Raw genomic sequence first — 144,179 nt, 5'->3', positions numbered from 1 at the left:
GACTCCCATGCCTCAATGAACGATCCTAGCTCAGCCCAAGAGGATCGTGCAGAAATGTTTGAAGATGGTGCCCCCAAGATGGACCGCTTGGCTATGCTTAACCATACTCTATGTCAACATGAGAACCTGCCAAGATCAGCATCATTCCGAAATGATGGCCAAGATGGACTTACTCATCGAGCGCATGGGCGCCCTCATCCCCACCCCATCGCACCCTCCTCGGCTCAGCCCAAGGAGCATATTCCTCCCCATGAGGCCAACCGCACTCCTCCCTTGGAGACTGGGCGTAGCCCACAAGGTTTTGGTGGCACCCATGGCTTCCCCATAGCACTTATGAGATAGACGAACCCTTCACTCAACATGATAAACCCATCCTTCCCTCCCCCATTACGAACCCTTCAAGCCCATCCTTGGGACAGCATCTCCCCCATAATGGAAGCTATATGCATACTCATGGGAATGGCCAGCAAGTGTCTAATGCAAATTTTAGGTAGCATGGAATGCAAGGTGTACATGGGTAGCATGCACATCGCAGTTTTGGGCAACAAGGCCCCAATGTTCAATTTGGTTCGCATGTATTACATGGGCAGCAAGACCCTAATAATCAGTCTGGCCCACATGTAATGCATGGGCAGTATGGCACCAATGGACATTTTGGTCAAAAAGGCATGTATGGTCATTCTCACGGACATTATGAGTACCAGGACCATTGGCATGGGTTCAATGTGCAAAGGCAAGTGCATGCGCCTACTTATGGTCAACATGCATATGATGATTGTGAATATTTTGAGCAACATGCATCTAATGACTATATATGTTCTCATGAGCTATATTCTGGTCACATACATAGACAGTTATCTAGATAGCACTATGTACATGGACAACATCATGCAAATGTATACGAGTATGTACATGGGGAGCAACATCATTATCAACAACGGAGTGCTCAATATCATCAGCCACTTGATCATTACTATAAGCAACATGCACATCCTTATGAGCTACATTATACTTGAGAACGATGCCATGATGAGAGCATCTCACTACTGCAACCTCATGAGCAGGTGCCCCATCAGCCTAAGGCCCTTAACTTTGAATGCCCAGTAGTAGCCACGCATGTGGAACTCATGGACATGAAATGCCTAGGGATTGATGCAGTGAATGATGTAGTGACTTCAACCTCATCTGCTCCAGTCCGACTTGGCCTAATAGTTCTCAATGAGTTTATGGACAATTCAATGCATGCTACCGTATGGGTTGGTGTGGGAGCTCACGCTCAACCGCCAAGACCCACGGATTGCTTATTGTTTCAAGCGTTCCAAGATGAGCACTAATGGCTACCTCTCACATAGCCGATGTGCCATCCATATCTACGGGTGTAGTGAGCTTACCTCCATGCCGATCGAGTTACCTCCTCTCCCGCGCACTCCGATAGCTCCACGATCCAAGTGCAAGGTTCAAGCAAGCTCCATCCTCAAGCTCCACGCTCCAAGCTCCATAGCCGCGAGCAAGACAAGAGAAGATAAGAGAAGAAGAAGAAGAGAGCAGAAGATGGAGAGCTTCTCCTCCTCGGTCCCTCACCCTCACACACTCACTCCCTCACACTCTCACACTCCCTCTCTTAAGCACAAGCTCAAGCAAGCAAGAAGAAGAGGAAGAAGAGGAGGAGGAGGAGGAGAGCCACTTTTGGCCACACACGAGAATGAGCTTCTCATTCACTTTTCAACTTTATATACAAAACCCTAAATCCCTTTTGGGCGGTCATCCCCTTATCCCCTTTTTTACATGGTCGGTCGTGGCCTAGGCCCTTTTTCCCATTGTCCTCCTATCTTCCTAGCTTCCTTCCTACCGCCCATCTACCTTTACAAATTGCACGGGTGAGAGCCCTCGATGATCCTTAAATTAAATCATGATGCGCTTGCGCTCTTTTACAAAAGTATTGACTTGCACTTTTCCTTGTGCGCATTTCTCCCTTACTTAGGACTTTTCTGCGCTTCTTGTGTTTCTAGATTTTCCTTGTTCGCCTTTGTCTTCCGTTTCACTTTGCCTTGGCCTTTGTCTTCTGCTTTAGCTTTTCCAGATTTTCCACCTTGTTCATCTACCGGTTAACATTACCCCCCTCCTAGACAAGTGCCAGTCCCATGGCACTCACCGTCATAGGTAGCAGGCTTTGGCGTGCACTGAAGATGTGGGTGGAAGGGATATCAGTGGTTTCCATGGAGGAGTGTTGGTGATGGTGTGGATGAAGGTCGTTGGGGGCATGTTGATGGCCTAGGTGGCTGGTGGTAGGGTTGTTAGAGTTGGTGGTAGGGCTATTCTTTGTTCGGGATTGCACTGATGGCCAGCACAAGTGTTGGTTTATTGGGGATTCTGCACATGACGATTCTTGGCGTGCTTGCAGGACGATAAAGGATAAGAATTCAGAGTTGAGTGTCGATGAAGAGTGAATGACACTTTCGTTAGAGTATTCAATACCTGCAATTGAAAACCTCTCATAGGTGGTCTCTCCCTAGGGGTAGTGGTAGTCTTCTCTATGGTGCATAAGACATAGTTCAATTAGTTTGGGAGACAGGTCGAACTCTAAGCAAGCTGAGAGTATTGTCCTACACTTGAGGACCCAAACTATGTATATATTTCGGTGCAGATATTATGTGAGTACTCGTGCATACTTAGATATTATGTAGTTAGAAGACCGCGGGTTGGTTTCTCGTAACAATGTGTGGATGAAGCAAAGTTGTCCTTGTTGAGAAGAAGTACATGTGAAGGTGTATGAGACATCCTTTGCATTGTGACTGCACGACGTAGCATAATTGAACACAGGGACACCACACTTTCGGTACCTGGGAGCTATTGGACTTGCTTGATGAGGACGGTGTACTTTTTGTGAGATACTTACAACAATTGATTGCAATGGTATTAAGTCAGAATGCAAGAGGGAATCGTGCAAATGGGTCAGGGTGACACGTCTAACAATAGGCGAGACAAGCTCCCTAGGTATGTCGTGCCCTTGATGTGCCCTAAACAATTGTGGGTGATGTTAAAGGGCTAGGGGACTAGGGATGAAGCCAGCCAACCAAGGTCACTAGACGTACCTAATTTGAGGACCCCTAGGTGTTGTGTTGTGATCGTGGGTGCTTCTTATCTTTTCATTCTTTTCTTTTCTTTTCATTTTTCCTTTTTCCTTTTCTTTTTGTCTTTTTTTCTCTCTCTCTCTCTCTCTCTCTCTCTCTCTCTCTCTCTCTCTCTCTCTCTCTCTCTCTCTCTCTCTCTCTCGGGCATAACATGAGTACAACCATTGCAATATGTTGAGGCTATCAACCTTTCAATGGGTTGGGAGTTGTCGAGCAAAGGCTCAGGAAATGGATATTACAGTGATGATTGTGCCCTAGCCTCATTGCTAGAGAAGTAGTCGTTGAGATGGGGAGATACACTTGGGATATTGCAGCCCTCTTTGGAACGTGCGATGTTGGTACAATTAGGGTAACAACTGCCGTGAGTGCCCGACCTAGAGTGTAACCCAAAAAGAGAAAGTGGTTAAGATCATGCTTTGGGCCATGCGACATGGGCACTTGCAAGGGTGATTTTCGCTTTTGGTAGCATGGCTTTGTCGCGGCTCTTTGTGAGGTTGGTGGTCTTGCGGTGACTTGGGCATTGAACACGTTCGTACGAAGATCTGCGTCATCCTGCATCCACTTGTCACTTCATGAGAGTATATGCAAGTCGCATGCATCAAGTACAACGAACAGATGCAATCATGTCAAGATATTACTTTATCAAAATCCTATGATGCTGATCACGATGCATATTTCGGCGCTTGTTAAAGACATGGCATATATTAGCAACAGGTAATGAAAGTGTATACAAGTGGGGAGCTTGCCCCTTTAACCATTTAAAGACAATAAGTTATGGCAAGATAGCCTTTGTTAAGCAGCTTATATATCATAGGGGCTACTCTATTTGTACGAGGCGGGGCGAGTCCGGGTGGTCGGGCGACTGAGGCTATGCCGGTGAGGGGCTTGTGAGGCTGGGCGGGGAAGATGTCGGCTGGGACCCAGATGGTGTGGTCCCTGGCCGCAACTGTTTCCAAAATGCTTTTAAATAATGCGTCAAATTCCTACTTGTCTCGAGCTGCCCTCTCCTCTTTCGAGCACCTGGTGCCCGAGTGTCTAGTGGGAGCCTGCAGGGCTGGTGTTGCCACACCCAGTGTGCTCCCTTGAGCCCTCGTCCTCTTGGCTTGGGGGTTTTTCGGCCTGTGTCCTAGGCGGTGTCGTTTAGGGCCTCTTTTCGACGCATACCTCTTTAGAGTAGGCATGTAGCATTCTAGTGGGGGCACTAGTGCCTTTATACTCTTTTCAATGGCGAAGAGCTTCCTTGCATGTCAGCTGCACTATGTGGTCCATGACTGCTACTATAGGGGACCTGCAAAATGCAAACCAAGGATTAGGTCCTAAGGCAAGATACAACTATTCACATGGAAGGGATTATACAGTGGGCTATCAAGCGCATATGACGAGGAGGGGAGAGGTGAGGCATGCAGTGTTTGTTGTAGAGGGATGGCCCCCATAATGATGTTCGTTTTGCCTCCAGCCATTAGTAGATCTTGGCTCATGCTAAGTTACGTGGACTAGTTGTCATGGAGTGGGGCATAGCTCATCCTCGAAAGGATAGACCGATAAGGGGGAAAGATGTATAGAAAGGGATGGTACCCCATCTACACCATCAAAGATGTTGGTCAAGGCTTCCTATGGTGGTAATGAGGATTGCACGCCCTCCACTTGGAGGTGGGAATGGTCACACTTCTAAATGTGTGATGAGAGGAGGACCTGAGGAGCTTAGCCTGTCAAACCCAACTCTTCTCCCTGCACTTGACTATCATTGCTTGTGTGTGTTGATATTGTCTATATAAGGTCACAAAATTCATTGTTTATTTATATACATATTTACGAATCCATGTCACTTCATGAGGATAAAAGCCAATTGTAGAACTCTGGATTGTACTGGAGTGTGGCACACCCATCTAGTACTCGTGGCAGCTTACTCAATAACAATAGATATTTTGCAACATCGAGTAGCATGGAACCTTGTCCGAGTCTACTGGCAACATGTAACTCCTCCTCAGTGAGAACCTTATCAGACAGAGAGTTCCCTTTGCTAGTTTCAGCTAAGTCCGTACCCCGAATGGCAGTCAGCACTCGAAAGGAAGTTGGTGCCACATAGGTTGGGTCTCTTTGAGACCGCCATTTGGCCAATCGCTCTTCTGAGACTGTCATGATTTGGGCTACTAGTTCAGCCATTACAACACGGTTTTCAAACCAATGTTTCTCAAATTGACTTTGACCCTTCGATTGTCGCTTTAGTTGCTCTATCCCTAAGAGATTTGGTTGGCGTAGCACATCATTGAATGTTACAGTTAAGCGTAGTTCGTCGGCTTCCTCGTCAGAGGTGAGTCGCATGCGTTCATGCAGGAGCTTGTCATAGTACTCGTCACGATGTTCTTGCTCTTCCCAGGATAGAAAAAATGGCAAGTATTCTTCAAACTACTCCTTAGGGAATGCGCCCATGTCTGCCAGGACGTAGACACGTGCGAATACTTTGAGCTTAGCATCCAACTCAATTAAGCATTTTGCGACACTTCTATGTTCAAGGAGGGCTTGCTCAGTTGCTATCTCATAAAAGGTTCTAGGAGTTTCCTAGGCTTTAGCATAGCTGCTCAGGCCTAGATGAGCAAGATTGGTCAATGCTAGGATTGCTTATGCTCTCGGGGTTTCTACATTTTTCCTAAGATTTTGTTGTTATTTTGTCATGGTTCTCCTCAGATGTGACTGATGTAGATTTGTCACCCTATTGTGACAGTGTTGTATCCACTCTTGATTGGTCAATGCGAGTTCTGTTATTAGTGGATTGAGTGTTGCAAGCAACCGTTGATGGTAACGATTGCTTTGATTTTTCAGAACACACGAATGTATCTGAGGTTTCACCGCTATTAGGAGAGACATCAATGGGTTCATTGGTGGATGGTCTCGATGCTTTATTCCTCAGCTCTTCGGCACTCTTGGTTTCAATCTTCTTGGGGTCTACAGCCACTTGCAACTGCTGTTGTTATTTTCTTTCTTTTCTCTTCTTTTTCTTAGGCAATTGAGGTGTATTCCTTGAAGACTCGGGACCTTGAACTAGGTTAGTCATTGATGTGCTTGGCTGGGCCTCAACATTCACTTTCTCTAGTGTGTCCTCATGGGGCATAGCTGTGGCCTACTAAATAGCCTCGCTAGGTTGTGAGGGTACAACTGCCTCTCTTTTTGGAGAGTCTAGGTCTTCTGCCAATTCCCTTATGTTTAACTCCTCCAGCCTAGGCTTTAAGCACTTTGGAAGTGCTGGAGTTGTTAAGGATGCTGGTTGCGGCACCTCCTCCACAGGTGAACTGCTAAGGGCACGTTCCACAAGGGGCGTTGTTACGGCTAGGGGTTCTGACTGCTGTGATCCCTAATTGGAAGTAGTAGCAACTATTTCAATGGATTGCCTACTATTAGTAGATTGCAGTGTCAAGTCCCTAGGGCGATCGGAAGTGGTTGTGACTTTTATTGCCCTTTGAGCATTCACTTATGTAGATCAAGCATGAGTTGATCTAGTCACATTAGGTTGCACTAGCATATCCTTGGGCTGAGAGCTACAGATGGTGTCATGTCCCACCTCTTGGACATTTGGAAGCTTAGATGGAGATAGAGATTGGGATTGCGCAGCTACACTTGATAACTGCTATTGTGCTTCCTGTGTCCGTTTAGGGAAAAAGGATGTAGGAGACTTGGGACTCCTAAGTGGCTCCGACATTGGCTGGAAGATTTACTCGTGGTGGCTGTTAGATGATTTTACCATTTGCTTTGTTGAGCATTTAACCTTGCCACGAGCAATGTTGTTCCTATGATGCTTGTTATCCTCTTGAGGAATCAAAGGCTCCTTGGGCACTAGTGGCTTTTGTGTATTCTCAACTATTACATTTGATATATGCTTGTCAAGCATGCTAGGCTGAGGATCTACCCTTCGATTAGTCCGTTTTGGTTTCTTGATTTCAACCGTGAGGGGCTTGATCACTCCAATGTTTTTGACTCGAGACTTGGTCTTTCGTTTAGATCTCCTCCTATGCTTCTTTGCTCTTAATACAATCTGGCCTTTAATCAACAGAGGAGATTTAGCAGGGGGTTTTGGCACCCAAATCCATCAGTTACCTGCGTAATACCCTTGAGCACGTAGCAATGCTTTGGATATCCATCACGGTGTTGTGATAACCCTCCATTGATGCCTTCATCTATAAGGCTTGGGCTTCTTTTGGGGTCTTCTACAATATTTGTAAGTCCAAAGGCCATCCTTGGCATTGTCTCCTGACCTTCTTGTTTCAGGCATGGCCTCACTCATTGGTTCTCGTTATTCGACATGTGTTTGTATCAACTCTTCCAACAAGTCCTTGCTCTTGTTAGCAGGCTTGACTGTTATGTCAACACCTTCCTTGCCTTTCCCTCGAGGTTTGATGAGGTCACCCTTGCTAAAGGTTGTGACTATCCTCACACCCGGTAGTGTCAGGTGTATCCTTTGTGCTACATAGTCGACCTCACACTTGGTCGCCCTTTTGAAGGGTCTTCCTAGGAGGGTTTCCTTCCCGCAACTAGCACTATTTGGAGGAACATGAAATAGGATAGGCAAGCTTTCAATTTCAATTGTCGCAAGGATTTTGCACTTCCCTATGAGTACTTGTGGGTGTCCCCTGCAAGGGCTAAGAGTTGCATTAGTCGGTGTGAGCTCTTGTTGGCCTAGTAGGGTCCATGCTTCATAGGTCAAGATATTAAAATCTACTCCTTCATCAATCAGAGCATCTATAGTATGCTGTCTTTTCGCAGTGAGTTTGACCCTAAGATGAGCAGGCGGTACTATGACTTCATCTTCTGGGTCTTGGCTTATAAATTTAAGCCTTCTAACAAATACCCTTGGGACCCCAACTGCACGACCAGATGTGAATTCTCCATTGATGTCTTGGATCATATGTGCAGTGCTATTCAAGGTGCATCTACCCTTAAAACTATCAGACCTAGTAATCCCCGCTATTGTAGCTTGATGTTGTTGCTTTCCGCTTTGACCAGATGCAATCCGAATGTAACACGTATGTGTTTTTGCAGTGTGGCCTTTTTGCCCTTGTTGGCTAGATTGGCCCATTGAGGTTCTCGGGTCTCTATTTGACTATGTTCGGGTATGGGCTTTTGGTTGCTCTTTTGCAAGTGAGAATCCATGCTCGTGTAGAGCCATTACTATACTAGGGTCTAATTTGGAGGACCTGTCACGGTGCGCATTTTCTCTCCAACCTACTCGGGGGAGGTGCGGAGGGGGCGTAGGGCTATTACAGTAAATGCCATACGTGATTTGAAAGACCATTTATAGCCAAATTTTAAACTACTTGCTCGAAGTTTCAGCCTAGTGATCAATCTATTATATGGTTTCGGCTCTATATGGTCTCTCGGTCAGTTTCACTGTCTTCAAGTTAAAATTTGAAAAAATCTGAATTCGGCCCAACAAGTCCGAATTGTAGAGGCCGAGTGCCCGATTCGGCCTATCCGAGGGCCGAGTAGAAAGGGCCAAATGTAACTGGTCTGAATGTCGTGGTTGTCCGAGAGGGCCGAGTGGCTGAGTGGGCCGAGGGCCGGTCAGGTGGGCTCAGGGCCGAATGGTCTAGCAGTCCGAGGGCCGATTCTAGGACTCGGCCTCGAATCGCGGTCACTCGAACGGGCCGAACACGACACGTTTTTTCACCGAACTTCAAAAAATTTGTCGTGCCGAGCGATAGAGGCCATCCTACTGGTCGAGCAGCTCTAGATCCAACCTACTCATGCAGTGGAAGGTGTGGAATTACTTGGGCTGGGCAAATAACTCTTGGATGGCCAGATCGAAGCAGATCCACTCAATGAAGCTTTCTTCCTCTCTCCTGCTCTCCTGAAACCCTGCAATGCACAATGTGGCCTTTCTTGCCACTCTTGGCCCCTTATCACCTTGTCTAGGCCTGCACTCACCTTAATCTTGCTTCCCTTACTAACATTTAACCCAAAATTTCATTTCTTGCCCTTCTTTTCCCTGTTTCAGCATGTTATACAGCAATAGAAAACCCTACTATTTACTCCAACGTTTTTCTCCTATCCTTTCCAAATGCAAGAAATAACTATAAGGAAAATACCTACACTACTCCATCATGCTTACCTAAGTCCAAAACAATAAAAACCTACTTGCTAAGGAGATCGAATACCTCTTCAAACTCCCTCGCTTCCTACCTATCTATCTCAAGCACCGGTTCGGAGAAAACCCTACTTCAATGCTCGATTCGAAGCATGCAAGCGCTCAAGGCTTGAATCCATTGGTCCGGACAACGGAACCAAAATGTGGGAGCTCACGCTCAACTGCCAAGACCCACGGATCGCTTATTGTTTCAAGCGTTCCAAGCCGAGCACTAATGGCTACCTCTCACATAGCCGATGCGCCATCCATATCTACGGGTGTAGTGAGCTTACCTCCATGCCGATCTACTTACCTCCTCTCCCGCGCACTCCGGTAGCTCCACGATCCAAGTGCAAGTTTCAAGCAAGCTCCATCCTGAAATGTTTGTGATATCCTAAGTGATGAGCAAGTTGCATTGCTTCCATATCTTTCAAACTAAAGACTAAAGGAGTCTGCTTCAACATGGATAATTGTGAGTTGCTCAATGTAAGTGATAGACGATGTGAGGCATTTGTTGAGTATGCTTGTATAGTAGATGGTTATAAAGTACAAAATAGGATTTAAACCACTTTGTAAGAAATTTCAACACAATTAACTAATGTTATTGAAAGAATAAAAAACATCAAGTAGATTCTCTTATTGATATTGGTGGTGTTTAGAAACGCAAAGGTAAGTACATAAAACTCTTTAAATTTCTAACAATCATATATTTCATAGCCATACAAAATCCTTTAATGTAAGGGATATATTTATTATGAAAGTCAAAATTAGTCCATATAGAGTCACCAAAGTATTTAAGATGAAAAATGCATCCTATCTCCAAAAATCGTCCACGCACGATTGAATTATAACAACGTAAAATAAAAATTAGGAAGAAAAACCTGGACTTGTGGTGAGATGTCCATGTGGATGTTAGGAGACGATCCTCTTGCGGGTGTGCCTTGTGCTTTCTTAGGAGCCATTGCGAATGCGGGCTTTCCGTCTTGGATGCAAATTTATGACCTCGGCCGTCTCTTTTGCACGCGTAGCTCACCTTTGTGACAGCTTGCACTGTCTTTCGAAAACGGTTTTTTAGAAGGTTTCCTCCTATGAATTTGAGTGGGAATTTCCCATGGAAAGGGTCTTTAAACCCTGGTCTAAAGTGGGCAAAAGGGCTTGATTCCAACGGGATAACTGGCCTTTTAAACCCCACTTGCGAGTGGCAATAAGAAGGCTCATGAAAGGGGACTTTGGATTGTGGGGGTGGGGTAAACCCATGAGGAGGGTTTTAAGTCCCAAGGGAAGGGCCCCTTTGAAAGGCCTTATTAAGGCCCACAGGAAATAGGGGATTTTGTGTGGGAAGGGAAAAAGGGCTTAAAGATACCACATGAAGACCCTTCAAGGCAAATTCAGGGGGGAAAAGGGGGCTTATAGAGCCCTTAGGAGGGAATTTGTTGGGGGGGTGGGGGGGAGGGGGAGCACAGGAAGGGGGGACCTCTTAGGAGGCTTTTAAAATCTTCCTAAGAAGCTTCTGAAGCTTCTGGTGGAAGCCCACTCGATGAATACGACGGGAGAAGGGACTAGTGCAGACGGCGGTGACCTACAGTAGATGGCGGCGATCTCCTGGTGTTGTTCAGCCCTTTCCTGGCCCACGGCGGCAATTCAACAGTGTCACGACTGCAGCGTCAAAATTCTAACGCTCTCTCTTCCCAGCGACCACCTCTCTCACTCTTGCACAGTAGAGTCTCGGCTCTTCACCCTCTCCTCAAGGCTCCCATAGCCACGGGTTTCATAGGGAGAGGGAGAGATTCCTCCTTCCCTTACGCAGCATCGGGCATGTAATCCTTCATCCTATGGCATCCAGTAAGTAGCTTGGTGGCCATTTCTATTCCCTTCTCCTCCAGCACGACAGTCGGCTGGAGGAGAGAGGAATAACTTAAAAAATTTGCTATAATCCTAACCTTTTAGCCTTCTAAGAGGAGATTTGTATGTAGAATGTGTGTTTTTGTTTCAGAAATGTTACATTCTCTCCCCTTGGAGAAATCAAGACGTCCGCATCTCGAGATAAACTAGGGATATTGATGGTTGAGAGTGCTTTCATCTATCCAAGTGGCATCGTGTTCGGGATAATCTTTCCACTGGATGAGGCATTCTCTCAAGGTTTTGGATCTCAGTTGTCTCTCCCTAACATCTAAGATCCTGTCAGGCCTTAGTTCAAGGACTCCTTGACTAGGCATTACAATTTGTTGGTCATCAAGTACATGGTTAGGATTAGGTACATACTTCTTCAATAGGCTGATATGGAATACATTATGAACCTTTAGGTTCTCAGGGAGTTGCAATCTATAAGCATTAGATCCTAGGCACTTGAGGATCTTGTATGGTCCACAATACCGTGGACTTAGCTTCTTGCAATCTCCTAAGGATAGGGAACTCTTCTTTGGACGTATGCGAATGAAGACCATATCTCCTTCCTCGAAGATTTTATCTTAACGCTTCAAATCCACATATACCTTCTTTCTATCCTTGGCGGCTTGGATGTCATATTTTATTGGCTTTATTTGGTCATCCATCTCTTCCAACATCTGCCTTGAAGCTTCAATCCTCAAGGTTGGATCTGAGAAGTTTAGGGGACTTCGACAATCAATAGCATGTTAGATGTCTAAAGGAGATTAGAAGTGCAATGAAGGCTCTGAATAATGCAATTTCAAAACTGTATTTTCAAAGGCTTGTCGGAGAAATTTGTGACAAGCATAGTCTTGATAGTTTTAGATAGACTAGGGCAGCTCTCAACTATATTCAAGAGGCTACATAAGATTTTTTGATTGAGTTTTTCCAAGATTCTTATATCTACGCTGCTCATGCACATGTTGAAGATGTCACCCATGAAAAGGACACAATACTACATAAGAAAGAGGAAAAGGCCACAGAAGAGCAGACAGATAAATGGAAGGAGTGCAAAAGAAAGAAGGGAGAAGAAAAGGAAGCAGACCAACTCCCATCTTTTGAACAGGAGCTATCTACCCTTCTTGAAAGGGCTAACCCTAAAGGATTCAATGTCTATTGCTTATTACTTAGTGATATTAACAAAAGATCTTATATTATATTTTTTTACTCTGACTGTGTTCAATTTCTCAAGAATAAAGTGAGAGAAGTAAATAACTCTATTTTTATTGCTGGGATGAGGTATAGTATACCAAAATTTGTTTTTACTCACTATATTTTTCTAGCAATAGACTTTCATATTGATGCTTACTATCTCCATTCCTTTGCTAGGTGTGTAATACATGAGCTCTCCATTGATATACAACAAAAATTTGAGGTTCTTGATCCATCTGTCTCATACTATATGAGGAGTGAGCTTGATGCAAGTGCATTTGATCATTTGTTCAATTCAATTGACTTTGAAACTTTGGAGGTTCTTCTAATTTCATACAATGAAAAGTAAGTAATTTGATATTTTGTAAGATTTTATGAGATCTTGTTTTTCTAGATTATTGAAATATGATTGTTTTCAGTTCTCGTTGGAGCCTAATTGGAACAAACTGTGTGGAGAGGCAATGTTTCCTTATCAATTCTATGAAAGGAAGCCATGGAAATGCCAAGTTGTAAGTTATATAATCTAGGGTCTCCTTGATATTTTGATCTTTTTTTTTTGCAGGTACTCTAAATATTTTGATCTTTCTTTTGTAATTACTCTAAATGTTATTGCCTTTTTGGTGCATAGCTGTAAAAAGATTGATTTAAGTGCTAAAGAAAAAGCCTCCCATTCCTTCTTACTTACTTGCAACAATGCAATATAGACAAGTTGTAGTAAGGTCTTGATCAACATGGTTGGAACATAATAAGAAAATTTATTCTAAAAACTACCATAAACAAGTTTCATAGTTTTACTTTATCTTGTTGATTACAGTGTCCTCATCAGGATGATAGTTACTCTTGTGGCTGGAGAGTAATTGTAAATGCTAGAAGATTGATTAAGTTTATTTATCTCAATGATGATAAACTTATAAAGGTAATGTGAAAGATACTAAACTTTAAGATAGAGGTTTATTGCAAAATAGTCCATTGATAATAATAATATAGTCCATTGTAAAAAATAACAATGAGCTAAAAATCTTTTCTGACAAATGTATGAAAGTTTACAAGGGATTGCTATACAAGTGATCATGTTTGGTGTATAAGAGCAAAGGTCATGAAGTACATAATGGTCAATCGTATACAACCGACAAGAATGGACAATAGTGGGGGCTTGGACATTGAAGGAGAGAAGGTGCATGTAACTACAACAGGTGAAGCTATACCTTCAACACCCAAGGTAACCAAAGCATCAAAGATAGGCAAAAGGACTCCTAGAAAGGATGTCCCTTCTCTTAAGAAAAGCTCTCAAAAAAAAAAAGTAGGTTTGCTTCATTGCTTGGAAGCCCTTGTGTATAAGTCATGGAGATGGTTAACAAAAATTTGCCACAAAAATTGTATATGTATTTTATATTGATAGTAAAGAGATCTTTTCTTCAATATCCTTGCATTGTATATTCTTCTCTCTCCTTGTTGATACATGTTTTAAAAATGTGTTGCAAATGTTTATTAATCAAGAAGTACAATCAAATATACACCTAAGTGGATATAATATGATATAAAAACTTACTCGTTTGTTATTAAGTTAGAACACAAATGAGTATGATAGTTTAATATCTTCATCATGTAAATCCACCCTCACTTGATGTAGCATGCATGATTATCTAACCTTTAGGATTGCAATAATGTCCCCATTGTACAAACATCAAGATCCACTATAGGATTGCTAAAATTATCGAGATTTTGGTCTAAAGTAACCAAACTGCCACCGATGAATTTCCATCTACTATAATAAAAGCTAATGATGATATTTTGAGTAGGAATCATATATTTACAAGCTATAGAGTCTTGATCTATCTTACATATAATTTTTCCTTCTGTCCTATTGTTCCATCTCTCATCAACAAATTGTATAACATGATCATATATTAGTCTCTTCATTGAAAGCATGGCCTTTGATCTTCTTATCTCAGCATTAGAAAAGAACTCAACAAATATATTAATAGGCATGAACAAAGCAACTTTGCTTAACCTACTTGAGATACTAGGTTTTAATGCTCCCTATATCTTAGAAAATATTTTACATCTATAGCCCTCACTAGTAGCTAGACTTGGCAAAGGCCACTCAAAGCTTGAAAATTTGGACAAAGGAAGGGGAGATATTGATCCCCAATGGCTATGCTACATGGGGACAATATAAGAATGGTCATAGAAGAATATTCCATTCTATGCAAGCTCTATCTTCTTTCTACCTTTGTACATCTCTTCTACAATCAAGCAATGCATCACATCAATAACATCAACAATCGACTCTTTCTTTTTTGGCCATATAATCCATATCCCTTCCTTTTTTGGCCATATAATCCATTACAAGCTCTTTCTATGGAGGCTTCCTTTGATATATTTCTCATTATTTGTATGGACTTGTATTTTACAATATTTATTGATACTCTCCTCCCTATCAGTCCATGTAGTTAGATTTATGAGATGTCATTGTCGATATTGTACTTATTTAAAAATTGAATCAACATACCGTTTTGTTCTAGCATCTCACGATGCATATGTTTTGATAGCACTTGTATGCTCAACTTATAAATGATTTATGAAAAATTGTTCAGCATATGTGGCTAGCAAGGTGGCAGGGTTACATATATACTATATTAGATTTTCTATTAAACTTCAATATCTAATATGAGTAAGAGCCAACAAGCAAGAGAAGAGCTATTTGTCAAGGGATTTGGAAACTACAAGATTGAATGTTATATAGTTAGTGACTTAAAGACACTCAAGTATATGTATAATGTGTCAAACGGAGCAAACTCTAGGTATATCTACCTATATTACATGTCTCTAGATGCATAGTTGAGTTTCAGTGATTAGATTTGAGCTCTCTCTAGGCATATCAACAATTCACTTTTTAAGCCAATTTTAGATATTCCTTTGTCCAATGCTCATATATGTACACTTCATGTACTTCGTAAATAATGGAAAAGCTCATTCATCTTTACATAGGATTTTTTTGGAAGCTAAAACTCTTATCAAGTAGACAAGATTCTATAACAAAAATTGAGCAAGTTTTATGTGCAATTGGTTTGCATGAAGGTAATGTTGTTATTAAACTAGATCCTTAAAAGTCCAAGCATAAAAATTGTGTTCCCAAAATGCCATCTATTGGTTGGGTGAATGGTAGAAGGTTCCTAGGCTTTCATGAAAAACTTAGCAAGGTAAACTTTAGAAATGGGGGTTCTATGCTAAAAACACTTGATGTTGTTTCTTTTTTATTTGTGCATGCATTGATGGTTACACAAGAAACATTGATTGTGCTTGCAACAGTTAGATATGATTGTAAATGTATAATCAAGATAATAAAAGGAAAGATTATGCTATGCGTCCCCCATGGCTAGACATGAAACCCTACTCCAAGGGGGATTATTTTGCACTACCGCGAGGAGCTTTGGAACGGCCTGACGGCGAGAGATCGCTCAATGAGGAATCCATTAGGTAAGAGGAGGCAAAAGTGCCAGGGGAGCTCTAGCCGTAAATCTCTCAATCGCTCCTAGGAACTGCCTGACCCTCATATGAATTAGGATGGGATCTTGGAGTCCTTGGTACGAGTGAAGGGATAGAAATTTTAGAGGGTTTATTTTCTTCTACGCAGACAGAAGGGATTTTTCAGTGAGAACAAAGGTTATCTTCTGCATAAGCATAAGGAAAAAATCATTATAAATAACTTTGAAAAATAATAAATATATATATTTTGCCAAAAGATTGTTTTCTATATCTTTGTGTTGTGCCGTAAAATTACGCGAAGAAACCTGTGAAACGGGTTAATAAACGAAGCTACTTTTATATGCCATAACTTAATGTGATAGGTAATTAGAAAACAATAGAAAACCATGGAAAGTAGGTGGGTGAGATCCCTGAGTGATGAATCCATCCTATGGATGGGTGGTCCCAGTAACTTGGGAGCTTCTCTCAAGAGATTGAACGAAACGTTAATTAGGAAAAATGTAGGTAGAGCCGAGCGTTGACTTACATAGGGTCATGACTTAAAACCTTGATAATAAATTATCTTAGGGGAAAGGTACGGTGGTTGTGCCAGAACTTTGTTAAGGTTCCTTGAATCCTAACCAGTTATTACTGCTAGAAAAAAGTGTTATACTCCATGAACCAAGGGTAACTACGATCTCTCCAGTTGGACAAGAAGCCCTTGTGGGACACCTCTGATGGAGCTAGCTGATGTATCGAGACCTCAGTTGTCAAATAATCCCAAGCTTACATGTTGATCCTCGTGGGGATGACTGGTACCTTCTGCTATGGGGTGGGCTTCGGGAAACCTATATGATTGTCCCCGTGCATTCTCGAGAGTGTCGAGCGAAGCTATCTAAGATAGTTCCTTGATGGATCACTAAAATGTGCTACCACAAGGAATTGTTATGCAAGCACGTGATAGTATACCTTAATCAAATCATGTAGATGATTTTGGAATGTGGCCATCATCACTCGTTGAAAGGTAGCAAGCAAGAGTGTTACAAAGCCCAAACAACATCATTCTATAAGCATAGGTTTCCCATTATTTTGTGAAGGTTGTTTTGGATTGGACTTGGAGTTCAACTTGCAAAAGTCCACATATATTTGCAGTTTTCCATTCTTCTTGGGTACTACTATGATGGGCAAAACCCATTCACTATTGACCACTAGATAAATAAACTCGACTTCAAGGAGCTTCAACAATTCAGCTTTCACTAGGGTGGAGTAATTTGGATTCATACACCTTTGTCTTTGCCTCACAGGTTTGGCATTACACTCAAGGTCGATGTAATGTTGACACACCATGGGATCAATCCCCTTTAGATATTTGTAAGACCATGCAAACACGTCTTCAATAGGTCATGTAGGACTAACAGCCTCTCTTCTGGAAGATTGGTACTACCCACCTTTAGGTGATGTTTAGTACCATTTGTATCCACGAAAGTTAATTGCCTTTCACCTTCCACTTTGTGGATGAATGTCCTACATACTACTTTTGGATATAGATCTGACTCCTTCAAGGAAGTGGCCTTCTCATCTGATGCTCCACTGGAACTGACTTCCTCTTTCAATGAGGATTGTACTTGCTTCTTGGGATGTTGAAATGGTATCATAGCTATTTTAGATCTTATGGGCGGTTTACGTATCTCTTGACTCATGGACTCATCTTCTAAGGATGTGTTGAATGCTGAAATGACTTGATTTTTTTGTTGCTTTTTGTTTTTTTTTTGGACTGAATGGTTGATTTTTCATGGATTTTGAATTATGTTTAGTAGTTTTGAAAGTGTTTGAGAGTGTTTTAGATGAGGTTGGTTATGTTTTAGAAGCTCATGATGTTTTGTAGTGGAGATATAATGTTATGTTATGTTCTGATGATGTCCTATTAGTGTCTTTTTGGTTCTAATAGCTTCTATTTTGTTATGTTTTTCTTCTGTATGGAAGGATGCAGTAATGATTGATGAAGATTGAGGTTGTTTGAAAGCTTGTTGAATGGTTTTTGATATTTTGGAATGGCTTTAGTATGAGTTATGCAGTTCTTATGCTCTCTGTTGACCTTCTGTAACCCTCTGTTGAGCTTTTGTAGATCCTCTGTTCATATTATGTTCTATTTTATTTTGTATGCCTCTATAAGTATCATGTTGGATGAGGGCATAGTTTGGGAAATTTTTCTAGCCTTGAAAAGAAGTGAATGCAAGTTCAAAATAGCTCAAGGAAGTGGAAGAAGTAGCTGCTAAAGACTCAAGAGAACCACTTTTGAAGAAATGGGTATTCTAATTCCTCTAGTTTCTCCAAGTCTGCGATTTCTATCTTTTATGTGGCTACGCTTTAAAGATGTTATTAAGCAGGCATGTATGGCTTGCTCCTTGCTAACTTGTGTGGCAATGAGTTCTTTGGCAATAAAAGCATGCTTGGTGAAGAAGATAAATCCATACTCCGAAGGCCTCTAACTGCAATTGCAGTGTCTTCATCTAATAGAGCTAGATCCAAGCGCTCATTGCTACAATTGAATAGGATGGATGTATTGTCAAGATAGCAGATTTCATCGACTATATTGTCACCCATATCGATAGCCATGTTTATAGCTAGTTCTAATATTGAAGGTTTCACATGTCTAAGTAGCAATTATGCAAGTGGTTCTAGTTTAACATGAGTTACTAATTATATACTTACACTTGATCTTGTTGAAGGATTTGCTTAATTATCATTCAGCTTTGGTGCATGCCCAAATGGGGATGTAGTCATCATATTAGTTAAAGATTGTCCTAAGGTGTAATTGGACTTGAAGTGTAGACAGATGATGTGTCTCTTTGAGTTTGAGAAGATATTGTCTCCAAAACCTGATGCTTGGTGAGTGTTGGGATAGCTGGAGTCAATGTTGTTATGAGGGCTATGGGCTTCTAGTGTTTAAGCTTTCACCCATGAGTAGATGGTGGTGATCAATGGTTTAGAGGTCTTCCAGCACTTAACTGCGATGGCATGGAAGCATTCATGCTAGGTGCTTGATTAGGTGTCGGCCTGATCGATCTAAATTGCTAGCTACTGGAGAGAAGCATAATGGTTAGTTTAACATTAGTATCACTAGCAATGTGAGAATAAACTAGCTTGCCTTTTATGAGTTGTATATTTTCACTGCTCTATTGAGAGAGATCTTCTAGAATAAAATCATTATTTAGTCACTAAAGAATAATTTCCATTATTATATCGTTATAGGACAAACCTACAATTCAAAGAGGTTTATTTGTATTATTAGGAAGAGCCCACTACTTCCTACTTGTTTTAACCCTCCTTTTGTCTTTGTAAAACTAGTTTCAAACATGACATTGGCAAGTTTGTACAAGTTCCTACTCATGATTATGAAATTTCAATGTGAGATACCTTTAGAGATCTAAAATACTAATACCTCTTTTTTAGCAAATCTTCATTTAGACATCTATCATACTAAAACCTCTCTTTTAGCAAATCTTCAAGTGCTATATATGATGATAACAAAAACAAAAATGGTAAAAATAATTATTGCCAAACTATCTCTTCCTTCTAGTATATCTATTTTCTAGTTTTAACCATAGAATGGATGGATATTTTGATTGAGCTCAATCCTATCACCGAGGGAGTTGCCCTATTTCACTCTTCATATAGATTGCATGGATAAGCTTTGATAGATCTTCTCCAAACGTTCATATATCACAAAATCGAGTTGTGGCACCCAAATGCACACGTTGCTTATGCATTTTTTCTAGTGTTAAGCCTCGCCATCTGTATCACAACTCATGAAGCTTCAACCATGAACTATCTAGAGTCAAGACTCTTGCCAAGTTGTATGATAGGAGACCAACTTAAAGAAGCATGCCCTTCATGCATTTTGCCTAGTGGTAAACCTCAATCTATGCATCACCACTTACTAAGCTTCAATTGAGAGCTATCTAGAGTCAAAAGTCTTCCCAAATTTTGAGTCAAGTGTTCATGACTTTATGTGAAAAATGTAAGGGCTATCCTAAGTAGAAAGAGTTTTTGTCACACCTTGCTATTGATAGTTTTCCACATTCATGTTACTCATGGAATAGTGGATGGGATTGGGCAAAAGCATTAGATGAGGTTGCCAAGGAAGATTTGAGAGAAAAAATTAAATCTTGTTTGTTTTTTTCTCTATCATCGGAGGAGGCCACAGCTAAATATAATAGTAGTTTGATTTGCATGATTGTTTATTGTGTGAAAAATCATGTACATTTTCTCATAGTTATACAAGTGCAAAATGATATCGTAGATAAAAACTTATTTTTACTAGTTTAAGAGAACTTGATATGTATTTTGCAATTATCAAAAGTCGAGATTGTGAAAAGCATAGTTTGTGTGGGGGTTAATTGAGCAATAGTTATGTAAGGCTGTTGATTAGGGATTCATGTTCAAATACAAACTTCTATAACATCTTTCATGTTAGGGATTTATTGTATGGCACATTAAATGAACTTGGCCTATAAAGTAGTTAATGAGTTTGAGAGTGTTGCAAAGGTGAAGCATTTGGTCAATACATCTAGTAGTTTCTTGTATAGAAGTTTCAAACTATATATGAAGTTCCAAGAGATGGCAAAGGATTTGATAGAGGGTAGAAAATTGTTGAAGCATGTAAGCACGAGGTGGATTAGTTTCTACTTGCCAACTAAGAGATTATTAGATGAGTATTTATCTTCACTAGAACTCATGGATAGATTAGTAGCTCAAAAGTCGAAGGATATTGATAGGGCACTAGAGCTATTAAGAATTTTGAATGATTTAGAAATATTTCTTACATTATTCTGTATTTCGATGTTCTTTAACTCAACATATTACATGTGCCATTTCTTTTCTGATTTGGTATCTAATAGCTTTTTTTCTCCCTTCGTAGGAATTGTTCCTCTCCTTACAAATCTTAATGTCCTTGTGAACCTTGCTCAAAAGCAAACAATGTACATGGCTAAATATAGTAATATTCAAAGGATAATATGCTTATCATTGGATTCTTTTTATGCAAATATGAATTGTCCTCTATGTCATGAGAAATTCCAAAAATGGCATGAGATCATAAATTTTGAATCACAACCATGCAAAAACTTTTTAACAACAAATAAAAATGGTGCAATATGCATCAAAGCACATTCAAGATTGATACATTGTTATGTTTCTAGGAAGTGAGTTCCAAAGGACGACTTGTTAAAAGACGACCAATATAGATGGAAAATTTCAATGACATGGTGAGGAGTGTTGAAAATACCTTGGTAAAAGTCGCAAAGTCTGTGGCACATGAAATAAGAGAATGATTCCTAAGAAATAAACTATTGGAGGCAATCTCAATAGTTTATCCATAATTTTGGAAGCATCCGTGTTCTTCAAGAAAATTTCAAGAAAAGAATCCATATCCTGAAAGATTAATTTGGAAAGGTTGTGCAAGTATAGGAGTCCAAAGAAACTACCTCAATACTAGATGGGGATGTGCTTTTAGAGCAATCACAATAACTTTAAGATAGTATGTGGCACTAATTTAGCAAATCTACAAATCCTACAAACCAAGTACTATTAATCGATTATGGAACAAGTTGAGCATAAGTCAAGTTCTCCAAGAATGTATGCTTGGATATTTTTAGTTTGTTGACTTGGCTCAAACAATGATTTTAGGATCAATGGAGGATGAAAGAATGTTTAGCATCATGGGGTTTTCTAAAAAACAAGGTGCCCAACAAGCTAAGCACAAACTTGAATATCTGCATGAGATTATATGTTTCCCAATACTCAATAGAGAACTTTCCATATGATCAAATTTTAGCATATTGGTGGATATTAACTAATGCTAAGAAAAATCATGTGGATACCAACAACATCTTCAACAACTCAACTATGAGTAGCTTTCTATCAATATCTATCTATTGTATCACTTCATCTAGGGTACCTTCAAATCCTTAAACCAATACAAACCATTATAAATCGTCAGAAATAATGAAATTTAGAAACATAGTTCAAACACTAATATCATAATGAAATGTCATGAAAAACATACAAAAAGCAAATGAAAGAGACACTAATGCTAAAAATACAATAATGTAAAACAAGGTTGAGGAATTTAAAAACATTCTCCTTATCTTTTAGTATCCAACAATAAACAAAGGTTATCATCATTGATTCCAAAAAGAAAAATGTTAAAGCACTAAAAGGCATTGAGACACTACATTTTTTGTGCAGGGAATCTCCATGGTTGGTTTTATGGAATCATGAGCTCATCAACACCAACTCTTGGTTGCCCTTTGCTTGTAACATGTCCTCTTTATTAGCCCGCCTATGTCATTTTGTCCCCAATGTACTTCTCACTTAATTTCTTCCTCGTTTAGATGCATTATCTCTCCCTCATCTAGATGCATTGTGCTTGTGATTGTCTACAAGTAGGAGGGTTTTCTTAATGACCATAATTGTTTTAGAAGACCACCATAAAATCTAGTTTTGAGGCCATAAAAATCATCATTTCATGCCTTAGAGGTTGGAAACACAAAGTATGGCATCTAGGAACAAAGTTTAAGCATATCACAACTAGATGTATCAAACATTAGTTTGATTTACAAACGGAGGACTTTCACTCACCATAATTATTGCTATTCTTGGAGCCATAAAACTAATCATTTTTATCTTCCTAGTTTGAAATCATAGTGATAAGCATCTAGGGAGCAAGATCTATGCACAATATATCTACCAAGAGAATAGCATGATTGTTTAACTACAAATGGAGAGCTCCATTACATTATCACAATTGCAACCTAGGATCAACATGGTTGCATGATTAGGATCTTAAATCGTCATGATTTTATGACTTTGATTGCTTAGACAATGTGTGTCATATCTTAAGAACAAAGTCTAATCACTACACCTCACTTGAAAGTGATAGACCCTATCTAATCCACATTAGGCATATCTTAAGAACAAAGTCTAATCAATACACCTCACTTGAAAGCACTAGACATTATCTAATCAACACTAGGCATACATTTAACTATCACCAAAATGCTTGAGTAGGATTCCAAAACATTATCTTTGCCATGTGGGTTGTGGGTCAATACATTGAGCTTCACCCATTGTTTAAATTTATTTTTTAACTCAAACCTTGAAATTTTCCTTACTTACAAAGTATTGGTTGGTCTAAATTTATATTCTAGCAATATATTAGCAATGGTTTTGCTAGGCTCAACAATATATCTACAAGGGGGAATTTTATTTACATCAATGACCATAAGGGGATAGTCAATGTGACTTGATATCTTTATATTGGGTACAAAAGAGTTTTAGGGTCACGTTCTAATGTGCTTAGAATTCACAACTTTTGTGAGTTGCGAATAAGCATATTGATTTTGATTGATCAAGTAATCATTTACACAAATAAGAGCTTCTGAGTCTTTGGTTTTGAAGAACCAAATGACTTTGACCAAACTAATTTCTTCAAGGATCTAAACTCTCATTACATCATTCATGATGTCCTAACTTTTTTAGCATTAATCAAGTAATTTCCATCTCGCAATTTTCAACTTTTAGCTTGAATTCTTTACCAATTTGATTGAAAGGGTAGCCTTGAAAGTAATCAAGGCAACATTGTGTCAAAATTGAAAATTGTTGGATCCACAAGCCACTATATACATTGCTCGAAACACCTCATGGTTCAAGAGTTAGTTAAAGAAATCCTTTCAAAAATATCCCAACTATAATCATTTGTTTGCATGCACTCAATTTCTAGGTTAATGTGTTTATTTATCACTATAAAAATCAATATATGCTAACTTAACATCGTATTTAATGGAGTGTACTAAAATTTATGCTCTAATGCCATGTGAAATGATCCCAAGCCTAATTCATGAGGGTAGTTTGGTAGTAGTCTAGGAACTAGATCCTAGTCACCACCATCCATGCTACTTTCGAGTGTGCGGATATAGGTGACTACCTCGCAAGCAAAGCATTCAGCCTCATTCCATGAGGATTGACCTATGGATTCCTAAATGATGCAACTACGATCTCTAGCAATAGTCTAGCATTGAGCTAAGATGATCACTATTGTATAAGCCATCATAGACTAGAGGGAGGCAAGCACTGCACTTGGTTCAATGACAATGAGAAATGAGGGGGAGTTGAGCAACAACCCCTCTGCCCATAAGGCATAGTCTCATAGTGGCCTCCTAAAAATAATGCTTAGCCAGTTCTCACTCAACCCTTGGAATAGTCATGTCTGTTAGCCCTTTTCTAAATTGTGGGGGAAAGCCACCCAGTTAATCGAGTCCACCCAATCATAAAACAATTTCATTAGAAAGATCATCCATTCACTTTAACATAGCATATTTTAGTTATCTAAGCAAGCATACTATGCACACACTATGAAACATATAAAAATGGCTTCCTTGATTAATCTTTATTGAAAGTAACCAAGGCAACATTATGTCGAAATCAAAAATTGCTAGATCCACAAGCCACCATGTGCATTGCTTAAAACACCTCATGATTATTCAAGAGTTGGTTAAAGAAATCCTTTAAATAATATCCTAGCCTTAATTAGTTGTTTATATGCACTCAATTTTCAAGTTAATGTGTTTATCTATTACTACAAAAGTTAATATTCACTAACTTAACATTGTATGTAATAATGTCAAATGTACTAAAATTTACGATCTAATACCACATGAAACAAACCCGACCCTAATTCATAAGGAAGGTAATTTGGTAGTCATCTAGAAACTTGATCCTAGTTGTCACTATTCGTGCTTGCAAGCATATAGATTTAGGTGATTAGGTGTTCCCTAGGTCTTATCTCGCAAGCAACGCATTCGACCGCATTCTATGAGGATTGAACTATGGATTTCTAAATGACACAACTATAGTCTCTAGCAATAGTCTAGTATTGAGCTACGACAGTCACTATTATGTGAGCCATCGAAGACTCGAGGTGGGCAAGCACTACACTTGGTTCAATGAGAGTGAGAAACAAGGGGAAGCTAAGCATCATCCCCTCTTCCCATGAGGCATAGTTTCCTACTAGCCCCCTAAAATAGTGCTTAGCCGATTCCAAGGCTCAACCCTAAGAATAGTCACATTTGTCGGCTCTTTTTTAAACTTTGGGGAAAGCCACACAACTAACAAGGTCCACCTAGCCATAGGATGATTTTTTCAAGAAGGCCTACACTCGTTTTCCTTATCATGGTGTATTTTAGTTAAGCAAGCATACTATGCAAGCTATGAAACATATAAAAATAGTTTTCTTGATTAATATTTATACGAGATTCGTTGACGTGTTCTTAAATAGAATACCCAAACAAAACTTTTGAAAAACATAGTGATTTATATTATTGTCATAATTACAACTGCTCCTTAACCAATCCAAAAATTGGGTTGCCACCTTGCCATGGTCTTTCTATCCGACCTTCCAATGCTAAACTACATTGGACTTATTATAGGTTTCCTTCCCTATCTCAAGATGATTGGGTCGAGATTATAACCTCAATCCAAAGGCACACATGTTCTTGCCCGTCGTAAAGGAAAACCTTCTTATATAGACAACCAGACGTATCTAAGCATTGGTCTATCTCCTTAGGGAGTTTATATACAGCTCTGGGTGAAGAGTAACCTAGGTGTGGCCCTTGGGATAGCATCACACCTCAAAGGTGTTTGATTGTTGAAGTTTCCATAATTTTATGCAACAAAAATTCATTTAAAAATAATAAGCAATTAGTCCTTTCCAAATAAGGATTAAGTTAAACTTTCTAGTGGAATTTCCACCAATTTAAATCCTTCTAATGGAATTTTTTAGTGGTTTCTATTCAATCATTAAAAATCCAACTCATAAATTGAGTTTAATTTCATATGTATGAATGGCACCTTAAGAAACTTGAGGTATCTAGATTGATTTTAATTAACTTGGAAAAATATGAAAAGAATAACTTACTGTTTATTATACCTCTTTCTTAACTCCGATAAATATAAGTGTAATGTGCATAAGCATAATCTATAAGAAAAATACTTTGACATGATTTCTAAGATATGACAACAAAAATACTAATTTTCAAAAACCATTTAATGATATGGTGAACAAAAAATCCATCGAAGAGTCTAATCATTTTTTAAAAATATAATTTTAAATTTTTTATAGTTTATAGGATTAAAATTATTTTTTAATATTTAAAATAATTTGATTAATATCTTAAATAAAATTAAATTTTTAAGTAGTATTCTAATTTTTCGTATATTTTAATCTAGCTATCTAAGTTTCTTACATTTTTTCTTAATTTTTACATTGTGTGTGTGTGTGTGTGTGTGTGTGTGTGTGTGTGTGTGTGTGTGTGTGTGTGTGTGTGTGTGTGTGTGTGTGTGAATTTTTTTTCAACTTTAGAATATTAGTTTTTTATCATTTTAGCTTAATTATTGCTATATTTTCACATTTAGGAAGTTATGGATAATTTAGAAGCTAACGAAGATAAGATAAGTTATAATTCTAGTTTTTGAGAATTTCTACAATTAAAATTTGAACAATACAAATTATTTGGAAATCTCTGAAAATAAAATAGTATAGATTGGTCATATCCACGGCCATATTCTCGACATTTTGGTTGGTCGATGGCCCCACCATATCAGGTGGGGCCATGGTGGCTAATGAAGGATGTTTAGAAAGAATGGGTTCATAGATAGTACCAATGCACAAATGGGTGCTATCTCCTTGTCATGAACATTATCTCGTCTCTCATTATAATCGCACTCTTTTACTCTCACATTGACTCTCACTCTCTCAAGAGTAGTCTCCTCTCAATTATAAGGTGAATTGTGAAGAGAGGGCCCTCCTTTTAACAATTTTCTTTGGGGGGAGGGGGGTTAGTCTTTATTAGTTTGATTAGTAAGGGGGGATTTTTATGTTTGTTACCTAAGGGTTAGTTTTTATTTTTTTAAGTTAAGGTTTAAGATTTAGAAGGAATGAAAATATCTCGTAGGATAAGGCTTTTTTTATTTTTCTTTTCTTCTTCTAAGAAAAAAAAATGAAGGTGAAAACTCTTTGGCAATGCAAGTGAGAAGGTGAAAATAGGGGGCAGTCACACGTAGTTGATTGAGAAAAGTTGGATATGTTACATTAGTTTAAGGATGGTAAATTTCTATCATGGTGATCATGTATATGCTAATCATAGTAACCTATCTTCTTCTTGTTAAAACAACTTATAAGGCTTGTAATATTGCAAGATTGTTTGTCAAAGAGGTCTTCAAGCTTCATGGTTTACCTATCAAATTACTTGTTTACTTCTTGATTTCGGAAGAGCTTATTTGAGGCCATTATGACACAATTGTGTTTCAGTATAGCCTATCACCCATAAACTAATGGCCAAACAGAAAGAGTCCATCAGGTGATAGAAGGCATACTAAGAGTCTATTGTTGTAAAGAGCCTAAAAGGTGGATCTCATATCTACCCTTATTAGAATTTGCCGCAATGCCTCTTATCATCAAAGCATCAAGATGACTCCATTCCAAGCTTTGTATGGATACATCTTTAACTCCACATAAGTCCTAAAAAGTTACTAAAAGAAATGGGTGTATAGGTTAAGTCGAAACGGCAAGATATCCAAGCTACTAAGGATCATCAGCATACGCTGATCTGGGAAGACAAGATTGAGTCTTTCAAGAAGGGGGCATGGTGTCTCTTTGTGTCCACTCTAAGAAGAGTTCGCTATCCTTAGGCAAATTTAAGAAGCTAATCCCAAGTTGTAACTTCCTAAATACTTGAAAATACATAATGCCTTCCATGTTAACTTCCTAAAAGCTTATGTACCAAATCTTGAACACGTCCTTGATTATCAACAAATTGTAATGCCAAGACAAAGAATTCCCGAGCCTAAAAAAGTATTGAATGTAAAAGAGAAGATCCTTAGAAACAGAACTCTTAGAGAGTACCTCACCTAGCGGAAAGACTGTCCTGAAGAGGATGTCACTTAGATTGATGAGGAAACTTTATGTAAACAACACCCCCAATTTTTCTCAAGATAAGGACATCTCAATTCCTCTAAGGGAAAGAGGATGCAATATCTACAAATTAGAGCATGACTGAACAAGGTCAAAGCATGTTTGAACAAGGAGCTCAATAATACTAAGATAAAATAATCAAAGGTAAAGAAAAAGTTAGAAAATATAATAATTTTGAAATGTTTTTCTCTAATTAATTATTCAAATTATCATCATCACTTCCAATGGTGTCGTCATCATCAAAGGTTCTTCCATGCTAGGATTAAAAAATGAGAAAAATGACGATTAGTTGCCATGTTGAACCAAAAAGGAAGGGAGACATTAATGCAAAGAAAGCAAAGAGACAATCAATTTGAGAAAGGGAGAAGGGATAAAGTATTAGTTGCCATGCTAAGTCACAAGAGAGAGATGATCGTACTGAAGTGAAATGAAGAAGGAGATGATCAATACAAAGTAAGAAGTAAAGGAGGAGTTTGGAACTTTATCACTAGCTATTTCTTCTACACCCCCTTGCATGCAACTAGCTAATAAGGTTGTGCCCATCTTGGGCTTATCATCCCCTCCTCCCCAAATGATATAACTGAGGCGATAAATATACCCTTACAATACTTGAAAAGCTTGATCTTTTATTGCACTATATGTTACGAGAGAAAGAGAGAGAGAGAGAGAGAGGGTGTAATAAAGGGGACAGAAGGAGATAGAGTGGGGGAGATGAAGAAGATGGAGGGGGATAGAATGGGAGAGTTAGAAGAGGGGAGAGAGAGAGAGAAGGGGAGAGAGGAAGGGAGAAAAGTAGAGATAAATAGATCAGAGTTGGAGAGCAAAGGAGATTGCTAGAACATATGCAAATTGAAGAACAATATTGGCCTCATCAGATACCTCTATCTCCCCTTTATCTCTACCCCTTCAATAGCCTGTTCCTCCCTCCATCCTATCACCCCTCATTATACCACCAATTGGGCTCATTGTTTACTCCCATATCAACCCCATCTTACTCAAATTTGAACACCTAAAAATTTCCTACTCTCACCCCTATCAAAACCCTATTTTTCATCTATCTTCTACCCCCTTATCATATTACCAAATAAGCTAGAAAAGAAAGTCCATCTCAAAGCACCAACGACTCCATATATGTTGCATAAATCACCCCAATCTTTGCTTCCTATCTTTAGCCTACATTTAAATTCATTCAATTTTACCTTCTCCAAATTCAAGCATTATTCCAACACACTATTTTGATCAATGTCACCTCTATCCACTATAAGTTACTAAGCCCTCCCTTATCTAACCCAAGGAACCCCCTTTATCCTTGGTCTAAGGTCTACCTCAAAGGATCATGGTTGAAATTTGAGTTTAGGAGCATTATAAAGGAGGGGAAAAGGAGGCAAAGAGTGGGAATGAAGGATCATGATGCCATCTAAGAGGAGCAATGCTAGAATGGGACAAGAGATTGCCAAGAGGATTTTTTTACTCATGAGAACTAAAGTAAAATAACTACCCAAATTGGGAATTTTTGTGAGTAAAACCAATGATTCTAGTGGATGAAAGTAGGCTACCTAGGAGAGGGGTTTCTATAAGTACTTCTCTCCCATGATGAAGCTTAGTCCATAATCGTGTTACATTAAAAGTCGTTTTAAGTTAAACTATGTAGAAAATTCCAAATTCTATCCTAAGATTAGATCTTTCAAAGGAATGATTAAGAACCTTGAACCTACATCTTAACCTATTAAATAGAGTCCATTGTATTTGTGAACCCTAAGAGGATTCTATTAAGGTGCAAGAACCATAAAATTTATAGAGTAAAGGACCTTCTAAAATTCTATCCTAGAAAGGAACCTTACAAAGCAAAAATGAGTACCCTAGGAATAGATCCCTTGGATCAATGAAAAATTGGAGTTCAAAGTAAGTATGGAATCTTAAGTATAGGGCAAAAACCCAATGGAATGTGACCCTCGAAGAAAAGGAAAAGGACCAAGTCTAATTGACCTTAATAGACCCAAGGTTTAATCCCCTTCTTCCAAAAAGAATGAGTTAAGATTATTTTAGTTCATGACTACAAGAGACCCTATGCTAGAGGAAAGGAGCTAAGTCTAATTAACTTTGATAGATCAAAGGTTTAATCCTCTTTTTCTGAAAAGGGTAACTTAAGATTATTTCAATTTCTAACTTAGGTGAATTCAAGCATGAATTTGTATTTGGAAGGATTACTTGATGCAATGGAATACTATTAGGTGAATTCGAGCATTAATTTGTATTTGAAATGACTACTTCATGCATTGGAACACTGTTTGATTCTGATTGTGCATTATTGTAAAAGATATTATGTCTACATAGGAGGACTTTGAGGGACATGCTTGACTTTCCCCAAACTTAGTCATTTGGCTCCCTTACCACATTATCTATTTAATCATTATCTTTAGGTAGTGATGAACCCTTTCAATATGGATTTTGAATTAAATAATAAATAAGTAAATAATGTGTTTGGAATAAACATTAAACATGCTACTGTATGTATTAAGACATTTCCAATAGATTTAGTTTTTTTTTTGGTGGGATTCTCTGCCCATATTTTACATGAAAAGATTTGTATTTTCATGTGCATAACATCTTTAAGCCATGTTGGCTTTGTGATTAGCCTCTGAGCTATGTGCATGCACCTTTGTACCATACCTCACTTAGGGTCTCTAAGATTTTAAATGGACCATGGCATGACCATCCTCACGTTGCATCCCTCTCATTTATGTATCTCCTTATTCTAGAATCATTGTATGGGATTAGAGACAACCATGTATGTTGTAGTCAATGTTCAATGGGCTTATAAATGGCTTCACAATCTCCACAATCCAAGTGGTGCTCCTTGATCCACTTTCACTTCTCCATTACAACTAATATGATCTGCAAGTGGTCCATCATAGAGAATAATATATGGAGAAGAAAGAAGTGTAGCAACCTCAATCTTATGCTCTACCTCTCATCCTCCAAGCTATGGAAGAAGAAGGATAAGAAGAGAAGAAATGCAAGAAGGGAGAGAAACTTCACCCTCCAAGTTCCTCACTTCTACTCTCACTCTCCCTCACTCTCGAAAAGGTTTTGAAATGGACGAGATAGAGGTAAGAGAAAGGAGTCCACAAAGTTTACAACACACAAAAGATGAGATCCTATATTCAGTACTTAACTTTTATATATAGGGTTTGAGTTTAGGTTTCTCCCCATAAGTTGGATCCCCTACCCATATCTTGACCTTTCATTGGTTCTCTTTTTATCTATGCACATATCTTAGGTTAATTGGACCAATCCTATCAAAACTAGATAGAAGCTTAGCATTCACAACCTCATGTAATTATGGGTCTTCCTATCTAACTCCACGATGATTTGCAATTTACACGAGAGCAAGCTAGGCTCTCAAATTATAAATTAAATATACAATTCTAAACCTTAAACCCTAAACAAGATGTCTTTGGCACATGATACCTTCAATAGATTTGTATGCTTCTTTGACATTTGGAGTTAATATTACCCCCTCCTAGATAAGTGCTAGTCCCATGCACTCAATGTCATAGGTAGCAGGCTCCAACTTGCACCAAAGATGTGGATGTTAGGGACATCAAAGTATTGTCCTTGGAGGAGTTATGTAGTTGTTGATGGAAGATGCTTCTTGGTGCTTGAGAACTAGTAGTTAAAGTAGTGGTGGGTGATAAACTATTGAACATTAAGATATCCTTATAGTATCCGTGACTAGTAATCTCCAATGGTGGATTATTGTCGAATGAAAAGAGTATTGGATTGAAGGTTATGCAAGCAAAAAGAATGGATGTTAAAGAAGACATCATGGTGCCCAGAGGTCCCTTTAATCTTTTATACTTGTAGTGGGAAACCTCTCATATATTCTCTCTCTAGGAGAAAGTGCTAATCTTCTTTTTCATGTACCAAACATATTTTATTAGTTTTGGAGATGGGTGAACTCCAAGTGAGCCTGGAGTGTTGTCCCACACTTGAGGACCCAATCTATACATAAGTTGTTATGCAATTACCATGTGAGTGCATGTGTGTACTTAGGTATTGCTTAGGTAGAAAATGGCTTCACTGGTTCTTCATAGTTATGTAGTCATCATTGAAGCAAGGGATCTTGGTAGTCAAAGATGGAAATAACTTTTGGTGTTGAGAAAAAGGGAGCATGGAGAAGATTATAGGGAGATGCCATTTGGAAAAGACATCGTATCCAAGCTAAGTAATTTGAAGGACATGGTCTATAGTATTCATAACTACTTGTGGCAATTGGAGAAATTGGTTTCTTCTCAGTGTCCTTTCCAAAGCTTTCATTGTTGATGTAATGGCATTGAGGTGAACAAGAAGTAGAGAGGGAAAGTGCAAGTGACTCATGGAGACAAGTCTAACCATAGGTGAGTTGAGCTCCCTAGGTATGTCTTGCACTTGATGAGCCTTCAGCAAGTGTGGGAGAATCGGAAGAAGGGCTAGTGGGTTAGAGATGGAGCCCATCAACCCATGCCATTTGGATGTACTAACTTCCCTCTAGGTGTAGTTTCATAGTCATGCATGCATATTTATTTCTCCTTCTTTTCTTTCTCCTTTTTTTTTTTGAAGAAATATGCAAGTGCCATATAATGATGCTTTTAGCCTTACAAAAGTTATTGGAAAGCACTAGAGATTGAGAGGCTAAACATGAGAATGATTTTGGATCTTAGCATTGTTATACATTGCAACTTACATAGAGTGAATTATACACCAAAATGATCAAAGAATGAACCTTGCCATTGTACGAAGTGTCGTTGTTAGTGCATTGCAATGCACATAGAGTGAATGCTACACCAAAATGATTGAAACATGAGCCTTGTCATTGTAGTAAGGATCATCAATGAAGAACAATTGGAGTTTTTAGAGTAATTTTACATCCTTCTCAAGATATTGAAAGCTTTCAAGGTGGATATCAAGGTATATTCTACTTGATGAAGTTAGGTGCTCAATGTTAATTGGGGGTTGATTGTCTTCATGAATACCCTTGAGGTTGGTTAAGGCTTTTTCATTTACTTATGTCTTTATCATGTTCACATTATTGAGCACTTCTTAGATATTGTTTACTTTGCTATTTCATTGATGTCTCCTTTAGGTTCAACCTTACTGCTCATCGCTTGTTTTATCTTGCATTCACTTGATAAACTTAAGTGTATATGTAGCTTATTATAGTTGAAAAAAGCTAAAAATTGAATTAAAGTATCACCACATTATCTATGCCATGACTTGTAGCTCATTCTCTCCCCCACATAAACATGTTGTAATGCATGGAGAAGTTGTGGCATTGTGAGCATTGTTGTGAGATATTTGATGATTCCTATACCATGACTCTTTGGCCCATTTTGCTAGCAACATGCAGCTCTTCCTCAATAAGAATTTTATCTAAAAGTAGGTGTTGTTGGATTGGTTATGTTAGTTCAATACCTTGTATAGTTATGAGACCTTGAGGGAAGTGGGATTTTTATATGTTAGGTCACATGGAGTTTTTTATTGCTCTTTTTTACTCTAAATGGCCATTTTCTAACATTCCATTTTGGTAGTGAAAGGAGGGATAGAGTACCATTGCCTTTCAAATATGCGTTGTGCTTCTACTTTGTGTTGCAACTCTTCTACTTGATTGAAACTCTTCCAAAAACAAAGCTCAATACAAAAGGATGTGATAAATCAAATATGCTTGACTATATTATTATGGATGATTTGTAAATATTCATTCATGATTATTGGGTATTCTGTGCATATGTATTGAGACACTTCCCACTTATTAGAAATGTAACTAATGCCCCTATGATAGAATACCCATGTTAGCTTGAACACAAGCGCAAGCAAGGGACTTTATCATAGCATCAAGATATTCAAAGTGTTGAATCATGGTTTGATATCCTTTTGGAGCTATTTGTTTATGGGATTGGCCCTTGTTAGCCTACAACAACATTGGTTTCCCCACCATCTTGTAATCAAGGTATGTGACTATAGTGTAACTTGGTGTTGAAAAGGGGGTTAAGCAACAATCACCTTTTATGTATGACCCTTCATAATGAAGGGAATAATTTTGTAGTTCTCATGGCCTCTACAAGGATTGTGTCAAATTGGGGGGCGGGGCCGGGGGTAGAGCTTTGTGCCATTTGGGATAGGATTGATGTCTCCTCACCCTTGAGGAGGAGAGACTTTGGGCCTCTCTCCCCCTAGTCCTACCACCTTGGGCTAACTTTCTAAAAATTTTATAAATCTTGAATTAAAATATTAAGACTGACTCCCAAGTCTACTGAAGAGAGTGGAGACACATGTGTGCTTGCATGTGAGACGGTCTTTTTTGGATTTTCTAAAAAGAAATCTAGACATATTTTGGAGAATATTAGCTAAGTTACGTTGCAAAGAAAGGGTGAACTTCTCATATAGGCTAAGTGAATGAGGGTCACTTTTAAGTGAGAAGGGCCCCTTTGAGGTGGGAAGAGACTTCTTATCGCTCAATTGCGACTCTCATGCTTTGCTAGGTAATCTTGAAGAACTTCACACAATGATGTTTGAATGTGTTATTTTCTCATAGACACATTTAAAAAAATGAAGGCATTGTTGATTGCATTAGTTGAAAGTTTTGTATATATCTATTTTGAGTAATGCCAATACTATCCAATATCTTTTGCACCTGCTCACTATCCAATAAATGATGCTTAAAGAAAGATTCCATGAATTGTCTCTTTGCTTTTTTAAAATTATTCTCCTTAAAATTTCTCTTTGGAACTGCTAAAGGTAGAATGTCATTATAAAATTGACCTGCTTTTAAACCATTCCTCTCACACACACTTGGTTGAAGAAAAGACATGTACAAAATAAATATCACAAATTAAATATTATTTTGAAAAAACCCATATTGAACATTTCTCATGTAAAAAAGAGTACTTGCTACTCAAATTCTTTTACTGAAGCCTCCTCCTTTTTGTTATAGATTTTCAATGTTCTTGAGAGTTGCTTGCTTGTTTTTGAAGACCTAAAATAGTTTGTTTTCACTTATATACTTTCCAATGAATGGATCTTCTTTGACAATCATATAGTTTCTATAACAACTCATTATAAGTTATTCTCCAATCTTAGAACATCTCTCGATATAACAAGATTGAGTGTATATCCTAAGAAACCATTATAATCATCACCAAGAAACCTCATCAATGATGATCAATTATAGAAATGAGGTGTGCTATTTTTTATAGGATCTTTGGGATATCACCTTCAATATCCAACCAAAGATCAAGATGTTTATTTGCTTGAAATCTCAGTAGAAATATGGATGGTCTCCAAATGCATTTTTTAAATGCAAAATCATTGCCTCTAATAGCAAATAATAAACAAAGGAGACATGGCATGTTATGGGTGAAGCATGGGTTTTCAAAATGAAGATTATGAGGTGGGTATTTTTAAATGAAAGTTAGTTTCTCTGCAAAAATAAAAAACTTGCCCATGTGTCTAGGATGGGTTTTTAGTTTTTTATTAAAACCCCTAGAAATAGTTTCTAAAAAACTCCATCAAGGGAACAACTCCATCAATGCTTGATTAACACATTAACACTCCCACCTTGGTGTAGTTTCAAGACACTAAGGAAGATAGACCTAGCACATGAGTGCCATTGGTCATGTCCTAAAAGTGAATATTTAAAATGTCCCTTGCTTGCCGTGTGGACATGTTGGAGCACATGAAATAAAAAGGTAATGTTAAAGGGAGAGCTTTTTTTAAAAACAAGCCCACCAATTGGTCTACACAAGCACATGGGACGGCATAGGTAGGGCAAGAAAGGAGCATAATAACAAATTGATCAATAAACAACATCAAATTAAACAACCAAATAACAAGTAAGCTATCTAATCACCATTGCATTTACAACTAACAAATAAACCAACACTCAACAATACTTGCAATTACAATAATAAAATAACGAAACAATAAACACCAATGGTTAGTAATGAATTACAAAACTTACTTAATATTTATAAATCACAACCACAACTAATATGAATTGTGAGTTCACTTAATTGCTCAACCTATTAGCATGAATCATGAGCTTGCAACAAGGAATCAGACCTTGCACAATAGCACGTTCTTACTATTATCATCCAAGAAGCTCCCTTGCCCTCTCCCTCTCATCCCATTTTTCACAACTCTAAACATGCCAATGCATCATGCTAAGAATATGTATATGCTCTTTGAACCCACATAATAAGATCATGATTCTCACTGGCTTTTTGAATGAAGTCTTGATATAATGCCATTCTCATTCGTAGCCCCACCACACTCTGCTTGCTCACTGTCCTCCACCTAAGAACAATCTTCCCATTTGTATTTGTGGATCTTCTTGGTATGAAGCTCCATTTCCCTTCTAATTTGTACATAATTATGTAAAACACAACACATGGCAACTAACTTTGGGGAAAATGGTATTGATATATTCATTTCCCCTAAAATCCTCCATTTGTTTTGTATATCCTAAAGTCATTTTCCACCTTCACTCTATCTGCTTGTCAAATGTGTTTTTTTTGTATAAGATTGTGTCCACATTTCGATTTAAATATCTTAAACAAAAAATTGGTGGGCTTATACACCCAATCCCCTACAAGATATGGTCTAATTTCATGCACATGTACTCTTATAATTGGTTTGCTAAGCACCTCACTAAGCTTTGTTTGTTGAAAGATTTTTGAGCCCTTCAAGCTAGTAGAGTCATGTGTCCCATGGAGAGTAGCACAAACTACATTTCAAAACAACTTTCTTGAGTAAACCAAACCACTCATTGTAATGACAATGAGTGGAACCCATGCTTGCAAACATGCTATGCTAGAAAGTGTTTATGTTCTAATTTTTTTGTAGCTGTATGTGTATGCTATCAATAGCTCCACACATGTGGGGAGACAAGTTAGATCCTCAAACTCAACCACGATGGTCCACAAATGTTCACCTATTGGAACAATGATTAAGTTCCTAACAAACATTTGTGGAGTGCAAAGTATGTTGATAACTAGCTCAACATATTTCCTAATTGTTGAGTCCCCTACGTTGAATAGCTAATACCTAAATGCCTACTGTTGGAAGATCTAATACCTACATGCCATAAAACACAAGCTAGAGCTAAATCTACTTGTATGGGTCTTCTCATTTGAGCATGGCAAATGTGGTTTAATCCAAGATTTTAACTCGTGGAATGCTTCATATAACATACAATAGTATGTCACATACTAATGTTGGTTCTCCAATCTTGCATTCAACCAATTTTGAGAGTGAATGCCATTCTAGAAGAGGACGTGCCTTGGAAAGCACTACCACAAATGCAGGGAGTACTTAATGACCTCATCCTCCACCAATACAAACAATGATGGCCAATGGCAAATAAAATACATTGTCCATACGATCTCAATGTCAACCTCATCCTCAAATACAATGTTATGTATCATTCTGCTACATGCCTATCGATTAAAAGTATAAAGCATTCCACTTAACATTATAAATATTGCAACATTTTTTGTTACATGCCACAAAACAAAAGAAACTTGAATTTCCATCTCTCTCTCTCTCTCTCTCTCTCTCTCTCTCTCTCTCTCTCTCTCTCTCTCTCTCTCTCTCTCTCTCTCTCTCTCTCTCTCTCTCTCTCTCTCTCTCTCTCATTTCTATACACCTTGTTATATAAAATTAAAAATAAAAATAGAATAGTGGAGCAGTATATCAATGTGTCACCTTCTATTGAGTAAGAAGCTTCGCTATGTCCAATAGCATCTGCATGTATGTTTCCATTCATTTTATCTCCTCATCTAGTTGCATTCAAAGCTACCTTTCTTCATGTTGGTTGCATTGCTCCTCCAATATCTTTTGTGAGCCATGTATGCTTTGCTCATGCTTTGCATATTCGTACACATTTACTCAATTTCTTCACCCAAGGCCCTTGAAATGGAGGCCAAAGAACCTTTCTTATTATCTTTCACCTTCTATCCCTTGATGCCCTCAGCCTATTGAAATGTGTCCTTGCTTGGATCAATGTCCTTTCCTTTGTCTTGAAGGTTTTCCGGTGTCTATGTATCTTTAATGATTTCCTATGCCTCAATGGCATTGCTATCAAAACCCCCTAGGATTCCAACACAATTGTGGCGGGGGGGGGGGGGGGCGGGGGGGGGGGGGGGGGGGCGGAGGGGGGGCATTTTTATCAATTCTATTTTTCACCCAATCAACTGTGAAGGCAACATCTAACTCTTTGTTCACGCTTTCTATAACTACATCCCAATTATTGGGAGTTTCCTTTATAGACATACGTCCAACAATCCTCAAAGTGCTTCAATAATACAAAGGTCTGTGTATCTCCCCAAAGCTGGCCTTTTATTAGTCCCATAATCATCATTAACTATTGACGAGGAAGAAGTTCCAATGTTATGGGATGGTGTCGGAGGACAAGCTCGCTTCTAGCCCCTCTTTTCTATCGGCTCTATGAGGCTAATGTCTTCTCCATGGAATGTGGAGCTAGTTGGCTTGTATATGGAGAGATTGCAAAGCATGTGGTGATGGGCATGTTGATTGATGGATGGGTGTAGTGGAAGAGGATATGACAAGGGGGGTGGTGCCATAGAGTTATCTCTATACGATGCATGTTGTGATTGTGATGGTGATGGACTTGTGTGAAATGATTGCAGCACATGTGATGTTTGATGTGCAGGTGAATGCCCCATGGACCTGAAACAGGGATTAAGAGGCAAATCATGATATTGGCTTGATGGCACAAACTCCATTGTGCCATCCTTAATATATGGGTTGTCATTCATTGGCGATGTCAGTGCACATGACACATGAGGGGGCATATTCCCATGCATGGCATCCATTTCCACAACACAACTGCATGAATTAACTATTAAGCCTTGTAGTAGTGAACCTTTCATGTTGTAAGAGAAGTTTAGGTAGCAATGAATGCTACAGGGTTTATCCCATAAAACTCACGCGCAAGTCTAATTTGGTACTTTCCAATTAATGTCATAAGCAAGTTAATACATGCCATTGCGACCCTTTTGTTGTGCGCAAGTTTCATCTCATGTTAAGTTCTTTTGGGTAGGCCCAAGGAAGTGCATTCGTAAATATAGTGGGGTATGCGCAAAAAAAAATCTTATCCTAGCTTCGTGTGTACATCACAAATTCAAGTTGAAGTCACATCCCATTATGCTAATAGTATCTCATGTTATAACATGTCAATGCCAAATAAATGCTTTTACCAATCACAAAGGAGGCATGATATGAAATTCACATACATTGCATTGAGGTTCTAAACGTGTTGTATTTGCAACCCAAAAGCAAATGCAATTACCATTTACACACTATGCATGAGTTCAAATTTGCATAGGACTCATGCTTTGGAGTAACATAAAGAACATAAAGAGGTTCCAATAACCTTTTGCAATTCCATGCAACTAGTAGTTAGATGCTTGCATGCTTGGGAGTGCCACAATACTTGAACGAAAACAAAAGTGCATAAAATCAAAAGACGTATGGCCTTACCATTTTGACTCCTATTGTAATTGCCTATAGCCAAATGGCAAAACCCTTTAACCAGAGGAGAGATGTTGTTACCATAAACACTATATGGATGAATTGAAACCTCCACACATAGCATGCTTTCAAAGTATCACAATGAGGTTTCAATATGTCATTGTAATTGCATAACCTCGAAGATGTGATTGCATATGTCCTAAATGACAAATGCCTAGTGCCTACACATAAAATCGATGAAAAGTCAAATGAGATTGACTACATCCAAAATAAACAAACCAAAGACGAAGACCATTGATTCACGAACATTAATCGCAATGGGTGATGTATTTATGAATGGCCCAATGACAAAATATTAACCAAACATGCATGTGCGATGTATTGCATGGATTAATCACAAACATGATATGCTCATCAAATTGATTCATTCCACCATTTGAACCGATTACCAAACATTAGCACGAATCAAGAAAACAAACACTAATCCAACCACACGATGCATGCAAGGTAAAGACAAATACATACAATCAAAAGACATCTATAATTGTGATAGCTCAAAAACAAAAGAACGGTGTCCATGTGATTCAGTGATACCATTAACTTTGAGACGACCTAAATGCAAAGGGGAAAGGTGAAAGAGAAATGTGAATGCATTTAGCCAAAAGAATTGAAACTAGACAAATACCAATGATTCACAAACACTACATATTAATTGTAAACATGATACACAATTGGAAATTAGGTTCAAGCAAATTGACAAAGCAAGTAGCAAATCGAACCCCATAATTCAAATTTGGTTAATTTTATTTAGTTAATTATAGTCAACACATGAGGAACCTAATAATCACTTGAATTTAATTAAGAATAGCCACAATTTATGGTCCAACTTTTGAAATTTAGTTGTTAGTCACAATAATGAACATGATAATCAAAGAACTTTGCTTCATAATGAGAGAAGAAAGAAGAGTATTGGTAACATTGAGCCAGAAGACGGGTTGGGTAGCACATGCAACATAGATTGGAACATTAGAAGGAAGTTGAAAACACCAACTCAACGCATAAGAAATAAAAAGAAAAGAAACCTATTAGAAACACAAAATATATTTGCTAATATGTGAAGTATTTACGAGAACTTAAATTTCATCCCAAATGCATGTATGCTGCACTAAAAATTGGACAATCCGAAATGCATATTGTATGGATTGTCAAATATGCTACAACAAATGAAAGCATGCTACATCACATTTATGCTTGGATTATTGAATAAGTTGCAACAGATGAAAGCATGTTGGAATAGATGAAAGCATGGATTATCGAATCCGCTATAGTAGATGATAGTGTGCCATAATATCGGCCAAAATTCCATATATGTTACAACAAACAAAAACATGTTGCAACACATTTCCATCAATCGATAAAGCATGTTGCATTAAGCTACTCTTTGATGTTTGCCAAACACGGTCCTTATGAACTCAGACCATAGTAGAGCTACGAGCTTGATGCATATTGCTAGGAGAAGCCATTTCATCTCATGAACATAGAAGTATGAGGCCTAAACTACGGCAAGTAAGGGCTCATGAATAGAGAAGTACAAGGCCAAACTATGAACATTGAACAATTTGTAATGGAACAACAAGCTATCAAATATTAGGAAGTTATTAAAAAACATGATGAAATAGGTTTCCTGGAACACGAAACTATGATAGAGAAAAAAGAAATTGGTCATGGGACTTCAAAGTTGTAGAGAACTATGTTTGCTGTGATGGAGAGCATGAGGACTATGTTTGCTATGATGGAGAGTATGAGGACTATTGTTGCATCGAAGATCACCATCTAGAATGGATGCATGCAACATACAAGGATTTTAGCATAGTAGATATCACAAGACAACATTCTAGAAGCAAATCCCAATGATTAGTGCATGCATGATGTATGGAAGTAGCACATGATCTTTTGAAAAATACTTGGATGAATATTTTGTTAGTTGAAGAAGAGGTTGATCAAATCTAGGAGTTGCATTGACCACATGAATTTGATGAGGCATCAAGAGTAGACCTAGAAGACACGAGTTGATAGTGAAATGATTTACAACAGAAAAGGCGTTATAAGGTGAATTTTTGCAAGATAATTATAGGGTTTCACCCCTTCAAGACAAGGTAGGGTAAAAGGGCCAATAGATTGTCATCTAACAATCCTCCATTACAATTTTTTTTTCGAAGTGAGTTGCATAAATGTTTTTTAATGGTCAAACTATTTATATTATATAGAGCTCAAAGAAAAAATATTGGGATATTTTGATATTTTTATCACGTAGCCTTAGTTACAAATGAAAGGTTCTTTAAAGAGGGACAGTGTGATTGAGGGGCCAATAGAGTGACACTTGAGGATGCATTGCTTTTTTAGGGCTTTACAAAATCTAAAATATAATTTTTTTTACATCATTCAATTGTTTGACTTAGGTTAAAACTTATTTGTAATTTAAAAAATTTATATTATATTGTTAAATAGCTAAAAAAACACATATTTCTTGTAAAATTGTCACTCAATTGGGTGGGGTGTCTTTTCCTTTTATTGGTCCTTTTACCCTAATTGATCCCCCTACTGTCTACAGGCCGCGATAGGGTCCCCAATGATTGACGGGTTGCCCCCAAATTTGGTAAAGTGGGCCCCCCTGGGGTACTGGCGCAATTGAAAGCGCTGCCACATTTGTGCTTGGCAAGTTGGCCCTGTAAAGCGGGAGACTGGAGTCACGAGTGTCAAGTGAACGTGGCGGACGGCACTCGTGCGCCTGGTAACAGAAGTGTTTTACGTGTCACACTTGGTGGGTTCTTTTATTAAGCAGATTTGCTAGTGTCACCCTCGTTCTGTCTCTCTCTCGCCCGCCCGCTCGCACGCCACCGTGAATGGACAAACATCAAGCAGATCGAGCGGCTTCCTAACGGATCCTGCGGTATCCCAGTCGTCTTCATGTTCTTCTCCCCCTTCTCTCTTCTATGGATTGCCGGCGCGTTCTCGTGACAGGATGGACTTTACAGAGAAGTGCTTGTCTCTCCCAGTTTTGGCGGTGCTCTTCTTGGTTGGCTTCATCTACTACACGGTGGTGTTCCTGGTGATCGAGCAGTGGCTGAGCATCGGAAGTGCCGCTGGCCTATTCAATGCGCTGCTCTTCTCAGCCCTCACTGTTATGGCTCTTTTCTCATACGCCTTGGCCATATTCAGGGATCCTGGCAGAGTTCCCTCCTCCTACATGCCTGACACTGAAGACTCTCACGTGCCTCTTCACGAAGTAAAGAGGAAGGTAGGAGGGCCTTTCTTATGCCTTTATACGCCTAATAGCACTCTCACGCACAGGTGAGAGAAAGAGTTGATTGATAGAGGTACAAACTTTGAAGCTAAGCAATTGTTTAGGGTGAGGGGCCGACTTAGTGGCATCTATAGGCCCCTGGCGCTTTGCCGTATCCTACCCAATTTCAATGGTGGAGTTACAGTGCCATAATCGATGATGCAGAGTGATGCCTCACAGAAAATTTTTGACGGTGATGTTATGATAGACTGATGCATGACGGTTGCAAAGTAATTCTTTCATTGAAAATCTTGCCCGCAAATTTGCGACAAGGATGCGGCCAGATCTGTGACGGAAGGATCCTATCAAAAAATGTTCGAATTGACTGATTAGAGAAGAAATTTCTGTCTTCGAGAGGGGCACACTCATCAGAGAGTACTTTAATCAACACCTTTACCCTAGCCTTTGCCATTGTTCAGATTTTTTCCCCCCATCAAATTTATTGGGCAGCATGTTATCAGGACAATATGATAATTGAGAGAGAGAGAGAGAGAGAGAGAGAGAGAGAGAGAGAGAGGATTTCCATTCCTTATATAGCATGCGAAAGAGGTTTTCTTTAAAGGTAAAAGCTGTGTTGTACACTTTAATTAGCGGTGCAATATTCTGTAGAAGAATAGAGCAAGGTTCCCTAGAGATGCATCAAGGTGTGGAAAATAGTGATGGGGCGATTCAAGGGGTGGGCTGTCCTTCCATTGGTCCTCTCAACCACTCCCTTATTTAAAAAAAGAGTTCCACTAATAGTGAGGTTGTTTGGATAAACAGCCAAGAAACCTTGAAACTGAACGTTTGAACAGATCAATACGGGTATGTAGATAGAGCAAAGTTCACAATTATAGAATCCCATTACTGTCTTTCTCCTAAGGGCGCATGTTTATACTTGGTTACCAAGTGGCAAAAGACTTTGGTGAATGCTACAAGGCCCATCTTGAATGTCCCAATGATGTAATAGCGGGGGAGAATATTGTGCACTCGTGATTGATAATTGAATGACTGGTTGGCAAAAGGTAGGGTGACTGGTTTTTTCCCTATGCACATATTAAATGTGCAAGCTAGTGTGATCGTCGATGATGTAAAAAGTGATTGTAAAGATCATGGTCTTCATGATATGTATTGTTTTAGCGATGTACATATCATGGCTATATGGGCTTCTTGTTAGAGTGCATTGCATTTCTGTTGTGGTGCATTTTATCAGTCTTGTTTCATTTATCTTTTCTGATTCTGGCCTGCAAAGATATGTTAGGGTCTGCATTGAGAAGACACAGAATGCATGAACATGACTAAAACACAATAACTCAAACAAAAATGCAAAAACACAAACAGAGAAGAAAGATAACTTTGAAGTAATTGAATGAATGATGTAAATGAATGAAAGTGTGTCAGAATGCCTAAATGAAGAGCAGTCCAATAGCTGACGATCTTGGTGGGAGTTAGTTGAGGGAGAAGTTTGAGTGTGACTTCCATTGGAGATGGATCCTGAGTGCTGAAACCATTAGTCTGAGCTGAGATGATGATGAAGATGCTATAAATGATAGGGTAGTAGACTTGAAACCAAAATGCAGCTATCTTTGGGGTCGAAGAAGGTAAGCGTAGTAGGGAACTGCTTGAAAATGATGACAGCTGATTACATGTAGTAGGGATATGTTGGGTAATGGACTACAGTTGGAAGAGGTTGATCTGATGCTGGGCAGCCAGCACAACAATTAAACCCAGACTTGGATAGGTTGTGGATGAACTGGATGCTGTTGCCAGATTGAAGGGCAGTAAACACAGCAGCTGGTATACCTATAGACTAGACGGCAACCGGAAAGAAGGTGCCATGGGCTGAACTGAGCAGCAGCAATCGGAGAAGAGCTGGACAGCCATGCATTGATGAGGGCTTGATGACTGCAATGGAATGGGGTAATAAGTGATTGAGCACATCATCTATTTATAGATGAAGAATCAACCAAAATGTGGGAGTTTGCTTATCGGACATACAAACCCTTTGTGGCATGAAACTTTGAGTTTTCAATTTTGGAATTGTTTAAACGAGCTGAGTAAGGTTTAATGCGAAATGCTCCTTTTTTAGCTTAACACCCACACTTGTGCCCAAAACTGAAACTAGAACGAGATTGCAAGTGTAGCTCACCTCGTGTGTACCTTTAGAGGTTCCACCTCATAACAGCTAGGGCATTGGTCAATGGGTGCATGTCGGTTGTCCAAGAACCTATCAAGGCTACAGAGCCAATGGTTATGTTCCTTGTGAGTCCAAAGGGCCACCCCATAGAGGTCAAGCCATCAAACAAAGGGTGCTCATCAGCTATCCAATGGCCCACGAGGCATAGTTACCAGGAACAAGAATGCAACGCCTCGGAACGGAGGGAATGGCATATATACATACATACATACATACATACATACATAGATAGATAGATAGATAGATAGATAGATAGATAGATAGATAGATAGATAGATAGATCGAGAGAGAGAGAGAGAGAGAGAGAGAGAGAGAGAGAGAGAGAGAGAGAGAGAGAGAGAGAGAGAGAGAGAGAGAGAGAGAGGCGGGAGTAAGTAGGGCCCAGGTGGGGCAGGCGACGGAGGCGGGAGCTAGCGGGACAGTTTGATTCCAGGGAATAGCCGTTCCAAATAGGGAACGGTTGCTAGAACGGCATGGAATGGGCAAGAATGGGGCTAGGAACGGGTAAGAACGGTCCATGGGCGTTTTGCCGGTAGACACTTGCCGAAACGCGTTAATCTGTTCCTAAGGTCCGGATCGGGCGTTCCCTGTTTCTATGCCACAAGGACTTGCAAAGGCAATGTAAAACCACTTTGAACCCTTTTTTTTAAACTTTGGGATGAGTCTATGCCTTGGGGGGGGTATAAAACCATTTTGAATTCTTTTTTTTCTTTTGGATGAATTTGTGTCCCAAGGGGGGGGGGATATATATGTGTGTGTGTGTGTGTGTGTGTGTAAAGTGATGGTTGGCTCATAAATCACAAAACAGACGATATGTTCTTAGCCACTTGCAAGGGTATTGATAACAAAGGGTGGATAGGTATGTATTGCCAATGCTAGGTGGAGATAGCTTAGGATCCGATGTGAGTAGTGTGTTGAAGGGTGCTTTGCACAATGAGATCCTTGAAGGGTGCCACTTGGATAGTGTTCCTCATGGGGGAAATTGTTCACTTGCCCAAGCACCCTTTTACAAAGGTGATAATGATCATGCGATGCAAAGGGGGACTCCATAGGGAAGAGTGGTTGACATCAAAGACAATACTGAAACTTGTAGGTGCGAAGTGAAGGGTAGAAATCCCTTGGCAACCATGGATGTCAATGTCGAATGAGGAAGAGAAATAGGATATTGGTTTTCGTATGGTGTTGAGAATCGAGAAAAAGGATGAAGATAAAGCACCCTAGTTGGAAGGGCTAGGGAGGAGCAGTTATTGTGGTAGCATTTGAGAGATGCCTAGAGATCTACCTATGGAGGGGAAGCCTTCATGCTAGTAGAAGAGCAAGTCTTAAAGGAAGATGGAACCATGAAAGAACAGTGAGCAATCTATGTCTCCAGCCCCCTTAATTAAAATACAAAACCCAATATGTAAGTGTTAGAAAAAACGAGAACTTGCATACGAGTGTTGTGTAGTGAGATGCTACAATACCAAACAAAATAAAAGCTGAGGATAAAATGAATGAAAAACAAAGTAAATGGTTGTGTATGTAGAGGAAGATGAACAAAAGAATTCTAGTGTTGAGTAGCCTAAGGGACAAATTAGTCGATGGCCCTGACTCGTTAGCTTAATGAACTAAGGGTACTAAGTAATGCTAGACTAGCCTAGAGTATCCTAAGGGACCTAAAAGATGCTAGCCTAACGGTGTGGCCATCATGCGTATGTCCATTAGCAGGTCTCTATAAACTTGTGGCTTGTACTTGATCATGCATCCTCGCATGACACAAGAATTAACATTCAAACTTGTAGAAGGTTGGCAGGCAAGGTAACAAAGTGACTTGCTGCATAAAGTGGAAGTATTTGGGTGGCAACTTATTAAGAATAATTTGATGTAATCGCCATTTGACTTCTGTGAGCATTGATGGTAGTGAACTTGGTGAGTAACTGCCCATACTCAGCCCGCTTGACTTTCATATCAACCTCTTTCTTAATAGAAAACTCCTACAGCTCATGATTGAGATTGATACGTCGGATGCAATCTCTCACCGCATGGTGGTCAACAAGACTCCAACAATCAGGTGCTAGGGGAAAATGCTATAAATGTGAATGAAATTGAGGAAGAAGCCCTTGCATTGACTTGATATTTGTTGTAGCATTGCAAGCCATCGAGTGGTGGATATGATCAATGAGGGCTAGTCGAGGGTCCGACATAGATGGTAGGTTAGTTTTGAGAGTCAAACACTTGTTGCATAAGGTTAGACCAAGTTGTAAACTTTGGCCCATTAAATCAAGTCTTATTTATAAAGGCATTGTTGGCTGTTGCAATTGTACCATTAGTGCTGATTGAGGAGTAGGGTGAGTAGAGAGGGGGATTGGGGTACACTTAAGCCTAAGGGGCCCACCATGCAAGCAGGATCTATGCATAGTGGATTTATAGGCTGTGGGTTGACTATGCGTGGGTGTGGTGGTTGCACGAGGAGCTTGAGAAGAATGGATAGGAACACTATAGATGCATGGTCGCTGAAACCAGCCTTCCTCTTCAGATAGGGTGGTAAAACTTGATCAAGCACTTAATTACAACAATTAATAATTGAGCATAAACTGAAATGCACATATTACCTTAACAATCTTGGACAATAAACACCTAGTTGGCCCCAAAACTAACGCCCTTTTCCTTAATTTCTTTAACTTTGATCACTAATGGATAGTGTACAAGTTGAGATTTCACAATCTCGTGTTGATCCAAAAGCCCCTTGCTGTACATACAATTAGCAAGCAATTCAGGTCAATTGCCCCTTGATTTTCACCTAGGACTTGCACAAATGGAACCACCAACTGACCAAATGCTACCCCAATTTACAATGGATGGGTAGACATCTGAAACCCCTGTCAATTCCACGAATTTCAGGTGTTGATTTCAATGTACGATGCATGGGTCCCAAGGTGGCTGTCAAACCCAATTTTTTGCAGAAATTTAGGGTTTACATTAGAAATCCTCATGTTGTCCACCAAATCTGGCTGAGATCTGCTAAGAATGACTGAGAACTGCTGAGATCTTTTGAGAAATTACTAGAGAAGGTGAGAGGAAACCAAGATGAACACCAACATATCTCCTGCCCTTACTTCCTTGGACTAAGAAGTCTCTTTTGGAACTATCCGCTTCATGTCGTGGAAAAAGAAAGGAAATCATTTGGGCCAGGTGTGGATTTCTTGGTAGCATGTGATTACTCCTAAAAAGGATGGGGGAGTAGCTTTATTGGATGTTAATTTCCATATGGTTGCTTTGAGATTGGCACTTTTGCAGGCTTTGTGTGTGCAGAGTCATCCTTAGACAGATATTGCAAGAATTTTCATTGAAAAGACTGGTACCTCGCATGGTCGCACAACTATTCGAGTTTCTTAGTGGCATGTGCTGAATTCCATGAGGCCTATTAAGGTTTCCCAGTCTTTTCTCCTTTCTCATTTGATTGCATCCTGGCAAGAGATTTTGCGTTTCGCAGTTTGGCGCCCTCCTAATCTTCATAAGGAGGAGAATTCACTGCAAGGAGAAGTGCCGACTACCTCCAGGTTGTTGGACTGGCTCGATAAATACTTGCAGTGAGATAAGTTTAATTGGATGGCTCGCTTGGGGTTGCAGATAGTCCATGATGGTGTCATTCTTGGGTAGCCGCATCTTTATTCTTTCTAGTGCATTCATCAGTACTTTCAGTTGCCTCGTGGTTATTATGACATTTGGTTGTCCTTATAGGAGCAACGTCTGAGGTACTCTCCATTGCTTGCTTTTCAGCCCTCGTCTCCTCATTAGGCTTCTTGATGATTTTGAGAACAGGTTAGCTAATTAGATCTATCATCAAATAGTTGAGGTCAAGAGATGGGGCATTGGAAATGCCAATAAATTATGGCATATTTGGGACAACAAAAAGAAGTGGCAGGAAAGAATTCTCCAACTTTGGAAGTCTAAGATTGCTTATCAGGGTAAAGTTTTCATATGTAGGTTGCTTTTTGGGAGTCTTCTAACTGGGGATGTGTTGCATGCTTGTAAGATCTCCTATGGTCATTGTGTATTTTGCACTAGATGCGATGAGACATTGCTTCATCTTTTCATCTCTTGCTCTGTCACTCGACAGATTTGGAGTTTTGTTTCTTGTGTGTGGTCCTTAGTGACTAAGTAGCGGATATCAGCTCATTCGTGGATTATGGGAAGGATGCCTTTTATGTCCACCTTGCAATCAGATCATTCCTGCCTTTTCCATTTCCTTAGATGGACAGCTTTGTGGCATATTTGGCAAACTTGAAATGCCTTCATTTTTGATTCTGCCTCGGGTATTCATGGTCATGTGGCCCGTGTTCGTGGTTTATTGTTATGGCAAATCTCCTCTATGGTTTCAACTGACTTGGTTCTTCTTGACATTGCTGCTCCTTGGTTGGATATTGTTTGCTCCACTCCGGTTGTCCTTTTTGTGTGATATTTGTGTGTTATGGTCTTAGAGGCCTTTCAACTTGATTTTATGTTTGCGTTCTGTTTTTCTTAGTTGACCTAATGGTCTGATGTAAATATTGCCATTTAATTCAACTATCTTCACAAAAAAAAAGAAAGCTAAGACGAGAGAGATCTGATTTTCGCGAGAAAACCCTAAAATCTACTTGTTGCCTTCTCTAGCCTACATTTAATGCAGTCACCTTTTGCCAGGCACTTCCAAAATGTTGTCACTTGATCAGCAATGCTGTTGCTATCCCTTGGAATGTGTCTCCTTGTTGTCCCTTGTTCGTAGAGGCCCCTAGATGGTTGTTTTCTGCAGCAAATTGCTGTTCTCTGACTAGAAAATGTACAAATAGTTCTCTCTCTCTCTCTCTCTCTCTCTCTCTCCCCCCCTCCCCGCATTGTAAACTAATTGAATGGTTAAGACCCAACCCCCAAAAACGTTTTCTCAGTTTGCATGGGCATTTTGCCAAGTGGCAGCCTTCTAAACCCATTTTTCAGCATTATTAAGCCATTTAGTTAATTTTCAGGATTGAATAATAATGAAAATTAATATTGGCCCTTTTGACTCTACCCAAAATTAAATGTCCCCATCCATAATTAAATGAGTTGGGCCATTTATAACTTGGGGTGGTTCCCAACCTCTATTGACTCTTAGATTGGCATTAATTAACTAATTAATGCTAGTACTCCTAGTGTCATCATTGACACTTATTGGCCAAACAATTGTCCTAAGGTCAAAACCAACACCAACTGACCCCCAAAGCCCAATTGGAATAACTTATTACAACTTTTACCTTTTACACCCATTGCATCCTCAGGGTCCTTGGCTTGTTACCATGAAATAACTACCATGTGCATCACATGTGCTAAACAACCTTGCACATTTGATTAATAACTTAATCAAATCTTATTGGTAAGATTAAAGTATCTTAAAATTTCACATCCACGTGACAGTCACCGCATGAGGAGCCTGAGAAGGTGGATAGGAAGAGTATAGATAGAGGATGGAAATCCATGCGTTGTAGTGGTCCATAGTGTGTGTCACAGTGCTCCATAAGTAGATGATAGATATCCCTTTGTTTGAGTGATTGATGGAATGTGTGTGGTATTGTAGCAACCAATGCGTGGCGTGTTAGGCCCAATGTATCCAAGTATGACTGGTAATATGCATAACCCCATGTATAGCAATGTCCATGATGCTGGGGCATAGTGGCAAGTTTGTCCATGCATATATGTAGCCCATTGTGTTTGGGACTCGTGGTATGAATGCTGGTTATCCAAATGCTCCATATAGTATTGGTTATGAGGGAAATGCATCTATTAATGCATGCAATTAATGGAAAAATGTATCTTGGTATGGTTGGTAGGATGTAAATTCCCATGCGCAGTCACATTGCAATAGTCCAAAGTATGCAAACATGAATGTTTCCTAATGCATGTGGTGCTCCTACCATGTTAGGTATGCATGAGGCCCTAGTCAAGGGGATGCAATGTTTCATGTTGTTTAAGATAGAATTGCTGCAATGTGAAATTACAAAGGATCTCCATGCTCTAGAGAGACAAAGGCCTAGAACCTAGTGGAGGTTTCGAGGCAAGTGATATTAGAGGTAAAGTTTCCATGTGCTGCTTGGTAAAGTTTTAGTATTGTTTTACTTATGATGGATGCAATGGATGGAGAAGAGTGACTTGGTAGATCATCTTTATTATTGCACTTTACCTTGATGTGTTTTAGTTAGAGTTGACTTTGGATTGGGCTCATTTAGGTTTAGTAGAGTATAGGTCTAGAGTGTTGGTTGATGCTTAAGGGGAGCCTCGTGATGGATAGCTTGGTTATGTAGTGGATCTCGGATGTACTTAGTTTGCATCTGGGGTATTGTATGCTAACAATATTTTTGCCATTGGGATCACTATTCAGTATACTAGTCATTGCAGTTGATATGCATATTGTATGGTTTGCACCTAGCTCTGCAATTGCACATTTGCAAGGTTATTGATATGTATGAAATACATGAAATGCACATTTGCAAGGCATGTATGGAATACATGGATGGTGTGCAATGTACATTTGCAAGTGGTACAAAAGTACAATTGCACAAGTTACATTTGGTCTATAGCTGATTTATGTATTATATAACTATCATGTGGTACATCATTGCTATGAGGTGTTGTTTATGTTTAGTTTATGCATTACAATGCCTATAGTGTTGGATTTTGGCATGTGGATGCATCTCTTATGGTTCCAATAGTGGTTATGATTCATGTGTGTGGATTGTAGTGGGTTCAAGTGACTGGAATTTCACATGTAGAGGGCATGAGCATGGATAAGCAATAGGTGTATATACATGTTTGACTATGGTGCTAGTATGTATTTCCGGTAGTGGTAACGAATGATTTGTCTCATTGTAGTGCAATCAAGGATAATTGCAAGGATTTTAAGGGGGTGGTCTGACATGAGGACATGAAATTTTATTGCTTTGCTTAGCATTTAATAAAAAAAGAATCAAATGTGGTAATGTGACTTGCATATGTGAGGTGCAAGTTAATTATTTTACAATCTGGGACCTAGGACCCTAAGATATCAGTTGGTGTGTTTTGGCTGTACTCTCTCTCTAATTCTCCTATTTTCTTTATCTTCTCATCCTATCCTCTCCAAATGGCACTTGAAACATTCCCCAAGTATCTAACTTGCATATGAGACGCGATGCAAGCCATATCCACAAATAAAAGAGATTGGACATTGCCAAAAATGACTAAGAGATGAGAGAGACAATAGGGTTTGCAGGGAGAAACATAGTGTGTACGGTGAAAATTGAGAGCGAAGAGAAACTTAGATACACAAGAAGAACATGGTGATAATGCATTGAATCATGCTATGAGAATTAAAATTGATATAGCGAAGCCGAAGTTTAGAAGATGACTACATTGTACTGTCTGAATCATGCGGTAGCACTTGTGGGAATTTGTGCAGTGAAGGGAGCGAAATGTAGTTCTTCGGGCAGTGTTCTATCAAAGTAATCATTGGAAGGTGAGGGACAGCTACTGAGGAAGCAAACCGTAGTCCCTAGATGCCATCAGAGATGAGAAAGATGATCACTAGCTGTTGAGGGAGCAAAGCACAGTCCTTAGATGTTGGGGAGATGGCCTAGGCAGCAAATACAAATGCTTGGGGCTTGAACGCTGAAAACACAAATGTTTGATGGTGGTTGCTAGGAGAAGAAGGCAGCCAGTGTGCAAAACATAGGCACCATCTCACTTTGACAATGGAGGATGTTGATGCCAGGAAGAAGAGAGGTCGCTAGTTGCAAGAAAACTCCACCAAGCAGAAATGCAAGGTATAGGCTGCCGCCTGATGGATAGAGGTTGCCAATACGGTAGGACTAACGCCAAGATGAGGGAATAGGCAACCAAATGTAGAGTGTAGACTTGCCTAACATGACATTAGGATGAGAGGAGAAGGTTGCCATATTGGAGGAGAGAGATGGATGTTTGTTATGGGGACATAAAATTTTGAGATGCTCTAATCTTGCCGATAACATTTGATTAAGTTATTAATCAAATGTGCAAGGCTGTTTAGCACATGTGATGCATATGGCAGTTATTTCATGGTGATAGACCAAGGACTTGGAGGATGTAGTGGTATCAATGGTAAAAGTTGCACTAGGTGGTACTCCGTGTCAAATTTTGACCTAGATCAATTTATTGGCAATTAATGTCAGCGGTGACATGAGAGAATAGGCTTTAATTAAGTAATTAATGTCAGTCTAAGGGGCAATAATTGCTCAAGGATACTCGAAAGACAAATTGGCCTAGCCAATTTAATTATTGAGTGTTGAAATTAAATTTTTGAGCACTAGAATAAGTATTAAATTAATTTTTAAAATTAATTTAATAAGTGGATAATGTTAAAAAATGGGACTAGAAGGCTGTCACTTAGCAAAACTTGCCCATGCAAGTGGAAAAAACGTTTTTAGGGGGTGGTGAAATTATTTCGGCCATTGTGAGAGAGGAGGAGACTGTTAGAGAGTAAGGAGAGATTGCTGATGTGATTTGCAGCCACTAGAGATCAGTCCTACAGCAAGTGACAGCAGGTTGGAGCTCTCCAGGAGCAGGTGACAATAGCCCAAGATCCTTGTGGTGTAGATGACATCATACAGGAGGGGCAACGGTCTTTTTGGTGGTCCTAAGCTGTAGGTGACAGCTTCCATGGCTGTTTGAGCAGGGCAGCAGTAGTTTTTCAGCATTTCTCGTGATGAAACTGTGAAATTTCTCTCTCGACAACATTCTCTCTCATATCGCAACCATCTCTCAAGTTATCTCAGCATTTTTCAACAGTTTGAGCCATTAGAGGAAGAGATTTCAGTCAATGTTTGTTGTAATCCCTAAATTACAACAAAAATTAGGGTTTGATAATTGCCTTGGGATGTGTGCTCAGAATTAAGGGCCTAGGATTTGAATTCCAATAGTTGAAATTGAGGAATTTCAGGGAGATTCAAGAGGCCAGCCAACCAATATTAGATTTGGGGCTTGATTTGTCTTTCAAGGAGTAGGGTGAAGGTCAATCCCCAAGCAAACCAAGGGGCAAATTGGTTTGGAGGTTTGCTGGTCAGTTTTGATAACAAGAGACACTTGGATTAGTGAAGGAGTTTTAAATATATTTCATAATCTATGAATAAAGTTATGAACCAAAAAGTGTAAAAGTTGGATATATAATACTTGACTTGCTATAGACATCTCATACATATTGCGTAGCATACATAAATTGGAGATATAATCTAGTTGCTCCAATTGTTGCGTGCTAAGCTTATTACGAATTTTGGTGTGCATAGGGAAATAGACGGGCCAATTCATCTCACGTGCATCCGACGAACAATTCTAAACCATGTGAAGAGAAAATAAGTCTAAACTTCATACTTGCAAGTTGTAACTAGAATCAAATGAAAAAATAGAAGGGATTTTTAAACCTGTGCAAGAATGTGTAAGGCCACTCTTTGGAGGTGGAGCAATTGGTAGTGAAATGACTCCCACTAAAAAAGGCACTTCACCAAAGATTCTCGCTTTCAACAAATGGTAGATGCGAAAGCAGTGCCTCTTTGATCGCTATAATTGATAAGCTTTTAGAGGAAGGCATCATGGTGCTCTTCTGCCAAACCGTTTGGAAGAAAGGTATCATGATCGGCAAGGACATTGTCATCCATGAAGAGAGAGGGTTATTTGAAGGCGGGATACAAGAGTGCGGCAAACCCAAGTATGGGTCGCTTCATTCACCTCCATCTCTTCTTTGTCAAAAAGAGAATATCATCTCTTTTAGAGGTAGTATCCAAGATGTCACTACAATAGGTGTAAGAGGATAGAGATATACAAGGAGATTTAGAGGTGAAATTTGAAAAGAAAAATGTGAATTATGAATTCTAAAACTAAAAAGAAGCATAAATCATTAAAAATAAAATAAAATAAAAAGAATACCATAAAGAAGAGGCCTCCCCATCCAAGATAGTCGATGATTGTATCTCCTCCATTGCATTCGCCATAAGATGATAGGGGAGGCCAATAGTAGCCCCCTCCATGTCTGTTATGCAAAGCACCTTGTAGATGGGAGTGATGGCAATGACAATGCCTCTCATATCCATCCAAAATTCCTTCTTTAAGCAATGTCTTTGAATGGCCTTTGCTTTCACTTGGCTTGATATGGACTTTTCTTTAAGCCACTCCTTGAACTCATTTAACACGATCTTTTTTTGTAGCTTATTGCGAACATCATAAAGACGCTCAAGGAGAAGCCATATGGCCATAAACCAAGTCTTCGAAGGCTTCTTCAACTCTTAAGTATAAGTGATAAATCACAAAAACTCGACCCTTGGAGTTGATGAAGCCAACGATTGTGCAAGCATTGTTGACAATCCTTGCCACCCACTCCAACTCGCCTATATCTTCCATAAGAAGATCTAGACAATGTGTAGCGCATGACATTATACTATGGACGGAAACTTGGCCTTGAGTTTTTGCCCCATAGACGCGTAATTCGAGGCGTTGTTCATGACACATAGAAATAGGGAACGGCCACTCCGGCTTGTAGGAATGGCCTAACGTGTGCCAAACCCTTCGATGAGGTGAAATGGCCAGGGAACATGTCATGGGACGTGAAATTTTGAGATGCTTTAATCTTGCTAGTAATATTTGATTAAGTTACTAATCAAATGTGCAAGGTTGTTTAGCACATGTGATGCACATGGCAATTATTTAATGGGAACAGGCCAAGGACCCTGAGAATACAGTGGGTGTTAAAGGCAAAAAGTTGTGTTAAGTTATGCCAACTGGGTTTTGGTGGTCAGGTGGTGCCAAGTTGGACCCTAGGACAATTGTTTGGCCATTAAGTGTCAGTGGTGACACTAGGGACTAGCATTAATTAATTAATTAATGCTAGTCTAAGTGTCAACAAAGGTTGGAAACCACTCCAAGTTGCAAATGGCCTAGCCAATTTCATTCCAGATGGGCATGTTTAATTTTGGGCAAGGTCAAAAGGGCTGAAATTAATTTTCAGAATTAATTAATTCTGAAAAATTAATTTAATGGCTGAAAATGCATTAGGAAGGCTGCCACTTGGCATAACTTTCCCATGCAACTAGGGAGAAGGCTGTTGGAGGGTGGTGGAAGCTGAATGGCAGCCATTTGGAGCTTGGTGGAGGGAGAGGAGGTGATCAGATTTGGCTCTGAGAGGCGACGACGACTGATCACGCGCCGCGACAGGATAGGGGGTAGCAGGTTTTATCTTCCGCCTCAAGAGAGTCAGTGGTAGGAGAGGAGGGCTCAGTAGAGCTGAGCTGACGTTTTACTCCCCTTTTGAAGTTGTTGGTGCCATCAAATTTGTCATCAGAGCTACGAATCAGAAGATACATTTTAGATGGTTTTCTCTCTTTCTACAGCATTCTCTCATCTCCTCTAGTCTATGCTCAAGTATTCTCAGCAATTCTCAGCCATGGGTAGCAAAATATAGCCAAATTTGGTGGACAGCAGAGAGTTTACTACTGTAAACCCTAAATTACAGCAGTAATTAGGGTTTAGCAACCACGTTGGGACCCATGCCATCAGTCAAAGGCATTGTACACTGAGATCAGCACCGGAAATTCGTGGAATTGAGGATTTCAGATGCCAGCCCGTCTATTGTGAATTTGGGGTAGCATTTGACCAATTGGGGTTCCATTAGAGCAAGTCGTGGGTGAAAATCAAGGGGCAATTTGCCCGAACGCTTCGCTGATTATTGGAACAGCAAGGGCTTTTGAATCAGCCAAGGAGATTGTGAAAACTTGGCTTGTAATTTATCCATCAACAATTGAAATTAAAGAATTACCAAAAGGGGCGCCAGATTTGGGGCCAATAGGGTGTCCACTGTCCAAGTTTATGAAGGTAAAGTGAGCATTTCAGTTTATGTTCATTTGCTAATTGTTGTAATTAAGTGCTTAATCAGGTTAAACCACCCTATATGAGAAGGAAGGCTAGTTTCAGAACATTCCTTCCTATTCCTTACCGTTCCCAACCGTTCGTTGTTTGGAAGAACAGTTTCAAGCTTGCTAACCAAAAATTGGTGTCTTTTCTAGTTTTTTTTTCTTGCTTATGATACACTTCTTCCACCACATGTTTACCCCTCTTCATTGCTGTGTCAAGACTCAAGACAAGCCACAAGCCAATCATGAGTCTATGCAAAGTTCAAATTTGATGCATTATCAACTCTAGGAAATCACAATCAGATTTCAGTCCTATCCTCCTCAATTCCAAGATAATCATTCATTTATATTGTCTAATTTCAAGGGAAATTGGGATAATTAGGGCATTTGGGGCAATTTGGAGCTATGGGGGTAATCGGTCAATTTTGGGACATTTGGATCAATTTGGAGCATTGAGGGATATTGAGGCAATTAGAGGGATATTCGGGGCATTTGGAAATCTATGGCATTTTTGGGGCATTGAGAGCAATTTGAGGCATTTAAGGCAATTTGGGAGATTTGTAGCATTTGGAAATCTATGGCATTTTTGGGGCATTGAGAGCAATTTGAGGCATTTAAGGCAATTTGGGAGATTTGTAGCATTGTGGGGCTATTGGGGCAGTTTGGGTCATGCAGGCCATATTTGGGGCACTTAAGACATGTGCCATTCCCTCCGTTTCTGTTCCCTATGCTTGTACATTCCCCCTGTTTCAAAGGGTCTTGTTCTCGTTCCCCGTTCCAAGTAACTATGCTGTGACAACTTGCACCACATTTTACGGCCCAACCTATACACATGATGAAGTTAGAATCCCTATTCATAACTACACTTTATGCTCCAAAATATCGTCTCTTCAAGGCCATTGTGAGCAGGGAGTCCGCATATTCTAGCTTGGAACTTGGTCTTAATTAGAACTCCAAATGGTTAGGTGGACTCCTTGCGACATAGAGACTTTGTAGAGAGGAGAAGGGGCTAGGCTTCGTTGCTTGGAATGAGAAGATAGACTCATTCCGCTGAGGGAAAGCAGGGTATTGGCGTTCTTCTACTGATCCCTATTTGTATATCCACGCGTTGTTTGTGCTTTATGTGGATGATCTCATTTTGATAGGTGACCATGCCCAGAAGGTCAAGCAAACAAAGGAGGCTCTACATGAGATGCTTGAGATGACAGATATGGGCCTTCTCCACTTCTTTCTAGGACATGAGATTCGGCAAACTTTGAGGGGGCTTATTAGCAAAGGTATATAAGCCACAATCTATTGAGCTTATGAAATTATGTTTGTGCCAAAAGTTTCTTATGAATATCGCCTTAAGTACCACAATTCTAGTGAGTTTATCATTGTGTCTGCACTAGAAGCTTCTCGAAGAAATGGACTGGCTTTTTAACTAAGTCCAGGATGGATCAGGTTGAATTGGAATCGACCATGTATCATGAGGGAAGAGTGATTGAGTAGTCCTAGACTAGGGCTGCATCATGCTCTCCTTCTGTAGTGTTAGGATGCTTCAAAGAATTGAGGTGGACACTCTCCAAGCTTGCTGCAGCAAATCTGTCCTCTCAAAAATCTGCTTGAGATCTCATTTCTGCAAAAATCATGGGGTGAAAGTTAGAATATTTTAAATTTGGTTGTTTGGATCAAGCTGTGCCTAAGTGTTTCATTTTGCATCTAAGCCCAAATTTTCCACAGCTTCAAATGATCCATGTCTGTCCATGCTATATTTTAGTAGAATTGGTCTGTGGCTTGTGGCTTGTCTGTAACAGTTTTTGTTTGGTGCTGGTAGATTTTTAGTAGGTGTAATTCTAGGAACCTTTTCATTTCACTCTTGTTCGTTTAGTCTACAGCTTCATTACAAAAATCTTATGTTTTTAGCTTCCTGATGACATTGTTTTTGCTATCTCAGGGTGGAGACTTACGCTATTGTCAAAAATGTGGGCACTACAAGCCACCTAGGGCACATCATTGCCGTGTTTGTAAACGCTGTGTTTTGAGAATGGTAAATGGAGTTTTTTTCAAGGTCTTTCAAGGTCATAATACTATGGTACAAGGTGCATTATGTGATCAGGGGATGCAGTGCTACAGGTTAATGTTGGCACATGATAAAATGTTTCCTTGCTTGTTCAAAAAAAAGATTTATCAACTTAATGGAGGTTAGAAGCATGACTATGGATGGACTTAAAAGCTTGTGTCACTTGGTCTTTGTTCAGATAGGTTTGTCATTGCATTTGGATCAAAGGATATGCTGAGCATCTATCTGCAAGCATATCTATCTTACATTGTTTTCTTTTTTTCCCTTGATAAATATAATGATCTTTACATTTAGATCAATAGCTGTGCTGGTCACAACAATAGATTCTTCTAGCTTCTGATTTTTTTTATTTTCTTTATTTTTTTAAAAGAACAGGACCATCACTGTATTTGGATCAACAATTGTGTTGGCCACAACAATTACAAAGCCTTTTTTCTCTTTGTCCTCTACGTTGTTCTTGCGTGCAGCTATGCATTGGTATGTGCAATCAACTTAATTTGAACAACTACTAACATCAATGTGCTGTGAAAAATTAAATACTGGAACTTCACACATGATTGTCTGTGCATGTTGTTAGCATTAAGTATATCTCACTTTTGGTTTCAATTTCTGACCTTTCTATGTTTCTTATAAGCATCGGGCAAACAAACCAACAGTCCATTTGTAACTCTTTTCAGACTTTTTGAGAGGTGACATGTCAAAAATGTTATGAAGCATATGAGATGAAATACAAGTTTGTTTGATTACTTGAAACATTATCTGCAATGTTCTAAAAGGAAAGCCTGCATTGAGAGCTTGAAGCTGATAAATCATAGCCTGGAAAGTTTCATCAAATCAAGTTTTGCAAAGGTTTGAGACCCTTTTCAATGGAAAGCATTTTCCTTCTATCCATCTTAGGCCATGTGCTGCTAGGCCAGCAATGAAGACTGACCTCTTGGACACAATGAATCAGGCTAATGCAAGCACAAACTTTCACATGAATTTGGTGATTTGCTCTCATTTATACCTCAAATAGTTTACTGGATAATATACATCCTGTATGTGGGTGCTCTAACTCTTTTTTCCTTTCTTCAGGTTGGAAATACCTTTTCTGTCAATTGAGTTGTCAAAAAATTTGATTAGTTTCTCATTTGATGCTCACTTTCATGTGAATACTGTCACATATTCGGCAAAGCCATTTTGAAGAGGGTGTTAATGCACTTGGGTTGTTGAAGCTAGACTCTTTTCCAATCCAGTTTTAAGGGTGAAATTTGTAGAAGACTGCATCCTAGAGTTAGTCATAAGGCTAGTATAAGGAACACACATGACCTAACAAGACCTATATAAGGCACAATCGACTTGCCACCAAACTGCTTGTCTTTCTATAAATGTGATTTTACCAACCCATTGAGCCATAAGGTAAGTCCGAGTGTCCACATGATAAATCCTCGAGGGTTGGTGTCTTAAATCACCATCATCCCACTTGTTCAAGCACATGGCTTTAACACTTGAGAGATCTCTTTGGCTCTTAGAAAAGTTATGAATAGGATGGCAAGTGGAGATCAATTCGCCATGTTGTGAGTAGGCAAGAGGCTCTTGTGCATGGGGCTTGGAAGGATTAAGTGCATTTGGAGCAAATGGGAAAATAAGCCATGCTTAGTCTCTGAAAGATCAAATGCATTTGGAGCAATGGGGAAATAAGCCATGCCTAGCTTATGTAGACTTTGTGTATGATGCACAAATTAGGGTATGTGAGTATAACATTGAGAATGTGCAAGCTGCAAATAGGCAAGGAAAGAGACAACATGTGTATAGAAACCTGATAGGAGAAAGAGGCATGAATCATATAAGTAGCTTGCTGATGAATCAGATAGCATGGATTCTGTGTGAGGTTGAATATCTGCTTGCTTGAATGTTTCTGGGAATGAGGCTGCCAGTGATGCACCATAAGCCATCAAGGCTTATGCACAGTCTGGGGATTTAGAATGTTGGCAGAAGCATTGCTGCTAGCTGCTAAGGTCTGTAGATTGCAGCAATCTAATCTAAAGATGTAGAATTGCATTGTACACAGTGTGAGCTGCATTATTGGTTATCAAATGCAGAGGCTGGAGCAATTGCTGGAGCAATGATGATTGCGGCTGAGTGCCAAAGCTGCTTGATATGGCGTTATAAAGTCTTGCTTTTCGTGCTATTGTCATTTACACCATTTTTCTTTGCGCGGACCTGTCTTGGATGGCTAAGCTCCCTGTAGGGCTATGCAATGCCATCCCCCACATTGCATTATGAATGCAATGGACCTTAAATCTTGTAATGTATCGGTAATGTCTTTGACTCAGGGCTTTGTTGAATCAACAAAAGCAAAACCTGCTCGTGTTCCAGTTCCTAATACTGACTACAAAGATCCATCATCTGATTAGGCATATGGTATTCCTAGCTACCCTGTTCAGAAGGTGGGATGTGACTTCTAATGGTTATGCACCCCAATCTGTTATATCCACTCAGTTCATTAACAATCTTGAAGGGTTGTCTAAATTGATGGGGTGTAACATAAATAAAGTCATCCATAGGATAGATCAAGCAGCCTTCTTCAATATAGAGGAGGCTGTCTTACAAGCAAAAACCTTTCTGCCTACTTTCTCTAGATCCCCCCAAACTCCATAGAAGTAATAGGTTTTCTACATTGCATCTGCATAAAAACAGATACCACAGAACAAAGCCCCTAATCACTTCGGATGAAAAAGAAAAACATCTTTAAGGGTTTGAAGTGGCACTTAGCAGAATGCTTCCTTCATGTATACCTAGTTTGTCAATAATGATCAGCAATTTGTACCCCAATTGGGAAAATCCTTGGGTAGTGCAAAAACACGCCAAAAGTGACTTCAAGCTTGGGGCCAACAGGTGTCGTTGTGTTGAGCCTGGGCAATCTAGCTTGTAGTCAATATGTTGTATGTGTGCGCGTGTGTGTATCCAGTTGTTTTGCTGTAGGTTGTAGGTGCACAATCTCAGGGGTGATGGTTAAGCAATAAACACTTCGGATCACAATAGTGAGGTTGTGGGTTCAAGTCTTAGCAGGTATATCAGTTGGTTGAATAACTTTGTTCACATGGTAAGTCAGGGCTCTTGCCCACTCAAACACTCAATTGGTTCTCCTGCTTGGTGTGATCAAGCTCTGTTTTTCATTTGGCTCGAGAGCTATTCCATCAGTGCATGACTCTTGGCTTATCTTTGGAGGGTTGGCAGCTGCCCTTGAGGTTCTCTTTTCTTAGATTCATATAGGTCCTTTTTAAAAAGGGATGTTCAAAGCTTGCTTTTCCACTGCTCATGAACATGTGCATATTTTTAAAATGCAAACGTCATCCATTTTGGTGCCACATACATTTTGGCTTCTTGCTAACATTGAGATAATACATCACTTAATGTTTTTTTATTCAGTGAAATTTAAAGTGGCTATTTTAATCATCAGCAGTGACAATATCCTTCCCGAGTGTAACGTAATCATTTGAATCTCTGGATGATAGATACTTCTTGTAGGGTATGCTATTGATGCCCTTTGGGTTGGTGAAGTAAGGCCCAATGCTGTAAGAGCTCCCCAAGTCAACTCTAGCATGCCTACTTCAGCACTCTTGAAAGTAATTATAGCCTCTTTTGGAATGTTTAGGAATTACTGAATTGAGAATGAAGCATGGATTGTTTTCTTGGTTCTTAAGGAGATGTTTGGGTTTTAACCAGCAGGTTCTTTGTGCAATCATATTAACACCACTTACAGTTGGCCTAATTGTTCTTCTTGGTTGGCACATATATTTGCTGCTCCGAAACAAAACTACTATTGAGGTATGAGATATTTTCTGAAACATTTCTTGGTTAATGTGCGTGCATGAGTATGTGAAAGAAAATTTGTCATTTTCCAACATGCAACTACCTGTCACACTGACAATGTTACTCATTGTACAATAACATAATCTGAACATTGGTTTCATAACACAAAACTAGGTGTGAGTGTGTTAAGGAATAATGCCTGCATCATGGAAGGGAATATTAAGACTGTTGCTAAAAAGCACATGTTGGAACCTATCAGACTTGTGACCAATCACTTTGATACTAAAATCGATTCTAAAATGTCTCCATCTGGTGAAAATAATATTGCATCCTGGTTTTCGCCATTCATGTTATGGATTTGTTCCACCATGCCAGTGGACAGAGAACACATGCAGTGCTTATGTGTGTCCAATGTGTTTACATCACTTCAATAATGGCCAAGATGAAATATAGTCCCAAAATACAAAAGAGGGTCTAGTGGCTGTACTGGGACAGCCTGACCAACTGCAACTTGGGGAAAGGTGTGTTCTTAATGTGAGTTCCAGGAAAATCAGGTAGGTAAGGCTGCTCATTCCTCTATGCAGTTGCCACTTTTCAATGTCAATTGGGAAGATAATTACATGAGGCATATGGAATATAACAGATATTTGTAGGGGTGGCTGCAACACAAGCAGCTGAAATGTGTGAAGATGTCGATTTTCATTGGTACCCTTCTCCTGCGTGCATGCAAGAAGTTGTCAATGACGAACCGGAAGAAGCCAGCTATTATGTTTGACTTGCTTCTCACAAAGGGTTGATATTAGGCAAGGTTGGTCCTTTGAAGGCTTTTGCAAAAGTTTGCATGGCATGTGACAAGCAATGCTATCTAAAGTGCAAATGGAAAATGGCAATTGGATACAAACTTTGCAAGTTTTTGAAAGAGAATGTGCTACATTTTGGACCCTTTTGCTCCATCTCTTCCTTCCATTCTAAATACTAGCTGGTCTGGCCAGACCTGCTTATTGCACATTGTGTGGTTTGCGAACTTGCAAAGCTCATGAGGCTTCGCCTTGTTTGCTTCGTGATTTTGTGAGCAAAGGGAAGTGGCACCTGCTTATTGCACATTGCATGGTTTGCGAACTTGCAAAGCTCACGAGGCTTCGCCTTGTTTGCTTTGTGATTTTGTGAGCAAAGGGAAGTGGCCACTTCCCTTCACTCACAAAATCAGGCACGCTTCGTGCTCAATGTTCGATGCACTTTGCACCTCGTAAAATTGTCACCCTAGTGAGGTTAGTCCATTGAGTACTCTACATGGTTGCCTTCATTCTTGTCTTAGGCCTACTTTCCTTGCAAATTGAGAGAGAGAGAGAGAGAGAGAGAGAGAGAGAGAGAGAGAGAGAGAGAGAAAGAGAGAGAGGTAACTGTTAGCCAGTCATTTCCCGGACAGAGTGGACATCAGTGCCACGTCAGCACCTGCAGTCGGACAGGTTGCTGCAGTCGGACAGTATTTACTGCAGTCGGCTACATTTAATGCAGCTGACCTGCTGCAATTATTTCCTATTTTTCGGCTATTTATAGCCAGTTTTTTGGCACACTTCAGTAGGCCGAACTGCTGCAATTATTTCCTATTTTTCGGCTATTTATAGCTGGTTTTTTGGCACACTTCAGTATTCATTATTCAGATTCTGATCTTGAGATCTGTTGGCTGAGATAGACTGTGCTCGGGCTGATGGAGATCAAGGTCATCAAGTCGGAGACATACGCAGATATTTCCTCTACCCCCTTGTGTATTTCTGCACTCTTATACGGCATATTACACCGTAGATTTTCTGCGTTTACACTGTCTCCTTCTCTCTCTCTCTCTCTCTTTCTCTCTTTGTTCACTCTCTATCAGTCTTTGTCCTATGCTTCCGCATTGCAGCACTCTGACATGGTATTAGAGCGGTGAAGATGGACTGAGTGAGGGCTGAACCTATTTGAAGAGGAGATTTCATCGTGACGCAAGGCTACGTTTCCAGGTTTCGAGGCCGAGCGGGAGGGCTGCGTATTGGATCAAGGCTGAAGCGAGCGTAGGCGTGCGGGAAAGGAGTCTAATCGGTAAATTTGCTGCAGGTTATTGCTGTTCGAAGGTGAGGAAGACTGCGTTTGAGGCCTTCCATTGCAGATTTTACCTTTTCATCGCCTCCGGCGGGTGAAGAAGGTTTGGGCAGCGGAGGAATCAGTCCTAGAAGGTTGTGTTTTCACAGTCAGAGGGGGCTGGTTTTGCATTTGTGCAGGTATTGCAGGTTAATATGTCTGCAGAGACTGATTTGGAGTTCCAGGCGATCATGGACAGGAAAGTGCCTGTCCTACCGGCTCTTCCAACAGATCAAAGGTTTAATGGTGACAATTACTGCATCTGGCGGGTGATGATGTTGGCCATTTTAGAGCCTTATGATTTGGCGGAATTGGTGATGGAGGAGATTAACAAGCCCTTGGTGAGGGATGAGTCCAAACTCTCTTCCAATGCTCGTGCGGAGTTGACTAGGGTTGAGTCTCATTGGGACAAATTGAATGCCAGGATTCGATCTTTTCTGCTTTTGTCTTGCACCATAGCCGTGATAGCTCACATTGAGCACTTGACAGTGGCTCGTCAGATATGGGTGGAGCTCGACCAAATGTACAACCGGATGACCCTGATGAAGAGGGTTTCTTTGGAGATGCAAATGCGGACTTTGTCCGTGAATAAGTCTTCTTCACTTCGGGAACACATCAACAAGCTTCGGGAGCTTTAGATGCAGGTTCAAAATGCGGGAAGCCTATTTCCTCCGAAGACATAGTGATCACTTTACTATCCTTGTTGCCGCCACGATTCGGTACTTTTTATTCCGCTCTTATTGCTTCAGGGCGGGAGTCGACTCTTCGATGGGAAGAGTTGGTTCCTATGGTCTTGGACAAGGAGGAACAATTGAAGGGACAGAATGCTTCCAAATCAAAGGCATTGGTTGGTCAAGCCTCTCAGAAGAAGGGGAAGGACCAAAAGAAGAAGAAGGAGGACGACAAATCCAAGAAGGACAAGGAGAAGGAATCAACTTGCCATATTTATGGTAAGACTGGTCACTGGAAGAAGGATTGCTCTGACAAAGACAAGAAGGATACCAAGAAGAAGGACACGAAGGACTCTGGAGTGGTGGCTGCACCCTCATCAGCTGCTTTTCTACACTTAGCAGTCATTGAGGACTCTACACTAACAACTTCTGATGCTGTGATGACAGCTCCACAAGCTCGAGAGTGGATTGTGGACAGTGGTGTCTCATAGCACACGACTCCTTCCGTTGGTGTTGTCCATTTGCGACCTTCGCGTGGGTAGATTCTCATTGGAGACGACTCTTCTTGTCTATTGCTGCGCGGGGTGAGATGCAGCTTATTCCAGATGGACGTGGTGATACCCATACCTCTGAGGTATTTCATGTGCGAGGATTGGGGTATCATTTACTTTCGGTTCATAAGATTTGTGCTCTTGGTCTAAAGAGAAGCCAATCCTTGAAATGAGAGAAAGCCTCCGACTTCAAAGTCAAGAAATAGGCCCAAGTCATCCTGCTGTAGTCATCAACCGTTGAGAAATAGGCCCTCATAGGGCCACGAAGACCTGTAGATACAAGCTCACCGGGTGAAGTAGACCGCCTAGAAGCTTTGTTGGGAATCGCATCCTGATGCAGTTTCCCACGAATGCAAGAGACACATGGCTAATGGCTCACCACTATGTCCCGCAAACCTCGAACAAACGACCCTCATGATGCGTTCCGAAGGTACTCGTAGTTCAGGTGGCCGAACCAAGCATGCCATAGCTCGGACTGTGTCTAAAAAGTAAGAAGAAGAGAAGTAAGAGCTGAAGAAGACTTCAATTTGTAGACTCCATTCTCCTCATACCCTATAAAGAGAACCTTCCTCGATCCACGATCAAGGACTCGAACAGCATCATTGTCAAACTCCACCAAGAGGAGAACCGTTCTGGCCGGCGACTAAATACCTTGCATTCAGACAAGGGAGGTGAATTTATGTCTAATGTGTTTGCTCATTTTTGTGCAAATAGGGGCATTCACCAGGAGTTTGCTAACACCAACACTCCCCAAGAGAATGGCATTTTGGAGTGGAAGAACCGAAGTGTGATCGAGATGGCACGCACCATGATGGAGCACCAACAGACACCTCAGTTTCTGTGGGCCAAGATAGTGGCTACCGCAGTTCACATCCTTAATCGATCTCCCACTTCGGTCGTTGACAGGATGACACCTTTTGAGGCTTACTTCGGGACTAAGCCTGATGTCTCTTATTTCAGGGTCTTTGGGTGTGACGCCTATGTGCACATTTCGAAGACGCAGTGTGATAAGTTCGCGGCGGCTTCCCGCCGCCAGGTTTTTGTTGACTATAGCTCCCAATCCCAAGGTTATCGTTTGTTTGATCCCGTTAAGGGGATGTCTACACAAGCCGAGATGTGCGGTTCGTGGAAGTACCGGCTACAAAGGGGGGTGAGAAGCACCGCGTCCTTGGAGATCCAGGGGAGAGTTGGGCTCTCGAGATAGTTTCTTTGGAGCCAAAGCCTCTTGTTGGAGATCCTTCTTTGGATTCAGAGTGTTCTTTTCCACCGGCCACCCCCGAGGAGCTTCTGCCGGTGGATGTTCCTGAGTCTTCAGTAGATGGAGAGCAATGGGGAGAGATTCGTCCTCCTCCTCGTTGGGCCCGTGACACACTCCGAGCTTCAGGGATCAAGGGGGTCCCTGAGGAGTGGAAATTGCAGGATGGACCACGGAGTTCACAAAGGAATCAGGCCTATTCTTCGGAGCTTGTGTGCTCCAACTATTGTTTACTGACCCGTGTTATGCAGGATCGAGAGTCCACTTCAGTGAAGGAGGCTTTGCAGTTTGATCATTGGCGGAAGGCCATGGAAGTCGAGTTGGAGGCTATTGAGAGGAATGGCACTTGGTCTCTTGTGCCTCGTCCCTCCCACAAGAAGGTGATTGGTGTCAAGTGGATCTTCAAGACCAAGTACCTTAGTGATGGTTCTTTGGACAAGCATAAGGCTCGCTTTGTTTCTAAAGGTTTTGCTCAGCGCCCAAGCATTGATTTCCATGATACTTTTGCCCCCATTGCTCGTATGGTGACTATTTGAGCTGTTCTTGCCTTGGTTGGCCATAGGAGATGGCCCGTTTATCAATTGGATGAGAAGTTAGCCTTTCTGAATGGTGACTTGCAAGAGGAGATCTATGTTGAGCAGCCTCCTGGCTTTGGATCCTCGGATGGGAAAGTTTATAGGTTGAAGAAGGCCTTGTATGGTCTCAAGTAGGCTCTGTGTACATGGAACGAGAAGATTGACTCGTTTCTTCAGTCGAAGTTGGGATATTGACGCTCCACGGCCGATCCGCAGCTTTATGTGCACACTTCTGCGGTTGGTCGTGTATTGTTTGTGTTGTATGTTGATGATTTGATTTTGACAGGGGATCATGCACAGAAGGTCCGAGAGACCAAGACAGCTTTACATGAGGCATTCGAGATGACGGATTTGGGGCTTCTTCATTTCTTCTTGGGTCACGAGATTTATCAGTCTCAGAGGGGGATTTTCATCTCTCAGCAGAGGTACATTTAGGAGCTCTTGGTGACTTTTGAGATGGAGACTTGTCAGCCCATTACTACTATGGATCCGAATTGGAAGGCCACTTCACACTTAGATTCTCTTGTGATGGATGCTTCATGCTACTGTCAGTTGATTGGATCCTTGATTTGGCTTCTCAACACTCGTGTTGATCTTTGTTTTGCTGTGGGTCTTTTGGCAGGGTTCATGATGGAACCCAAAGAGGTGCATTGGCAGGCTGCCCTGAGGATTCTTTGGTATTTGAGGGGGATCTCTGACTTAGGGATTTCTTATCCCGCAGGTACAGATGCTTTAGATTTGGTTCTTGCAGGTTGGAGTGACTCGGATTGGGCTGGCGATGTGGACCACTGATGGTCTACTATAGGCTACTGTTTTATCTTGGGTACAGGTGTTATCTCTTGGAGTAGCAAGAAGCAACCCATGGTACCCCTTTCTTCTATTGAGGTGGAGTATCGGGCTGCGTCTTCCACCACATGTGAGGTTGTGTGGCTTCGGAGATTGTTGGAGGAACTTGGCTGCCCCCAGACTCGTCCTACTCTTTTGCGGTGCGACAATGAGAGTTGCATTGCCTTGGTACGGAATCCTGTATTCCATGCCCGGACGAAGCACATTGAGATCCAGTATCACTTTATTCGGGAGAAGCTTCTGGATGGGACCATTGATGTGGAGTACTGCAAGACCGAGGATAATCTTGGAGATTTGTTCATGAAGGCACTTCCCTAGGCTCTTCTTCGGCAACATTCCAGATCCCTCAGTCTTGTCACCCGTCCAAGATCTGAGAGGGGGTGTTAGCCAATAATTTCCTGGACAAAGTGGACATTAGTGCCACGTCAGCACCTACAGTCGGACAATATTTACAGCAGTCATTAAATGCAGCCGACCTGCTGCAATTATTTCCTATTTTTCGGCTATTTATAGCCTGTTTTTTGGCACACTTCAGTATTCATTATTCAGATTCTGATCTTGAGATATGTTGGCTGAGACAGACTGTGCTCGGGCTGACGGAGATCGAGTTCATTAAGTTGGAGACATACGCAAATATTTCCTTTGCCCCCTTGTGTATTTCTGCACTCTTATACAGCATATTACACCGCAGATTTTCTGTGTTTACACTGTCTCCTTCTCTCTCTCTCTCTCTCTCTCTCTCTCTCTCTCTCTCCCCTCTCTGTGTTACTCTCTCAGTCTTTGTCCTACGCTTCCGCATCGCTGCACTTTGATAGTAACAACCATGAAGCCATCAATCCAATTTAATACTCCATAGATTTCTCCTTAAGAACTCTTTGGTGGAAAATTTAATGTAGGGCACTTAAGCAGGGAGCTCAAAGAGAGTATACAGCTATTATAGTTATATTACTTTAGTATAACGTATGTTATATGTGTACCGTACAATCTATATGATGTGTGTTCTTTACACATGATACTTCAAAATAACATCCTTTTTTACCTTAACAAGCGAGTTCAAAGAGTTAATTGGTTGAATCAAGTTGCATGCAAGATCAATTACTAATCACCTGATCTCTTAGCTTGTTAGCTGAATTAGTTAAAAGAGGTATATAAAAGTTATTAAGAGGTTTGATTTAGGCTATATTCAAGCTTAGATACTAAGCACAATGGGTGCCTTTGCTATGAGCTTTAGACTTTTTCTCCAAACACCCCCCCATCAATACACGTGTGATCCTCTCAATTATCAAAAGACTTAATACATACATCCACATGGCTATAATTCATAAGACATTGTCAATAAAAAAAGTTCCACGATATTTTCTACTAAAAACTTAGAATATGATACAAACATATGGCAACTCCGTATGTAAAAGGGTGACTTGGAACAAACACATAGAGTGTACAATTTCCGAGTGCCTTGGTGAAAATGTCTATAACATTTTCTTGCGTAGGACCATACATCAAGCTGATCTCTCTCTGATGTAATGGTAATGCATCTCAATATGTTTCACGTGAGCACGAAACACAGGATTTTGTGCCATTGCAATAGCACTCCGACCATTAGAAAGAATGGGCGTAGGACCCTCCAATGGTAAATGTAGATCAGCCAACAATTTGCGCAACCATATACATTCCATTGTTGTTGTGAAAGCTGCCTTGTACTCAGCCTCATAAGACGAGGTAGCCACTGTAGGTTGTTTCTTGCTTAGCCATGAAATGCATGAATGGCGCAGAAAGAAACAATGTCTACTAATAGACATACTGTCTAGTATTTGCATCACTAGCCCAATCTGAATCATTGTAAGCTTGTAATTACAAGTCTCCCCCCGGGAGATAATAATGCATGTGATTGAGTACCTTGCAAGTATCTAAAGATTCGCTTAATAGCTTGCCAATGTATAGTCCGTGGGCTATGTATATACTTGCTCACTTGAGATACTGTATATTGAATGTTAGGGCATGTGTTGCAAAGATAAATAAGACAGCTGCAACATCAGACATCTCTTCACCATCATGCATAGACAACTTTAAGCCTGGCTCCATAGGAGTGTACATAGGTTTGCAATCTTGCATATTTAACCTATGTAACAGCTTATCCACATACTGTGACTATGACATGATAATACCACACTAATTTTGGGTGAACTGAACGAAGGGATGAGTGGGCAGTGGGAGTGCGAGTCAGGAGTGGAGCAATAGTGTTGAGTGTGAGAGAGAGTGAATCCCAAGATGAGTGTATCAGAATGTTACGGTACACAAAGAATAAAATGTATTTATATGTTAGGGTACAAATAAGGGTGTGCTCACACCGTAAAACTTTACAGGGAGATGAAGGGACCCTTATACCTAACCACCTCCCACTTAAAGGCTCAAAGTGGTACCTTTAAGCTAACCTACTCCCACTAATCGGATGCAATGCTCGTATCGAGTTTTTGCAAGACTCTTAGTAAGAATATTTGCAGGGTTATCTTGGGTTTTGATCTTAGTTAGTGTTACAAGCCGTCGAATAAAGTGGTAATGAACATTTGTGTGTTTGGTATATGCATGGAACATAGCATTCTTAGCTAGACATAAGGCACTTTGGTTATCACAACCAAGCATTGGAGTATGTGAAGAAAGACCAAAGTCCTTGACCAGATGGGCAAGCCAAATAGTTTCCTTAGAACCTCGTGTAGCTGAAATATATTCAGCCTTTGTAGTACTCAATGCCACAATTTTTTGCAACCTTGTACACCAAGAGATAGCTCCACTAGTCAAAGTAAAGACATACTCACTAGTAGATTTCCTAGTGTCAAGATCTCCTGCTATATTCGAATCACAGATTCCTTGTAACTCTAGTGTACCCTTTCCATAACATATACACTTCTCTTGTGTACCTTTTAAGTATTTGAAAATACATTTCATAGCTTTCCAATGTGGCTTGGCAGGGTTAGACATGAATTTGCTAACAACTCCCACTGCATGAGCAATGTTAGGGCGAGTTGCAACCATAGCATACATCAAAGATCCACAAGCTGATGCATGAGGTATGCTCTTCATTGCACTAACAGCTACATCGTCCTTTGGGCAATTAGATTTTGCTAAGCTTTTTATGTGGCGGTAAAGGCATACCGAGAAGCTTAGCATCAGTCATATTAAACCTGTCAAGTACTTTGCTAATGTACTTGTCTTGTGAGAGAAACAACAAGTGTTGCCCTCTATCTCTTTTAATGTGCATGCCCAGAATGTGTTCAGATGGCCCCAAATCTTCATAGAGAAGGCTGAACTTAGCTGCCTTTGAAGAGCACTCAAAGTACTCTTATGCTTTCTTGCAATTAGCATCTCATCCACATGTAAGACCAGCACAATAAGACTTCCATCATTAGCCTTTTTAGTGTATAAGCAATGATCTGTATGGCTGCGTTTAAATTCATGGTTGAGCATGAAGGTATCAAACTTTTTGTACCATTGTCTAGGGGGCTTGTTTCAGCCCATATAAGTTGCGTTTCAGCTTACAAACTAAATGCTCTTTTCCTGGAATGGCAAAGTCTTCTAGTTGTTTCATGTATAGCTCTTCATCCAGATCACTATGAAGAAAAACAATCTTCACATCCATCTGATCCAACTCTAAATCCAAGGATGTAGTGAGAGCAAACAAAACACGGAGTGTAGCCATCTTCACCACTTGTCAAAAGACCTCTTGGAAGTCTATACCTTCCTTTTGTGTATAGCCCTTAGCAACCAAATGTGCCTTGTACTTGGGCTTCCCATCAATACATTTCACTTTGTAAACCCATTTAGTAGGGATAACTTTCCTATCCTTAGGCAAAGGTACAAGCTCCGAAGTGTTATTTGCATACAAAGACTTCATCTCTTCCTGCATAGCAAGCTCCCACTTTCTCTTGTTTTTACATGACTGTGCCTTCTAAATGTCAGAGGCTCACAGTCATTAGTCAACAACATGCAATCCAAAGATGATTGAAACGTGTGTGGCTGTCTTCTAATATGTGTAGACCTTCTTATCAAATGATTTGTATTGTCAGGCAATGGATCTACATCCTCAGGTACGTGCACATCATTACTAGGTTGCTGATTTTCAACATTTTCTTACTACTGTAACCTGTTTTCAGCATGTTCTTCTTGCTGTTCTATTTCCTCCTGTGCATCTATTTGTTGTCCATTATCTTCTGGCTGTAGCACAATGGGTTGCTGCTCATTTTCAGCATCAAAAGGAATAGAATCTTTAGCTAATGGCTGTTGAATGGCTAGCTGTTCATGCTGAAATTTGACATTCTTTTTGTCAAGGTCACCTTGTGTAGCATGTTTCAACAACTTTGCCTCATTAAATACTATGTCTTGGCTTCGCACAAGCTTCTTGCCTTGAGTAAGCCAAACTCTATAACCCATCTCTCCCTCATCTCCATATCCCATGAAGATGCCCTTAATGAATTATATGTCTAGTTTGGTCCTTTGTTCTACAGGTACATGCACAAAGGCATCACAACCAAAGACATGCAAATGGTTATTGAAAGTAGGTTTGCCAGAACAAACCTCTTCAGGAATGCCATTTTCCAATAAACGATTTGGAGAGCGATTGCATACATGAACTACAGTTTTAAGAGCCTCTCCCCAAAACTAATGCGGGAGATTAGCTGTGGACAGCATGTATTTGACTCTCTCACAAAGTGTGTGATTATATCTTTCAGCTATGCCATTCGATGCAGGATTATAAGGAGCTATCAGCTCCCTTTTAATGCCATGCATCTCACAAAACTTTTTGAACTCATTAGAAACATACTCCCCCCATTATTTGTTCTTATAGCTTTTAGCTTAAGTCCTTTTTGAGTGGTAATAAAGGCATGAAACCTTTTAAGGTATCCAATACTTTCTTTTTGCTCTTTAACACAGACCCATGACTCTCTACTGAAATCATCAATAAAAGTGACAAAGTACCATGCATCCCCATATGAAGTGATAGGCATGGTGCACACATCAAAGTGTACTAAATCAAGAGCATTGGACTTCTTACAAACACACTAGAGTAATAAGGAGACTTCATATGTTTTCCATATATGCAATCATTACAAAATTCGAGATCAGGGCCTTTTACATCAAATCTCCTTAAAGAGGAGAGAATTTGAAGGCCCTTTTGGCTCATATGGCCAAGTCTTTTGTGCCAAAGTTCCATGTGTAAATGGATTTCAGCCATAGCCAAGAACTTGCAAGGTAATGCTTTACAATGCAAATAGTACAAAATTCCCTTTTTGTTGCCTTTAACAATCAGCATGGATCCCTTGTGGACCTTCCAAGATCCACCACCAAAGGTAGTAAAATACCCCCTTGCATCAAGCTGCCCAATTGACAATAGACTTTTCTTTATGCCAGTTACATATTTGACATACTGCAAAGTCAACTCTTGACCATCTTCAAGAACCGAGTGAATGGTACCTACACCCTCTATCTCACATGCATAGTTGTTGCCTAAGTAAACCTTGCCTAGGCAACTTGCAGTGTATTCAAAAAATGACTCTAAGGAGGGAGTAATATGAAAAGAGGGACCATTGTCCACTATCCATGATTGGGACAGCCCATCATGGGCTGAAAGTAAGGCATCAATTACTTCCTTTTTGGTGATGTGCATATCACCTGCTGTTGCCATATTGTCTACATTGCATGAGGCTGCAACAAGTATCTTTTTGGTGAGAGAGAGCTCTTCAATGACCACACTAGATGCAACATTTGCCTTTGCAACTTCTTTTGAGGGAGAGCTATCATTATTTTTCTTGTCATCCTTCTTTTTCTTTCCCTATTGTTTCTTTCTTTCTTACTCTTTCTTGTAGTACTGACAGTTCGGATTTTTATGCCCTTTATGTTTACACTGATAGCAAAATTCAAATAACATCTTGCTATTTGCCCTCGCTTTTACTTCTACTTTTGCCTTTATTTGTTGCATTACCCCTCTTTTCTGACCTATCTCTAAGATGATAGGTTGAACCACTGCTTTCTCCAATGGACTTTTTTTTGATATGGTCATTGAGGATAGGCCCCTAACACCATCAAAGGTTAATGTTGTGTTGTTGCTAAGTGAAACAACCAAAGCCTCCTAGCTATCATGTAAAGTCATTAGCAAGAAAATAGCCTTCAGTTTATCATTGAAGAGCTGCAAACTAGAGTCCTGCAAAACTGACTCAAAATCCCTGTGAAAGCACTCAAATGCTTAGATGCTGGCTTAGACTCATCCAACTCCTTGTTCAGAAGTTTGTGCATGAGATGTAGTTGATTTACCGGAGTTGTATATTCATAAGTATCCATTAACTTTTTCCATACAGTATAAGTTGTATCAAGACACTTAATGTTTGTAAATACATCATAAGATACATCCATTTTAATGTATGCAATGGCCTTCTTGTTGAGTCTAGCCCAATCCTTATCTGCCATAGCTGCAAGCTTAGTTTCCAAGAGAGTACATCACAGTCTTTGAGAAAAAAAATGCCTTGCATTCTATCCTTCCATAGATCAAAGCCAATGCTATCAACCCTCTTGATTTCAAGGAGGGATTTAGTGTGAGTGCTGCTACAAGCATTAGTAGCCATTTGTTAGCAAAAGTGCCAAGCACCAATGCTGTAATTTACGACAACAAATAACAGGCTAAACACTCAACTAATTAAAGAATGATAATATGCAAGTTCCCCCCTTCATTCTTAATGTATAGAGTGGGAGCAGTTGGATTGCTTTTGAACCCTTTGCTAGCCAAATATGCATCAAGTTTAGAGTACCATGTACGAGAAGCATGTTTGAGACCATAAAGAGCTTTGTTTAGCTTGCATACCATGTGCTCTTTCACCTTAACCACAAACCTTGGAGGTTGTGACACATAAACATCCTCATGCAAATCCCCATTCAAGAATGTTGTCTTAATGTCCAACTAATGTACCTTTCAACCTTAATTTGCAGCCATAGCAATTACACATCTCACCGTACTCATATGGGATGTAGGAGCAAAAGTCTCTTCATAATCTATGCTCTTCTTCTGTGCATAGCCTTTTGCTACCAATTGTGCTTTGTACTTGTCAATGGTACCATCAACCTTGTGTTTTAGTTTAAAAATCCATTTTGTGCCAATGGCCTTCTTGTCAAGTGGTAAATCCACAAGATCCCATGTAGAGTTAGTGGCGATAGAGTCTAACTCATCCTGCATGGCCTACATTCAATGTATATCTTGTTGACCTTCGTCCAAGGAAGTAGGCTCATCATCATCCAATAGTGAGCTCATAAATACATACTCATCACAATCATCTACTTTCATAAAATCAGTCAAATGGGCTCCCCTTGCATCGTGTGTTGCATGTCTAGCAGCCCTTCTAGTGCGTTGGGCTAAAGGAGCATCCATTTCACTTTCCTAGAGAGTTTGTAATAGCCATCCCCTTTCATACTTTAGTGCATCTTTCATTGCATATGACAAACCATTATCAATACCTTGCTGTTCAGGTGCATATGGTGCAGCAAAACAGCTTGCTGTATTATGTCTATCCAGCCATTTACAGCAGGCATGGACTCCAAAGAAAGTGGCAAGAGACCCTCAAAGACATCACCAATGTCGTGGGTGGCTTGCATTTGAAACTGATCATATGAAAATGCAACATTTTTAGCAAATATGACATTGAAAAAAACTTTCTTTGTGCGTGGGTCATACAAGTGATAGCCCTTGCTTTCCGAACTGTAGCTATAAATACACATTTTACAGCCTTGTCATCAAGCTTCCCATGAAGCTCTTTCGGAACATGTGCATTGGCTATACAACCAAACACCCGAAAGTAGTCAACCTTGGGTTTTTTGCTATGCCAAGCTTCAAACGAGGTGATCATCTTTAGTGCCTTAGCGGGTGCATGGTTCAACACATGTAACCAAAATTTATGAGGCAGCCCCTTGCTTTTGAGCATACAATGAGTCATCTGCATAAGAGTGCAAATCTTCCTTTTAGCAACACCATTTTGCTGAGGAGTCATTCTAACAGTGGCTTGATGCGTAATGCCATGATCAGGCAAATATGTCTCAAAAGCACGAGTCATGTACTCCCCCCCCCTTTATCCTGCAAAGTGTTCGTCCTTTCAAGTTAGTTTCAGCCTCAAGCTTTGCAACAAGATGTTTGAAATGCACAAACATATTAGATTTTGCTTTCAGCCCATACACCCATGTATACTGAGAGTAGTCATCAATAAATGTATCAAAGTAAAGATGACCTCCAAGTGCAAATGTTCTCATGGGACCACAAACATCAGAGTGAATAGGCTGCACCTTTGAAGGGTCATCAAACTCCCAAAACTCATATGTCCATAGCGGGCATGCCATAGCTCCGCATTTTGCATAGTGGGTGATAGAATAGTAATTGCTAGAGCATCATGAGACTGTGTACCATAGGTATCCAACAAAAACAAACCCTTATATATCCGAGAGAGTCTGAGTGCATGATCTATCTCCTTGTCTTTGACAATGCGTTTTATCATCCTCAAAGATAATCTTAAAGCCATGCTTTTAAAAGCAGAGATAGATAACAAGTTCTTTGTAATGGTAGGCACAAACAAGGCATCTAGAAGTATGAAATCAGAACCATTTGCAGTAGTAATAATGACTATCTCAATCCCGCAAACATCATAACTGTTGTTCGCACGTGTAACACGCTTCCTAGCAGGGGCTGAATGCAAAGAGGAAAACAAACACTTCCTAGAAGTAATGTGCTTTGAAGCTCCACTGTCAAAATACCATGTTTGTTGCATTTGAGCAGCATTAAATGCTGAATCAGCCATTGAAGAATCATAATTGCAAGTTAGAAATGCATAGTCCTCTCCACAAAGTTGGCTAAAGCATTACCATCGGTAGATTTGCTGGCTGATGTCTCTTGGACAGCCAAATCGGAGCCCTTTTTCTTGTCTTTGGCTAATCTCTTATGGCATTCATCGATATAGTGACCCGACTTCTTGCAATAGTGACATTTTCCCTTCTTTTTAGACTTTTCTATGTCTTGTACAACCTTATTTGACGGTTGTCCAGCATCACCTTTTTGTTGATTTTTTGTATTTTGCTTGACTTTTCCTTTGCCTTTGAACTTGGAAACCATAGCTACATCTCCTGAATGCAATGCAACATTCTTTTGAGTCAGTTTCTCTTGCAACAAGACGCCTTCCAACTCCACAAATGTAAGGGGCTATTGGCCCCCCCAAAGACAACATCAAAGAGGTGTGGAAACCAAGATACGACTCTAGAAGAGAGTTCAATGTGATGTTTACCAATTCAGCATTCTGAATGATTTCATCTATATTGAGCAGTTGCTTATGCAAATCTTGTATGTGAGTAAGGTGATGTTTACCGATTTAACATCATGAATGATTTCATCCACATTGAGCAGCTACTCGCACAAATTCTGTTTGTGAGTCATGTGATTTGTCATGCTATCACCCTCATCCATGTGCACATTGGCCAACTCTCTACAGAGGTAAAATATTTTGGCCTTGTTATGTGCTGCAAACATATGCTCAAGTATATCTCATGCTGGTTTTGAGGTCTTACAAGACCGGATGTGTGGAATGGTCGATCTTTTCACTAACAAGGTAATCGAAGAAAGTACACGTGCATCTTTTAATCCCATCTCCTTTGATCCTCGGTAGGAGGGGGAGGAGGGGCAGTAATACTAGCAGCCTATCCTTTAGGTACATTGAGGTGCAAGACCTCTTGGTTGCTGCAAATCACCTGTAACATAGTCCTAGAATTCCTTCGCTACTACAAGAAGGTTGCAGACCGTAAAACTCCACAACGGGTAGTTTGATCCATCAAGTTTGTCCTCTTGAGTGAGGAAACCAGGGATGTTGCTTTGATCATTAGTCCCTTGATGTGCCATGCTGTTAATAATGGACAAAAATCTGCAACCAAATATTTTTGTGCTGAAGTACAGATTGTACTCCTCAGAGTATCAAAAATCCCCTTGGGATTATGCAACTAGTACCAAACTGTCACACAAATGCCAAAGTGTGTCCAATTTGACCCAAATCAGCACTTAGCCAAGAAATAACAGCAATGCACTGTTGTACCACACCTGCCTTGCAATGCGTGTTCTAAAAAGTACAAATTACAGCAACTTAATGCCAATTCTTATTAAAATTTACAGAATTTCCTCGACATTTTCTACTCAATTTGATTGTAACAGCAATTAAATGCTGTTGTACTACTTGTTTGCTTCCTTGGAATGCGTGTCACGCAAAAGCCCCAAATTTCTTCCTATAATTTCAAAGAAATTGAAGAAAGTTGTACCTTACAGCTTGAATTTCTGCAATAATGTCACCTCGGGGTGTATGCCAACAATGAACAGCAATTGGAATCTGCCTCTTGATGTGTGTAGGAGCCTCTAAGACAAAAAAGCCCCAAATTTCTTGCACAAATGTCGATGAAATTGTGCAATGTCGGCCTTTACAATGATGATTTGCACATGGAATTGCAAATTGGGCAAAAGCTTGAGAATTTTTGGTGGGAATGTTAAAGAAATTGTGAAATTTCTTTGAATTGGTTGTCAATTTGAATTTCGGGAGTGAAAATTGACAAGACCCCCAAAATTTGGGCGGCACGAGCTGAGATTCAAAAAGAGATGGCCAAAATGGATGGGAAATTGCAGAAATTTTGAAAAAACCCCAAAATTGAAAGTTAGGGTTCCTACACTTTTTAGGGTTTGCAGAAATCGCAGCTAGGGCTGAGAATATGGTGGGCAGAGATGAGAAAATAAGGGGTAGAATAGCAGCATCTCCTCCAAAATAGTAGCTTCTCGGGCTGTGTGCAGGCTGCGCACGAGACTGCGCATAGGACTGCATGCAGGCTGAAAACAGCAGCAGCTTGTCCTTCTCTTCCGAGGGCAGAGATTTGGTTGATAGGAATAGGACCTTAGGTGGGGTGGCACCAGTTGACGGTGGCTAAACTGAATCAGCGTGTAGAACTTGCTCTGATACCCAATGTTGGAAAATGGCAGCCAGCTATGGAGGAGAGAAAAGAGAGACAATGAGAGTGTGCTGAAGCAAAAGAGTAGAGTGTACTTGTTGAATTGAAAGAATGAGAATGAAAGGTACAAGATAGGTCTAAGATAGACCTAGCTCTAACTCAACTAGAGTTAACTGACTCTTAACTAACTCTAAGAGTGGTGACACAACTTATAACTTTAGTTGTGTTCATACTAAGAATTGAAAAAAAACTAAAGACTAAAACATTGGGCATTGCTATAGAATTTGCAAATTCAAACAAGTGTGGCATGGGGGCGGGGGATCTATAGGTGCCCTTCATCTTGGAAGCGAAACTCTTGCTTTCATGTCTGAGGTCATTGCTTCCCACATCTTGACGCAAGTACCTTCAAGTGCAGCCCTATACTCTCCTGGGGGAGAGGCCTTTGATGATCCTCTTGTCTCCTTGATGTTGCTTTGATCCTCCTATCACCTTGCCGCCTGAGTTAGGTCTAGTTTTTATCACTTCTTCACCCTCTCTGATCACAGAATTGTACATCAGGCTCACTAAAATATGATGCTCATCGAGCCAGTTCTTGTTGGATAGAAAAATATTCACAGCTTAGGGGTTGACTCCAATTGCCTGTTCAATAGTTCGTCACACAGTTCATCATCTACATTGCCTATATCTTTGCAACAACATTGGTATTAGGAGTGCAAGTAGAAAGGGTAAGAAAAGAAATTCACTCCAGTCCGAGATCCTTAGTTCTAGACCATAAAGCCTAACATGTAGTGATCGAGTGTATCCCATGATGTACTTGTTGGAGCACACCACTCAAATTGCAAGGATACAAAGAGGTGTAGTGCATATACGAAGGAGATGATCTGATGCTAGTATGAGAGAGAGAGAGAGAGAGAGAGAGAGAGAGAGAGAGAGAGATTGCAGTAAGACGTCTTGGCTATAGGTTACGTTGCAACAACAGTTGAAGTGATGGTGCAAGAGGTTCAAGGAGACTCTTGCATCTGAATTTCGCAACGATGACAAGTTTGCAGCCAATGTGAAACTGTTAAAGGCTCTTGCCATGTTGTTTGCGGAGGGCATTTTTGTGATGCGGAATTGTGGGAACCTCATGGCAACATAACTTGCGAGGCCGGTAGACTGTGATCTGTTAGCAAGTTGAAAATGTAGCTAGCCTCATCCTCCATTTCTTTAATGTTGTGTAGCTATTAGCTCGTGAAATTTTTGATTTGTGGATACCTATGTGAGATTTGGAGCAGTATTTCAATTTTAAAAGCCTTCTCCAAAAAGAAAAAGAAAAAGAGAGAGAGAGAGAGAGAGTGTGAGATTTCTCACCTTTGCCTCCATCCCAACAATATCTTGGCATCTACACCCTTGCAACACTTTCCAAGTAGTTTATAGTTTTGAAACCTTGTGATCATGATGCAAATAATCATTAGAGTCCAATTAACCATTGCTTGGCTTGCTATAATGGAAGCCTCAACTATTGATACATGCATACTCCAGCTTCTCTTGTCCTTCTCCCCAGTAGCAGCTCGCCACAACTCATAGCAGCCAGAAACGTTTAGAAATGAAACGCCAGAAATGTGTTTCATAAGTTATTGGACGAGAGACTGATTTTTTAACATTGCCCAATAGTCTTTGTTAAAAAAACCATGTTTAACATTGCTCAATAGTCTTTGTTAAAAAAACCATGTTTCGGGTTCTGACTCATAAAAAAAAAGCCCATGTTTTTTACTCTTAGAATTGTTTCGTACTTTAAGAAACGTTTCATAAGTTTCAAATTCAAAGAAACGTTTTTCTTAGCTGCTATGCCACAATGGCCCCTCGATGGACCAAGACTCCTCCTCAATGACCTCTTCTTCTACAATAGGGAATCAAACATTGAGTGCTTTAAGTAGGGCCGCCGGATCTTAAGTGGGAGGGAATCACGTTTGTGGGTGCTTCTCTCACAAGAGAGCAAGAAGGGAAGCAATGGAGCATAAAGTGGGGTGAATGGTGCATAAGATCTCTGCGTCGATGGTTGTCCTTCTCTCCTTGAGACAAGGAGTGGAATCGTGGGGGGAGAGGGAGAGAGAGAGAGAAGGGGGACGTGGAGGCATGAGGGAGAGGTGGAGAGGCCATGCTGTGGTAGTGCTATTTCCTGGGCAAGACCACATCAATACGTTATTGCACCTCTCTAGCAAGCTAGTAGATCTTCGTACTTCTTCCACTTCCATCTCTTCACTTTTGCAAAGCTGTCTCTTTGCACCCTTAGTAAGACCACCCCTTGTACCTCAGCCGCATGGCTATTTCAATACGTAAAGTCAGATAGGAAAATATCAAAAAATGTAGGAGCTACTGGACACGTGGGGGCCAAATCTATATATAGCCTTTAATCAGGGCTGTCAAAATCAAGTTGAGAGCCGGATCTCTTGATGCTCTAATGGTATGCATAGCTAGAGGAGGCATGGATGTTGGATTTGAATAGTAGCTTGTAGGGTTGTCATGTTGAATAGAGGGAGATGAAGGGATTCGTATTGGAGATCCCTAGCCAGTGCCTTGCCGCCTAGCTAGGTGAGAATGAATCCAAGTCAAGGGTGGGTTGTTTGGTGTGCTTCAGGGGGGTTATTTGCGTTGTTGCCGTTAGTAAATGCCATCAAGCCTACCTATTTGGCATGCATGTGTGGACCTCTAGATCTAGGCATGACTGAGAGAGAAAGAAACAAAGTTATATTAACGTCTACAAAAGGCCAAGTTGGCCTATGAGACCAAAAGGTTACATACAAAATGTCTGGGAAGTTTTCCAAGTCCCAGTAAAGCTACTATCTAGTGTTATGGTGAACTAGGTGAGTAGGTACAAAATGGTATACATACTCGATACAATCTAGATGCACTTCAAGTGCAGTGTGGAACTGCTCATGGAGCATGGTCATCTTAAGATGTCTCGCATGGGCTGTCTAGCATGGAGAGGTTGAAGCGGCGGGGTATGGCTCCTCGCTGGCGCTGTACTATCCGCTATATGTGTAGGTGATGTCTCCTGCAGGGGCGTGGGCCTGTTGGGTGTGGACGGTGAGCTCTGCCTCTCTCTGTAGCTCTATCCAAGGTGACTCCTCAGGGTGGGGCCAATGGTCGGTTGGTTGCAATCCTCGTTGTAGACAGGGTGGTTGAGGGTTTGTAGAACTCTTGGAGGGTGCGTTGCTGTGTGTTCCTGGCTGTTTGGTCTCGGACCTGTAGAAGGTGGTCTCTATGTCGTGCAGCTCCAAGAGGAAGAGCCTGAGGCATTTTTGGTGGGGGAAGTCTAGTGTTCGGGAGAGTGGCCTGAATCCCTCCTTGAAGAGATAGTGGAAGCGGTCTCTGATCTCCTAGTACATTGGGCATCTACATATTTAATGTTCTTGTGTCTCTAGCTCCAGTTGACAGAGTTGGTAGATCCTGTTCTCTGGGAGAAGAGAGTCCGCTCCGTATTTGCCTGTCTCGATCCGTAGCTGGTGTGATGATGTATGGTGTTGCCCGATGGCAGAGGGAGAGGGAGGGAGGGAGGATGCTCGTTTGGAGTAAATACTAGGAATAGAATCGCTGGTTTGAACTGTACGCAGTCATTGTTGCCTTGTGCGTGTGCCGTGTAGGAGTTGCATGTGATCGCTGTTAGACAGAGGTGGACATCGACCTTCAAGCTGCTGCAGGATTTGGTGCCGTCTGTACAAGGTGCCGCCATGCAATCAAAACTCACCTATTGCGTCACCATGACAGCAGCCATGTGATCCCCTTCCGGTAAAGAGCTTGCTTTAACCTCATTGGCATGAACATAATCTGACATAAGATTGTTGGCAATGGCAGGCATAAACTGAAGAGACCCATTAGTCTATGAGCAAGGAACATGAACATCTTGCTAAAGCAAATTCAGAGCATATAAAACCTCTTCATCAACTAACATCTTACAACGTTTTTCCATCTCATCCCCTTCTATCAACTGCCTTGAATCCTCAGCCAAAGAGTCACCATTCGACTCCGCTGAATCTTTATCATCTCCATGTCCTATATGCTAATCAAGAAAAGCCACATCAATGCCATTTGAGTCTTGCATATTTGCCATATCAAAACTCACATGTCTCTCTTGCTGCTGAGGTTGCATATCAGTTGAACCACAGATCATTGTGTCAGTAGCATGAGAGTTGTCTTGTCAGTATAGTATTCATCATACTTCTTCTTTTCGATCTGAATTGCAGCATTCACAAACTTTGTTGGCTCACTCGTTGTCTCTGTGTCAATCAAGGGATATCACTGATGACTTGCTCACATGCATTGAATGGTTGAAATGTAGAGTTCAATCTCTTCAGGAGGAGGAATATGCTAATTACAAATTGTTGGCTCGAGTGGAAGCCTTGTATGATAATAATTTTCAATCTCATCAGTTTTTTGCTTGGACGCCAAGAATACTCACATCAATTCCATTGGAGTCTTGCATATTTGCCATATCAAAACTCACCTGTCTCTCTTGCTGCTGAGGTTGCATATCAGTTGAACCATAGATCATTGTGTCAGTAGCATGAGAGTTGTCTTGTCAGTATGGTATTCATCATACTTCTTCTTTTCGAGCTGAATTGCAGCGTTCACAAACTTTGTTGGCTCACTCGTTGTCTCTGTGTCAATCAAGGGATATCACTGATGACTTGCTCACATGCATTGAATGGTTGAAATGTAGAGTTCAATCTCTTCAGGAGGAGGAATATGCTAATTACAAATTGTTGGCTCGAGCGGAAGCCTTGTATGATAATAATTTTCAATCTCATCAGTTTTTTGCTTGGTTACACAAAAAATACTCTTGAAAAAATATTGTGCGTTTGTTGAATGAGCAAGATGTTATGGTGATTGATCCTGCTTCCATTATCCAAATGTGCGTTGCTTATTATAAATCTCTATTGGGACCACAGGAGATTCTTTCAGATGTTGTTTACTCTGCTTGTTGATACATTTGTGATTTGGTTAGTAATCAGGTTAAGCTTGAATGGGTTGATTTGATGGAAGTTGATATCATAGAGATTGAAGTGAAGGGTGTGTTGTTTGTCATGAGGACATGTATTTTTGAAACCTCACTTAACATGTGGATTAATTTTTAATCACATGATTAAGTAAATGTTGCACATGTGAGGTGTAAGTGGAGTTAAAGTAAATTTCTGAGCCCGGGACTCGAGAAAATCACGGGATGTCAAAGGCAAAGTTGCTATAAGTTATGTTGCACAGGTACTTGGTGGTATCTGGTGTTAGTTGTTAGCCTAGGTCATTCATTTGGCCATAAGTGTCAGTTGGTGATACTAGAGATGTGACATTAGAGATCATAGCCTGTTTGGAGGGCAGCTGCACAGTCGGACCAGCAGGGCAGCTGCACAGTTGGACTGCCTGCAGCCCAGTCGGCTGCAGACCTATTTTCTGGCTGTGCTCTATTTTTGGCGCCCTATTTCATGTCAGATTTCGGCTATTTATAGTCGACACTTTCAGCAGTCTGGACACACTTCTCTGACGCAGATTACAGACCGGTGACGCGCAGTTTCTGTCTCTGTTCACAGATTTCAGACAGCAGACAATGCAGACTGCAGCAGACTTCGAGGTGGACAGTAGGTTGCATCGTCGAGGTGGAGACACGCAGTCCAGCGTACTGCGCCCGTGTATATCTTTGTATTCAGCATTCTTTATACAGCAGATCTTCATCGTCCACTGTCTCTTTCTCTCCCTTCTCTCTCTGCGTTCTCTCTCTCTCAGTCCTACGCTTCCGCACTGCTGCACTCTGATATGGTATCAGAGCAGTGTTTGAGGGCTGACTGAGCACAGAATCAACCTGAAGACGAGTTTCCATCGCGACACAAATTTGCGTTTTTTGCGTTTAAGGGCAGACAGGAGGGTTGCGCCTTGGAACAAGGCTGAAACGAGTGTGGGCGCACAGGAAAGGAGTACATGTGGTGGATTTGCTGCTATTTACTGCTGTTTGATGCGGAGGAAGTTTGAGTTTTCAGCCTACAAGTGCAGGTTTTGTTTTTTTATCGCCTCCGGCGGGTGAAGAAGCTTCAGGACGCGGAAGAGACTTAGCAGGCTGAGTTTTCCCAGTCAGAGGGGGCTGCTTTTGCGTTTGTGAAGGCATTGCAGGTGAAGATGTCTACAGAGATGGACTTGGAGTTCCTGGCGATTATGGACTGGAAGGTGCCTGTCTTACCGGCTCTTCCTACAGATTAGAAGCTCGACGGCGACAACTACCGCATTTGGCGCGTCATGATGTTGGCCATCCTTGAGTCCTATGATTTGGCGGAGTTGGTACAGGAGGAGATCGACCGGCCCTCGGTAAGAGATGCGTCCAAACTCTCTTCCGATGCTGGTGCGGAGTTGGCCAAGGCCCAGTCTCATTGGGACAAATTGAATGCCAGGATTCGATCCTTTCTCTTTCTATCATGCACTACAACCGTGATCGCTCACATCGAGCACTTGACGGTGGCTCGTGAGATATGGCTGGAGCTTGATCAAATGTACAATCAGATGACCCTAATGAAGAGGGTTTCTTTGGAGGTACAGATGCGGACCTTGTTCGTAAATAAGTCTTCTTCGCTACGGGAACACATTAACAAGCTAAGGCAGCTACAGATGCAGGTTCAGAATGCGGGGAAGCCGATTTCCTCCGAAGACATGGCGATCACACTATTATCCCAGTTGCCGCCACGATTCGGTACATTTTACTCTGCCCTTATTGCTTCGGGGCGAGAGTCTACTCTTCGGTGGAGAGTTGGTTTCTATGGTCTTGGACCAAGAGGAATAGTTAAAGGGACAGAATGCTTCCAAGTCGGAGGCGCTGACAGGTCAAGCCTCTCAGAAGAAGGGGAAGGACCAAAAGAAGAAGAAGGGGGATAACAAGTCCAAGAAGGACAAGGAGAAGGACAAGGACAAAGACTCCACATGCCATATTTGTGGAAAGACTGGCCATTGGAAGAAGGATTGCCCTGACAAAGACACGAAGGACACCAAGAAGAAGGATACCAAGGATTCTGGCGTGGTGGCTGCACCCTCATCAGCTGCATTTCTTCATCTAGCTGTCATTGAGGACGCTTCACCGAATGCTTCTGATGCTGCGATGACGGCTCCCCAAGCTCGAGAGTGGATTGTTGATAGTGGTGCCTCACGGCACATGACTCCTTCATCAGATGGTGTTGCCCAGCTGCGACCCTCGCGTGGGCAGATTCTCATTGGAGACAGCTCTTCAGTTTCTGTTGCAGGTCGGGGTAAGATGCATCTTATTCCGGATGGACGAGGTGGTACCCATACCTCAGAGGTTTTGCATGTACCAGGATTAGGGTACCATCTCCTTTCAGTTCATAAGATTTGCTCCCTTGGTCTTTTGGTGGAGTTTGACAGTTCTACGGTGCGCGTCCTTGATCGTGGATCGAGGAAGGTTCTCTCATCTGGATATGAGGAGAACGGCATTTACAAACTGAAGTCTTCCACTGCCCTCTCTACTCTTCTTCTTACCTCACAGTCACAGTTTGAGTTATGGCATCCTCGGTTTGGTCACCTGAACTATGACTATCTTCGGAGGGCGTTACGTGGACAGCTTGTTCGAGGGTTGCCGGATATAGTGGTGAGCCAGCAGCCATGTGTCTCCTACATTCGGGGGAAGCAACATAGAGATGCCATTCCCCACACAGCTTCGCGGCGGTATACCTCACCGATGGAGCTAGTATCTACGGATCTATGTGGCCCTATGAGGAATGAGTGCCTGCGTGGGAGCTTGTACTTCATGCTGATCGTGGATGACTATAGTAGGATGACATGGGCCTACTTTTTGGCACTAAAGTCAGAAGCTTTCTCGCACTTCAAGGATTGGCTTCTCTTTGAGGAGAACCGATCAGGTCAGAAGTTGAAGACCTTGCGATCCGACAAGGGAGGTGAATTTGTATCTAATGAGTTTGCTCGGTTTTGTGCAGATCGAGGAATTCACTAGGAATTTGCCAATACCAATACTCCTCAAGAAAATGGTATTCTTGAACAGAAGAACCGCAGTGTGATCGAGATGGCGCGCACTACGATGGAGCACCGACAGACTCCTCAGGTTCTGTGGGCCGAGGCTGTGGCTACTGCAGTCCACATTCTCAATCGATCCCCTACTTCGGCCGTGGAAGGGATGACTCCATTTGAGGCTTATTTTGGGACGAAGCCAGATGTTTCTTACTTTCGGGTCTTTGGCTGTGATGCCTATGTTCACATTCCCAAGGCTCACCGTGATAAATTTGAAGCGGCTTCTCGAAAACAGGTATTTGTTGGCTATAGCTCCCAGTCCCAAGGCTACCGACTGTATGATCCCGTCAAGCGGGATGTGTACACTAGCCATGATGTGCGGTTTGTGGAGGTTCCGGCTACTTCAACGGCTGAGGAGCATCCCGTTCTTGGAGATCCAGGGGAGAGTTGGGCTCCTTTTACAGTTCCACTGGAGCCCGTGCCTTTTGATTATGATTCTGTTTCTGACATAGAGTCTACAGTTTCACCGGACACCTCTGAGGAGTTACCACCGGTGGATATTCCAGAGTCTTCTGCTGATGGAGAACGACGAGGGGAGGTTCGGCCTCCTCCTCGCTGGGCCCGTGACACACTCCATGATTCAGGGATCGAGGGGGTTCCTGAGGAGTGGGGACCGCAGGATGGTCCGCGGCGGTCAGGCGGCACCAGGCACCAGGCACATTCTACGGAGCTGGTTTGCTCCAACTATTGTTTGATGGCCCGTGTTATGCAGGATCGAGAGCCCACCTCCGTGAAGGAGGCTTTACAGTCTGCCCCATGGAAGAAAGCTATGGAAGCCGAGTTGGAGGCTATTGAGAGGAATGGCACTTGGTCACTCGTGCCCCGACCCCCGAAGAAGAAGGTGATTGGAGTCAAGTGGGTCTTCAAGAACAAATATCTCAGTGATGGTACTTTGGATAAGCACAAGGCTCGCCTTGTTGCTAAAGGTTTTGCACAGCGCCCAGGCATTGACTGTCATGACACTTTTGCCCCACAGCTCGTATGGCGACCATTAGAGCTGTTCTTGCTTTGGCTGGCCATAGGAGATGGCCTGTTTATCAGTTGGATGTGAAGTCGGCCTTCCTGAATGGTGATTTGAAGGAGGAGATCTATGTTGAGCAGCCTCCTGGCTTTGGTTCTTCAGATGGGAAAGTCTACAGGTTGAAGAAGGCCTTGTATGGCCTCAAGCAGGCCCCGCGTGCATGGAACGAGAAGATTGATTCGTTCCTCCAGTCTCAGTTGGGATATCGGCGGTCCAAGGCCGATCCGCAGCTGTATGTTCACACTTCCGAGGATGGTTGTGTGCTGTTTGTCTTATATGTTGATGATTTGATTGTCACAGGTGATGATGCACAGCAGGTCCAGGAGACAAAGTCAGCTTTACATCGGACGTTCGAGATGACGGATTTGGGTCTACTCCATTTCTTTTTGGGCCATGAGATTTATCAGTCTCAGAGGGGGATCTTTATCTCTCAACAGAGATATGTACAGGAGCTCTTGGTGTCTTTTGAGATGGAAGATTGTCGGGCCCTCTCTACTCCTATGGATCCGAACTGGAAGGCCACTTCCCATTCAGCTTCTCCTTTGGCGGATGCGTCCCGCTATCGACAGTTGATTGGGTCCTTGATTTGGCTTCTCAACACCAGGGTTGATCTATGTTTTGCTGTTGGGCTCTTGGCAGGGTTCATGAGTGAACCTAAGACGGTGCATTGGCAGGCTGCTTAGAGGATACTTCGGTATCTAAGGGGGACGTCTGATTTGGGGATTCATTACCCCGCAGGGACAGACGGGTCAGATCTTGTACTTGCAGGTTGGAGCGACTCGGATTGGGCCGGTGACGTGGACCACAGGCGGTCTACTACAGGTTACTGTTTTACTTTGGGTGCCGGTGTTATTTCATGGAGTAGCAAGAAGCAGCCCACGGTAGCCCTTTCGTCTACTGAGGCGGAGTATCGGGCCGCGTCTTCCACCACATGCGAGGTTGTGTGGTTTCGGAGATTATTGGAGGAGCTTGGGTGCCCCCAAACTCGTCCTACATTGCTGCGATGTGAGAATGAGAGTTGCATTGCCTTGGCAAGGAACCGTGTTTTTCATGCCCGGACGAAGCACATTGAGATCCAATACCACTTCATCCGAGAAAAGCTTCTGGATGAGACCATCACTGTGGAGTATTGCAAGACGGAGGATAATCTTGCGGATTTGTTTACGAAGGCGCTTCCTCAGGCTCTACTTCGGTGACATTCCAGATCCCTCAGGCTTCTGCCCTGTCCAAGCTCTAAGAGGGGGTGTTAGAGATCATAGCCTGTTTGGAGGGCAGCTGCACAGTCGGACTGCCACTTGGCAGTCCGACTGCCTGCAGCCCAGTCGGCTGCATTTAATGCAGCCGACCTATTTTCTGGCTGCGCCCTATTTCTGGCGCCCTATTTCATGTCAGATTTCGGCTATTTATAGTCGACACTTTCAGCAGTCTGGACACACTTCTCTGACGCAGATTACAGACCGGCGACGCGCAGTTTCTGTCTCTGTTCACAGATTTCAGACAGCAGACAGTGCAGACTGCAGCAGACTTCGAGGTGGACAGCAGGTTGCATCGTCGAGGTGGAGACACGCAGTCCAGCGCACTGCGCCCGTGTATATCTTTGTATTCAGCATTCTTTATACAACAGATCTTCATCGTCCATTGTCTCTTTCTCTCCCTTCTCTCTCTGCGTTCTCTCTCTCTCAGTCCTACGCTTCCGCACCGCTGCACTCTGACAATTTAATGGTACCTAACAAATTTGATGGTCAAGGATGGCACAAAGACACTCGGGAATGAAAGTTACCTAGCCAATTTAATTATTGGCCAATCAGATTATTTTTCAGGGCATTGAAATAATTATTAGATTAATTTTCAGTATTTAAAGACTGTAAATTAATATTTAATTATGGTTAATGTTGGAAAAACTATTTGGGAAGGCTGCCACTTGTCAAAAATGCCCATGTAAGATTGAAAAACGTCTTTAGAGGTTGGAGAGAGGCATTTTTAGTGTATTTAGCTTGCAAGAGAGAGGAAGGAGATGTTGTTGGTTTGATTTGCAGCCATTGGAGGACCTTTTGAGGTAGCCAGGGGCTGGAGAAGACCAATAGGCTGTTGAGATAGGGCAGCAGCAGTAAATGACTGATTTTCTTAAGTTCTTTGCATCTACAAGCTGTTGTGGCAGGGCAGCAACTGCATTTGATTGATTTTCAGTCATTCTTTGCGACAAAACTCTAAATTTTCTCTCTCTCTATAGCTTCCTCTCTCAGCTTCCAACCATTTCATAGCCTTGCTTAGAAGATCTCAGCATTTGGACCCTTGGAGGCTGAGAAATTGTAAATTTCTCTGCAGTAAATCCTAATTTACAGCAGAAATTAGGGTTTAGCAGCAGCCTTGGGAAGTGTGCCAGAAATTGGAAGCTCCAAGACTTGGATTTTTCAGGGCTGAAGGTGAATTTCAGCTAAATTCAGGTGTAGGATTAGCCAGCCACTGAATTTGGGGCATTTCCATCGTGCATGAAGTGGGTGAAGGCCAATTAAGTGCCCGAATCAAGGGGCAAAATAGATTGAAGACTTGCTTGTCACTTTGGACAGCAAGGGGAGTTTGGATTGCGAAGGGGATCGAGAGAATCCCATTGTAAATCAACTTTTTCTTCAATAAAGCTGAAGAAATACCGAAAGGGGCACCAATTTTGGGGACAATTAGGTGTGCATTGTCCAAGATCAGTAGGTAAATTTGTATTTTCAGATTTATTGTTTGTTGCTGTAATTAAGTTATAATCAGGGATTTACCACTCATCCATGGAAGGAAGGTTGGTTATATGGTTCCATTTACTACGAAGGAAAAGCCCTGGCTGGGATGGGCTTCCTAATGAGCTTTTTTCAGCCCATGTTGAGCAGCTAAAGGATCCATTAACTTGCTTGTGGCAGTAAGTTTGGACTTCTGTTAGGATACCTTCAGACTGGAAGATTACTGTGATTTGGTTACTGCTTAAGGTTTCTTCTCCGACTTCTTTGAAACAATGGAGACGAATTTTTGTCATGGGTTCCTTGTATGAAATCTTCTTTAAAATTATTGCAAATAGATTGTAGAAAGATCCACGGCAATATGGTTTCATTAAGGGACATAATATATTGCATAACATTTTGAATGTTCAACTTTTGTGTCTTGACTCAAATGAATAGAAATTAAAGTCGTAATTTTCTTTGGCAAATCAATGTTGTGTCTTGATCATTGAAACCCTTACTAGTAGTGACTATTTTGTAGAATCTAAAGCTATTGAAATAATGAAATTCTAATGCTATATCAGGATCTTATCTTGGTTACTCTCGATATATTTCTATTGGTTTTTAAAATTGAAATTAGGGCAATGTACGATTCAGCCCTAGGGCATGAATCATACTGCAATCATAGTTTCATACTTGTTTGTGTATGACATGATTGCTGTATGGAAAAACTATGAAGTCATTCATAGTTGGTTGAATAGTTGCAAGAGTATTGGTTAACTCAAAAGGTATTGTCAAGAGTTGATAGTGTCGTACCACATATGAAAAGTGGGTTCGAGATGCCCTAATGAACTATATTGTATGTGATGGTATTGAGACCTTAGATTGATCTTAGAGAAATATTTGAATCCATAGAGTTGATTGATAAGATCATCCATCCTAGATAATGGATATTTGTTCTTGAGGGTCACTTTATTGAGACCTTTGTAGTTCATACAAAAGTGCATCATGCCATTCTTCTTTTTGGCAAGGAGGATGGGTGCGTCTCATGTGGACTTTCTTGGCTCAATAAAGCCTTTAGTAAGATAGCTGTGTAATTTTCTAGCTATCTTGTCTTTCTCTTCCAGTTTGAACCGTAGTGTTATTGAGAGATGAGATGGCTATTAGGTAGTGTCTCTATCCTACAATTCAATGTTTTGTGAGAGGGCGGAATTTCATCAAGCTCTTGAATTAGAATCATCAACATTACCATCAACCAAAGAGTATCACACTGTAAAAAAGTCAATTAAACTTTATCAATAAGAAGTAAATAAACTACAAAATGTGGATGCTGATATTGTATTTACATTAGAGTTTGTGGTTCTAGAGGGTGGAGAGCCCTCGACCACATAAAAATGATCATGAGTTTTTGAGTGTCCACCCTCGACCACATAAAAATGATCGTCGAGTTTTAGAGTTTGTACCAAGAGAGGATGATCAATATAAAATCATGACATGCTAAGGTTGACATCAACGTGGTTAATACTTGTAAGATGAAGTCTAAGACTTCATGGAACCGTTGAATCATAAGATTCAGATGCAGCACCAATTGACCCCAATGGTCCACACTTGGAATCTTGACACATCAAGATAAGCCACAGTTCTAAAGCCATTTGGCACCTCAGTCCACAATGGTAGGGCTTCTATCTTTGAATTGTAAAGTCCAAGTTCCAACCAACCTAAATTGCTTCTAGAGTTCGAGGCATATTTGTAGTTTTGTATCTAAGACATACTAATAGACTCTTAAGGTAGCTGAAAAGTTTGAGACACAAAGTTAGAGGTGGAAAGTCCAATTCCACACCATGCGGTACTCCAAACCAGTACAGCTTGGATTTTAAAGTTCATTCATTGAAGCCGAGGATACTGGAGCTTTTATCTCTAAATCCAAAAAGTCAAATCAACCTAAGTTGATCCTTGATCATTAGACCAAGGTGAAAGCGTAATGTTAGTAACTTGCAGTGTTGACACCAATCTTTGCGACCTGAAGCTTGGCATGAGGGTGTACAAGAGGGTTTGATAAGATCTAGCAATTATTGGCAATCAAGAGGGTGGATTTTGCTATTTTCACCACAAATAGACTTCATCTCATTTATGTGCGTAAGCTTTTTTTTTTGTGTGTGTGTGATACCCTAGGAACACAGTTTAGATGTATTGAGTAAGGGTCAAGCTGGTTATGTATTCCCAGCCATCATATTGTTGTGCTTCTGGTCCATCACAATCCATAAGTGGCATCCGTCTACGCTTCTTCCGCCATCGTGCCCACCCAGCGCTGCTTTTGTGCCCATCTAGCGCGTCCCCCGCCTCCCACAGCATTCGGCTTCCCCTCCTCTCGTCACCCAACCTTCCCTCCCCTCTGTCCAGTCGTGCTACGCTCCCCTACAGCCTTTGATGCGCTGCGCCCCCCTTCTCCCGCCAGCTTCCCTCCTCCCCTCCCCCCCCTCTTGCCGTTGCTCCCTCCATTTGCAGCAAAACCCCCCCTCCGGCAGCACAATAGCGTGATTGCAATGGAAACCTTTGGTCAGACATTGGTGCATTCTACGAGTGCCCCCCATTTAAACACCTTGCGTGTCGTCCTCTCTGAGGAAAAACTCTTAGCCGTTCGTGCCATAGAGGTGGAGCTTAAAGAAACAGTGATCTTTGGTCAGGTAGTAGGACACTCTCCATCCAAGGCGCAGCTTTGGGATTGGCTTCATTTCGTGCTACTCATTGGCACAACATAGATCGTGGAGGCGGCTCTAATGGGTCAAGGGATTTTCATGGTATGACTCATCTCGACAGACGCAGCTCGTGAGCTACTGGCATAGTTCACCCTATGCTTCCACAAAGGGGGTCATCTACATGGTCCCTTGGTACAACGGTTTCACAATGGAGACTTTCGTCTCCACAATAGGTTGCTTAGACACTCGGTCACCCTACTCTTCCCCGGACTGGCGAAGAGTATCACCAGTTAGTGGAAGACTTTGGATAGCTCTTCGGCACTGTCCTTCCCACCTCTTTCGCAGATGTAGTGATAGCCATAGGAGTCCCAAAAGTACGGGTGGTAGTGAAAGAGAGAAAGAATATACCATAGTTCCTAGAGATCAAGGCAGGGGGATACTCTTTCAGGTGGTAGGTTATTCTGACATATGTCCACATTCTCCACTCACAGGTAGTGTAGCCCCCCCCCCTTCCCCTCCCACACAGCCACCAGTTCGTCTGCCCATACTGCTCGGCATACCTCCCCGAGATAGGCACAACTGCTACCATAGGAATTTTTTCGCAGCAGGCCGTGGTCCTACCTGAGAGTGGTGGAGCGCGGAGAGTTCCCACTACCACTGGAAGTGGGAATCTTCGTGGTACACAAGTCAATGAGCGGCAAGGTCCATCTATTAGCACCACCGGATGGACCAAACTACGCTTTCTTCCTCCAAAACTCTCACATGGGAGATTAGACCATACCTCAGATAGAGGAGGAGGTGAAGAGCCAAGTGCAGATCACATCTCCCAGTGGGGGAGGAGAACTGACACTTTTCTCCCAGCAGTGGCCAGGTTGCATGATGGATATCAACTGGTGGGCTAGGGCCGAGGTCCCACATTTGAGCATTATCTTTCGAGCCCCCCTTGCAGTGGAGAGCTCCGATGGACATGATCGAGTGGCCCTTGGCACAAGTGGTCCAGTTCTATCAGTGTACAGAGTCCCGCCTCTCAGCCTGGCTGATAGATGTCCTGGTGGTACCACTAGGCGCATCCACCACTCCATGTTTTGCCTAAGAGCTACCATGGGGGAATGGAGTTTACTGTCCAGGCCGGTAGCGATGCGTATTTGCATGCTTTATAGCTCCTCTTCTTTGTCAGCAGCCTCCATACCAAATAAATGCTTGTTGGGTCAGTTATAGGTTTCCTTATGAGCTTACACCTTGCATCTTGGAATGTGAACAGCCTCCACTATAGCGGAGCATGTGGTTCCAGGAAAGTTGATCGGTAGGTAGGAGCTGCAGCTTGCCCTTGCCGGACGGATTGACATCTTACTGTTACGGGAGCACAAGCTCACTCCCGACCAGGCCCACCGAGTCGGGAAGGTACTCCCGGGCAATGTCACACACTTATTGGGAGCACTCCATCAGTGTCCACGACAGGAGTGGAGGAGTATGCACCTCGATTGGCCTGAGCCTCACTGCTTGTTTACGGGACCATGGGACGATTGTGACAGGGAGGGTTCTATGGATCATATTGGATATTGGGGACTCATGCCTTGGATTCCTCAATGTCTATGCCCTCACTGAGGTCAGGGCATGTAGCAGGTTCTGGGCGGAGATTGTAGCAGGACTCCTAGAGGTGGACTCCTGGATTGTTGGAGGGGACTTCAACAACCTGGAGGCCTTAGAGGACCAGTAGGGTAGAGGTAGAGACTACCAAGGCATGGCTGGGGAGGAGCAGGAGGCATGAGTTGTCTTCCTACTAGCAGTAGGAGCTCGTGGCGCTTGGAGAGACCTAGCTTTCCACAAGAGGGACAGGTCGTTGGACTTCTTGTGGGGTACATGCAGCTAGGCGAAGTCTTGCTGGAGCAGTTGGACAGGTTTTATGTGGGAGAATGGGGATGCTCTTGCGGAGGCCAGATAGGGCAGTTGGTTGGCACCACTCTGTCCGATCATTGCCCGGTCTTCCTGACACTTGATCCCCCAGCATCTTCCCTAGGTACACGATCCTGTCGGACCCCTGACTCGATCTACAGGAAGGAGGAGATGAAGAGACAGATTGAGCAGATTTGGACTAGGGAGTGGGGCAGGAAGGACCGGATCGCAGAGGAGGTTGCAGAGATCCTAGCCGAGTTGAGAAGCATCTGCCAGGAGATAGCCCTATAGGCCAGTCAGTAGAGCTGGGAGGAGAGAGCACTCTGGTGGGACCTATCAGCCACGTAGAGATTATTATAGGAGATACCAGGGGATCCCATCCTCCACGCATAGGAGGTGCGTGCACGAGTAGCCATCACCGGCCTAGAGGACAGGCGCTCGGAGTTCTCTTTCCGCACCTCAACAACCTTCTGGGCACGGAAGGGGGACATGATGTGCAAGGAGTTTTTGCAGGCACACCAGCCCCGCACCTCAGGAGAGCAGATATGCAACCTTTGGGATCAGTATAGGAAGGTTCGTTCTAGCCCAGACGAGGTGATGGAGATTGCCACTGACTACTGCAGATGCCTTTTGTAGCAGGAGACACTCTCAGCTAGAGGATAGTGTTGCACACAGCAGGTGCGGGATCACATCCTGTCCCTCGTCACAGAGGAGATGAGTCGTTCCTTCCTAGACCCCTTCACAAAGAAGAAATTAGAGGAGGCTTTCCACACACAAGACGGCACACCCCCCACACTCCCCCCCCCCGGCGCCGCCTAGGCCCACCGGGTTGGGAAGGTACTCCCGGGCAAGTCACACACTTACTGGGAGCACTCCATCAGTGTCCACGACAGGAGTGGAGGAGTATGCACCTCGATTGGCGTGAGCCTCACTGCTTGTATATGGGACCATGAGACGATTGTGGCAGGGAGGGTTCTATGGATCATATTGGATATTGGGGACTCGTGCCTTGGATTCCTCAATGTCTATGCCCCCCCACTCAGGTCAGAGGGCATGCAGTAGGTTCTAGGTGGAGATTGTAGCAGGACTCTTGGATTGTTGGAGGGGACTTCGACAACTTGGAGGCCTTAGAGGACCAGCAGGGTAGAGGTAGAGACTACCAGGGCATGGCTGGGGAGGAGCAGGAGGCATGGGTTGTCTTCCTACTAGCAGTAGGAGCTCGTGGCGCTTGGAGAGACCTAGCTTTCCACAAGAGGGACAGGTCATTGGACTTCTTGTGGGGTACAGGCAGCTAGGCGAAGTCTTGCTGGAGCAGTTGGACAGGTTCTATGTGGGGGGATGGGGATGCTCTTGCGGAGGCCAGATAGGGCAGTTGGTTGGCACTACTCTGTCCGATCATTGCCCGGTCCTACTTGATCCCCCAGCATCTTCCCTAGGTACACGATCTTGTTGGACCCTTGACTCGATCTACAGGAAGGAGGAGGTGAAGAGACAGATTGAGCAGATTTGGACTAGCGAGTGGGGCAGGAGGGACTGGATTGCAGAGGAGGTTGCAGAGGTTCTAGCTGAGTTGAGAAGCATCTGCCAGGAGATAGCCCTACAGGCCAGGCGGTAGAGCTGGGAGGAGAGAGCACTCTGGTGGGACCTATCAGCCACGTAGAGATTATTATAGGAGACACCAGGGATCCCATCCTCCACGCATAGGAGGTGCGTGCACGAGTAGCCATCACCGGCCTAGAGGACAGGCACTCGGAGTTCTCTTTCCGCACCTCAACAGCCTTTTGGGAACGGAAGGGGGACACGATGTGCAAGGAGTTTTTTCAGGCACACCAGCCCCGCACCTCAGGAGAGCAGATATGCAGCCTTTGGGATCAATATGGGAGGATTCGCTCTAGCCAAAACGAGGTGATGGAGATTGCCACTGACTACTGCATACGCCTTTTCTAGCAAGAGACTCTCTCAGCTAAAGGATAGCGTTGTAGACAGCAGGTGCGGGATCACATCCCGTCCCTCGTCACAAAGGAGATGAGTCGTTCCTTCCTAGACCTCTTCACAAAGAAGAAATTAGAGGAGGCTTTCCACACACTCCACTCCACTCGCCCCACCTCACCTCAAAAAACCCCGCTTCCCCCCACGACACGGCACATCTCGCCCCTCGGTCAAAAAACCCCACTTCACCCATCCCACCTCACCTCACCTCAAAAAACCTCACTCAACCCACCCACCCCATCTTGCCTTACACCCCACCCCACGACACGGCACAGCGCCCCCCCACCCCCCCCCCCCCCCCCCCCCCCCCCCCCCCTTCCCCCCCGACATGGCACATTCCACCCCCCACACCACGACATGGCATACCTCGCGCTCCACTGGATTGTGGCACCCCTCTCCCCAAAAAACCCGGCTCCACAACGACATGGCACACCTTCCGCTCCACCCAACCCCCTGATGACATGGTACACCTTCCGCTCCACCCAACCCCCTCCCATGACATGGCACCACCCAACCCCCCCAATGACACCCTCCCTCCTAAAAAAACCCCACTCCACCAAACCCCCCCTCCCCCCACACACACAGAGGATATGACATGGCACACCTTCCGCTCCACCCAACCCCCTCCCACGACATGGCACCACCCAACCCCCTGATGACATGGTACACCTTCCGCTCCACCCAACCCCCTCCCATGACATGGCACCACCCAACCCCCCCAACGACACCCTCCCTCCTAAAAAAACCCCGCTCCACCAAAACCCCCCTCCCCCCACACACACAGAGGATACGGCACATCCCCCGCTTCAGCCGAACCGTGGTATCCCCTCCCCAGAAAACCCCGCTCCGCAATGACATGGCACACCCAACCCAGACCATGGCACCACCCAACCCCCTCGACGACATGGCACCCAACCCCTACCCCCTACCCCTCCCTCCCTTGGCTCCACCTAGACCGTGGCACCCCCTCCCCCAAAAAACCCCGCTTCACCCAACCCACCTCACCCCCCCACAACATGGCACACCCCCCTCCCTTCCCACAACTGGCACATCCATCCCGCCCTCGAAAACCCAAGGCAGAAATGCTCGGGAGAGGATGGCCTCTTTAAGGCTTTCTTCACCACCTTTTGGGAGGTCGTGAAGGACCTCTTACTATTGGCTTTTCAAGAGATTTTTAGTTCAGGTCGGATGCTAGGGAGTCTATCGGCAGGTCTTATCAGTCTCCTTCCAAAGGGGGAGATCGGTTGGAGCTATCCCAATGGAGACCGATCACCTTGTTGCCAGTGTCCTATAAGGCACTGGCAAAGATGATTGATAGGCAACTCCATTCCGTGCTTCCAGACATCATTCATGACACACAAACAGGCTGTGTTCAGGATAGGAGCATCCTAGACAATGTCTTTACCTTCTTTGAGGGAATAAAGTGGGTCCAGCACAGTGGTTAGGGATTAGCTGTACTTCTTTTGGATTTTGAGAAAGCCTATGAGAGGGTGGACTGGGACTTCTTGGAGGGAACCATGGAGACATTGGGCTTCCCGCAAGCATGGATCCATGGGGTCTCCACACTCTACAGATCGGCTACTGGTAGGGTTCTCATAGGTGGCAAGAGAGGGGAGGAGTTTTGGTTGGAGAGATCGGTATGGCAAGGCTGCCCATTGGTGCGGTATTTGTTCCTACTCTTTGCAGAGGCGATGTCTCACTTCCTCAGATCACGTGTGAGCAGGTTATGCGGCCTCCGACTTCCGGTGAGAGAGGAGACGAAGCTGTTAGACTCGGAGTATGCAGATGATACAACGCTTTACATAGAGGACGATGAGTTGATGCTGGAGAGAGTGAGACTAGCTCTCGAGGTATTTTGTATTGCAGTGGGAGCGAAAATCAACTGGCGGAAGTTGGTTGGTTTTCTTACAGACCTGGACTCTAGTACGGAGTGGGGTGTCCACTTGGGATTTAGATGGGTGTGCAGAGGGTAGACCATCCGTGACCTAGGCTTCCAGGTGGGACTCAACATCACGCACGCCTAGCAGTTTCTTCTAGTTCTTGACTCTATTCGGAGGAAGTTGACCTATTGGAGTACCGCTCGTCTTTCCCTAGCAGGCTGAGCCTTGGTGGTTAACCAGGTCCTCCTAGCGACGGCTTGGTACATCGCCTCGTGTTGGTGCTTCGCCCCGTTCTGTGTAGTACAGCTTCATCGCCTAGTGCAGAACGTCCTCTAGGTTGGGTTAGACGGCTCCAAGGATTCCTGGGCCAAGGTGGCGTGGGCGACCATCATCTGGCATTGCTCAGAGGGAGGGCTTGGGATCATAGATCCAGAGTATCAGAGTATGGCCCTCTTGGGAAAGCTAGTAATTTGTGGCCTCACACCAGGAGGGCAGATGTGGAAGGTCCTTTTGCAAGAGGGTCTCTAGGAGTATAGACCGAGGCTTGGCAGTGATTGGAGACTGTCCCTGAGCTCGATCTTTACGACAGCCCAAATCAGTCCCCCTAGATTCCCCTTCTTACACAATTTGCTTCGTGTGTGGTAGGGCCTCCGTAAGGCCCTAATTTAGAGTCCCCCAGGCTACCAAGAGGAGATACATTGCTAGTTGGTGATATGGAACCCTTAGATCAGAGATCGGGAGGGGGTATAGATTGGTGAGCGCCCCCACATCGAGTGGTCTAGGTGGGAGGCCGGCTCGGCTCGTACCATTAGGACATGGCGGGAGGTGTACAGGATGATGGACGAGGGGGTGTTGCAGCAAGTATTAGGTTGCCAGAGAGCAGTTGAGCTGAGGAGAAGGGAGATAGATGTAGCTATATCTTAGGAGTGGCTTGCCTCCTCGAGATGAGAATCGGTAGAGCTCGGGGAGATATGGGCTGCCAAGTTTTCACCAACAGGCACCCCCCTACAGGTGGCAGGTAGAGTGGGAGGTACCCCATATGGGACTTTCTTCACTGTATAGAAGGGGGGGTGTCTGGCCCTTGACACAAGGCAACAAGATGAGGGGATAGTTGTCCTTCCATGGAGGAGGATTCGGGTGGTTGGCCTTGAGGGGGAAGACATGGTGGCTGGAGCCTGGACCTTTATGTCTTTTGGAAGGAGCTCAATGAGTGGTGTCTTTGGATTTGGGAGGGCAGGCCACTTGATGAGTTGGAGTGGGATTCGGTAGAATGGCTATGGCCGGCCACTGCGATCACCGAGAAGCCACTGAGGTTCCTGGAGTACACAGCTAGGATTGGCAGACACATGCTGATGCAAGGGGACATGGATTGGGCGTCGTTGCGCAGCAGGCAGTGGGCAGAGCACAGCATCATGGAGGCTTTCCGACGGACTTTCTGGCGCCGCCTATGGGATAGCTGGAGGCCAAGGAGGATATTGTATTTCCTATGGTTGGTGGCACATGGAGGCTTGGCGGTGGGGAGTTGGTTAGCCCAAATGCAAAAGGAGGGAGGTTGTAAACGTTGCACATAGCAACCTTCGGAGTCCCCAAAGCACTGCCGCCTTTAGTCGTGTGAGGCAGCGCAGCTTGTGTGGAGGAGGAGCATGCCGCATCCTCCGCCGTATAGCACCCAGCCTTGGATATATCTCATGGGGAGCTTTCTACTGGTAGGTAGTTAGCCAGGGCCGTCAGCTTTTGTATGAGGGTGGGATGCAGGACATGATACTCATTATTGAGGCAGGGTCGTGTGCAGTGGTCGGTTTGGAGGCTCTACCCATCTGCGAGGTACTGGAACCCACAATAGATCGCTCTGAGGTATGGGAGATCATTGAGAGTCTTATTAGATTGCATATCTGGAAGGTGCGGTGTTAGGAGGTTTTTGGCGGAGAGAGTCTTTCAGTACAGTCGACTTTGGTAGAGCTCTGGACCTCCATCATCCACTCCCTCCGCGGTTGATGGGATTAGGTGCAGGGCGAGTCTCGAGCTCGGCAGGAGTTCTGATCTCATTTCATGCGCACTTGGGGTGGCCAAGACCTGTTTTTTGTGATGTAGGCAGGCAACCGCATATGGCGATACACCCCCTCTCCATGGCTTCTTGCCCCCATCCCCCTTAGACTACCCTGAGAGGCTTGTATTCTTGATATATCTATGACTTCGATAAGCTCTAGCTAGTCTGTTGAGCATGAGCACTTCCTTGTATTCAGGTTTTTTCTGGAGTAATATAATAAGCCACACTTTATTTGCAAAAAAAAAAAGAAGGGTCAAGCTGGTTGGCATGCATGTTGGTTTAAACAAGGGCCCTGTACCTTGTATTGTATTCTTTTTAATTTATTCAAGCATTCTTCTAAGTCTTTGTGCCTTAAGTGTCTCACACATTTTTTAAAGTTTTACCCATTGTCTTTTCCAATATTGATAAAAGTCTACCAAACAAGTTCAGCCTTGTGAGCTTTTGGAAGTAAATATTTACATCATCTCTTGGTTGTGAGCCATGTGACCTTTCAACACTCCTCTCTTGCAATTCACTTGTTCACTGTGAGTGTGAGCGTAGTGCTGAGTCCGAACCTAACAGTGGTATCGGAGCTGTAACTCTTCTCAGCCGTCATTGTTGCCAGTGCTGCCATTGAGCCTTGCGGTTGGTCTGTATACTGGTTGCTGTCTTTGTTGCAGGTCTACTTCCCCATACTGTGACATGACAACCAGCCTACCCCTGTGATGATGAAGGAGCTTGACATCGACTATTTGCATTAAAGTTGCTAGCCTTGTGCATGCTTGTAGCCTCCTGATAGCATAGACACGCTTGTGACAATGTTCCGTATCGTTTGTGCTTGTCTTTATTTGGCGCCGCCTATTTGTTGAGATTGCTTGTCAAGTGGCGATCGTTAATCGCTGCCCAACACTCGCTTTGATTGTCATTGCAGAGGGATTGCATATGCGACTCAATGGTCCATGTCACGTCACATCACGTCACATTGGCCTGGACAACCCGTTTCACACATCACTTGCCCTACGTAGACCCGGTAGCTCCCTTTGAACTTTGATAGGCAACACATGAGCCGATGCAACTCACGCTTGCTCTCGCCCAATAGGCGTCGACAATCTTTGCCATGTCACGCACGTGTTCTGAACCCGATATGTCTCCAGTTTAAGTTTAACATTAATATTTGAGCGTATTGGGCCCCTATTTACACTGACACCTTAATCTAAGCATAATTTCAGCCAAAATTGGGGGATTTGCTTGAATCTCATCCAATGGGCCAAAATTTCTCTCCCAACTTGGGTACTTTAGTCAATTCTACAGATTTCTTCATCAAAGATTTGCCTACGGTGTGCTCAAATATTTAGGGCTTTTGTGAGATTTCCCCAAATTCATCGACATCAAGGCTGATTATATCTTTTATATTGACATTCACAAACATTGGAGCCTTTTTGGCTGCAAATTTCTCTTTGTCATCATTCAATTTTATGAATAATTGCAAGTTTGTTGGCTTTTTCTTTGCTTTATTTTTATGCTGCCCTTCCATTTGTACTTTGGATAGTAGTTGGTTACAAATACCATCATTTTGCAGCAAGAAATGGTGGGGGAATTGATTTGCTTAATATGTTTGGGGACTTCGATAAAGTGGGTGGTACTAATTATCCTATGTGGGCATACATGATGAAGCATGCCTTGGTTGCCATGTAGCTTTTCAATTGTGTATGTGGTTTAGAGGTTAGGCGTGTGGGCTTGGCTACACAGAATGCTACATGTTCATCTAGCTCATCCACTGTCACCAATGGATCTTCCGCTCCAGCCCCTCTTGCACCTCCCAATGTAGATCAGTTGAGATGGGATGCGCGTGATGCCCAAGCTCATGCTTTGATTGCACTCTTGTGCAAAAGATAGGTTATCCCACATATTTGGTCATGCATAACGGTCAAAGATGCTTGGGATAAGCTTGCTTTGTTATATCAAATGTGCAATAAGGCTTGTGTAGCCTATTTGTGCAAACAACTTGTGATGAAACACATAAAGAGGGTGATTCAGTGGATGCATACATTACATGTGTCAAGGTCATAATGGTGCTGCTTGCAAAATATTGATGAAATAATTTCCAATGTCTCCCCTGTATGTACAATCTTGGCTGGCCTACGTGATACTTATCAGAGTTTCGCCACTACACTTCGCTTACTTGCAAAAGGAGATGCGGAGGCATACACATTTGATGCGTTGGTGCCATTGTTATTGCAAGAAGAGCAATCACGGGTGATTTGCTCTAACATAAGTATGGACAATCAAGCATTTGCAGCTAGCCACAAGAACAAAGGGAAGTCCTGGCAGCTATCAAACTTAGAAGGTAAACGAAAATCAGCTCCTTCCACAGACCCTTCAAGCACCAAGGATGAAGGTGCTAAGAAAAAGAAATGCAATTATTGTAGAAAAAAGGGGCATCTTATTGAAGAATGTAGAAATCGTATGGCAAGTGAAAAGAGGAAACAATTGGGCATGAGTGTGGCTGAAAATTCAAGTGCAAAGGATGCAACAACACGTTTAGCAAGTTTGGACATTGGTCGGTCTTATGCTTTTGTTATGTGTTGTTCGTACGATCCTTCTTCATATGCACATGGTTTATGAGTGGCTGAAAACAACAACATATGGTATTTTGATAGCAGAGCTTCCAAGCACATAGCATCCTTTCATGACTGGTTTGTATTGTATGCAAATGTATAAAAAGGGGAATCAATTGTGTGTACAAATAATGCTTCATATGCAATTCAAGGCATTGGACATATTCTCATTATTGCAGTAGATGGGAAAACTATCATGCTTGAAAAGGTCTTGTATGTGCTTGGCATAAATCAAGATTTGCTTTCAGTTTCAGCCATTGCATGTGTTGGTTTTGTGGTTAAATTCCATATGGATCGATGCAATGTCTATGACTATAGTGATGGGAATGCCCTCATTGTCAGTGGTATGGCCTCTATCAACTTGATTTATATGTGAGGAGAGCATTAGAGGATGCATTACAGGGTGATGCCACCATAGTTGATGACACTGAGTTATGGCTTGCTCGGTTTGGTTATCTTAATTATGGCAATTTGCTCCACCTAAGAAGCAAAAATATGGTTCTTGATCTCCTTTCGTTGAAATCACCTACTCATAATGTATGTGAGAGTTGTTGACTTGGTGAAATGCATTGTGCTTCGTTTCCCAAAGGTGGATCTATGCATGCTGATCAGAAATTACACCTTGTACATAGTGATGTTTGTGGACCCATGCATGTCAAATCTGCTGAAGGATACTTGTACGGTGTTATTTTCATTGATAACATAACATGTCATTATTGGGCATATGCTTTGAGGCACAAATGAGAAGTGTTTGCATGTTTTAGAACCTTCTTGGCCTTGGTTGAATATGGCAGTGGATGGAAGCTGATTACACTCCGTACAGATTTTTTTTTGGGAGGGGGGGGGGGGGGGGGAGGGGAGGGGAAATACATGTTATGAGATTTTAACTCCTTTTTGGCTGAAAGGGGCATTATACAACAATTTACTACGCCTTATATACCTCAACAAAATAGTGTGGCTAAAAGAAAAAATCACACTTTAATGGAAATGGCATATTTTATGCTTTCACACAATATGCTACTCCCAAAGTTTTGACTTGATACTATTATATGTGCAGTGTATGTGCTGAATCGTAGCCCCACTAAAGCATTGACTGAATGTACGCCTTATGAGGCTTGGAATGGTTGAAAACCAGTTGTCACATATTTGTGTGTTTGGTTGTTTTTGGCCTCTACTTTGGTGCTACAGCCACAAAGACATAAATTGCAAGACAAGGCTGTCAAATTGTATCAACCCTCCACAAGATGTTTGTTAGTAGACATGTGGTATTTGCTGAACATGTTGGTCAGCCCCTCATGTATTGCAAAAATCAGCCCAATGTGGGGCCTATTGGACATGTTTGACAGTTTGTTGCCATTGTTTCAGCAAAGTGCACTTGATTTTGGTCAATTCAGTAACCTATTAAAGGCTTACAATAGCAAAATCAGTAGCAAACACATGTTGAATAGCAGTTTGATTTTCAACCCATTGATCAAAACATCGTTGATGATGAAGTGGCTGATGAGAAGGCTGCTATTCAGCAAGCTAAAATAGTTTCTAGACGATGATGAACTAGCCAATGAGAGGCCCGCAATGCTATTCAGGAAGCATTGCTGATGATGAAGTGGCCAATGATCAAAGCATTGCAGATGATGAAGTGGCCGATGAGAGGGTTGCTATTTAGGAAGCTAAAACACTCCCTAGATGGTTGTTAGATACATTATAGGATAGCAAATAGTCTGTTCCACTTCTTGGTAGACCTAGAGCAGCCACTCGCCATGCATAGGGTAAATTTGTTGCACAGGCACTCGTAGCTATTGCTTGCAATGAGAAAGTTGTCTCTTTATATAATGCTTTATAGGTGAGCATTGGATAGCAGCTTTGTAGTTAGAAATGGACTCTATTCATTAAAATGACACATGGGAGTTATGTGGTTTGCCTATTGGCAATTAGCTAGTGTGCTATAGACACAAAGTGGGTTTACAAATTAGAATGCATATCTTATGGTAGTATTGATTGCTACAAGGCATGTCTTGTTGCCAAAGGGTATGCCCAACGGCTTGGGATTGACTATGATGAGACGTTTGTACCCACTTCATATATGACCACCATTTGCAGTGTCATTGCTTTGGCTGCCCATTTTGATTGGTATGTGCATCAGTTGGATGTGAAGATTGCTTTTTCTTAATGGCGATTTTCATGAGGAGGTTTATGTCATACAACCTCTTGGCTTTGTTAAAAAAGGATCAAAAAGAAAAGTGTGCTACTTGCATATGTCCTCTATGGTTTAAAGTAGATACCTAGGACATGGTATGAAAAGATACATGCTCATCTGATTGCCTCTTGGCTTCAATAATTCGCACACTAAAAGCATGCTTTATGTTTGCAAAGATGGGGATAACCTCTTGATTCTCATTCTTTATGTAGATGATATGCGGTTGATTGGACCTCATGAGACATAGATTTCAGTCTTAAAGCTGAATTGCAGCATGCTTTTGATGTGACAAATCTTGGCCACTTGCATTACTATCAATACTGTAAGCCTATCTCTACTCTAGTTGAGAAAGGCCATAAGTTTATACTTGAGAATGTAGAAGATCTATTTGATGCTTCTCTTTATGAGCAAGCTTTTGGCTGTCTATTGTATTTGTGTAATACACAACCGGATATTCGGTTTGGGGTTTCTCAATTGGCATGCTTTATGCACAACCTTGGTACTATACACTGGTAAGATATTAAACATGTCTTTCATTATCTCAAAGGCAGTCAAACATTGGGCCTTTTGCGAGGCTCTAGGTTTGATACCATTTGGGGATTGATTTGCCTATTCCTTGTATACACTCATATCATTCACTTGAGGGGGGTTTGTTACAATTATCGTGTTCCTCTTAAGTTTTGGTGTGAATGCTTCCTTATCCATGGGCAGTTTTCACCTTCTAGTTGGAGAAGTGTTTTTTCCTCATGTGAATGCCCGTTAGTGGGGTGTGGTACTCAGTACCTTAGGGAATGTACTTTCACATTATTCTCACATAGTGGATGTGACCTTTCAGCACTCTCTTCTCTCTTGCAGTTCACTTGTTTACTATGAGTGTGTGTGTTGCTGAATCCTGACCTAATAGGGGACACTATGTAGTCTCTTGATGGTCGGTTTGATCATTGTGGTCAGTATTGGCTACTATGTTATGGCTAGGCACTTTTTAAGTCCACACTTTGGGTTTTCTATGTACAATAGGAATGCTATTGTTATATCCTTTCCAAAATTTCTGCCAATGCCTTTCTTCTGTTCTCCATACCATAGCACGAGAGATCTCTCCTCGTCTCACCACCCAGCCTCGCCTAGAAGGTTGCTGGCCCCCCTAATCGTGATCCGATTGTCAGTCGTCAACTTCAGGTGAGTCCTACTATTCTTGGACTCTTTTACTTTCTAGGCTCCCCTTGACCCCGTTCGGGTGTCCAAGGCCCCTGGACGGTCATCCCTCGCGCCTGTCTCCCATAATTATCTTATTAATGTAACATTTCCTTCCCCTTAATAATCGGTTTTGTCCTCGAAAACGATACTTGGAAGGTTCAACTGTAAATAGGTTCCTAAGGGTACTTACTCGCTCCCATGTCGAGCTTTCTTCTGAACAATCTTTCCATTTAACCAAACATTCTTGATAAATAGTATTCCTTGTTCGTCTGTTACGAACATTTAATTTTCTTTTTGGTTCATGTGGATTAGATTGGTCATCTAATAGCTCCTCAATGTTATCATTTAAGATCAAATTATCCAAATCACCCAGCTTCCTCCTTAACTTACTTACATGAAAAACTAGATGTATTTTACTACCAGCAGGTAGTTAGAGCTTGTAAGCTTGTTCTCCCACCTTTTTAAGTATTGTAAAAAGACCACAATACCTGGGTGAAAGCTTTGGATATTGTCCCGTTTTTATGGTTTTAGTTTGTTCAGGCACTTTAAGATAGACCAATTCTCCTTCTTCAAAGGAGATGTCTCTTCGGTGAGGATCTGCAAAAGCTCTAGCTCGATTTTGAGCTTTCTTAATATTTTCTTGAGCAAATTTCAACATATTATTCATATCCTCCAAAAAGTCCTTAGCTGACTGAACCTTTTCCTTATGCAGTCCCACTGCATGAGGAGCTCTGGGCTGAAATCCATACATTAGCATAAATGGACTATATCCAGTGGAAGAGTGCTTGGCACTATTATATGGAAACTCTGCTATCGGTAGATACTCTTCCCAATTAGTTTGCCTTTTACTTACATATGCCCTGAGCATGTCTTTAAGGATTTGGTTAACCCTTTCAGTTTGCCCATTAGTTTGCGGGTGGTCCGTTGTACTCATGCTAAGTTTAGTATCCAATTTCCTAAATACAGCACGCCAAAATTGACTATCAATTTTTCTATTCCGATTAGAAACTATATTTGTTGGAAGGCTATACATTCGGTATATGTTCTCTATGAACAATCTAGCCAATTCTGGTGTTTTAACATCAGTTGAAGTTGGAATAAACCTAGCCATTTTGGTTAACCTATCCACAATCACCTACACAGAGTCGTGCCCCCTCTGTGTTCTGGGTAATGCAACAATAAAGTCCATGGAGATACTCTCCCATTTTCTCGAAGGAATCTCTAATTTTTCATTTTCAATCTTTCAGCTTTATTAACCTGGCATTTGTTACATTTGACCACATAGTCAAGGACGTCCTTGTTCATTCTATGCCAATAGAACTGCCTTTTAATAAGACTAAAAGTCTTATTAACTCCTGGATGTCCCGCGCTAGGGGTATCATGACACTCAAAGAGTATCTGGCGCCTTATTTCTTTATCTTTCGGGACACATACCCTACCCTTGTAGAGTAAATAACCATTATCAATGGTAAAATTCTTCCACTTGAATCCCATTTGAGCAACCCCTAATGCTCCATTTCCTTGTTGAACATCCTTAGATATTTCTTCCTCAATGGAGATCCTTTCATTTGAATCCCCATTTTCTATTGCTTCCCATATGTTGGAATATTCGGGATCAACTTGGCATTTCCCTTTTAAGGATTCAAGCAAATCGGAAGTAAATTGAGTAAAACTCAATTCATTTATGATGGGCATTCTATTGAGTGCATCAGCCACTATATTATACTTTTCTTTTCTATACCTTATCTCATAGTCGAACTCTTGGAGGAGTTCGGCCCATCTAGCTTTATGCCCTTGTAGATCCGGTTGGTCATTAAGCCACTTAATGCTTTCATGATCCGACAAGATCAAAAGTTTGGCACCGTATAGATAGTGCCTCCATTTCTTCATTGCATATACTATTGCATACAACTCCCTCTCATAAACAAAATAATTCCGTTTTGCACGGTCTAACTTTTTGCTTTCAAAAGCAACTAGTCGACCTTCTTGTAATAAGATCGTGCCTATTACCTTATCACTGGTATTAGCTTCAATCACAAATGGTTTATTGGGATCCACAATTAATAGTACTGGAGCTGTAGCAATAGCTACCTTACGTTTTTGAAAACTTTCATTTTGGTCTGTTCCCCAATTATTTGAAAACTTTTCATTTTGGTCTGTTCCCCAATTAAAGCTCTTCCCTTTCCCTTTAAGTTGGTCTGTCATTGGAACAACTATTTTGGCATAATCTCGAATGAATCTACGATAAAATCCAAATAATCCTAGGAAGATTTGCAGCTCTTCCAGGTTCCTTGAAGATGGCCATGCCATAATTGCCCTTACTTTTTTTGGATCCATCTTGATTCTCTCTTTTGAGATAATATGCCCCAAATATTTGACCTCTTGTGCGAAGAATTCACATTTAGTTTTCTTCGCATAAAGAGAATGTGTTCTTAACAATTGGAATACTAATCATAAGTGTTTCAAATGTTCTTCTCTTGATTTACTAAAGATCAAGATATCATCCAAAAAGACTACCACGAAATGTCCTAGATAGGGCCGTAACACACTATTTATCAGCTTCATAAAGGTAGATGGTGCATTAGTGAGGCCAAAAGGCATCACCAAAAAATCATAATGCCTGTATCTAGTACGAAATGCTGTCTTAGGAACATCTTGTGCCTTAATTCTTACTTGGTGATAGCCTGATCGTAAGTCTATCTTTGTGAAGAATTTTGCCCCTTGTAATTGATCTAAAAGATGTTTCATTGTGGGCATAGGAAATTTATTCTTCACTGTTATCTTGTTAAGTGCTCTATAATCAACACAAAGTCGCATAGAATCATCTTTTTTCTTTACCAAAAAAATTAGCGAAGCCCAAGGTGAATTGCTGGGTTGTATAAATCCTTTATCAAGGTAATCCTTAATTTGTCTTTCAACTTCTTGGTGTTGTGTTTCACTTAACTTATAAGGCGGTTTAGAAATAGGGTGTAGATCCTTATTTGTGTCAATTGGGTGATTTATATCACCCCTATTTGGTGGAAGGCCACTTGATAAATCAGAAGGAAACACATTAAATTCATCTAATAAACCACTTAATTCATTACTTACATTCAACTCACAAACATAAGCAAATTGTCGCTTTATATTACAGAAAGTAAAAGTGTTTTGCACAGGAAGAGACCATAACATATATACCTCACAAGCTTCCTTCTTTATTAGCTTTTGAACTTTAGTAGAACACAACAAAGGATTATCAGATACTTTAAGTTCACCTTGAATCACAAAAGCCTTACCTTCCCCTTCAAATTCCAGTGTATTATGATGATAACTACGTTTTAAGGATGGTTCCAATCCCCATAGCCACTCCCTTCCTAAAGCAATATCGGCTCTTTCCATATTCATAATTTGAAAATCAAGTTTATCTTTATATCCTTGAATCTCAATTTTCAAATTGGATACCATTGTATCCCACATTTTATTATCTTGACCTTGCATCATACGAACAACATATTGATGCCTACTCTTTTGTTGGGGAAGTTTCAATTTTTTGACAAGTGCATAATTTATGAAATTGTAGGTAGCAGATTCATCAATTATGACTCTAACCCTCTTTCCAGCTATCAATCCATACACTCTAACTAAATCATGTGGCCCAAAAGTAGGTTGCCACATAGAAGTTGACATACAACACCTTTGTTGTACATCCTTGTGCAAAACCTCTAAAGATTTATACTTTACATGCCCCTTTAATTCTAGGGTCTGCACTACATGGATTTGTTTTTCTTTTCCCTTGCCCTTGTCCTTATCATTTTCTTTATCTTCCCCCTTTTTCCTTTGAGGGAAATTCCAAGCAGCATGGTTAGGGGATAGGCAATTGAAACACAACCTTTTTTTTTTAGCCTTATCAAAGTCATCTTGACTTAACTTTGGCCTAAAATATTGTTTCTTTTCAAAAGGTTGTTTCTTGCCCTTAAGAAATGGCATTTTTCTTTTAAATTTGCCTACAAATTTTGAGGTTTCCAATTCCTTAGTCTTAAGCTCCGTATCAGTGAGACTAGTGAGTGTACTTGGACGCGTACTATCTTCATTGATTAATGCAAATTTAATTGCCTCTTCAAGCGTCTTAGGTGAACTCCTTTTCACTTTCTTTTTACAGGCTTTATCTAGTCTCCTAATGAATCCTCTTGTCTTTTGAAATTGATCTATTGCTTCCAATTTGAGGATTATCTCAGGATATTCCTCCAAATATGTCAGCAGGGGTCTTCCCTTTTGTCAGACATAATTCCAATCTTCCCAATTTCTTTCCATTTCATTTTCAGGAAGGAATTCTTTCAAAAAGACCAATTCAAATTGAGCCCAAGTTTCAGGTATTTTATTTGCCTCCTTTAAAGTTCGCCACCATTTATATGCCTTTGGTCCCAAAGTTAAACTAGCCTCCAGTGCTTGGAGATGTGGTGGAGTATTTTTAAGTTTGTGCAAATCCTCTCATTTTTGGAGAAAATTAAAGATAGTATCTTTATTTTTGTCTTTTTCCTCCCCGTGAAACTGAGGGGGTTTCATATCTTTTAAGACTGGATTATCCCTCAATTTTTGGTGGGGTTCTTTAGGATCTAGCATAGTTACATCCAAATCTTTCGATGAAATGGAATATCCGAGGTTTCTAGCTTATTTTTATCCCTTTCTAGTAATAAAGCTAATTGAGATTTTATTTTGGTGAGTGTTTGAGTTATAAATTCCATTTGAAACCCCTGTGCCTGCACACGAGTAGTTAGATCATCAAATTGTTCTCGTGTGCCAAAAATTCTTCCCATTGTTCTTCTTGTATCTCTGTTTCATGGGAATCTACCATATGGTGGTCCGTGGAACTAGAACCCTTAATTACTCCCTCTCTCCCTTTCCCCTCCATTAATACACTGAAATTGGAAAGCAAATATAAGAAATTTGCGTACAAGATGAGGTACTTCCCTGATTACGGTGATAGGCCATATGTTGATGGCCTTTACAATTTAGTGATAGCAAAAGACGTGAGGAACAGTTCAACTTTCCTCCAAATTGTGCCGATCGCGTGGGAATAAGGCTTGTCGGGCAGAGATGTAGGATGAGGATGGAATTAAACAACCCCCCCCTTTTCCAGATCACATATGAACTAATGTGATCACTATGACACGTCTTGCATCGTCCATGCTGGTGATGCCTTCACTGGATTTGTATCCTGCCAATCTGTAGCTGGAAGCGTCAGACGGAACTCGTCATGAAAGCCCCTGTCAGTCACGCCAATCTACAGCTATTGCTTCCTCGTCTTTAGCTGAAGTGTGAACGAAAAAGCCCTTCGTCAGAACACAGCCCGACTCTCTGATACCAGCGTTACATCCTTTCCAAAATTTCTGCCAATGCCTTTGTTCTGTCCTCCATACCATAGCACAAGAGATCTCTCCTCGTCTCGCCACCTAGTCTCGGCTAGAAGGTTGCTGCCCCCCCTAATCGTGATCCGATTGCCAGTCGTAAACTTCAGGTGAGTCCTACTATTCTTGGACTCTCTTACTTTCTAGGCTCCCCTTGACCCCGTTCGGGTGCCCAAGGCCCTGGACGGTCATCCCTTGCGCCTGTCTCCCATAATTACCTTATTAATGTAACAGCTATGAAGGGTAAACATTCTGCAGCTAGAATCTTGAGTGAACCCTGAATGTAGAGAGTAGACACACAGGGTGGGCAGCACTGGACTTATTAACACAATGTTGTAAATAGTAAAACACAACAAATTTGGCAACAGTCAAAACGGATTGATGGCATACTCTAGAACAGTCTCCTGAGGCTGGTACTAAGAGCTGAAGTATTGAATCCAGAAGGTCAACGCTTGCTTAGTTGCTAGGTCTGGGATTTTATCTGGTTGACTGTGGATGGCTTGTCCTTGGGGATTTTGGTTATTGTACGATATCTAAAGGCTGTTGGCTGTTGCATTTCATTTTGTTTCTTCAGTTTGTCTTTGCCAAGGTCAGCAATGGCTGCTTGTGTTGAGTTTTGCTATCTAGTCAGTTTTTGCAGGCGATGTGTTTGATGCGGGTAGAAACAACTATTATATCTGTGGGGGATTGTGGCAAAGAATTAGCCCTTTCCGTACTGTTAAGGACCTGTTTAGGGCACCAAATGCTAGTCTTGAAGCCTGTAATAGTGGAGAAGAATGACAAAACATTAACTTTACCCTGATTTTGAGGTTATATCTATGTCTTTGAATATACCTAACAGTAGCTGTTCGATTGTGGCTGCTGCTAATACTTAACAGTAGTTGAATTAGCATATGGGACTAGGAGTTTAGATGGAATTCACAAGTATGGATGTGGTGTGTCAATGAAGCATAAGCTTTAAAGCAAGATCAATGCAAAATGTGAGACGAGTGAAGAACCCTGAACCTTAGCAAATTATTCTATTCACATGTTTTCTCATGATCGGGGAGCATATGAAACAAAGTACTTTGAGAGTACTATTCAACCACCAATGATGGTGTGCATGATAGTGCATAGAGCAAAGGACTCTAAAAGATGCTCAGTATCACAGCACATAAGTATGGAGCACACAGATAAGACAATATGTGTTAACACTAAGTTGATGCTGTGTTTCTTCCACCTTATCATAAGTATTATCACCAAAGAGTATAATCATAAAGTTCAGACTAACTTTACATACTGGCTTTGTTTTTCCATGTAGTACCATGAAGGGGTGAGAGCTCATTGGCTCGCTGGAAAAGCAGGACATATTTATCGGCATCCATATGATATAGGCCTTTTCCCAAATATTGTAATGGTATGTGGTACTTTGCTTAATCATCACATTCATAGGTGGTTTTCTATAATCAGTTTAGATGGTCAAATCTTTCTCCAAGATACAGTTGATATATGATTTGGTTAGTGTGTGCTAATCAGGTTTGATGGTCAAACCTTTTCCAAAATACAGTTGGTGCATAATTTGCTCACTGTTTTTTAACAAAGGTCCTATTATGTGATTTGGATTAATGGGAATATAATAGCCTTCTCATACCTGTAATGTTTGGTCCTGTTGAAAAGGTAAGTCATTAGGCAGGTAATCAAGAGTATTCTTTAAATACTCACATAGCAGTATTTGTTGGTTGTGAGGTAAATATCCACATCTTTTAGGTGTTTTCTCCTCCTCTTGTTGTTGTTGCCTTTTTTTTTTGGGTGGGTTATTTTACTAATTGGTCAATCCATAGTTGCACTCGTACGTAGCACGAACTGGTTCATACTATACGGTTTGTACTGCACCGTACCGTACCGTACGAATTCGTACAAAAAAACAAGCATTTTTTTTTCTTTTTTGGTGGGTGTGGTTGTTGTTGGTGGTGGTGGTTTGGGTTGTTGACTGTTGTTGTGGTGGTGGTGGTGATTTTGTAGCCTTGATCGATCAACCAAGAAAGGGGGTGGAAGCTTGATTAGACTCCTCATATATGTTTTGTTATGATTCATTCTAGAGCCAAAGGCCATACATAAGGTATTCAAGTAGTTCCAAACGTTTCTAATTGATGTTCCATCATTTTTCACAATATGTTAGTGTCATCAATAAATAAATTCAGCAACATTTGAGAATCATCAAGTAGCTTAATCCTATTGATTAGTGAATTAGTGAATGTACCATTGGTAGCTACTTTAGCCTTAGCAACTCCAAACAAAAGCATAACAAAATTCATAAATCTTTTACCAAAACCTTTGGTGGTTTGTTTGGTAATTGTTGGTCTCACAGGTCATTTTGGCCGCTTGTAGACGTTAATAAAGCATCTCATGTCATTTCATCTGTCTCTCTCTCTCTCTCTCTCTCGCCTCTCTCTCTCTCTCTCTCAACCTTCTCTCTCTCAAGCATACATGCCTCTTATTTATATGATCATTCATGTATGATGTATCCACTCCTATGTATGCACTTGTAAGTTGTAGCGCATGTTGCGCATGCGGCATATGCTATAGAGGTTTTGGTGTGTTACCCTCAAGTATTCATCTTAAATACTCCAATAGCATTGCTATTTAGACTTTAAACACAGTTCTATCATCTATAGTTCAAAATAATGAAGTTAAATTTTTTTTTTCGTACTAATATCGTATTGTACCTTATAAAATCTCAAGGTACCATTTAGTACCGTATTTGATCGTATCTTACCGTACTTTTCGTACCTGACAACTATGGGTCAATTGGATGGCTATAAGCCGTTGGGAGAACAATCATTTCCTTGCTGTCAAAAATAGCAAATAAATTTGCATGATAAGGGCTGTATGATGCAGCAAATAACTTTGTATGTGGATGTACAACAGTAATTGAGCATGCATGCAATGTTTTATGGACATGCAAGCACCATTTGGGTCGAGATCAGGATCATGATGCATGTGGGCACTTGTTAAAATGCATTTCTAACAATCTTGTCATGCAAAGTGCCATTTTTGGTGAGAGCAAGTGTGGGCACTCATCAATGGCATTAGGGCAAAGTTGTGAGCAGACATGTTATTCTATGTTTCTTCTATGTACATCTACTGCTTGTGAGCCTCAGTTTGAGTCATAATAGAACCTTGGGAGCTTTCAAACATTCATTCTTGTATATTACTCTTCTCCATTTTAGGCGCATTAGGTGGAGATTAGGGTTCTTCTTCATTTTATCCACCAGCCCATTTTAGCCTGTTCATGTTGCACACTGATTACTTAGTGGAGTGCATCACTATTTTAGCCATGTGGGCAGTTGGGCACATTTGTCGTCATCTTGGGCAGCCTAATTTTTGGTGCCATCTTTTGGCATTCAAAGAGGTTGGTCTGTTCTTGCTCATCTTTCTTAGTCAGATTTTCGCCATGAATTCGACAGCCTCATTGTTCCACAGTGTGCAGGGGTTGACTGTGTGTAGTCTTGTATGAACGTCTCTAGATCAGTGTTTTCTTTGTTCTTTTGTGTTTCATCCATATTCTTTCTTTTCTTTGTGTGTTTCTCTTCCATTGTGCCATCGTCAATCAGAGTGATAGAGAGCTTTTTTTGTGCAATGTTGACCATTTGTTTGTGAGAAATGGCACTAGCTTTGGAGGAGAGAGAAACGAGAGGTAGTGACAGTGTGTGAACTTAACCATAGTGTACTTGCTGAACTGAAAGGTAGAGTGAAAGTACAACTAATATTTAGGTCAAGGGTTGACCTAACGAGTCTTCCACCAGCTAACTAGAGTTAGGTTTATTTACTCTAGAGCCTAGTGTTACTACTTCAATGTTCTAAGACACTAGGTGTACACATCCTACATTGACACTTTAATAAGTGTACACACCATAGGAATTACATTGGGCACTGCCCAAAATCAATAAATTCTAATACCTCCCTGCAGTGCTAGTGTGATGAAGTACAAGGATGATCAATCACCAAAGGGTAATAAGTTTAAAGACTTTCGAAAAGCTTGAAACTTCTCATGTGGTAACACTTTGATGAAAATGTCTGCAACATTTTTTTGTGTGGGAACATACATCAAGCAGATCTCTCTTGCATAGCATCTCTCTTTGACATAATGGTAATGTATCTCAATGTGTTTTGTGTAAGCATGAAACATGGATTCTATGCCACAGCAATAGCACTTGATTGCTGGAAGAATGGGTGTATGACTCTCCAATGATATATAAAAATCAACCAATAATCTACGTAGCCATACATATTCCATTGTTGCTATGAAGGCTGCCTTGTACTTAGCCTCACAAGACGAGGTAGGTGTTGAGAAACTGCTTCCTTAGTTTACACACTTCATTTAGGGTTTCATACTAACAATCCCTAAAAGGGCTAGCGTTCACATTGTGGTCACTTTTTCAATGGGCGTCTACATAGTGGTGCGCCACCCTAGATAGCTTATGCCTTTAAATAGGTAGTCACTTCATTCATTCTATACTACCTCAGTCATTCTTCACCCCTCTTCCTCCGTTAATTGTCCATACCCTTATTGGAAGACATGGCAGTTCGTGGTCACCCTCCCTCTTTTTCTGTAGGCGCCTTGTTCCATCACTCAGATCCTACGTTTGGAGACTCCATCTTGTTGGCGCCATCATTAGACTATTGGCGAGAGCACTCCTACCTTGGCATCAATCCTCCATAGCTGGCGACCTCTTCCACTCTCTTCAGGCTTCACAAGATTTGCGTTTGATTGCCTGGAGATCTCCATATCTAGTGTCACCTTCCCTAGTTTGGCGTCTTCATCTTCTTGCTTGGCATCACCCCACGTTTGGGGTCATTTTTTGCAGCCCTAGATACTTGCGTTTTTGGGTTGATAGACCTTCACAGGCTGCGTTTACCCTCTTGGTGGCTGTCCCTTCTTCTGGCATCAGCATTTGGGCTGCTCTCCCTGCGTTTGACAGCTTTGACACACTTTAGGATTTGGGTTTTGCTGCCCAGGCCACTCCTTGACATCCCAGGATTGCGGTTTGCTCCCTTGATAGCAGCTTGTGATCATCTTCCACATCTCCGACGGCATCAAAGGACTGCAGTTCGCTCCCTTGGCAATTATTCTTCACCTTATAGTGATTACTTTGATAGCCCATTGCCCGAAGGATTGTGTTTCACTCCCTTCACTGTGCAAGTTTCCACAAATACTACCACCTGATTCTTGCAAGACAGTGTAGTTATCCTTTAAGCTACGGCTTCGCTGTATCAACTTTTCTTTTCATAGCATGATTCATTCTATCATCACCTTGTTCTTCTTGTGTTCTGAGTTTCTCTTCTCTCTTAGCGTTTGCCATATACACTTAGTGTTTCTCTCCACAAACCCTAGTGTCTCTTTGGTCTCTTTGTCATTTTCTTGACATGTTATCAAAGCCAGAGGTGCTCAGTAAACCATGAAGATCCCTTGCATTAGAGAATGCAAAGACAGATTGTGGATTTGGCATCATCTACTGATTTCCCCCTTCATTTCCATTGCATCACCAGGAGATAGAGATACCCTCTTCCACCCACCCACCCTTTTTCAAGTTGACACTTCGGTGCTATGACTTCTCCACATGCAGATGGACAGACCATTGGGTGTTCCTCTTCTGGCATTGCGAGAACCCCCACTGATACTTACGGACATGGACCTTTGCTCCCTACACCCTTGGAGTATATGTGTCTATCCCCAAGTACCCATTGTGCCACCTCTTCCTTTTGGGCTATAGAGTTTATTTTGCATCGGCTTTCGGATTTCGATGCTCAAGGCAATAAGCCGCATCCAATGCGTACTAAGCCCTTTCGAGACACAATAGGATCGATTGGTATTGCAATTGCCTCGCAACCACTGCAATGTGCTACAGAGGTTGCTTCTACTTCTTCTAGGATTTCAGGAATGCCACCTTCACAACCTATGGTTTTGCAGTTCGCTCCATCGAGAGACAGTGATTGTTGGATACTGTCCCCTTGGTAGTTTGCTCCTTCTCAAGATAGTGGTTATTTGACACCTACCATTACTTTGGCTCCACAATCCACTCCATTGAGAGAGTCTGACTATTGTTTGCCCTTGGCTCAGCCTGAGCCTCACCTTTCCCCACCCTCAACTACTCAAGTTTGAAGGCCATCTCTAGGAGTTCTTCGATATCTTCGATACCCTAGATACCTTCTTTGGTATGACCAACGGCACTTCCTTGGTCATTCGATGATTCAGAGTTTGTGATTCATGAGTTTTTAGATTCCCTATCTCTTGTAAGTGGGATTCAAAGGGGGATGTACTCTTTTTGCCCTTCAAGGAGGCTCCTACTTCTTTAGCTTCAGAGGGGGCCCTTGCGTCTCCACCCTCAAATGGGGCAAATAGTAGTGTAGATAGCCCATATTTGACATAGTGAATGCATGTTTCAATTCAGCCTTGAAATCTACAATTTTATCATCTTTAAGTATGGTGCGCAACATATTATCCACATAAAGAATGATAACCAGTAAGTCCCCCCCTTCAATCTTAATGTAGAGAGTGGGAGCAGTTGGACTATTTTTGAACCCTTTGTTGGCCAAATAAGTATCAATTTTAGAGTACCATGCACAAGGAGCTTGTTTGAGACCTTTGAGACCATAAAGAGCCTTATGCAACTTGTAGATCATGTGCTCTTTTCCCTTCAAAATAAACCTTAGAGGTTGTGAAACATAAACATCCTCATGTAGATTACCAAAGTTGAACGTGGAACCATTCATGTGATGGTTGAGAACAAGGGAGTTGGTTATCAATGCTTTGTTATCCAAATACCAACAACTTATATGGGTAAGCCTTTCAAAATCCTGATTGATTGTGGAAATACTCACTCTTTTTGCTCCAAGTATAGTAAAGAGGTTAAATGTAGACTCCAATCCTACAAAGAAAATGATTGTAGAGTTGGGTAGGGAAGGAAATCACCTTTACTTAAACTGTAGGGAAAGTTTAGTTTCAACGAGATAGATAAAAAAACAAAGCCAAATTCAAAGTCTTACCACTAGGATGTTATTACTGTATATTAGGGATGAACTGGCTCAAATGAAATAGATACCAAATCCTCTATGCCAAAGAAGAAGTTACCTTTAGAACTTGGAATACAATGTTATGAACAAAAATGTTATCTTGATATCCAACTTTTCATCCATAATTTGCAGTCATAGCAATGACACATCTCACTATATGCATATGAGATGTAGGAGCAAAGGTTTCCTCATAATCTATGATCTTTTTTTGTGCATAGCCTTTTGCTAGCAAATATGTCTTGTACGTGCCAATAGTGCCATCAGCCTTGCGTTTGAGTTAAAAAACCCATTTTGTGCCAGTAACCTTTTTTACTAGGCAGTAAATTCACAGGATTCCACATGTAGAGTTAGTAGCAATAGAGTCCAACTCTTCTTGCATGGCATGCATCCAATCTACATCTTGTTGGGCTTCGTCCAAGGAAGTAGGCTCATCATCATCTAACAGTGAGCTCGTGAACACATGCTCATCACAGACAATCAACTAGATGTGTCTCCCTATATGATGTGCTGCATGTTTAGCAGCCCTTCTAGTGTGCTGAGATAAGGGAGCATCCATTTTACTTTCTTGGAGAGTTTGTAATAGCCATCTAGGGATTGTTTTAGCTGCATTTACAACACCCCTTTCATGCTGTACTGCATCTTCTATTGCATGAGGCAATCCAAGATTAAGTGCTTGTTGTTTGAGAGCATGTTGTGCACCAATAACTTGCTGTAATAAGTCTGTCCGGCCATTTACAATAGGTATAGACCCCAAAGAAAGTGGTAGAAGACCCCAAAATACATCACCTAGTCACAAGGCTCTGAAGAAGACCATAAAGCCAGAGGAAAAGCAGTTGGGATGAATGAGCACGAGCGATCCTTTCACCTCCTAGCCTTGCCTAGTATATTGCTAGCCAGACCCATCGTGATCCCATTGCCAGCCGTCAAACCTTGGTGAGTCCTACTATTCTTGGACTCTCTTTGGTTCTAGGCTCCCCTAAACCCCGTTCGGGCGCCCAAGACCCCGGACGGTCATCCTCGTGCATGTTTTCCTTGATTTACCTTAATGTCACATTTCCTTCCCCTTAAGAATCGGTTTCGTCCTCGAAAATGATACTTGGAAGGTCTAACTGTAAATTGGGAAACCTTTTCTTTAAAGTACTTACTCGCTTCCATGTTGAGCTTTTTTCTGAACAATCTTTCCACTTAACCAAACATTCTTGATAAATAGTATTCCTTGTTCGTCTATTACGAACATTTAATATTCTTTCTGGTTCATGTGGATTAGATTGGTCATTTAATAGCTCCTCAATATCATAATTTAAGATTAGATTATCCAAATCACCCAGCTTCTTCCTTAACTTACTTACATGAAAAACTGGATGTATTTTACTACCAGCAGGTAGTTGGAGCTTGTAAGCCAGTTCTCCCACCTTTTTAAGTATTATGAAAGGACCACAATACCTTGGTGAAAGCTTTGGACATTGTCCCTTTTTCATAGTTTTAGTTTGTTTAGGCACCTTAAGATAGAGTAATTCTCCTTCTTCAAAGGAGATGTCTCTCCGGTGAGGATCTGCATATGCTCTAGCTCGATTTTGAGCCTTTTTAATATTTTCTTGAGCAAATTTTAACATACTATTCATATCCTTCAAAAAGTCTTTAGCTGCCTGAACCTTTTCCTTATGCAGTCCTACTGCAAAAGGAGCTCTGGGCTGAAACCCATACATTAATATAAATGGACTATATCCAGTGGAAGAGTGCTTGGCACTATTATATGCAAACTCTGCTATCGGTAAATACTCTTCCCAATTTGTTTGCCTTTTACTTACATATGCCCTAAGCATATCTTCAAGGATTTGGTTAACCCTTTTAGTTTGCCTATCAGTTTGCGGGTGATCCGCCATGCTCATGCTAAGTTTAGTATCCAACTTCCTAAATACCGCACGCCAAAATTGACTATCAAATTTTCTATCCCGATCAAAAACTATATTTGCCGGAAGGCCATACAATCGGTATATGTTCTCTACGAACAATCTAGTCAATTCTGGTGTTTTAACATCAGTTGAAGTTGGAATAAACCTAGCCATTTTGGTTAACCTATCCACAATCACCCACACAGAGTCGTGCCTCCTCTGTGTTCTGGGTAAAGCAACAATAAAGTCCATGGAGATACTCTCCCATTTTCCTGAAGGAATCTCTAGTGGATGGAGAAGTCCTCCCATTTTCAATCTTTGAGCTTTATTAACCTGGCATTTATTACATTTGACCACATAGTCAAGGACGTCCTTATTCATTCCAGGCCAATAGAACTGCCTTTTAATAAGACTATAAGTCTTATTAACTCCTGGATGTCCCGCGCTATGAGTATCATGACACTCAAAGAGTATCTGACGTCTTATTTTTGTATCTTTCGAGACACATACCCTACCCTTGTAGAGTAGATAACCATTATTAATGGTAAAATTCTTCCACTTGAATCCAGTTTGAGCAACCCCTGATGCTCCATTTCCTTGTTGAACATCCTCAGATATTCATTCGTCAGTAGAAGTACTTTCATTTGGATCCCCATTTTTTATTGCTTCCCATATGTTGAAATATGCCGGATCAACCTGACATTTCTCTTTTAAAGATTCAAGCAAGTTGGAGGTGAACTGAGTAAAACTCAATTCGTTAATGATGGGCATTTTGCTGAGTGCATCAGCTACTATATTATACTTTCCTTTTCTATATCTTATCTCATAGTCGAACTCTTGGAGGAGTTCGGTCCATCTGGCTTTACGCCCGTGTAAATCCGGTTGATCATTAAGCCACTTAATGCTTTCATGATGCGATAAAATCAAAAGTTTGGCACCGTACAGATAGTGCCTCAATTTCTTCATTGCATGTACTATTGCATATAGCTCCCTCTCATAAACAGAATAATTCTGGTTTGCACGGTCTAATTTCTTGCTTTCAAAAGCAACTGGTCGACCTTCTTGTAATAAGACCGCGCCTATCGCCTTATCACTGGCATCAGCTTCAACCACAAATGGTTTATTGGGATCCACTATTAATAATATTGGAGCTGTAGCAATAGCTACCTTAAGTTTTTGAAAACTTTCATTTTGGTTTGTTCCCCAATTGAAGCTCTTTCCTTTCCCTTTAAGTTGGTTTGTCATTGGAACAACTATTTTGGCATAATCTCGAATGAATCTACGATAAAATCCAGATAAACCTAGGAAGATCTGCAGCTCTTCCAGGTTCCTTGGAGATGGCCATTCAATAATTGCCCTTACTTTTTCTGGATCCATGTTGATTCCCTCTTTGGAGATAATAGCCCCAAATATTTGACCTCTTGTGCAAAGAATTCGCATTTAGTTTTCTTCGCATAAAGGGAATGTGTTCTTAACAGTTGGAATACTAATTGTAAGTGTTCCAAATGTTCTTCTCTTGATTTACTAAAGATCAAGATATCATCCAAGAAGACCACTGCAAAATGTCCTAGATAGGGCCGTAACACATTATTCATCAGTTTCATAAAGGTAGCTGGTGCATTAGTGAGGCCAAAAGGCATCATCAAAAAATCATAATCCCCGTATCTAGTACGAAATGCTGTCTTGGGAACATCTTGTGCCTTAATTCTTACTTGGTGATAGCCTGATCTTAAATCTATCTTTGTGAAGAATTTTGCCCCTTGCAATTGATCAAAAAGATCTTCCATTCTGGGCATAGGAAATTGATTCTTCACCGTTATTTTATTAAGTGCTCTATAGTCAACACAAAGTCGCGTAGAACCATATTTTTTCTTTACCATTAAAATTGGTGAAGCCCAAGGTGAATTATTGGGTTGTATAAACCCTTTATCAAGGTAATCCTTAATTTGTCTTTCAACTTCTTGATGTTGTGTTTCACTTAACCTATACGGTGGTTTAGAAATAGGGTGTGCATTCTTATTTGTGTCAATTGGGTGATTTATATCACCCCTATCTGGTGGAAGGCCACTTGGTAAATCAGAAGGAAAGACATCTTTAAAATCATCTAACAAACTACTTAATTCATTATTTACATTCAACTCACAAACATAAGAAAATTGTTGCTTTATATTACAGAAAGTGAAAGTGTTCTATATAGGAAGAGACCATAACATATATACCTCACAAACTTCCTTCTTTATCAGCTTTTGAACTTCAATAGAACACAGCAAAGGATTATCAGATACTTTATGTTCACCTTGAATGACAAAAGTCTTACCATCCCTTTCAAATTCCAGTGTATTATGATGGTAACTACGTTTTAAGGATGGTTCCAATCCCCATAGCCACTCCCTCCCTAGAGCAATATCAGCTCTTTCCATGCTCATAATTTGGAAATCAAGTTTATCTTTATATCCTTGAATCTCAATTTCCAAATTGGATACCATTGTATCCCATATTTTATTGTCTTGGCCTTGCATCATACGAACAACATATTGATGCCCACTCTTTTGTTGGGGAAGTTTCAATTTTTTGACAAGTGCATAGTTTATAAAATTATGTGTAGCAGAGTCATCAATCATGACTCTAACTCTCTTCCCAGCTATCAATCCATGTACTCTAACTAAATCATGTGGCCCAAAAGTAGGCTGCCACATAGAAGTTGACATACAACACTTGTGTTGTACATCCATGTGCAAGACCTCTAAAGATTTGTACTTTTCATGCCCCTTTAATTCTAAGGTCTGCACTACATGGATTTGTTTTTCTTTTCCCTTGTCCTTGTCCTTATCCCTTCCTTTGTCTTCCCCCTTTTTCTTTTGAGGGCAATTCCAAGCAGCATGGTTAGGGGATAGGCAGTTGAAACACAACTTTTCTTTTTTGGCCTTATCAAAGTCATCAGGACTTAACTTTGGCCTCACATATGGTTTCTTTTCAAAAGGTTGTTTTTTACCCTTAAAAAATGGCATTTTCCTTTTAAATTTGCCTACAAATTTTGAGGTTTCCAATTCCTTAGACTTGGGCTCCGTATCAGTGAGACTAGTGAGTGTACCTGGACGCATACTATCTTCATTAATTAATGCAAATTTAATTGCCTCTTCCAGCGTCTTAGGTGAATTCCTTCTTACTTCCTTTTTACAAGCTTTATCTAGTCCCCTAATGAATCCTCTTGTTTTTTGAAATTCATCTATTCCTTCCAATTTGAGGATTATCTCACGATATTTCTTCAGATATGTCAGCAGGGGTCTTCCCTTTTGTCTGACATAATCCCAATCTTTCCAATTTCTTTCCATTTCATTTTCAGGAAGGAATTCTTTCAAAAAGACGGATTCAAATTGAGCCCAAGTTTCAGGTATTTTATTTGCCTCCTTTAAAGTTCGCCACCATTTATATGCTTTGGGCCCCAAAGTTAAACTAAGCCTCCAGTGCTTGGAGATGTGGTGGAGTATTTTTAAGTTTATGTAAATCTTTCCATTTTTGGAGGAAATTAAAGATTGTATCTTTATTTCTATCTTTTTCCTCCCCGTGAAACTGAGGGGGTTTCATATCCTTTAGAACCGGATTATCCCTCAACTTGTGATGGGGTTCCTTAGGATCTCGCATAGTCACTTCTAAATCTTTCGATGAAGATGGGACATCCGAGGTTTCTATCTTATTTTTATCTCTTTCTAACAATAAAGTTAATTGAGATTTTATTTCAGTGAGTGTTTGAGTTAAAAATTCCATTTAAACCCCCTGAGCCTGTACACGAGCAGTAAGATCATCAAATTATTCTCGTGTAGCAAAAAATTCTTCCCACTGTTTTTCTTGTATCTCTGGTTCATGGGGATCTACCATAGGGTGGTCCCCAGAACTAGAATCTTCCATTACTCTCTCTTTCCCTTTTTCTGCCATTAATACATTGGAATTGGAAAGCAAAAATAAGAAATTTGCATACAAAGTAAAGTACTTCCCTGGTTTTAATGGCAGGCAGTTGTTGCTGGTTTGTAAATAAACTCGAAGAGTAAGGAACAATTTTTGCCTTCCCAGACTAAAATCGTGAAGCAGTGATGCTGGAAATGAAGTTTCTTGACTTCAATCGTGTATCATTTGACATTTTTTTTTTCCCCCCGTCCGTCCCATCACGTTTTTCTGTCCATTCCACAGTAGTCGCCTCACGCACAGCAGTCGTCTCACGTTTTGGCGCCTTTTTCACGTTTCGCCTCAGTTGACCATCGTCGGATCACATTTCGCCTCATGCCTTTCCTCTGCCCGCGACGTGTCACACTTACGTGATGTGGCACACCACAAGTTACCACTTTGAATAAAGGTCTTCGACGGCTGACGGATGGCGGGTGACCTTAATCGACTGGCAACCTGGCGGGCGACGAACAACCTAGCGGATGACGGACAACCTGACAAGTGACGGGCGACCTGACGGATGACAAATCATGTCCCTTGAACCATATGCTCTGATACCAATGTCACAAGGCTCTGAAGAAGACCATAAAGCCAGAGGAAAAGCAGTCAGGATGAATGAGCACGAGTGATCCTTTCACCTCCCAGCCTTGCCTAGTATATTGCTGGCCAGACCCATCGTGATCCGATTGCCAGCCGTCAAACCTTGGTGAGTCCTACTATTCTTGGACTCTCTTTGGTTCTAGGCTTCCCTAAACCCCGTTCGGGCACCCAAGACCTCGGACGGTCATCCTCGTGCATGTTTCCCTTGATTTACCTTAATGTCACATTAAATGTCACTTTAATGTCACATTAATGTCACAACCTATGTCATGGGTGGTTGGCATCTCTAACAGATCATGTGAAAATGTTGCATTTTCAGTGAAGATAACATCTCGATTGAAAAATAATTTCTTTGTGTGTGGATTATACAAACCATTGCCCTTTCTCTTTGAACTGTAGCCAATAAAAATACATTTTACTACTTTGTCATCAAGCTTTCGACGAAGCTCTTTCGGAACATGTGCATAGACTATGCATCCAAACAGCTGAAAGTAATCAATCTTGGGTTTCTTTCCATGCAAGCATCAAATGGTGTGTTCGTCTTTAGTGCCTTTGTGGGTGCACAATTTAAGACATGATTCGCACACTAAAGGCCCTCAAGCCAAACCTTGTGTGCCAGCCCTTTGCTCTTAAGCATAGAACAAGTCATTTTCATAAGTGTGATTTTTTCTCTTAGCAACACCATTTTGCTGAGGTGTCATCCTAACAGTGGCTTGATGCATGATGCCATTTTCAAGCAAAAATGTCTCAAAGGCATGCAACATGTATCTCCCCTCGATATTCATGTGAAGTATTTGCACCCAAGCCAGTTTCAGCCTCAAGCTTTCCAATAAGATGTTTAAAATGCATAAACACATCAGATTTTACTTTTAGCCCATACACCCATGTATACCTTGAGTAGTCATCTGTAGAAGTAACTAAATAAAGATGGCCCCCGAGTGCACGTGTCCTCATGGGACCACAAATATTGGTGTATTAGCTGAATTTTCCTAAATTTTACTGAAAATCCTGGAAATTCGCTGCCAAATATGACACACACCGCAACATAATGATGCTATAACACTTGTACTTTGTCTTGGAATGCATGTTGGGCAAAATCCCCAAATTTCTTCTCAAAATTTTTAAGAAATTGAGGAAATTTATACCTTAAAGTTTGAAATTCTGTTGAAATGTTGCCTTGGGACGTGTGCCAACAGTAACCAGCAACTGTAATGTGCCTTGTGATGCATGTGGGAGCCAAAATATTGAAAAGCCCTAAATTTCTTATACAAATCTCTTAGAAATTGTGCAATGTTGGTGTTTCCAGTGTAGATTCACGTGGACTGTGAATTTGGCAAAAACCCCAAATGGTGGGTGCCTCAAGATGCGCACACAGAGTTCAGGACTTGGCGGGCAGTTGGCTGAGTTGGCTGCAGAGCTGGCGGCATTGTGGAGCAGGAGATGCATGGCGGAGTTGAGGTGGCACACACAGGTGTGGCGGACTGGGGTAGAGAGCGCAACAGGTACGGCGGCAGCAGGTGACAACACTGGTGGAGGTGCCTGGGGGTGGTGGTGCTGCATGCAGCGTGCAGGGGCCGTTCACAGAGGAGGCAGTGGAGTTGGCAGGATGCAGGTAGCACGCAGGAGGTCAGTGCAGCAATGGAGGGTTGGAGGCAGCTGCACTACTGGGTGGTGGTGGCTGGTGTAGTCATGCAGAGCTAGAGGGCAGTGTGCAAGGCAGGGTGGAGCTTGTGGGCAGTTGCTTAAACTTCAGCAGCTCCTTCTCTTTCTCGCATGAATGAAGCCAGTGGTAGCAGGACCTCGGGCGGAGGATATGCCAACCAGCAAGACTCCCTATGATCTCCCATACCTCAGAGCGGTCTGTTGTGGGCTCTAGAACTTGGCAGATGGGTAGAGCCTCTAAACCGACCACTGCGTATGACCTTGCCTCGATAATAAATATCATGTCCTGCATTCCGGCCTCATACAGAAGGTGACGGCCCTGGCTGACCGCCTGCCAGCAAAAAGCTCCCCATGAGATACATCCAAGGCTGGGTGCTATACGGCGAAGGATGCGGCATGCTCCTCCCCACACGAGTTGCGTCGCCTCACATGTCCGAAGGCAGTGCTTTGGGTTTTCCAATGGCTATTGTGTGCAGCACTTACAACCTCCCTCCTTTTGCATCTGGGCAAGCCAGCTTCTCACCGCCAAGCCTCCATATGCCACCAGCCATAGGAAATATGATACTCTCCTTGGCCTCCAGTTGTCCCATAGGCAGCACCAAAAGGTCCACCGAAAAGACTTCGTGATGCTGTGCTCTGCCTGGTGCTTGCTATGTGATGGTGCCTAATCCATATCCTCCTCCATCAGTATGTGTCTTCCAGTCCTAGTGGTGTACTCCAAGAACCTCGGTGGCTTCTTGGCGACTGCAGTGGCCGGCCATAGCCACTCTCCCGGATCCCACTCCAATTCATCAAGTGGCCTACCCTCCCAGATTCAGAGGCGCCACTCCCTGAGCTCCTGCCAAAAGATAAAGGGGTCTAGCCGCCATGTTTTCCCTTGAGGGCCAATCACCTTGATCCTTTTCCATGAAAAGACAACTATCCCCTTATCTTGCTGCCCTCTGTCAAGAGCTAGACGCCCCCCCCTTCTGTACGGTGAAGAAGGTCCCAAGTGGCCTATACCTCCCCGGGCTCTATCAGCTCTCGTATTAGGGGAGCAAGCCACTCCTGAGGTATTGCTGCGTCTATCTTCCTTCTCCTCAACTCCACTCCTCTCTGGCAGCCTGATACTCGCTGCAATATCTCCTCGTCCACCATCCTGTACACCTCTCGCCATGTCCTGATGGTACGAGCCGGGCTAGCCTCCCAACCAGCCCACTGGATGTGGGGGCGCTTGCCAATTTGTGCCCCTTCCCAATCCCTGACCTGGGGGTTCCAGATCGTCGTCTGATGGTCTATCTCCTCCTAGCAGCCTGGGAGGCTGTGGATTAGGGCCTTACGGAGGCCCTGCCACACGCGGAGCAAGTTGCGTAGCAAAGGTGATCTGGAGGGGGTGATCTGAGTTGACGTGAAGATCCATCTTAGGGATGGCCTCCACTCATCGCTAAGTCTCGGTCTACAATCCTGAAGACCCTCTTGCAATAGGACCTTCCAGGTCTACCCTTTCAGTGTGAGGCCGCGGACAACTAGCTTGCCCAGAAGGGCCATACTCTGATATTGTGGGTCTATGATCCCAAGCCCTCCCTCTGACCGATGCTGTATGATGGTTGCCCACGCCACTTTGGCCCTGGAATCCTTGGAGCTGTTTGACCCAGACCAAAGGAAGTTTCGCACTTGGCGGTGAAGCTGCTCTATGCAGGATGAGGAGAAGCACCAACACGAGGCGATGTATCAGGCCGTCGCTAGGAGGACTTGGCTAACCACTAGGGCTCGGCCAGCTAGTGAGAGGCGAGCCATGCTCCAGTAGGTTAGCTTCCTCCGAATAGAATCGAGGACTGGAAGAAACTGTTGGGCGGGAGTGATGTCGAGTCCCACTTGGAACCCTAGGTACCGGACGGTCTGCATTGTGTTCACCCATCTAAATCCCAGGTGGACACCCCACTCCATGCTAGAGTCCGGGTCTGTGAGGAAACCAACCGACTTTCGCCACTTGATTTTTGCTCCCGTTGCAGAATAGAACATCTCAAGAGTCAGCCTTACTCTCTCTAGCATCAACTTATCGTCCTCCATGTAGAGTGTTGTATCATTTGTATACTCTGAGTCTAACAACTCATTTTCCTCTCTCACTGAAATTCGGAGGCTGCGTAATCGGCTCACACGTGACCTGAGGAAGTGAGACATTGCCTCTGTAAAGAGTAGGAATAGGTACGGGGCCAGGGAGCAGCCCTGTCGGACTGATCTCTCCAGCCGAAACTCCTCCCCTCGCCTACCACCTACAAGGACCTTGCTGGTGGCTAATCTATAAAGTGCGGAGACCCCGCGAATCCAAGCTTGGGGGAAACCCAACCTCACCATGGTGTCCTCTAGGAAATCCCAGTTCACCCTGTCATAAGCTTTCTCGAAATCCAAGAGTAGTATGGTCAGTCTCTGTCCACTGTGTTGAGCCCACTCTGTCACCTCAAAGAAGGTGAATACATTGTCCAGGATGCTCCTATCCTGGACAAAGCCTATATGTGTGTCGTGGATGATGTCTGGAAGTATGGGGCGTAGGCGCCTACCAATCATCTTTGCTAGTGCCTTATAGGCCACTGACAATAAGGTGATCGGTCTCCACTGAGAAAGCTCCAACCGGTCTCCCCCTTTGGAGAGAAGACTGATAAGGCCTGCCGAAAGGCTCCTTGGCATCTGTCCTGAAGTGAAAATCTCCTGAAAGGCCATCAGTAGGGGTTCCTTCACCACTTCCCAGTAGGTAGTGAAGAAGGCCTTAGAGAGGCCTTTCTCTCCCGGGCATTTCTGCTGGTCTTGTGTATGGAAAGTCTCCTTCAGTTTTTTCTCTGTGAAGGGGGCTAGGAGGGAGTGTCTCATCTCCTCTGTGATGAGGGATAGGATGTGATCCCAGACATGCCGCCTACATCATTGTCCTCCAGTTGAGGCTGTCTCTTGCTGGAAAAGGCGTCTGTAGTAGTCGGTAGCAATCTCCATTACCTTGTCTAGGCTAGAACGAGTCCTCCCATACTGATCTCGAAGGCTATGTATCTGCTTTCCTGAGGTGTGAGGCTGGTGCACCTGGAAAAACTCCTTGCACATCATGTCCCCCTTCTGCGCCTAGAAAGCTACTGAGGTGCGGAAAGAGAACTTTGAGCGCCTGTTCTCTAGGCCAGCAATGGTTGCTCGTGCGCGCACCTCCTGCGCGTGGAGGGTGGGATCCCTTGGTGCCTCTTGTAATAATCTTTGCGTGGTTGCAAGGTCCCGCCGGAGTGCTCTCCTCCTCCTAGCTCTGCTGCCTGGCCTGTATGGTTGCCTCTTGGCAGATTTTGCTCCGCTCAGCTAGGACCTTTGCAACCTCCTCTGCGATCTGGTCCCTCTTGCCTCTCTCCTTGGTCCAAATCTTCTCTATTTGTCTCATCACCTTCTTCCTCCTATAGATCGAGTCGGGGATCTGACAGGATCGTGTGTCTAGGGAAGATGTTGGGGGATCTAGTGTCAGGAGAACCGGGCAATGATCGGACAACGTGGTGCTCGCCAACTTTCCAATCTAGCCTCTTCGAGAGCCTCCCCACTCTCCCACATAAAACCTATCCAACTGCTCCAGCAGGACTCCATCTAGCTACTTGTATCCCCAAGAGAAGTTTATGGACTTCTCTCTCCTATAGAAGGCAGGGTCTCTCCAGGCATCACGTGCTCCTACTGCTAGTAGATAGACATTCCATGCCTCCTCCTCGCCAGCCATGCCTTGGTAGTTTCTGCCTCTGCCTTGCTAGTCCTTCAAAGTCTCGAGATTATTGAAGTCTCCTCCAATGATCCATGAGTCCACCTCTGGGAGTCCCTCCACGATGTCTACCCAAAACGTGCTGCGTGCTGTAATCTCTGTAGGGACATAGACATTGAGGACTCCAAGGCACGAGTCCCCAATATCCAATCTGATCCATAGAATCCTCCCTACCACTATTGTCCCGTGGTCTCATACATGGGCGGTGAGACTCGGGCCAATAGGGGTGCATACGCCTCCACTCTTGCCGTGGGCACCTATGGCATACTCCCAATAAGTGTGCGAGCTGCCCGGGAATACCTTCACTACCCGGTGGGCCTAGGTGGGAGTGAGCTTGTTCTCTTGTAGAAGTAAGATGTCGATCCTTCCGACAAGGGTAGGCTGTAGCTTCTGCTGAACAATCAACTTCCTAGAATCACGTATCCCATTGTAGTGGAGACTATTCACATTCTAGGATGAAAGGTGTAAGCTCATGGGGAAACCTGCGACTGACCGAATAGGCATCTGTTTGGTGTGGAACCTGTTGACAAAGAGGAAAAACTATGGGGCATGCAAGTACGCTTTGCCGCAGATCTAGACAGCGAACTCCAGTCTCCCATGGTGGTCCTCGGTCGAACCATAGGGGTGATAGATGCTCCAGGTGGTACTATCAATGCATCTATCAGCCATGCTGAGAGTCATGACTCTGTACATTGGTAGAAACGGGCCGCCCGTGTGCCAAGGGCCACTCAGTCACATCGTTCGGAGCTCTCCACTGTGGAGGGGCTCGAAAGATAATACTCAAGTGTGGGACCTTGGCACCAGCCCACACCAGTTAATGTCCATCATGCAACCAGGCCAGTGCTGTGCAAAGAGTGCTAGTCCTTCTTCCATTCATTGGGAGATGTGATTCGCCACCTGACTCTTCAACTCTTCCTCTCTCTACGTCATCGTTCAATCCCTTGAGTGAGAGGACTGAAGAAAAAAAGCATAGTTTGGTCCATTCAATGGTGCTAGTAGATGGACCTTGCCCCTCCTTGACTTGCGAACCACGAAGATCCCCACCTCTAGAGGTAGTGGAAACTCTCCGCGCTCCGCAACTCTCAGGTAGGACCATGGGCCACTGCAGAAGAACTCCTGTGGCAATAGTGGTGGCTGTCTCGGGAAAGTGTGATGGGCGGTAGGGGCAGATGAGTTGGTGGTTGTGTGGGAGGGGGAAAACTGTTGGTGCGAGGAGGATATAGGCGTGTGTGGCTCATCACCTCCTGTGGGGGGGATCACTTGAACTGGGTGTGGATCAGGGGGGTGCTTGGCAGGGGAGGTGGTGGGGGGAAAGAGGATCGAGTAGTGGTGGGATGGTCGGAGGTACGTGGCGGGTGTGGGGGGGGGGGAGGGGCTGGTGCCCCTGGAAAGGGGGGGTTGTGGACCAGGGTTAGTGAGGGGAGGTTTGGCGGGGGGGCTGTAGAGTGCTCTGCCAAGGGGGCGTCGCTCGCCCTCCTACTCCCTGCTGCCACGGCTGCGTCTGAGGAGCTGGCTGCGCCCCCCTGTCATCTCTCTCTTTGTCGTCTCGGGATCCGTGTGAAGCCGTTAGTGTCCACCTATGAGCTTTTTGGTGGAGTCGCCTTGGCTCTGAAACGTGTACAATTTGCTGCCTGATGCCCAAAGTCGTGCCATCATAGGCACTGTCCTCGTTGCCCCATCACAATGACTTGCTGCCTAAAGGAGTGACCTCCTGCCTCAATCTCTAGGAACTTTGGTATACTCTGTGTCTTTCACAGCCACTTGTACCTTTGGGACTCCTACAGCTGTCACTGCATCCGCGAAGGAGGCAGGAAGAACTGTGCCGAAGAGCCGTCCAAAGTCCTCTACTAACTGGCGGTACGCTACTGCTAGTCCGGGGAATAGTAAGGTGGCTGGGTGTCTGAGAAACCTGTTGTGGAGTGCAAATGTCTCCACTGTCAAGCCGCTATACTAGGGAACCATATAGATGATCCCCTTTGTGGAGGCAGAGGTGAGTCAAACCATGGAGATCTCTCGGCCCATGAGGACTGCCTCCATGGATTTGCACTGTGCCAATGCGGAGGCAGGCCCAGGGCAAGCGGGCAGGGGGCGGGGAGCAAGCCCAGGCAGACATTTGTAGTGATGGCACGGTTGAGGGCCCCGGGGGGGGGGCAGCAGAAATTGGCACAGGCGGGGGGAGGGGAGGACTGGCGTGGCGGCAGTTCAAACAGAGACGGGGGGCAGCAATGCAACGCGATGGCGGGAGCTCGACGATCCAATTGATGAATCGATTGAATAGGTAAGCTGTAACATCAAGTCCTCAGGTCTATTTAGTCTAGAGTGTGGTGTCACTACTTTAATGTTCTAAGCAACTAGGTGTACACACCTTACATTGACACTTCAATAAGTGTCCACACCACAGGAATTACATTGGGCACTGCCCAGAATTGGCAAATTCTAACATTGATTTGCTACATGGAGATTCCCTACAGCCAGGCTGTTCTGGATGCCTTTGTTGCTATTGCTAGTCCTGGGGTTATCAAAACACAAGTACTCTTTAGGAACAAATGGTTGGTTTTTTATCATTTTGCAGGTTGGTTTCACCATTCTGCAGGTTCTCCCCCCAAAATGCAGCTTACAAAAGGCATCCCTTATAAAAAATGCAAGCTGTCTTAGCCTTCCTAATAGTCCTTTTACTCATTTAGCAGGTTGTTTACATCCAACACAACATATTTGCTTTTTTGCAGGTTTTTTGAAGGATACACATTGCGGACCGGTACAGTTGGCAAGGTCAGATGGGGAGGGTCTCCCAAAGAGATCATAAGGACTGCCAATGGGATGATTGAAATCATGAAGATAGGGGTTTTTTACCACTGTGACGGTGAGAATTGTTGTAAACACTGCCAAGATCAGGAGGATCAATATGGAGAGGTTCTTGATTGAGCAGATCACATGGATCAATATGATGATCCCAAAGAGCATGACACAGATTGAGTTGCAAGTCATGACCGGCACACTTTCATCCACCCATCCCTTCATCTTTTCCATCTTTATTTATCATCCATATCCTTATTTCGTGGATCACCTTCATGGCACCACTTGTTCATGTGCTCGTTCTTCCCAACTCCTAGAGCAAGTTAAGCTCAATCACCCTCCCTACTCCTTGTCATATAGTGGATTTGTAGATTGGGTTTATGTTGGTGTCAACAACATGGTGGGGCCCACAAATTTGGAGCCTGGTCATCCTCATGAGCAGATTTATTTCTTGTTCACTTACAATGCCTCTAAGGTCTAGACTTGCTATCTCTTTATCAAATCCAAACCTTTGCCCACAAGATTACCCTTGAGATCAAGCTTCAACAACTTTTTGTTGCAGATTCCTTGACCATTAAGGATTACATCACAATGCAAATCATCAGATTCAGACAATAATCTTATTGATTCTAGGAACCGGACTCGAGAGTTTTCTATCTCGTACGGTAATCAAGAGATTCAGGATAAGCTTACATCCCTTGGTAAGCATGTTGCCTTGGAAGACCTAATTGTGACTTTGTTGTCACATATCTAGTGTCCTTGAAGTCCAATGTCTTCTACATTTGTTTTCTCACTTCTTCTCGTGTTTGAGACATCTCATGGGAGGAGTTAATCCCCCATGGTACTTGAGCAAGATGCGCTACATCAGGACATGATCCTTTACCCATGCTTTTGTAGCTGACATGTCATCACTAGAAGGACAAAAAAACAAGCAGAAGAAGAAAGAGTTAAATCAAAGTTCTTCTTCTAACTTTCATTCTAAACAAAGAGGAGAAGCGTAAGGGGTTCCCAAGTGTCTCCATTGTGGGAACACCTTGGATTTTGAGGATAAGTGCGGAAAGAAGTATCCTCACGTTTGTCCTGGTGTGAAGGATGGAGTGAAGGAGCCTTCATCTTCATCCACATTTTCTGCGTCTGTTATGACCGATTCAGTTTTCCTTCATATCCATTAGGTGGAGGACTCTTCTTTGGCTATCTTGTCTTTAGAGAGGCCTTAACTTAAAGTTAGGAGTTGTGTGAGTCACATGACTCCTAAGTGTGATTGGCTGTAGCATCTCCATTTCAAGGAGGATACAATCATTGTAGGTGACATTTTATCTATCCCTATCAGTGGTATTGGCACCGATGTCCATTGTACCTAGTTGTCCTTCAAATTTTACAGTGGAGGCTTCCATGTTCTGGATTTGGGCTTCCATCTCTTCTTAGACTATGCCCATGTACATTTTAGGGTATTGGGTTGCTTTACAAAGTAGGTTGTCTTTATAGAGGATGCTACCTCGAGCTATTCTTTGGATAGTTTGTTAGAAGCGTGGGCTTTATCGGCTCCATTCCCCTTCTTTGTGCAAGGTCCTTGGCATCTTCCCACTACCTCACCCATTAGGCTTCCATCCATTTCACAACTTCCTAACCATCCCCTTCTTTGTGCAGGCTCTTGGCATCTCCCCATTACTTCACCCATTAAGCTTCCATCCATTCCAGAGTTTCCTAACCACCCCCCATCACCTCCTTGATGAGGCTGGGGATCCCTTAGCCCTACTATCAATTTTCGCAAGATCAGGAGGAGCTCTTTTAAGAATGCACTTCGTTTGAGGCCCAAGGGCTTTTACATAATGCAACAACTTTCTTTTCTTCTTCTCTGAGCCACCCTTCCTTGCCACTAGCATGCACATGCTGTGCTTTCTGATCCTTGATGTTTGCCTTTGGCAGGAGTGCTGTAGAGTCCCTCAATAGCTTTGGCTATCTTCTTCCTGTTGGATCAAAGATTTGGCTCATCCATTCTCGACTGTCTACATTCGGTGTGACCCATTTGAGGCCTCTCCACTTGCATTGGCTTGTTTTAGCCACCCCTAGCAGCATCTTTTTATTTAGAGGGGGGCCTATACTCCTTGGTTGGACATCTTACATCGATGGGCTTCATGACATATAAATGGCCTGATCTTCCATTGATTTTTTGCTTCTACCCTTCAGCCAGGACCTGAGCGAGGGTGTTACTTGACATGTTATTCTATTGTCTTTTGCTGTGCACACTTCTGCTTGTGAGCCTTAGTTTGAGTCATACGAGGATAGACAGATTGAGACGAGCTTTGTCATTGTCTCAATCTGTCTATCCTTGTGCCATTCTTATCCATTTCAGGCACATAGATTGAGATTAGGGTTTCTTCTCCATTTCATCCACTAGTTGTTTTAGCCTGTGCGCACTGCATTGAGTAGCTGGGCGCATTTGTCCTCATCTTGGGTGGCCTGATGTTGGTGCTACCTTTTGGCATTTTAGCAGGTCGACCTTTTCTTGGCTCCATCACCTATTTAAGGCTGCCCCAATCCATGCCTCTCACTTCATTCTTTGATCATCTTTCTAGCCATCTACATTCCCTCCATTTTAGCCATCGGTCTGGCGTCCTGACTGTTGCAACTCCGCAGAGTGCAGGGGCTGATTGTGTGCAGCCTTGTATCCGTGTCTTGAGATTAGTGTATCTTCTGTTCTTTTGTATTTCATCTCTGTTCTTTCTTCTCTACGTTCCACTTTCGTTGCTCTCACAAAAGCTGCGCTGAGTTTGAAGAGCATGCATTGGTGATTGAAGAATCAGGGTTTGCATGGGGGCATTGCTTGGTTTATCAGAAGTGCTTGGTCATAGACATAGTTTGAATATCCATAGCTGCGTGTTGTCCTGCGTTGTTGCCTATTGACATTCTAATCTTTTTGTGTATGAATCTAATCTTTCATCTTGTGGCCCTAGAGGGCACATATCATATTGCCTTGCTAGGGATTGCAGGCTGCACGCGTACTACTCACTAGATATCAGGTAAGTATGATAGGTATGCACAAGTATGAAATAATAATGTGTGTATTAAAATTCAAGCGTGCAAGCTTATTGAGAATCTACCTTAAAGGAAGAAATTCCCGAGAATATCTGGAAAGAAGAGGCTATATTAACGGTGCATGCTTAGACCAAGTAAAGCAACACAGGTTTTGTCGGTTGCTGTTCCTATTAAAATTGTTACTCTCTCCACCTCTGCCCTTGATTTCTCTTCACCATTTCCTAGGTATCAGTTTGATTGCATTTTCTTTTGGAACTGTTGGCTGATATGGCTCCTCCATTTTTGTTCATGCACCTAGAACAGAAGGGGCCAGCCACCAAAGGTAATGATGTAAAAGACCCAACAGCCTGTATAAGTCTCAACGTTAGTGCAGGAACAGAAATTGTAGTGGGATTGCTGCTTACATCAATAGAGGGAATCTCGGTAAAATGCTTGATTCGATACCATTGCAGCAAAAATAATCACCCTGCAATATTTACCTTTGAATTTATTGTGCAAGAAAGTCACCAGTTTTGTAGGATTGTTGCTGTCATCAAAAGAGGAGACTGTGACCTTGTTGGAGTGCTGAGGGATTTGGTACCGTAGGAGCAAAAGTAGTAATCATGAATATGCTTGCCTTCTGCATTTGCATGTGCAAGAAAAGATTGATCGTGTTAAAAGATGACCTTTCTTTTCCTTGTATGCTCTGTTCATGTGTTTTGTTCTGTTCTTCTTTGTGATTGAGGATGAAGAAGCAGTTCATGCGTTTGGTGCAGGTTCTGGGACCAAATCTTGTGACATGGCCCTGCCCGACGTTCGTTCGCCACCTAGGCTCTGGTTTAGAGTTCCCTACAACATATCATGACAAGGCTTCCAGCAGTGATGAGCAGCTGAGCTAGTGCGCCCCCTTTCCTGTTCTCATTTCACCACAACAGAATTTATTCTTCCTTGTGGTGTCTTTAAAAGCCTAAGCCTTGGCCTCGGCACGGCACTATACTATGCGCTGTGCGGCGTTGTGCTTTGCTCAAATTTCACATTTAAGAAAGCAATCAAATTGAAGATGAACACTTCCAAGCGTTCTTCCGTGTCAGTCGGCCAAAGTGAACGTTTTGGGGTCCGATATTCTTGGGCGTTTTTGAGGAGGCAAATTCCATTTATGGGAAAACAATGCATGCATGCCAGCCCATATGTTCGCAAGAAAGATCAAATTGATCCTCTATCTGACCTGTTATCTAAGAACACGGTGGCACACATTTTGCCAAGGCAGTTAGGGTAGGTAGTGTGTTGTCTAAGAGTCCCCCCTAATATCTTTTATTCTTCCCAATTGCTGCATGCTCCAACTTTTTTAATAATCGAATTATACACATCATATGGTGCTCACGTAAGTAAATTTCAGGCATTTTCACATTTTTATCGACTAGACTTCATTGAATGAAAGGCTCACAAAAGAGTGACGACAAGGGGCCAATAGAGTGGTACTCAAGCATGCATTGTTTAATACAAAATCCAAAATATTAAAAGTTTTACATGGCTCAATTGTTTCACTCACATTAAGCTCGCATAATACATGAGATTTTGTGTCAACTTTAAATGGCTAAAATGGATGCATCCTTTATGCAATATTGTCACTCCATTAGGGTGGGATGTGTTTTGCTTTTGGGGGTGTCATGTTATACCCTAGGGCTTCACTTTAGGTTGAAAGGTTCTTTACACACATTGCGAAAGCTAGACATTTTTGTTTGTGTACATGAATAGGTTACCTTTTAATGAGCCTATTGTTTGCTTAATCAATTTATCAAGTGACAAAAGTTCATGTGGCTCCACAGCTTACCTTAGGTCCACTTTTTAGTTCATATGGTGCAATGGTGGGCTCTAACCATTTTATTGCCTTTGTTTGGTAAGTTGGTGTGTTGCCTTGAGGGATTAATGTCTCGAATGCATAGCAGCTATTATTTGTGAAGGAGCACCTAGTGCAATTGATGGGAGTATTACCTTTAAGGTTCACTAGCATGTAGAATGACATATTTCTTGTGTAAAGGCTTCTTACCAATGTTCCATTTGCAACCAATGGATTTTATTATAAGTGTTAATACATTTTGGATTGAATTTGTGCATGGCATTAATCATATTTGATGCAAATTATTCTTGATTCAAATATGTAAACAAAACATTTGTATTTGAGCCATATCAATTTGTAGCTTTTTTTACTAAATCTAATAAAATTTTATAGCTATTTCTTTTTTAAAAAATAAACTCATTTGTTTCTCTGTGTCATGTTTTTAGCTGTAGCTTTTGCGAAGGTTGGTTTCCTTGCAATTTATGTCCTTTTTGTATCCTTTTGAAACTCCTTGGCAAAAGAAAAGTATTCATTTTTATGTAGATTGAAGCAATGGAAGCCTACATTTACCAATGAGTTGGATATGGACCTTGAACATGTTCTATTACATGGAGTAGGCAATGGGCATACTTATATATCCAAAAAAGGATAGTACTTACAAAAAAACTTGGTCTAGATGGGCATGCATCTCTCATGTTAATCTAGGTCACTTAACTCTTATGTAGATGTGCATATTTGATGCTACAAAGTTGGTAATAAGGGCTCTAGGCTATTGAAAATTTTACTAGGTGATTTAATTTTATGTAATGAGATGAGACTTTTGGCATATGTGTATTTTATACGTGAACTAGTGTGTTTGCTCTTAGAGCAAGATATGATAATGGATTGGATAGCTCCAAGGTAGACACTTTTGAGTATTTCTAGTGAAAGAAGATGGTTGTGATGATATCCGATAGTTGTACACTCCACTCTTATAGACACATAGGCAATGAGGTTTGACCAAGGTTATAGACCCCTTGACATAGACATGATTGCCTACCATTGTGACCGCGGCCCTAATTGCATATTTAAAAATGATATTGAAAGGCTGTAATTTGATCAACATTGGTCCTAGTAACCATTTCTTTCTATTTATAGGTTGCTCCCTCCTCATTCATTCATCAATGTTATAGAGCACTAGGTGATTGGTTGAGTAGCATATGCAAAAAGGGACTCGTTTAAGACTTGATTTGTGGGTTTGTATATGTATGTCTCGTGTTAGTCTAATTTAAAATAATTAGGCCTTGTTTAGGTGTCATACTTGATGTCAAAAGTGTTTGTAATAAGGCCTCTAGGTTCTTGAAAAAAGTGTTTCACAAGTACATGCATTAGAAAAATTATTATGATGCTTCAACTTAGCTTTACGACACTAATTTAGCAAGGATCATTCATTATGCCATGTAATCTTGATGTTTAGTATTCTACATGACCAATATTAATACATTCAAGTTGGTTCCCTCCAATCCATTGTTGATTATTATGAAAGGCAAGTGGATTTGTATGGACGAAAATACTCATGATGTCCAAATTGTAGACATGCAAGTCAAATGTGGCGGTCAAGAAGCCTATTGTGATGCAACCTAAATTTGATTGCATTGGCCATTGTTAAGGCAAAAAATTGGTCATTTCTATATTTGATGCGTCAATTGGTTATCCTTGTGATGGACCTATTAGTTTTACGTTTAGTTTGATAGATGTGAGATCAAATTAGACAAGAATATACCATTATTTGTGGTGGTGTTAACCTCTTTTAATAGTTCATACTATATCATCTCCATAAACTTCACTTTCACTAAAATAAACCATGTCAATGAGAAAAATCATGCCATATCATTTGAAGCGACCAAAGAGATTATCCAGTTTTTTCCCTTCACTAATTTTATAATATTTTACTAGTGTTACGCCACGTGTAAAACACCAGGCTGCTTCATTGCCACGAAGCAGCAAGCGAAGTGTTATTGCATGGCAACTTCAATTGACAATCTATTTTTTCTCTTATTCTCATCTTTTTCATCTCTATTTTTAATTTTCACTCTCCAATTCCTTGTCTAAAAATTTTCTCTCTCTTTGCCTTTTATTTTTAGTTTATTATCTTTTGATCTCCTTGTTCTCTCTTTCTTTCTTACATCAAACATAAAATTCTCTCTCCTTTTCTTCTCCCCCTCCTCTCTTTTTCTTCTCTTTTTTCCTGTTTTTTTTTTTCTTCTTCTCTCTCTCTCTCTCTCTCTCTCTCTCTCTCTCTCTTCACTCTCTTTTACTTTTTTTCTTCTCTTAAATTTTATCTTTCCTATTTTTATAATTCTCTCTTCTTCTTTCTCCTGTTTTTCCCTTTTTATTCTCTCTTTTAAATATCATATTTCTTCTCGATAATTCTCTCCCTTTGTGCTCTCTCTCTCTCTCTCTCTCTCTCTCTCTCTCTCTCTCTCTCTCTCTCTCTCTCTCTCTCTCTCTCTCTCTCTCTCTCTCTCTCTACAGGGGGGTTATTGCTCGAACTAGGGCTAGACCCTCCATACCCACATGAGATTGTACCATCTAGACCTCATTGGTATTAGTAAGAGCTCTATGTTTTACACATATCCATAGTTTTGTTTCTTATTTTGCTTTGTGCTACATATTTTGCCCAGATAGTCGTACCATCATATACATGATTGTAATTCATGGTCTCGTAGGTCATTTTGGCCTTTTGTAGGCATTAATATATCATTTCATTTCATTTCTCTTCCCTCTTTTCTTCTCCCCCCTCTCTCCTCTGGTTTCCTTCTTCCTCATCTCTTTTTTCGTTTTTTTCTTATTCTCTCTCTCTCTCTCTCTCTCTCTCAAAGTATATGAAAAATTGTTTTTAAAAAATTAAATTAAAAATATTTACTTAAATGGAAAAATAAGAAGATTTTCAAAAAAAATAATGAAAATAGAAAAGGGAGAAAAGTTTAATCTAATTCATAGAGAGAGAGAGAGAGAAGAGAGAGAGAGAGAGAGAGAGAGAACTGTTTAAAAAGGGAGAGAGAGACCTCTCTCTGTCTCCCCCTTTTCTTCTCCCCCCTCTCATCTCTTTTCCTTCTCTACCTCTACTCTTTTTTCGTTTTTTCGTTTTCTTTTCTCTCTCTCTCTCTCTCTCTCTCTCTCTCTCTCTGTGTGTTCCGCCCCCTCTAGCTTCTCTCTCCATTCCCCCTCTCTCTTTGCCATATATTTTAGTTCATTTTCTCTCTTCTTGTTCTCTCTCTCTCTCTCTCTCTCTCTCTCTCTCTCTCTCTCTCTCTCTCTCTCTCTCTCTCTCTCTCTCTCTCTCTCTCTCTCTCTCTCTGTGTGTTCAGCCCCCTCTAGCTTCTCTCTCCATTCCCCCCTCTCTTTGCCTTATATTTTAATTCATTTTTTCTATTCTCCTTGTTCTCTCTCTCTCTCTCTCTCTCTCTCTCTCTCTCTCTCTCTCTCTCTCTCTCTCTCTCTCTCTCTCTCTCTCTCTCTCCCGCCCCCTCTTATCTTCTCTCTCCATTCCCCCCTCTCTCTTTGCCTTATATTTTAGTTCATTTTCTCTTCTCCTTATTCTCTCTCTCTCTCTCTCATTTTTTCTTTTTTATTTTTTCTTCACTCTTTGAATTTTTTATTCTCTTTTAAATTTTATCTTCTCTCTTTGTGTTTATATTCTCTCTTCTTCTTCTTCTTTTGCCTCTCTATCTGTGTGTGTGTGTGTGTGTGTGTGTGTGTGTGTGTGTGTTGCCTCTCTCTCTCTCTCTCTCTCTCTCTCTCTCTCTCTCTCTCTCTCTCTCTCTCTCTCTCTCTCTCTCTCTCTCTCTCTCTCTCTCAAAGTATGTGAAAAATTAAATTATAAAATAGTTTTAAGATTATTTGATTAAAAGAAAAGTAAAATTTGAAACAGCTTTGAAAAATATTTAATTAAAAGAGAAATAAAAAAGGAGGAACATTTAAATTAAAAATTTTAATCTAACATAGAGAGAGAGAGAGAGAGAGAGAGAGAGAGAGAGAGAGAGAGAGAGAGAGAGAGATTTCAAAAGGGGGAGAAAGAGACGCTTGTGAAAAGTTTGATTTAATAGAGAGAGAGAGAGAGAGAGAGAGAGAGAGAGAGAGAGAGAGAGAGAGAGAGAGAGAGAGAGAGAGAGAGAGAGAGAGAGAGAGAGAGAGCCTACATGTGTATAAGAGGGCGTGTTTGATTAGAAAGGGGAGGGGAAAAGAGAATTAAATGTGAGAGAGAAGGGTTTTAATTGAAAAAAGGGGGGGAGGGGGGAGGGGAGAAAGGGGTTCGGGCCTTGGGGGTAGGTTCAGGAAGCTCTTTGGAGGTTCAAGTCTTTTCGAACTTATAACCAAGATAA

General features: G+C 41.9%; 1 protein-coding gene across 6 annotated transcripts; it reads left to right on the top strand.

Moving 5' to 3' along the window:
* The first annotated feature begins 42,125 nt into the window (after positions 1 to 42,125).
* On the top strand, positions 42,126 to 140,596 carry LOC148041799 (DHHC-type zinc finger family protein). Of its 6 annotated transcripts, XR_015691547.1 has the most exons (8): positions 42,126 to 42,653; positions 58,705 to 58,797; positions 59,206 to 59,307; positions 62,328 to 62,438; positions 62,539 to 62,640; positions 114,577 to 114,672; positions 115,278 to 115,374; positions 138,755 to 139,393. XR_015691547.1 is itself a non-coding variant. In XM_087682542.1 (7 exons), the coding sequence occupies exons 1-7, from the start codon at positions 42,378 to 42,380 to the stop codon at positions 140,265 to 140,267; spliced, it is 786 nt and encodes a 261-aa protein (XP_087538668.1). In that variant the 5' UTR covers positions 42,126 to 42,377; the 3' UTR covers positions 140,268 to 140,596. The 6 variants fall into 6 exon arrangements, 5 of the variants coding, with proteins under 5 accessions (XP_087538668.1, XP_087538653.1, XP_087538639.1 ...); XM_087682542.1 differs by lacking the exons at positions 115,278 to 115,374; positions 138,755 to 139,393 and adding an exon at positions 140,262 to 140,596; XM_087682513.1 differs by lacking the exon at positions 115,278 to 115,374 and having other exon boundaries at positions 42,133 to 42,653.
* The last annotated feature ends 3,583 nt before the right edge of the window (positions 140,597 to 144,179 follow it).

The sequence above is a fragment of the Lygodium microphyllum genome, chromosome 1 (assembly GCF_053477565.2).
Source record: "Lygodium microphyllum isolate KBCC chromosome 1, Lygodium_microphyllum_v1.1.10, whole genome shotgun sequence".
NCBI classification, from domain to species: domain Eukaryota; kingdom Viridiplantae; phylum Streptophyta; class Polypodiopsida; order Schizaeales; family Lygodiaceae; genus Lygodium; species Lygodium microphyllum.
The sequence above is the reverse complement of the archived record's forward strand: the minus strand, read 5'-3'. Positions and strand labels throughout refer to the sequence as shown.

Excerpts from the sequence above, each read along its gene's own strand:
- LOC148041799 (XM_087682513.1), top strand. The coding sequence starts at position 42,378 with ATGGACTTTACAGAGAAGTGCTTGTCTCTCCCAGTTTTGGCGGTGCTC. Across the intron at positions 62,641-114,576 it reads GAAACAAAACTACTATTGAG|TACCATGAAGGGGTGAGAGC; the intron begins GTATGAGATATT and ends TTTTCCATGTAG. Across the intron at positions 114,673-138,754 it reads TTTTCCCAAATATTGTAATG|GTTCTGGGACCAAATCTTGT; the intron begins GTATGTGGTACT and ends CGTTTGGTGCAG.